At 41.6% G+C, this 144,179-nt stretch overlaps 2 protein-coding genes and 2 long non-coding RNA genes across 6 annotated transcripts; 2 read left to right on the top strand and 2 right to left on the bottom strand.

Moving 5' to 3' along the window:
- The first annotated feature begins 28,671 nt into the window (after positions 1–28,671).
- ZC2HC1A (zinc finger C2HC-type containing 1A) lies at positions 28,672–83,180 on the top strand. 2 transcript variants are annotated; one of them, XM_077810097.1, is made up of 10 exons: positions 28,672–28,714; positions 56,271–56,347; positions 57,621–57,737; positions 59,558–59,699; positions 62,178–62,326; positions 63,702–63,798; positions 64,766–64,874; positions 76,595–76,714; positions 82,009–82,119; positions 82,994–83,180. In XM_077810097.1, the coding sequence occupies exons 1-10, from the start codon at positions 28,699–28,701 to the stop codon at positions 83,178–83,180; spliced, it is 1,125 nt and encodes a 374-aa protein (XP_077666223.1). In that variant the 5' UTR covers positions 28,672–28,698. The 2 variants fall into 2 exon arrangements, with proteins under 2 accessions (XP_077666223.1, XP_077666224.1); XM_077810098.1 differs by lacking the exon at positions 76,595–76,714.
- On the bottom strand, positions 74,372–90,955 carry LOC144261033 (uncharacterized). Of its 2 annotated transcripts, none has more exons than XR_013345120.1 (3): positions 90,815–90,955; positions 80,226–88,692; positions 74,372–74,704 (listed from the first exon to the last, which is right to left on the bottom strand). It is a non-coding gene; the product is annotated as an uncharacterized LOC144261033 (long non-coding RNA). The 2 variants fall into 2 exon arrangements; XR_013345121.1 differs by lacking the exon at positions 74,372–74,704 and having other exon boundaries at positions 75,910–80,496; positions 81,551–88,692.
- Positions 90,956–91,817: 862 nt separating this feature from the next.
- Positions 91,818–112,940, top strand: LOC144261034 (uncharacterized). Its single transcript, XR_013345122.1, has 3 exons — positions 91,818–91,851; positions 92,011–92,067; positions 112,844–112,940. It is a non-coding gene; the product is annotated as an uncharacterized LOC144261034 (long non-coding RNA).
- IL7 (interleukin 7) lies at positions 112,181–131,034 on the bottom strand. The gene is made up of 5 exons (XM_077810099.1): positions 130,526–131,034; positions 125,323–125,462; positions 122,648–122,734; positions 115,766–115,921; positions 112,181–113,385 (listed from the first exon to the last, which is right to left on the bottom strand). The coding sequence occupies exons 1-5, from the start codon at positions 130,533–130,535 to the stop codon at positions 113,236–113,238; spliced, it is 543 nt and encodes a 180-aa protein (XP_077666225.1). The 5' UTR covers positions 130,536–131,034; the 3' UTR covers positions 112,181–113,235.
- Positions 131,035–144,179: the final 13,145 nt, after the last annotated feature.

Raw genomic sequence — 144,179 nt, 5'->3', positions numbered from 1 at the left:
AGGTGGTGCTGTTATACGTAGTCTTCCAAATATTTCTCAATTTCTCATAGTATGAGAGCAAGTGTTCATCCTTAGGAAGGTAGACAGTATGGTACTGGTTTGGTTATTTAAGATTATGGTTAGAGGGAGCCATGCAGGCAGCACAATCGTTTATTCTTGGCCATGGTTTCTGATTAGAGTCACTCCCAGAGGTGGAGTTTCTCCCTGGAAACTGGGCTTTGCTACTGATTGGAGATCCCTGAAAGGGAAGTGTCCTGCCTGCTCTTTGAACGTCTGTTCCAGGACTGGTGTATAAGTACCTAAAAACAAGTTACAGTAAGAACACACCCCGACTGCATGAGTGATGTCTATTAAAAAGTGGGTGTGCCAAGCCACTAAGCTGCTACTGCTCTGCAGAAAGGCAACAAACTAGTCTAATCAAAATCACAAAGAAGTGATAAAATCTATAGAACACTCAAACCCAATAAACAAGCAAGTCTGCACCTCAGGGTAAGTATTCAAAGCTTGCCAGAAACACTAAAATAATTAGAATAGAAGTGAACACTCACCACCTCAAAGATATCAAAACAGCACAAGGGATGATTTATGTACAGAATCTTCATACAAGTCTGAGAACAGCAAATAATTTAGTTATTTTCCATTAAAATGCTGTATAAAAGCTTACTAAAGGATCAAGTACTTGAGAGTTCATCAGTGTTTATCTGGAACATCTTATATATGTCAGCAGTTTACCATGCCTGCTGGACCAGTTCCAGCAAGGAAGGTGAATCTGAGTTGCACCATTCTTGCGAGAGTAGTAAACAAGCCAGTATTTTACTATCTTTATAATTACAATTCAATTGTCTGGCCAATGATTTAACATTTTTCTTTTTGTGATTCCAATAACATTTATCGCTAACTTTTCAGTGGGAAGAGGCTGTTCTTGTTATTTGTCCAGTCTAGTTTACAGACTTGGAGAGATTGACTAAGGTTCCTTAAATAGTAATAATAATAAGCAATTATAATCAGTTCTTTGCAGTTCCATGGCACCTTTCAGCTGAGGGTCTCAGACAGCATTATAAATTTAACTAATTAAGCCTCACATCGCCCCCATGCTGTAGGTAAAGGACATATAAAGATCATTTCACGCATTATTAAAATACAGCCACCTCTGGAGTGGAAGGCACTAACTGTTTAACATCCATACAACAGTTTAAGATATGAAGTAAAAGAGAATATTGCATCAGGTGGTGGGACTAGAATTTGCAGGGATATATTTAGATAGGTAGAATTTAATGTTATTCAACTGGTATTTGACCAAGATGCTGGGATTAATACTCCCCTACTTTAGAATGCCAAACTGAACTGACCCTCCAAACCAGTGGAGGTTCACTTGTCAAATTACGGACCTTTTCCTGTAGTCCTTTGAAGCAAATCTCCTACTGAAATCAACAACAGGTTCTCATAAGGACTGGGGGAAGAAAGAAAAAAAAAAAAAAAAGAGAGAGAGACTCTACAGAGTACAAAGAACAGGAGTACTTGTGGCACTTTAGAAACTAACAAATTTATTTGAGCATAAGCTTTTGTGAGCTACAGCTCACTTCATCGGATGCATCACAATAGCTTATGCTCAAATAAATTTGTTAGTCTCTAAAGGTGCCACAAGTACTCCTTTTCTTTTTCCTTAAATTAAGTATTCTCACATCTTCTTGTCAACTGTCTAAATAGACCATCTTGATTATCACTACAAAAGTTTTTTCTCCTATTGATAATAGCTCATCTTAACTAATTAGCCTCTCACAGTTTGTATGGTAACTTCTAACTTATCTGTGTATATTATATATATATATATATATATATTATATATATATATATAAAAATATATTTTCTGTAAGAAAAAAGCACACTTCTAAGTAAACAGCAGAGTCTAATATTTTAATATGGTCAGCTGTATTTTTATTATGGATTTGTCTTACTTCAGTTTTATTAGGAAATTAGAGCAATAATGCGGTCTATTGCAATAATGCATTTACATATTGTTCACAACAGATACTAAAGATATTCATAGAATCATAAAATCATAGAAGATTAGGGTTGGAAGAGACCTCAGGAGGTCATCTAGTCCAACACCCTGCTCAAAGCAGGACCAACACCAACTAAATCATCCCAGTCAGGGCTTTGTCAAGCCAGGCCTTAAAAACCTCTAAGGATGGAGATTCCACCACCTCCCTAGGTAACCCATTCCAGGGCTTCACCACCCTCCTAGTGAAATAGTGTTTCCTAATATCCAACCTAGACCTCCCCCACTGCTACTTGAGACCATTGCTCCTTGTTCTGTCATCTGCCACCACTGAGAACAGCTGAGCTCCATCCTCTTTGAACCCCCCCCTTCAGCTAGTTGAAGGCTGCTATCAAATCCCCCCCTCACTCCTCTAGCCTGCAGGCTAAACAAGCAGAGTTCCCTCAGCCTTTCCTCGTAAGTCATGTGCCCCAGGCCCCTGATCATTTTCATGGCCCTCCACTGGACTCTCTCCAATTTGTCCACATTCTTTCTGTAGTGGGGGGCCCAAAACTGGACACAATACTCCAGATGTGGCCGCACCAGTGCCAAACAGAGGGGAATAATCACTTCCCTTGATCTGCTGGCAACGCTCCTTCTAATGCAGCCCAATATTCCGTTCGCCTTCTTGGCACCAAGGCACACTGCTGACTCATATCCAGCTTCTCATCCACTGTAATCCCCAGGTCCTTTTCTGCAGAACTGAAGCTTTTTCTGCAGAACTGCCAGTCAGTCCCCAGCCTGTAGCAGTGCATGGGAGTCTTCTGTCCTAAGTGCAGGACTCTGCACTTTTCCTTGTTGAACCTCATCTGATTTCTTTTGGACCAATACTCCAATTTGTCTAGGTCACTCTGGACCCTATCCCTACCCTCCAGCATATCTACCTCCCCCCCCCAGCTTCGTGTCATCCATGACCTTGCTGAGGGTCCAATCCATCCCACCATCCAGATCATTAATAAAGATATTGAACAAAACCGGCCCCTGCACAAACCCCTGGGGCACTCCGCTTGATACCGGCTGCCAACTAGACATCGAGCTGTTGATCACTACCTGTTGAGCCCAACAATCTAGCTAGCTTTCTATCCACCTTATAGTTCATTCATCCAATCCAAACTTCTTTAACTTGCTGGCAAGAATACTGTGGGAGAACATATCAAAAGCTTTGCTAAAGTCAAGATATATCACATCCACTGCTTTCCCCATATCCACAGAGCCAATCAGGTTGGTCAGGCATGACTTGCCCTTGATGAATGCATGGTGACTGTTCCTGATCACCTTCCTCTACTCCAAGTGCTTCAAAATGGTTTCCTTGAGGACCTGCTCCATGATTTTTCCAGGGACTGAGGTGAGTCTGACCGGTCTGTAGTTCCCCAGGTTCTCCTTCTTCCCTTTTTAAAAGATGGGCACTATATTTGCCTTTTTCCAGTCATCCAGGATCTCCCCTGATCGCCATGAGGTTTCAAAGATAATGGTCAATGGCTATGCAATCACATCAGCCAATTCCCTCAGCACCCTCGGATATATTAGATCCTGACCCATGAACTTGTGCATATCCAGCTTTTCTAAGTAGTCCTTAACCTGTTCTTTCACCACTGAGAGCTGCTCACCTCCTCCCCATACTGTGTTGCCCAGGACAGCAGTGTGGGTGCTGGCCTTGTCTGTGAAGACCGAGGCAAAAAAAATCATTGAGTACTTCAGTTTTTTCCACATCATCTGTCAGTAGGTTGACTCCCCCATTCATTAAGGGTCCCACACTTCCCCTGACCTTTTGCTTGCTGCTAACATACCTGTCAGGTATTCAACCCCTGCCAGGTGAGCTTAGGCAAGTCATGCCCATGCTCTGTGCCTCAGTTTCCCCATCTCTAAAATGGGGATGATATTGACCTACTTTGTTAAGCACATTGAGATCTACTGATGAAAAGCACTACATAAAAGCAAGGTATTATTTGTAGTTTATCCATCTCTTTGGTGCCTGCTATTTTAGTAGCCATAAACAATGGTGAATATAAACCAGATATTTCTAAATTGCTTCTGAAGCCAAGAGAAATATCACTCTATGAATTACAATAGCTGCTGTTGAAAAAGGAACAAATAAGTTTTTGTTTTGACATTCAATGAAGTTGTGTAGCTATATGTTTTGCATTTTGTGGTAGGACAACATTAAACTAATTCTTTATCAATTTGCATTTTACCCAGACTAGCAAGTGTGTATTAAAGGGTATAATTGCTTTTAATATGTACCACTATGCGTCACTGGGCTTGTCAGACTTCATTTCCCTCTGATAGTTTAAAGAAATTGTATTTAGATGAATCATGAACAAAGGCAGACTTGTCTTTCTGAAAGTGAAGTTAATACCTTAAATTGTCTATCTATTGCAGGAGAATTGGGTTCATTGTCTCCTATTTCCAATCTTGGGTGCAATTCTGCAATCCGATCCAGTAGTATGGACTTCTGCACCCATTCAGGGGGCCATTGAAGTCAATACTGTTCCACAAAGGTCATGCTGGTAGTCCCAGTTGTAGGATCAGGACTTTAGTTTTCTGTTTGATGATAGTATAGAATCTCAGCCTCCATTCTGTTTTAGCACTAGTTTAATAGTAAGATAACTGTTAAAGTGTCATAGTGAAAGAAAATGTCCCATATTAAAACAGCAAAACTCTTCTTTCAAACTGGGAGCATCTGTAGGTGAAAAGGCTACAGAACAGGGTAGGCAATGCAACCTAGAAGGAAGAGATTTGCCTCAAGCCTGTGAGGAGAGCAAGAATGAGTTCTGCCTTGGAAGAACGGGCATGCGACATTTAAACTGCAAAGGTGAATGCCTAAACTTGCAATACAGCAAGGAACAATGTGGATATGCAACATGCATTTAGAGTTACTGTAAACTAGTTCATGGAGTCTTTTACTGTCACAGTTATGCAGTGGTTCTCAACCTGCGGCCTAATCAGCACCCAGCTGCAGTCCATGTGACATCCTCAGTGCCATACAGGTAGTGTATAAATTGTGTGGCTGCAGCCCACATAACACATGGAGAGCTACATATGTGGTACACAATGGTAAATAGATTGAGAACCACTGGTTTAGAGCAACTGTGCCTGTATTTTCCCTCAGCAGTCTATCAAACGCACCCAGTCTCAGGCTTCCAGCTCCCCAACTCTCTCCTTGGGCCCAGGCCAACATTTCACTCTCTTCTGACCAGGGTATGTCCAGGCTGACCAGTTCCCAATCCCTGCTTTCCCAGTCTTTCCCAGCAGACAGGTTGCCTGAGATGACCTGTTTGCTTTCTCTTCCAAGAGGAATAACAGAGTGATTGCTACAGACGTAAGTTTCCACATAGCTCTTTCTAAGCCAGCCTACTTCATTCTTAAGGGGAAAAAGCATTACAGAAAAAACATAAAACACAATAAAAGAACCTACATGCATGCTAGTAAACTTACAGAGCTCATCCTAACATGGATTCTGAAAGGTCTAATCCTGACAATTCTACCTTAAGACCTGTAGCCCTCCGTGAACCAGGAGTCCTGTCTGTTGGCTGGATCAGGAAGAAGGCCCTGAGTCAGTTTAAACTCAGGCTATTTATCCAAAAGTCTTTGTCTGTTAGCCTCTAGAGAATCCAGTGTGAACTAGTATGTGCATATCTCTGGAAGACTAGGGAAAGGGAGCTTCAAAGGCTGTGTGGTGGGGTGTGCTATACTCCCTCCCCACACTGGCCCTGCAAGAGCTGAATTGGCCAGGTGGGCTCAATTAGCTAGGTAGGCTGCAAACGAAGGAGCTTTCGGCTGGGGGCGGCTAATTAGAGAGGCCCATCTGTGAGGGACAGGCAAGGGTTCTACAAAAGACAGGAAATTGGAAGTTAAGAAGATATCTGTAGTTGCTCCCTTGAAGGTAGGCTATAGAGATGAGTTGCCTAAAGTTACTTCCTGGGAGGAGGGAATGATGAGATTAGCAAACCCAGAAGAGTGGTGAGATCGAGGAGGTATAGAAGCAGTGCAGGGAATAGACCCTGGCTGCTGTGCAGAGGGTCCCTGAGCCAGAATACAGGGTAGAGGGTGGGCCCTGGTTTCCCTGCCAGGGAGTGGCACTATGAGGCAACGAAGTGGTAGACTACCTGAGACTGCTGGAGAGTAGGAACTTTGGTATTCTCTCTCTTCTCCCAAAGGGGAAACCATCCATAGTGATCTGGCTGGAGGGTTGAGTCACAAAGAGAATGCTGTGGTTCCTGGAGTGAGAGAGCTGCTGCAGAGGAGAAACTGCTAGGATGTAACTGCTGGAAGGAGCATTGGCCTGACCAAGCTAATTCCCAGAACCTCCAGGTGCAGGTGCCATACCTGCAGTGAGTAGAGCCCCTGGTGACAAGCTGATCATGTAGGAAGTACATTATGTACTTTTTTCTAGTAGGGAAGGGGATGCTAATACCACAAACATCATCTTTAAAATGCAATTTTGGGTAACTTAATTCAATGAAATTTAATTCCTTAAGGTTTATTCAGGTTATCGTCATTCTGTCACACTTAGCATATCCACTCCCACAGTTTATCCTGCAAGCTGACTTTCCAGGATCCCTTTCCAAGTGGAAATGAGCCACTTATGCCCTGCTCTTGGAACTTAAGAAGAAGCAAGCAAGAAAAGAAGCAAGTCCCAGATGAGTCATCTACTAAACTGTAGTAATTACAAAAATATGTATGTGGGCATTGTACTTCAAATGGCCCAGCCTTTGGACCTAATTTTTACACCCCTTTTTAGATAAGCCTCTCGCCTCCAGGTGTTCAAGTGAATTTTTTTTTCAGTTTAGCATCCCCTCTGGTCACTGGGGTTCCACAGCAATCTGTCATTTTGCATGGCCTAGCCCTCCAGCCAGGTCATTACTCAGTTCAGTCCCCTTCCCAGGTAACAAGAGAGTCTAAAAGTAAACTCAAAATCTGGAAAACCTGGATTTGTGCTGGAAATGGCCCAACTTGATTATCATACACATTGTAAGGAGAGTGATCACTTTAGATAAGCTATTACCAGCAGGAGAGTGGGGTGTGGGGGGGTATTTTTTCATGCTTTGTGTGTATAAAAAGATCTTCTACACTTTCCATAGTATGCATCCGATGAAGTGAGCTATAGCTCACGAAAGCTTATACTCAAATAAATTGGTTAGTCTCTAAGGTGCCACAAGTACTCCTTTTTTTTTTTTGCGAATACAGACTAACACGGCTGTTACTCTGAAACCTGTCAAAATCTAATGACTTTCAAGGTCATTTTCTAGAGTCTCTTGACAGCCATGCACCCTCTCCAGCTTCCAGCCCAGGGATCCTCTTCTGTAGGCAGATACAGATTTTTTTTAATTCAGTCCCTCTGCCACTTCCCTCCGTCGCTCCTACCTTCACCCCATTTGTTGACATCTTCACCACATCTCTCAACTCTGCTATCCTGGATCTGTGGTTCACCCTTAACCAGTTAGGAAGGTGCTTTCTTGAAGATTGCTTCCCACCTTTCTCTGCAGCACCTGGGCTGTATTGCAAGCAGTCCTCTGTCTCTCACCTTCAGAGCAGTTGATATCTCCCTCCTCCAAACTGGAGTTCCCCTCAACCTGAAGTTTGTGTCTCAGGCCTCTTGCCTCAGAATAGTCAGCTGCAAGGCTTTTGCCAGCTCCCATCTGCTGAACACACTTTCTAATTAGCCTTCCAATCTGGAGAACTCAGCTGGCTGCTAGTCTTCTCCTGTCAGTAGCAGTCCTTACTGAGAGAGCAGAGGCAGAATTTATGCTGACCCCTTTTTCCCCAGTGCATTTCCTGACTGGTTGAGGAGGAGGGGAGCCTTGCACCATCCACTCTGCTGGGCCCCTGATCCCAGGCCTGTAAAGAAACTGTGTCTTTTTCCCAGCTACTACTTATTCTTGGGACTGCTTCCTCTCTATATCTATTGGACCTTATTGAACCATTAAAGGGCCATGCCAGGTGGCAGGGGAATTGACCACTAGGTGCTCCACTAAATCCACCCCATCATGCTCCAGTTTAAGGCAAAAATTGCCATGTCATTATTTTGTTAATGATTAAATATGCTTATGCAGTGAGCATGTTAGTTTCTGAATTTAGTTTAAAGCATTAATGCAGCTGCTTGCCCATATGACTGACTTGGTATACATCCAATATATGATGAAACATACAAAATATGGCTGTTTAAGACAATGAATGATAAAGCATGTATCAACAGATGGAATAGATGTTTGGGTACTTGCTTAAGCTCCTCTCACCCCAAACATAATGGTGCAAATCCACCCTGAGTAGTAGTAGTGACTGAAAGTTGTTACTGTTCCATCAAATGACTGTTTGGAAAATAAGCCTATGGGAAATGATGGGGGCAGGTCTTCATCCAGTTGAACTAGATGACCTAATAGATCATTCTTTTCTATTTAAATTCTACAAAGGAAATGTTAATACACCTATTAAACCTATTGCCAAAATACCTTAAAGAGCTTGTTGGCTTGTGACTGGTCGCTTCAACCCTTGAGATAGAAGGCACTGCTTGAACCACAGTAACCAGCAGTGGGAAATGACCACATAGGGAAGTAGTAACCAGGAACAGAACCCTAGAGAGAGGGCTCTGTGTGAGCAATGGGCTGTAAACAGTGATCCAGGAGGAATGAGTGACTTGGAAGTGTATGGTAAGAGAGTCAAGAATGACACACAAGTTTGTGATGTGGCCGTTGAAGTCTAAGGGATGTTGGAGTGATTTCTAAACAAGATGCTTCATCTCCCTAGATCTAAAATTTTGTATCTACTTACCACAAATTGTATTATCCTACTTTTCAAATGCAACTAAAACTGTTTAAGATAATCAGTAATAATATCTCAAGCTTGGACTGAAGCACCAAAAATAATGTAATGGAATTTTTTTTATATACTTTTATAGCATATATCAAATTATTTCTGTTTCTCTCTATATGTATTGAACCCTGCAATGCTACTCTGGTGCTACAGGACAGATGTAATTTCCTTCTCTGTTCCTACTCCTTCCCCCAATTTTAAGTAGACCTTTCAAAGTATCAGTTCTCCAAATCATAACTATTTAAATAGAAACAAGTAGAGAAAGCCATGGGGGGGGAAACAGCAACACGTGTCAGCAAAACACCATTTCTTTGTGCAGTATTACTAAAGCATGACCTCTATGACTTTTCTGTATTTTTACTTACTGCACTTGGCACTGTGTAAAAATTGTTTGCGGTCTTATTGCTCTAGCCAAATGAACATGAAGCTCTAGTTGAAAAGAGAAGTGAAAATACATGGGAGGGAAGGGAGAGAGACAGGAGGAATATAGCAGGAGATATGCATGCACACAGACAAATTAAAATGTGTATTAAAGAGTATGCACTACTCATTTTACTGCATTTGCCTGAAAGGTTATCATTTCATATCATATACTTTGGAGAGAATAAAATAGAAGCCTGGCTTTTAAAAGAGACATAAAATATAATATGGCCACATTATTAGCCAAACAAAAAAGCATATTATTTATTCAATATAGTTATTAATTTTGCAAGGTGATTGTGGGAGACAGTCTTACTAGTCAACATAGATCACTCATCTTAGATACATTTTATAAAATAAAAGTACAGAGAAAATCAAAAAGGGTAACACACCAAAGATAAGGAGGCAAAAGCTACAGGGTAAAGCTGAGAAGGGAGTTGATTATGAAAAGAATGAGGTCAGCACCCCATGCAGAAGGAGTGGATAAATGTTGGGATTTTATGGTGACAAATATTGGAGAGTTCTAAACAAGTTGTGAGTGAATCAAAAGGGAAAACTTTTTATTCAAAAAGAAACTTGGTGGTAGAACAAAGTAGAACAGGAAGTGACACGATCAGAGAAAAAACTCTGGGAAAGGAGTAGGAGCAAATGAGGCACAGAGGAATACAAGGATGTGAAGTTATTGGCCTGGAATGTAGTTGCGAAAGTGAAGATCTCAAGGACCTTAACATAAGACTTGTGGAAGGAGCAAAAGAAGTGTATAGACTAGTGAAAACACAGGACAGAAGTACTAAAGACATAAAGGAAGTGAGGCTCACCAAAGAGGAAACTTGTATGGTGTTGACTGAGAGTCACGTAAAGGATCAATGGAAAAGGTATTTTGAACAGCTCTTAAATGAAGAAAACCTAAGAGAGCAATACGACTTCAAAATGCTGAGCTTTAGTATATTGGAGCTTATAACACCAAATGAAATGGCAAATGCTATAAAAGAAATGAAAAATAAGGTCTTAGGCTCAGATGGAATCCCTGTTTCCATCTGCTGATATCCCTGCCCAATTCAGTCATGGCAAAACTCCCATTGATTTCAGTGGGAGCTTTGCTTGAATAAAAACTGAAACATGCATAGGGAGATCACCTAGGCTGAGGAAGGAATCCAGCTGGGAGGACTGCAGTAGCATCACCAGGTGAGGAGAAAATGACTCCTTCACATAAATAGTGCTCCATCCCTGCTCCCAACTCACCATCCACAGAGATTTAAACAAAATGGTACGCAACCCTGGCACCAAGGGATGAGGTATCTTCCCCGAAAGATGGAGGAGGAGAAGCCATGTACCCCCAAGGGAGCAGTGGCCACTATCCTCCTCGCCAAGAGGAAACTAGGCATCCATCTGCTGGCCCAATATGGCACCTCGGGCGGTATGCTGCCTGCCAGGGCTCATATCTGAGGCATTATGCAAGAATTGCAAGGATCATCCAGCCCTCTGACTACTACCCCGTGCTGCTCATCCATGCGGGCACTAAAGATACTGCAAGGTATGATCCTGAGCAGATCAGAAGTGATTACAGGGCTCTGGAAGTAAGGATGAAGGAGTTGGGGGCACTCATTGAGCCTTCTGGTCAAGATAGGGGCCCAGACAGAGACAGACACATCCTAGAGGTGAATGTGTGGCTATGCAGGTGGTGTCTCCAGGAGGGCTTTGGCTTTACACATAAAATGATGGGGTCTAAATTAGCTGTTACCCAGGGTCGGCTCTACAGTTTTTGCTGCCCCAAGCAGTGGAAAAAAACTGACACCGCGGACGGCAAAAGGAAGAAGCTGCCGCTGATTTCCTGCTGGGGTGGGCGGAACACAGAAGCTGCCACCAAATTGCCACCGCGGCCGGAGGAACTGCCGCCCCTTTCGAACTGCTAGCCATTTCTTGGAACGCTGGTGCCTGGAGCTGGCCCTGCTGTTACCACTCACGAACGAGATCTTGGAGTCATTGTGGATAGTTCTCTGAAAACATCCCCTCAATGTGCAGCGGCAGTCAAAAAAGTAAACAGAATATTTGCATCATTAAGAAAGGGATAGATAATAAGACAGAAAATATCATATTGCCTCTATATAAATCCATGGTAGGCCCACATCTTGAATACTGTGTGCAGATGTGGTCACCCCATCTCAAAAAAGATATACTGGAAAAGGTTCAGAAAAGAGCAACAAAAATGATTAAGGGTCTTGAACAGCTTCTGTATATGAGGAGAGATTAATAAGACTGGGACTTTTCATCTTGGAAAAGAGACAACTAAGGGAGGGGATGTGATTGAGGTCTATAAAATTATGACTGGTGTGGAGAAAGTAAATAAGGAAGTGCTATTTAGTCCTTCTCATACCACAAGAACTAGGGGTCACCAAATGAAATTAATAGGCAGCAGGTTTAAAACAAACAAAGGAAGTATTTCTTCACACAGCGCAGTTTCAAACTGTGAAACTCTTTGTCAGAGGATGTTGTGAAGGCCAAGACTATAACAGAGTTCAAACAAGAACTAGATAAATTCATGGAGAATAGGTCCATCAATGGCTATTAGCCAGGATGATCAGGGATGGTGTCCCTAGCCTCTGTTTGCTAGAAACTGGGAATGAGCAACAGGGAATGGATCACTTGATGACTACCAGTTCTGTTCATTCCCTCTGGGGCCCTTGGCATTGGCCACTGTTGGAAGACTGGATACTGGGCTAGATGGATCTTTGGTCTGACCCAGTATGGCCGTTCTTATGTTTCTCGACTATGGGATGCTGTTCCAAGAAGGGATGCTGAGCAGAGATGGAGCCACCTATCAAGGAAGGGAAAGAGTATCTTAGGTTGCAGACTGGATAACCCAGTGAGGAGGGCTTTAAACTAGATTTGACAGGGGCATGAGGCAAAAGCCCACAGGTAAGTCTAGAACATGAAGACTTGGATGATGGGTTGAAATCTGGGGGAAAGCAGGGACAAAGGAGACCCAAGGGAATATAGAAGGGCAATCTAATGCACATCTTAAATGTCTGTATACTAATGCAAGAAGTATGGGGAATAAACAGAACTAGAAATACTAGTGAATAATCATGATTATAACATAATTGGCATCACAGAGAGTTGGTGGGATCATTCACATGACTGGAATATTGATATAAAAGGACAGGCAGGGAAAAAGGGAGGATGTGTTGCCTTGTATATCAAAGATGTATATACTTTCACTGAGGTTGAGATAGAAGTGGGAGGCAGACCTGTTGAAAGTCTCTGGGTAAGGATAAAAGGGGTAAAAACCTAGGGTGATGTCATGGTAGGGGTCTACACACCACCTAACCAGGAAGAAGTGGATGAGGCTTTTTTAAAACTAACAAAATCTTGCAAAGCACAAGACTTGGTGGTGATGGGGGAAATATACAGCAGGGCATAAACTATCCAACAGGCTCTTGGAATGCATTGGAGACAACTGTTTGTTACATAGGGTGGAGAAAGTGACTGGGGATAAGATGTTCTAGATTTGATTCTGACAAATAGTGAGGAACTGGTTGAGAAGTTGAAGGTGGAAAGCAGCTTGGGTAAAAATTATGGAGATGATAGAGATCATGATTCTAATGAATGCTAGGAGGGAAAACATCAGAATCAGACAATGGACTTCAGAAAAGCATACGTTAGCAAACTCAGAGAACTGGTAGGTAAAATCCCATGGCAAACAAGTCTAAGGGAAAAAAGAGTTCAGGAGAGTTGGCACTTTTTAAAAGACATTATTAAGGGCACAAGGGCAAACTATCCTAATGCATAGGAAAGATAGGAAGTGTGGTCAGAGACCACTCTGGCTTACCCAGAAGACCTTCAATGACTTGAACCTCGAAAAAGACGCTTCCAAAAAGTGGAAACTAGGTCAAAATGTGAAGGGTGAATATTAAAAAAGGCAATGCCAGCAAGTAGGGACAAAATGAGAAAGACGAATGCATATGTCAAGGTTCCTCCCCCACTCTGAACTCTAGGGTACAGATGTGGGGACCTGCATGAAAAACCTCCTAAGCTTATCTTTACCAGCTTAGGTCAAAACTTCCGCAAGGTACAAAATATTCCACCCGTTGTCCTTGGATTGGCCGCTACCACCACCAAACTAATACTGGTTACTGGGGAAGAGCTGTTTGGACGCGTCTTTCCCCCCAAAATACTTCCCAAAACCTTGCACCCCACTTCCTGGACAAGGTTTGGTAAAAAGCCTCACCAATTTGCCTAGGTGACTACAGACCCAGACCCTTGGATCTTAAGAACAATGAACAATCCTCCCAACACTTGCACCCCCCCTTTCCTGGGAAATGTTGGATAAAAAAGCCTCACCAATTTGCATAGGTGACCACAGACCCAAACCCTTGGATCTGAGAACAATGAAAAAGCATTCAGTTTTCTTACAAGAAGACTTTTAATAAAAATAGAAGTAAATAGAAATAAAGAAATCCCCCCTGTAAAATCAGGATGGTAGATATCTTACAGGGTAATTAGATTCAAAAACATAGAGAACCCCTCTCGGCAAAACCTTAAGTTACAAAAAAGATACACAGACAGAAATAGTTATTCTATTCAGCACAATTCTTTTCTCAGCCATTTAAAGAAATCATAATCTAACACATACCTAGCTAGATTACTTACTAAAAGTTCTAAGACTCCATTCCTGGTCTATCCCCGGCAGAAACCAGCATATAGACAGACACACAGACCCTTTGTTTCTCTCCCTCCTCCCAGCTTTTGAAAGTATCTTGTCTCCTCATTGGTCATTTTGGTCAGGTGCCAGCGAGGTTACCTTTAGCTTCTTAACCCTTTACAGGTGAGAGGAGCTTTCCCCTGGCCAGGAGGGATTTCAAAGGGGTTTACCCTTCCCTTTATATTTATGACAGCATAAAATGAGATTAAACAAGCTAGGGACATAAAGGGTAATAAGAAAATATGTTACAAATACATTAGAAGCAAGAGGAAGACCAAGGACAGGGCAGGCCCGTTACTCAATGAGGAGGGAAAGACAATAGCAGAAAATGTAGCAATGGTCAGTGTTAAATGCCTGTTTTTGTTTTTCACCGAAAATGTTAGCATTGATTGGACAACTAATGTACTGAACATCAGTTTAAATGGGATAGGATCTGAGGCTAAAATAAAGAAGTTGAGAATTACTTAAACAAGATAGATGTCTTCAAGTCAGCTAGGCCTGACAATATACAAACTAGAATACTTTAGGAACTGACTGAAGAGATCTCTGAGCCATTAGCAATTATCTTTGAGGACTTATGGAGGATGGGAGAGCTACCCAAGGACTAGAAAAGGGCAAATATAGTGCCTATATATAAAAAGGGGAATAAGAACACCCAGGGAATTATAAACCAGTCAGTCTAACTTCAGTTCCTGGAAAGATAATGAAGCAAATAATCAATTTGCAAGTACCTAGAATAAAATAAGGTGATAAGTAATAATCAACATGGATTTGTCAAGAGCAAATCATATCAAACCAAACTATTATTTTTCTTTGATAGGGTAACAAGCCTTGTGAATTGGGGGAAGCATTAGATGTGATGTATCTCAACTTTAGTAAGGGTTTTGGTACTCTCTCACAGGACCTTCTTATAAGCAAACTCTCATGTTTTGTTCCAATTGCTAAATAAAATACTTTGTTTTAAGAAGGCTGTTGGTCACTATATCACTGGTCACAGGTTCCCGAAGGAAGGAAATGCAGATGCCTGAAAGCCAGTCAGACCTGCAGGGTGATAAGTGTACACAGGATAGTGTACTGGGTCCTGGCTAAGAGTAGAAGAATCAAAAGATTCAACCCTGAGACAGATAAGGGCAAGAGACTGAGCATTTAAGATGGCTGCGCTTAGAATACCAGAAAGGAAACTGAGGCACCATTAACCCCATAACCATGGCAAAACATAATCTCCAGGGAAGAAGCTATGGGTGTGTGTGTGTGTGTGTGTTTAAAAAACACAAACAAACAAAATCTCCACTCTTGCTGGGATTCCATTTCATAAAATATTTGTTTCTTGATATAGCAAAACTTCCATTTTTGAAACAATCAGTAATTATAGACTTAATTTTAATGATCATTTAAATTTTCCATTTTTTAAAATAAAATGTACACAGGATGATATTCCTCTGTGTGCAGAGAACTTGGCAAAGGACCTCAACATAGTGTTTAAATGGTACCCAAATCAAACACAAGTCTTGGGTGGGACCTCTGCACATTGGTGGATTTCATCCATACTGTGTTCATTGTATTTTAGCAATATATAGAGGGAGCCAACTTTCACATTTTTACAAAAAATAGTTATTCTTCTGAGTAAGCAAGAGGAGGACTCAAGCACACAGAATGCTTTTCAGACCTCACTCATATGAAATAGCATACGAAGGTCAGCTGTATTACTATTGCTTTGCTTCTTTCTGTAATGTCTCAGTCCTTCTAACTTGTGTCATAACTGAGAAAACAAAGCTGTATCCTAAAATAACAAGGCATAACAAGCTTCAGAGTGGGAGTGTATCAGAAATAAAATATAAAGTGTGCATGGCTGAGAATCTAAAAAGGAGATTATTGCAGCTCATTCTGTTCACTCTTTAGCTTACATGTATAAAGTCCTGATTTACATATTCATTATTTTTACACAACTATAATACTAATAGAATTACATACAAAAATATGCTGAAAGTGTAAACAAGACCTTAATGTCTGTATTCATCTTTCCAGCTTCAATCTATGAAGTATTGTTTAATTTCACACATGCAGACACACACTACTGGTGTTTACAACACCATGGTTCACCATGATGATGGAGCTGCTCACAGGACATGACATCTCATTTAGCATAAATATTGGAAGTCAAATCCTGAAGAAAACAGAATGGGGTATAAACTCTGGCAAGTCAAGTGTAAAAGTATAATTAAGCAGGTCAAAGAAGAATTTGAAGAGCAACTAGCCAAAGACTCAAAAAGTAACAGCAAAAAAATTAAGTAATCAGAAGGGGGAAGCCTGCTAAACAATCAGTGGGGCAACTGGATGATCAGAGTGTTAAAGAAGCAGTCAAAGAAGACAAGGCCAGTGTGGAGAAGCTAAATGAATTGTTTGCATCACTCTTCACTGCAGAGGCTGTGAGGGAGACTACCACACCCAAGCCGTTCTTTTTAAGTGACAAATCTGAGGAACTGTCCCAAACTGAGGTGTCAACAGAGGAGGTTTTGGAACAAATTGATAACTTCAACAATAAGTTACCAGAAGTAAACGGTATTCACTCAAGAGATCTGAAGTAACTCAAATATGAAATAGCAGAACTACTAACTGTGTATGTAACCTATCACTTACCTCAGACGCTATACCAGAAGATTGGAGGATAGCTACTGTAATGCCAGTTTTAAAATAAGGCTCCAGAGACGATTCTGTCAATTGCAGGCCAGTAAGCCTAACTTCAGTACCAGGCAAATTGGTTGAAGGTATAGTAAAGAACAGAATTATCAGACATTAGATGAACACAATATGTTGGGGAAGACTTTTGTAAAGGGAAATCATGCCTCACCAATCTATTAGAATTTCTTTAAGTGGTCAACAAACATTTGGACAAGAGTGATATAGCGTGGATATAGCGTACTTGGACTATCAGAAACCCTTTCATAAGGTTCCTCACCAAAGGCTCTTAAGCAAGGAAGCAGTCATGGGATAAGAGGGAAGTTCCTTTCATGGATCAGTAACTGGTTAAAAGATAGGAAACAAAGGGTAGGAATAAATGGTCGTGTTTCAAAGTGGAGAGAGATAAACACTGGGTTCCCTCCCCCAAAGTTCTGGACTGGGACCGGGACCGGGACATTCAGCTTAGAAAAGAGATGACTAAGAGGGGTATGATAAAGGTCTATAAAATCATGAGTAGTGTTGAGAAAGTCAATAATAAAGTGTTATTTACCCCTTCACATAACACAAGAACCAGAGGTCACCCAATGAAATTAATAGACAGCAAGTTTAAAAAGAATATAAGAAAGTACTTCTTCACACAATGCACAGTCAACCTGTGGAACAGGCCAGGGGATGTTGTGAAGGCCAAAAGTATAACTGGGTTCAAAAAAGAGTTAAGTTAAAGGAGGATAGGTCCATCAATGACTACTAGTAGCCAAGATGGTCAAGGTCACAACCCCAAGCTCTCTGTGTCCCTTTTACTCTAACTGCTAGAAGTTGGGACTGGATGACGCAATAATGGATCACTCAGTAACTGTCCCTGTTCTATTCATTCCCTCTGAAGCATCTGGCATCAGCCATTATCAGAAGAAAGGACAGTGAGCTAAATGGACTATTGGTCTGACCCTGTATGGCCATTCTCATGTTCTTATAATTTGGCTGCCCCACAGCAACCCAATTAAAACTCTAAAAATTCATTGAGAAAAACTGACTTGATAAACTGATTGGCAGCATAATCACAATACTCCAACCCTGAATACAAATCAGGTTTATAACAAGAATAAAATAGCACTTTTCCAGTTCATGGTTTATAAGTAAATCTAGATCATTCAAGGAATTGAATAGAATAATTATTTTAGCATGGAAGTAATAATTCTTCTCTATAGCCCACAATTAGCTTTAAATGTAAGATTTTTTTTTTAAATGTAAAATCCCCCTAGAACAGGCATATCTGATGCTCCAGTCTGGTTTCATTGTAACTAGTATGTCACTTTGGGAAATCCCTCCCTATGCAATATTCATTATTAACATAAAAGTTAAAAGATGTTGAATAGCTCATGATTTTTAATAAAAATTTTAGTCATTACAAAGAATCAGACAGTGAAAGAGAGCATTTGAAATGTTAATTGGCTGTTTATTCTTACTGGATGTACAGTCTCTGTGAACATTTATGCTCAAATGAATGAATGGCACAGCTCTGCAAAGATCAAAATAAGTTACTGTCAAACACTAGGTACTAGGGCCAACCATTGCAAAAGTAACTGATGATGTTGGGTGCCTCAGTTTTGGGGTTCCCAATTTAAGGCTTTGTAAAGGGACCTGATCTTTTGAGGATGTCCACCCAGCACTTTCTGAAAATCAGGGCCCTTTCAAAACTCAGCTTGGACATCCAAAATCTCTAGTCAGTCTTTGTCATAAGGTGATACTGGCCCTTTAAGCAGGGCCAGTGTACCTGTGCCTCATCTGTTGCCTCCACTAGGGCCCAGGTGCCCTTTGTTAAGCCCAAATTGAAGTGAGAGGCCTGTTGAGAGAGACTTGTGGAGTCAGGACTGTCTATGAGGAGATTTGATGTGCCAGAGAGCGTGTGTGGTTCCTGGGGAAAGGTTGGAGAACAGCAAGATGTGTTTGCTGGCTGCCATCCCCAAACCAGAAAGTCAAGGTCAGAGAGATGGAGAGGGTGGAAGGCCAGTGAGCAGCAAAAGGAGTTGCCTGCTGGCTCTGAGTTGAGGAGCTGAAGCCAAGGGCAAAAGGCAGAGAAGCTGTATAAGCACTTGTAACCGTGCCTCCATGGGTCACAACTGCGAATACCAAATTCAGGACAAACTGCTGAGAAATAGGGGGGACACACCCCAAGCTAGTGGTTATTCTCCCATGAGATATACCAAACCAGCAATAAAATTAAACTTCTGTTTCACCACGCTGGCTAACAAATCATAAAAACAGTTTCCTTAGGCATTCTAATCCTTGACTCACCACCAAAACCACTCGATTTAAAGATGAGTGGTTCTTTAAAACCAGTTTAATCAAACAAAGAGTTCTTCTGATCCCAAAGGACCAGCCACACACCCAGGTCAATATACAGCTCAGATCTTACCCAAACATCACACTGTTGCCAATTCTTTAGTATCTAATATCTAAAGGTTTATTTATAAAAAAAAGAAAGATATGTGAGAGTTAAAATTGGTTAAAGGAATCAAACACATACAACCATTGCAAAGTTCTTGGATCAGGCTTGTAGCAGTGATGGAATAAACTGCTGTCTTAAGTCAAGTCTCTGGTTGCTTCCAAATCATTGAAAGGTCCTCGATCCCTTGGTTAGAATGCTCCCATTAGTATAAATCCATAATCCAGAGGTCTTAGCAGGAAAGAGGCAAAATGGAGATGTTTCCAGTGCCTGTGATAGCTTCTGCCACATGGAGGGAAACCGATTGTTTGAAACAAAGCCCTCAGCACAGCTAGTGGAAAATCACAGGTGACAAGATGGTGTTTGGAGTCACATGGACATGTCATATGTCCATGCATGATTCCACTTAGTCACAGTAGAAGTCGTTACCTATACCTCAAACAGCACATTCACAGGAAAGTCCAGTCAGAGTAGGTGGGCGTCTTTCATTGTGAGTTAAATGTTCTTTCAATGGGCCACTCAATATGAATAGCCATTTGAACAGATGTACTGGCTAACTACCTTGTGGGTGCTACCCAGGAGCAAACATTTTGAAATACAGGTATAGAGCCAACAGTCATATTTCAAATACAAAAATGATACATACATACAAATAGCATAATTATATTCAGCAAATCATAAGCTTTCCATAGACACCTTACTTAACAACCTTTGTACAAGATTTGTTGCAATTATATAACAGTAGTAGCAATAATGATCTACGTGGTCACATTTTAATCCGATAACATCACAGCACTTACCTGCTTACATCTCCAGGACAAGATAGCTGGACCCAGAGGAACAGGGAGAGGACTGGGGGAGTGAGGGATGCTCCCAGCAGAGAGACTGCGGAGGAGGGTTTGCACTCCAACTGGAAGGGTTAGGGTGGCTCTCCAGGGATAGAAGAGGACTGACCAAGAGTCTGGATGTGGCCAGAGGCACTGGAGAGTATGTTTGTTACCCAGGGTTCGCACTCCAACTGGAAGGGTTAGGGTGGCTCTCCAGGGATAGAAGAGGACTGACCAAGAGTCTGGATGTGGCCAGAGGCACTGGAGAGTATGTTTGTTACCCAGGGTTCTTTCAATCCAAAGCTCTTGGTAACTTTTACTCTGTGCGAGGTGATGTCAGGAAATAAATCAGGGGAGACACGGCCATCCGACTGATAGATGGCTGGCACAAACAGGACAACACAAGAGTGCTTTCACTTAAAGCTAAACTTTACTCAGTCTCAAGCACTAACACACGTCCGCAAAAGGTTAGTAAAACACCCCCAACCCTTCATAATTACCAAAGCTGAGTGTAGCTCTCGAGTGGCACAGTGGGCAGGCTTCCGGTGGCCAAATCTTCCATCTGCCAGTGGGGACTGCAAGATGTATCCAGAGGGAGAGTCCAAAAAGTGTCCAACTACCTCAAACTTTTCCCCCTTATTTATACATTAGTAATAGAATGACATGTCCCTTAAAGAAAAGTTGTTAAGTAAGCAGTTTCAATAGTGAAGCAAGAGGTTCCTTCTGATTATCGATTAACCAGGCGTGGGTTTTTCCAGCGTTTGCAGCCTTGAGGCCTCAATAGATATTCCTGGGGCACATCCTGCTCTTCGAAAATGCATGTATCAGCCACTTCAACACAATTATTATCAGGAAGGATGCATGGGGTCAAGCTGCCCTTTCTGTGGCACCCAAAACTCCCCACCCCCACTCCTGCCTTGGTCAAACTGACAGTGCTGAATGGCCAATTTACAGCCTGCTGACTTGGCTGCTTTTAGCAATAAGCCATAGTGGTTTCAGGCACTTTACTGGTTTGCCAAAGTCTCCCCGTACATGTAGGGCCTTGAGGAATAAGATATCAGGTGATCTTAATAACTGTTTGCAGTGGGGGTGATAAAAGGATTTTATGTTGGGACTTTTTTTATGGAGTACTTCCATGAGGTTTACTAATAATTCAGCCCCCAAAGAGGGATATTATTGAGAGAGGAAAATTGCATGAAGGTATTGTTTTACCTGAGAGGGGAAACTCAGGCAGGAGGCCGCTGACCCTGTTACAGTCTTGAAAAATTTGGACTAGAGAAATAAAATTAAAAGACTCAGGTGTAAATTGTGACCAGGCCTAGGTATGTTGGGGGAAGATTGTAAGGCTCTTTATAACTTAATGCACCCCTACTTCTCCAAATTTGTATCTTCTCTCATAGGCCCCAACCCTCTGTTCCTCCAACCATGCCAATGTTCACATTCATTTGTCTGCTTTTTCCCACAAGTACCTATAAAGCATAGAATGCCCTCTATGAACTATTCAATAATACTATGATCCTGTCCCGCATCAAGTCCCTCCTCAAGAACCACTTCTACCATGCTTATGGGAAATGGCCAACTGATAATGATTGGATAGATGGCAGGTAAGAGTTTCTGATGTTTATCTTATTATTTGTGTTTTATTCTGTGCTTGTACAGTGTCTAGCAGAATGGGGCTCCAATCCTGACTGAAGAAATTAGGTGCTACCATAATATAAATTACCAGTATTGAAGCCTACACTCCAGTGCATTGCCAACAAACTACATGTGAGCAAGTGAAAAATATGATTGCGAGTATAGAGATAGATCTCTTATCCTTGATATATTTGTTCCCAAGACACACTTATGTATACAATTAAAATATAATACTGCTATCATTTGTGTATTAATTTATACACTTTTTATTATATGGGCAGACCCAGAAGGCCTATTGAAGGGGACTTTCCATATATGATGAACTTATTAATGCTAAGGAGAGTATTGCACACTTACAACAAGAGGGCATCATCCTGGCACTAAAGACCACTCCTACTATTACCAGCTCTGCGACAGTCTCACTCTGTGATGTTGGGTGATTCACTTAACTTCTCTGTGCCTGTCTTTTCCCCATTTCTGTAAAATGGGGAGTAGAGCACTTTGAGATCTACAGATAGTGTGTGCTAGCTGAGTTTTAATTATTTCATCTTCTGTTGTATAATGAAACATGTTACTGAAAACAGTGTACCAATGAGATTGTGGATTTTAAGTGATGTACATACAGTGCATTAATGGATTGTTTTAAAACAAGATACTATATGATTACTAATGAAGCAAAGGTATCTTCTCAGTATAAAACAAGTACTGACATGGTTCCTGTGATCTGAGCCAGACTGCTCAGTGCAGTCATTTTCTATTGTCTTATCAAGACTTTGCAGGCAAAGGAGTGAGCAAAATGCTAAGAATTATTTTGTGTTGAGACGCTTATTTTTTTTGGTGGAAATACTATATTTTTCTTATGCTTACTAATGTGTTAATGGTAAACCTTCATGTCCCTTATAAAGAATGGTTACATATAACAACTGAGGTTCTTTGAGAGGTTGTCTGTGCAGATCCCCCTCTAGTTGTACATGTGCCCCACACACAAGATCAGAATCTTTGAACAGCAGTGTCTGTTGGGCCCTGCCTGCACTGTGTATGTCATTGTGCCTCTCTACCCAATAGCATAAAGGGCAGAGTAGCCACAACTGTCCTTCAGTTCACTTGCTAACTCAGAATGCCAGATAACAATGACTGAAAAAGTGGGAATGAAAAGTAAGTCATGGGATCCATGGAGATAACAAATATCTGAGACCCACAGTTACTGTAAGGTAAGTAACCATTCGTATTTCCATCAGAAATAGGGAAGTGTTATTACCATTGTACAAGCCACTGGTGAGACCTCATCTGGAATACTGTGTGCAATTCTTGTCTCCCATGTTCAACAAAGATTATTTCAAACTAGAACAGGTTCAGAGAAGGGCTGATCACAGGAATGGAGAAATTACCTTACAAGAGGAGACTTGAGGATTTTGGCATAGGTGCTGGAACGAGGGGTAGCACCCCCTGACTTGAAGTGGTTTCCATTATATACAGGGTTTACAGTTTGGTTAAATGGTTCACAGCACCCCCACTATAGAAATTGTTCCAGCACCCCTAGATCTTAGCTTGTTTAGCCTAACCAAACGAAGGCTGAGGGGAGATATGATTGCTCTCTATAAATACATCAGAGGGATAAGAATGAGGAAGAGAAAGTTGCTATTTAAGTTAAGGGCCAGTGATAGTACAAGAACAAATTGATATAAACTGGCCATCAACAAGTTTAGACTTGAAGTTAGATGAAAGTTTCTAACCATCAGAGAACTGAAGTTCTGGAAGAGCCTTCCAAGGAGAGTAGCGGGGGCAAAAAACCTTAACTTGTTTCAAGACTGAGCTTGATATGTAGGGCTGTCAAGCAATTAAAAAAATTAGTTGCAATTAATCAGTTTTGATTGCACTGGATAAAAAGTCAGTTATATGTAACAATTGCAAAGCTAAGTTCCAATACCATCAAAGTACTTCAAGTCTGCAGTACCACCAACATGCTAAACATGCTTTCACCTCCAGTTCTTGTGCTACAGATAACCCACTAACAGCAAATGAATCCCACCAGCTGATACAGAGTACTCTTACAGAGTTTCAGGATCGCTACAAGCCCAATGGATCAAACAAAATACAGCAGCTTAACCAATGCTATTGCAAAGTAGATAGCTATGGACAGCAGACCACTCAACACTGTAAACGACAGAGGGTTAAGAGATGTTATTCTAATTGAATCTTCCAATCAATCATACCCCTTGCCCTCCTGAGGAACCATTGTATCACAAATACATGACCTATTTCACAGTGAGAAGAATACTCAGTTGGAGCTTCTGAAAAATGCACTAGCTGTTGCTTGGACTGCTGTTTACAGGACATCCTTGAGCAATCACAGCTCTCTTGGAGTCACGACACACCTGATGGATGCTGCATGAACACTGCAGTCATTTGCTTTAACAGTAATACATACTGAAGAGAGACATTATGCTGAAACACACGTAGAGCATTTCTTGGATGTTGTGAAAAAATGGAATATTTAAGAAAAGGTAACAACAACAATTAGTACTAATGGTGTGATCAAAACTGTGATTAATCATGATTAATTTGTTTTGACTTAATTGCTGAGTTAATTGCAATTGACAGCCCTATTGCACACAATGCTATTGGAGGCACTAGAGGATCCCATGTCCAACTATGGTTTCTGTAGATCAGCTGGGTGACCAGGCTACAAAATGGCAGATGAAATTCAGTGTTAATAAGTGCAAAGTAATGCACATTAGAAAACATAATCCCTCTGATGTTGCACCCCATAATGCTTTATAGAAATATGCTTATGAGTGTAAATATGACATAACTGGAATATGTTTTATGCTAGGTATGCCATGTAACATATCTTTGCAAAGGTTATGTTCTGCATGTATTCATCCTATTTGTATGCATGTATCATTTTTGTATTCAAAGTTATGAATATTGGCTGTGTACTTGTTTGATTTTAAGTAGCCTCAATGAAGCATTTCATCAGCTTCTTGAGAAAAGACTATTCTCAGTAAGTGCCCAATCAAGAAATACTTAATCTGATAGATGCAAATCCACATCTGAGCTTTCTTGGGAACATTCCTGTCAAGTTCTGAGTCATGCATGGACATGTGACTTGACCCATGTGACTCCAAAACTCCATTTTGTAGCTACAAAGGGGGGAGAGGGGGGCTTCCACCCAGAAGAGAGAAACTGTATAAAGTCCTGGGAGACTCCTTCATTTTGTCTTCAGCTGGCTCAAGAGATAGCCTCTCCACCCCCAAAGGGTACCTGAAAGAAACTGGAACAAAGGACAGTAACCACAGAGGTGTGAGTGATTGCTGGACCCAGACTAGAAGGAGGTTAGTCTGTAAAAGAAACTTTTTGGAACATCTCTGAGGGTGAGATTTCATCTGTAATCACTTTCTTACTGTATTAGGTTTAGACTTGCGTGTTTTGTTTTATTTTGCTTGGTAATTCACTTTGTTCTGTCTGTTATTACTTGGAACCACTTAAATCCTACTTTTTGTATTTAATAAAATCACTTTTTACTTATTAATTAACTCAGAGTATGTATTAATACCTGGGGGGGGGGACAACTGTGCATATCTCTCTATCAGTGTTATAGAGGGTGAACAATTTATGAGTTTATCCTCTATAAGCTTTATATGGGGTAAAACAGAATTATTTGTGGTTTAGACCCATTGGGAGCTGGGCACCTGAGTGTTGGAGACAGGAACACTTCTTAAACTCTTTTCAGGTAAGCATGCAGCTTGTAGGGGACGTGGTTCAGACCTGGGTCTGTGTTTGTAGCAGGCTAGCATGTCTGGCACAACCAGGCAGGGTTCTGAAGTCCCAACTGCCAGGGAAAATGGGCTTAGAGGTAGTCTCAGCACATCAGGCAGCAGTCCCAAAGGAGTTTCTGTGATCGAACCCATCACGATCCCAACTATACATACAAAATGATTGAGTCCAAATTAGCTGTTACTGCTTAAGCGATCTTGGAGTCATTGTGGATAGTTCTCTGAAAACATCTGCTCAATGTGCAGCAGCAGTCAAAGAAGCGAACAGAATGTTAGGAATCATTAGGAAAGGGATAGAAAATAAGACAGAAATATAATACCACTATAAAAAGTGGGTATGCCCCCACCTGGAATACTGTGTGCAATTCCAGTCATCTCATCTCCAAAAATGATATATTAGACTTGGAAATAGGACAGAGAAGGGTAACAAAAATGATTAGGGATATGGAACAGCTTCCACGTGAGAAAAGATTGAGAAGACTGGGAATGTTCAGTTTAGAAAAGAGACAACTAAGGGGGGATATGATAGATATCTATAAAATCATGAATGGCAGAGCCATCCCTTGGGTAGGGCGAATCGCGGTGACCGCTCCGGGCCCTGCGCTTTGGAGTGCTCCGCAGGCTGGTGTGACTGGCAAATGTGGTCGGTCCCGGAAGACATAGGCATGGGGAGCAGGAGGTGCTGCAGCACCCCCATGCTCCCAGCTGCCAGCCCCGCACGTGGGGTCTCGGCTGCCGCCCCACGTGCCCAGGGCTCTGCTGCCACCCCATGCACCAGGGTCTCAGCTGCCGCCCCGCTCCCAGGGTCTCTGCTGCCACCCGAGATCACTGCTGCTGCCCTGCTACTGGGGTCTCAGCTGCCACCCCGCGCCCCCAGGGCTCTGCTACCACCCCATGCCCATGTCCAGATTGGCTGGCTCCACGTCCAGAGTTCTGAGGCCATCCCAAGCCTAGGGATGTGCTACCGCCCCACACCGAGGGCTTTGCTCCCGGCCTCAGCTCTGGGGGCAGGAGTAAGGGGGCTGGCTTTCAGCCCCCATATTAAAAATGTTCCAGCGCCACTGCCAAAAGATAAACCTGTCACTTCCGCCGGGCCCGCTATCTTGTTGGCAGTTAGCAGAGACAGCACCCAGCTCATCCGCCTGCATTTCAGTGCAATGAGTCCCCCGCCCCAGCTGGAGCCCTGAGCTACCATGGTGCTGTGGCCAACAATTGCCCCGTGGTAGGCACCAGCAACTGCCAGCAGCAGCAGGCGGCTCAGCACCAAGCTGGTTCCATCCCACCAACCCAGCTGCCGATGCAGAGCAGGGCCTTCAAGGGGGCTGATTTGTCCCTGGCCCTGCACTTCCCTAGGGACAGCCCTGATGAATGGTGTAGAGAAAATGAATAAGGAAGTGTAATTTATCCCATAACATAAGATCTAGGGGTCACCCAATGAAATTAATAGGCAGCAGGTTTAAAACAAACATAAGGAAGTACACAGTCAACTGGTGGAACTCACTGATAGGGGATGTTGTGAACGCCAAGACTATAACAGGGTTCAAAAAAGAACTAGATAAGTTAATGGAGAATCGGTGGAACAATGGCGTTTAGCCACTACGGTCATGGACAAAACCCCATGCTCTGAGTGTCCCTAAACTTCTGACTGCTTAAATGCTGGGCGTGGATGAGAGGGAATGTTTTACTCAGTACACCCTCTCTGTTCTGTTCATTCTGTCTGAAGCATCTGACTCTGGGCATTGTCAGAAGACAGGATACTAGTCTAGATGCATTATTGGTCTGACCCAGTATGGCCATTCTTATGTTAGCAGTATTTATATCTCCTTCTACAGGTGCACTGAAATTCATTATCAGTCTTTAGGTACTTTTCTGATGTCTGTAAATGTAACAACAGAAACATTGCTAAAATGAATAAAGGAGGGAGAGGACTGAAAAATATCTCTGAAAAAAGGGGATTCTGTGGTACCGTGATTTTCCAGCAGCTTCAGATGGGCTGTTAGCACTTCCCACATTCTCTCTAGATTTTTAGCAGCTCCAAGAGCATTAATCATAATTAATGGATAACATGCTGCTGCAGAGGGATCTGTTGTGTGAAGCAGGAGGGAGGAAAATGATGTAAGGAGATTTGGGATGGAGTGTATAAGACATACAGGGGGATTTGAGGGTAGAGGGAGAGTTGACACAAGGCAGGGGTACGAGCTCTTACCAGTACGGGGCCTGCTCTGCCTCCCCCACCCCACTCCCCCAGAAGGGGCAGGGCTTCTGGTGGAAGGGGCCAGGCCTGTGCTGCCCGGGGCTCCTGCAGTGATTAAAAGGGCCTGGGGCTCCAGCCGCTGCTGCTGCCTGGGCCCTTTTAAATCGTGGCCCTGGGGTAGCTACTTCTTTTAGGCGGGCGCGGGGAAGAAAAAAAGGACAACGACATTAAAGGGTCCTTTGCAGCAGGGACGCTGATGGGGGGCGCAAAAGGGGCAGTGACGTTAAAAGTGCTGCCCCGGCAGCGCTTTAAACTCAGCCGTACGGGCCGGTACCGGCAGCCACTTTTTACCGGTACTCCGTACTGGCCCGTACCTCCGAACTTTCATCCCTGACACAAGGGGACAGAAGACCATAAGGACGGCCATACTGGGTCAGATCAATGGTCCCTCTAGCTAGCACAATAGCCTGTCTTCGGACACTGGCCAATGCTTCAAAGGGAGTGAACAGAACAGGGCAATTGTTAAATGATCCACCTCCTCATCCAGTCTCAGCACCTGGCAGTCAGAGGAAACTTGGGAGGTATGGAAAAGAGTAGCAATGTACTGAGATTGGGGTGCGTGTGTGTGGGGGGGTGCAGTAAAACATGTACAGGGATCTGTGGGAGGATTCAGGAGGATGGAAGGTAAATTGGATTTGGGGACAGAGTGACTGCAAGAAAATTGGGGGGGGGGGAGGGGGCAGGAGAGATCGAGGAGATAGTGGGGGAAATTAGAGATCCGGGGGAACTGGGGGCCACCTGGGGGATTTAGAGAAATTGGGGGACATGGGGATTTGGGAAGGTCTTGGAGATGGAGGGGGACGAGAGGTCGGGGCATTTGGGGAGCGATTAGAGAAGCAGCAGATTGAGGTTTGCGGGGTCGGGTGGCGGCGAGGCTGCGGGGGTATTTGGGGAGAGCTCAGAGGAGCAGGAGTCGGTGGCGAGGGCTGGGGGCGGCAATCGCGAGGCAGCAGGGAGCGCCCCAGCCCGGCCAGGCCCGACGGACAGGGGGCTCTATCGCCCCGGCCCGCCCGCCCGGGGAAGCCAATGGGAGCGGGGGATGTTAGCGGTCGGGGGTGGGGCCGTGTTGCTACAGCAGCGGCAGCCGGAGCCGGAGCCGGAGCCGGAGCGCGCCATGGAGGAGCTGGAAGGTGAAGGGTGGGGCGCGGGGATCAGAGACCGCAGCGGGCCCCCGCCCCGGGCCGGGCCTGGCCTCTGTGTGTGTCCGGGGGTCTGGGCGGGGCGCGGGGCTGGGATAGGAAGGGGAGGCGGGAGTGGGGAATATGAGACCTCAGCTCCGCCTTGGGCAGCGCATCCCCCGCCCCCTGCAGGGAGCCGCGGCGTCGGGATGAGGGGCCTGGCACCCCGAGCTGGCTGGCGGGGCTCCCTGTCAGCCCCCTCCTCGCTCCGGGGCAGCAGAGCCCGCGGGCCGGAGCTGCTGCTTGCGCCTGGGCGGTGTCGGGCAACGAGGGGCGCTCTGTGCCCGCAGTGGGGACTGTCCGCGCCCAGGGACGTAAACAGCGGAACAGCCTTGTTTCCTGCCCCCCAGTTATTTCCTACCCCCGAGAGAGACTTAACATCCGCCAGGGCGGCACCTTCCCCCTGTGAGTGGGGTTTGGCAGCCAGGCTGCCAGTGCTGTTAGTAGCCAGGTCACCTCTCCTGTGGTCCCCCCCCCCAGTGACCTTGTTGGGCCAGTGCTGGCTTCACAACTGAGCGCCCAGTGTTTGTCTCTTGTGTTTAAACGTACAAAAGCGGAGCAAGTCCCTGATTATCTCTGCAGCCTTTCAAGTTCCCAGCATAAGGCTCCACCTTGCTGACGTGCTGCAGCGGGCTGTTGGGGATGACTACAGCATTGTTTTGGGTGGTGCAAGCATCCTTGTCTGCCTGCCTTTTTTAACAAGAGGATTGTGCTGGATTGTATGACAAGTTTTAAACACTCGCTTCGGGATTGCCACAGTGACTAAGTATTTCTCAGATATGGTAAATGGTTGATTATGCACTGGTCTGTACTACAAACTTATGTTGATATAACTATGTCCACACTCCTGAGCAACATAGTTATACTGAACTAACCTCCAGTGTAGACGGCGCTAGCGCTATAGTTACTGCGTCTTGGGAAAGTGAAGTACTACGCCAAATAGGTAGTGATCAATGGCTCCATGTCTAGTTGGCAGCTGGTATCAAGCGGAGTGTCCCAAGGGTCAGTCCTGGGAGCCGTTTTGTTCAATATCTTCATTAATGATCTGCAGGATGGCGTGGACTGCACCCTTGGCAAGTTTCCAGATGACACTAACCTGGGAGGAGATATGCGGGAGGGTAGGGATAGGATACAGAGGGACCTAGACAAATTAGAGGATTGGGCCAAAAAAAATCTGATGAGGTTCAACAAGGACAAGTGCAGAGTCCTGCACTTAGGACGGAAGAATCCCATGCACTGCTACAGACTAGGGACCGAATGGCTCTGCAGCAGTTCTGCAGAAAAGGACCTAGGGGTTACAGTGGACGAGAAGCTGGATATGAGTCAACAGTGTGCCCTTGTTGCCAAGAAAGCTAATGGCATTTTGGGCTATATATGTAGGAGCATTGCCAGCAGATCGAGGGACGTGATCATTCCCCTCTATTCGACATTGGTGAGGCCTCATCTGAAGTACTGTGTCCAGTTTTGGGCTCCACGCTACAAGAAGGATGTGGAAAAATTGGAAAGAGTCCAGCGGAGGGCAACAAAAATGATTAGGGGGCTGGAGCACATGATTTATGAGGAGAGGCTGAGGGAACGGATTATTTAGTCTGCAGAAGAGAAGAATGAGGGGGGATTTGATCGCTGCTTTCAACTACCTGAAAGGGAGTTCCAAAGAGGATGGATCTAGACCAGTGGTTCTCAAAGCCGGTCCGCCGCTTGTTCAGGGGAAGTCCCTGGCAGGCCGGACCGGTTTGTTTACCTGCCGCGTCCACAGGTTCGGCCGATTGCGGCTCCCACTGGCCGCGGTTCGCTGCTCCAGGCCAATGGGGGCTGCAGGAAGGGTGGCCAGCAGGTCCCTTGGCTTGCGCTGCTTCCCGCAGCTCCCATTGGCCTAGTGAAAAACTTTTTCACTAGGAGGGTGGTGAAGCACTGGAATGGGTAGGGAGGTGGTGGAATCTCCTTCCTTAGAGGTTTTTAAGGTCAGGCTTGACAAAGCCCTGGCTGGGATGATTTAGATGGGGATTGGTCCTGCTTTGAGCAGGGGGTTGGACTAGATGACCTCCTGAGGTCCCTTCCAACCCTGATATTCTCTGATTCAATAGGAGAAATTCGTACACAGCATTTCCACTGTAGCAGCGTCGTACGTGTAGACAAGCCCAGCTTGTGGAATATTTGCACCTTTTTATCTCCTACGGTTAGATTAATGCAAATAATATTTTTGTGGGGTTGTAACTTTTCACGGATAACAGAGGTAAGCAAATAACTTCACTAATGCAAGAGTATCTAACATCTGTAAAAGTTTATAATTATTAATGTTGCTAAAAATTAACATGAACAGAACTGATTTGTGTAAATATCTGTAAATGATCATTTAAAAAAGCATTCTTACTCTGCTTTGTCATAACTAATTGCGTATTAAAGATAAGAATGATATGGGCAACCTAGCCTCCTCTTCTTTTCACTGCTACTTCAAAGAACTAAAGCAATTAAAATAATTCTTATTATATAGCAATTTTTATCTTTATAGCTAGGCTTGGCAAGTCAGTTAATTGACTGCCTATTACTTGACCATGGTCAAATATTGTGAAATATTCCAACAAAAAATAGGCAGTGGCCTACCTTTTTGTTTTCATAATGATGCCATTCTTTCATTTTTAGAACTTCATTTCATTGTGCTTCAAATTTTTCTGAGTTAAAATAACTCAGGCCTGATCTACACCTAAAACTTAGGTTTACCTAGTTTTGTCACTCCGGGGTGTAAAAAATCCAGCTTAAGCCCGGATGAAGACACTGGTGTGTCGAAGGAATAATTGTTCTGTTGACCTTGCTTCTCAGGGTGAATTTACTTCAGTGATGGAAAAAACCCTTCTATTGTTGTAGCTAGTCTCTACACTACAGCGGCATAGCTGCAGCACAGTAGTTGTGCTACTGTAGTGCTTGTAGTGTAGACACATCCTCAGTTAAGTAACTTAGTTTTTGTAAGTAGGCAGAAATATATATCTGAAGACCATATAGCCTTACTCTTTTTGTTACTCTTCTAATAAATTAGTGCTTCAAAATATTTAACTATTTTTAACATTATTTGACCAGTCAATTGACTTGATTATTTTTGGACAAAATGCCCCACCCTATATATAGGCTTGGCAGAATTTGAATTTTTTAAAAAAATGTTGATAGATATCTCTTTGTTTTAAAGCATTTTTTCCTATTTTTATCAATTTAAATTTTCACATTTGCAAGAAATTATGGGTGGAGGAGTGAAAATAATTGTTTAATGGGAGTAGATGTTGAGATTCAAAAAGTTAGTTTTATAATTGTTAACACACAAATTGTCAACGTCAGATGTCAAAATATACAGTGTAAACTCTGTTATCAAACAGCATTTTTCTTTCATTGCCTATCTGAAATTTCTATTATTACTGATGAAAATATTTTTCGTCAGTTTGTGTGTGTACAGAGAAATTGACATTTACTGACATTTACCGATAAAAATCAAATCCTTCCAACGCTACCGGTATAGCATTAAAAACATGAGCGAGATCCTGCTCTCCTTATACGAGCAGCCCTACTGACTTCATTGGGATTACATGCATAAATACAGAGAGCAGGATTTGTCATAGAGTTGTAGGACTGGAAGGGACCTCGAGAGGTCTTCTAGTCTAGACCTCTGCACTCAAGGCAGGACTAAATATTATCTAGATGAGCCTTGACAGGTGTTTGTCTAATCTGCTCTTAAAAATCTCCAATGATGGAGATTCCACAACCTCCCTAGGCAATTTATTCCAGTGCTTAACCGTTCTGGCAGGAAGTTTTTCCTGAAGTCCAACCTAAATCACTCTCGCTGCAGTTTAAGCCCATTGCTTCTTTTCCTATCTTCAGAGATTAAGGAGAACATTTTTTCTCCCTTCTCCTTGTAACAACCTTTTATGTACTTGAAAACTGTTATGACCTCCCCTCAACTTGTCTTCTCCAGACTAAACAAACCCAGTTTTTCAGTCTTCCCTTGTAAGGTCATGTTTTCTAGATCTTTAATCATTTTGCTCTTCTCTGGACTCTCTCCAATTTGTCCACATCTTTCCTGAAATGTGGCACCCAGAAATGGACGCAATACACCAGCTGAGGCCGAATTAGCACAGTGTAGAGTGGAAGAATTACTTCCTGTGTCTTGTTTATGACACTCCTGCTATTATTCTTAAATATGATCCTGGTATTTGAAAAATGAGTACAGCTAAAACATGGTGTCTCATGCTTTATCAAATGATGCCCTTCTGGGCACTAACAAATTAATTAATAAACCTAAGATTTTGTCTTGGATATTTTTAGTAAAAGTCACAGACAAGTCATGGGCAACAAATTAAAATTCACAGAAGCCCGTGACCTGTCCCTGACTTTTACTAAAAATATCCATGACAAAACGGGGAGCCAATGCAGGGCGCCTGGCTGGGAGCTCCAGAGGTCCCCACCACATGTGGGGGTCTTGGAGCTCCAGGGTTCCTCTCCTGCCGCAGTGGTGGGAGCTACGAGGGCTGGCCAGGAGCTGCGGGGTCCCCCCACCCATGGCTCAGAGCCCCCCAGTGCCCGCAGCAGCCAAGAAGCACGGAAGTCCCCCCTCTCCACCCATGGCGGCCAAGAACTGCGGGGGTCCCCCTCACCACCCACGGTGGCCGGGAGTTCGTGGGAGCAGTGGGCGGCCCCTGCTTCCCTCTGTGGCGGCTGGGAGCTCAGGGGGTGTCCCCACGCTGCTTACGGCGGCCAGGAGTTCCTGGGAGCTGCAGGGAGCCCCTGCCATTTGCAGCAGTCAGGAGCTTCAGGGTCACCCCTGCTGCTCACGGTGATGGGGAGCTTTGGAATACCCCATGCCATGTGCAGCAATGGGTAGCTGCGGGAGGCCCCTGCCGCCCACGGCAGCCGGGGGTAGAGGGAGTCCCCCTGCTGTCCACAGCGGGGAGCTGCGAGGTACCCCTGCTGCAGGTGGTGGCCAGGAGCTTGAGGGGGGCCTCCGCCTCCTCAGGTGGTGGGAGTACCCTGCAGCTCCCAGCCGCCTGCAGCTCCCAGCCGCCTGCCAGCTGACGTCACGGAGGTTTTTATAGGTCATGATTCCATGACTTCTGTGACCTCTGTGACAAAATCTTAGCCTTACTCTTTAAACCTTTCTCGCAGAGACTTCTATGGCTAGATTCTGTCTTCACTTACACGTATGGCAAATTTGCACCTTCCTAATTTGTGAGCCAGTTGGGAGTTTCATGCAGTGTTAATCATGGTAGAACATTGCCTACTGTCTCTCCATCCAAACTTGTTTGGGGTTGAAACAAAAATGTTTCAAATTTTTCAGCAACTTGGAAAAAAAATCATTCGGTCTGAACAAAATATTTCATTTTAGATTTTTTTAATTTTTGTTTTAAATGCAATTGAACCAAATTTCAAAATGAAAAGTTTTAATAAAAACTTTGTTGTTTAATAATAACAACAATCAAAACATTTTATTTAGAAAATGTCAAAACAAGAGTTCTTGATTTTTTAAAATTTTTTATTTTTTTTTTTTTCAGAATTTTTTGTGTACACCCCCCCAAAAACATTTGGCAAATTTGGGAAATGTTTCAGTTGACTCAAATCTGCATTTTTCAGCTGAAAAAAGTGTTGGCTGAAAAATTTCACCAGTTCTATCCTGACTAGTTGATTCGCGAGTCTGCTGAGGCAATCCACATTCCATGTATGGGAAACCAGGGGGAGTTGAAAGGTGTAGTATATCCCATATTTACAAAGCAGGCCTTTTTCTCAACCCTGATACCTTGTTTGCTGAAAAATAAAATATTGCTCTTGTGACATGAAGCTTATTTTCTTTATGACAGGTTTCAGAATAGCAGCCGTGTTAGTTTGTATTCGCAAAAAGAAAAGGAGTACTTGTGGCACCTTAGAGACTAACCAATTTATTTGAGCATAAGCTTTCATGAGCTACAGCTCACTTCATCGGATGCATAAAGTGGAAAATGCAGTGAGGATGTTTTATACACACAGACCATGAAAAAATGGGTGTTTATCACTTCAAAAGGTTTTCTCTCCCCCAACCTCACTCTCCTGCTGGTAGTAGCTTATCTTATGAACAATCCAGATTGATGTGCGCACAGCAAAAGGTATCTGAGAGATTTTTGAAAAATTGAGTTGCGTGACTTTGTAAACTTTCTTATCCCAAATAATTTTACTTACAGATAATTTTTCCCAGAACTGTTAAGAATAAATTCAGTGACTTCTTGACTGGTCATTATAGTGCATTTCTCTTAAGTGAATCAGTCCAGTAGGAAGCAAATAGTTTCTTTGTTTTTTCTGTTTCAAAACATGTACTAAAATGCCTTGCATTTGTGTTCCAACAGTTGCAGGTTAAACATAGGTAAACAAAGCTTTTATTTACTTGAAAGGACAGTGCCAGCTTAAGCTGTACCTCTTTGGAGTGTGATGACATTGGATCTCATGAGTTAAGGATCAGGTCTAGTGAACATTTGTATGGGAGGGTAGTCTCCAAAGAAAAGAGTGGGACAGCAAGTACTCTTATTTCATTAGGTAGCATTTTCCCTTTTAAGACATTACTAAAACAGTGACACAATATACTAGTGTTGGAGGTGCCATTTTGGATTCAGTGTAAAATTGTGGTAAAAAATTTGGCATAGGTTCTCCCATCTTTGTAACTTGCTGCTTCTAACAGTCCTCTAAAGCTTAATATTGTAACCTGTAAGATACACCTGTATAAACTAGCTTTTAATCAGTCAACAAGCAAGGAATTTTCTGATAAAGACAGCAGGGGACTGATTGGGTAAGTTGGAGAGTATTTTAGAATATGTGACTATATTGATGGGATCTTGGAGTACGGTTTGTAACATTCAAAGGGCTTATAATATTTCTTGTATTGTGATTACATTGTGATTATCTAGTGCAGTGGTTCCCAAACTTGTTCCGCCGCTTGTGCAGGGAAAGCCCCTGGCGGGCCGGACCAGTTTGTTTACCTGCCACTGGGAGCTGCGATCAGCCGAACCCGCAGACTTGGCAGGTAAACAGACTGGACCGGCCCACCAGAGGCTTTCCCTGCACAAGCGGCGGAACAAGTTTGGGAACCACGAATCTAGTGAAATTGCAGAATAGATCTTCTCTATGTGACTTCTGATTTCCTTGGAACTCTCTTCTGGCTTTCTTTTGAAATTACACTTAGTTCCATTTTTGCTTTACTACTTCCTGAGCTGGTTCTAAAGAGCAGTCTTGGAACTTAGACTGGCTGTAGGAGGATCAGGGCTCAAATACATTAATTAAAAGTGACAAAAGCTGACATAAGTTTTTAAAAGCTAATCTAAAACTTCCTAGCTTTTATCAGTTATTGTGGAATCTGTTTGGTATTGTTAATTTTTTTTAAAGTTACTTTTTGAAGACAGTAGAAGGCCTGACTTTTAGAGGTACTGACTAAGGACCTTCAATTGGAGTTGTTTATGCTCAGCACTTCTTAAAAGTAGGTCCAGACTTCTTCAGAGTCATAGATGGAAGTAGTGTTTGGCAGAACCCTCTATCAGCTAGGGAGCAGAAAGATTTTTATCATGGACTTCATAAAATGTTTTATGAATGCTGACATGCTTGCATTTCAAAAATTCTTGTGCCATCTTGAAGGGGCACTATCAACTTGAAATCTAATGAGGTTTTAGAACATGAGTTTAAAGTATTTTCATATAAGACACTGGCCCCTGAATCCTCTTCCAATTGTTGTGGGTTTACAATCACGTTTTCCTTTTTAAATCTTTCCCTCTTTCTGTTGCTGCATGAAAGACCTACACAAACATGAGAGGCTGTATGTACAAGAGAAACAGCTAAACTGACAAAATGCTGTCAAATGCACAAAGTTTTTAAAACATAGACAATTTTTATTTAGTCTCTGGTTCATAATAATTGTTTGCAGCAATAGTAGGTAAAATATTTTTAGATAGAAGTCTGTGTTTTGTTTGTTTTTTAAAGCTGATTTTGTACCTTAAGTGTGTGAGAGAAGTCTCTGCACTTTTATGGTGCAGTGGTAGACAGTTATGGAGTTCAGTTTCAACAGGAGTTTTAAACGGTTATTTTGTAAAAATCGCATTGAAGTAGCAAAAAGAGCACTATGCATTTTTCATGGACTGATCAAATGGAATTGATTAAAAAAGAGTTTAAAAATCACCAGTTTTTTCAATTTTTCACATATGTCTCACTTTTCTTGCGAAAGGATAACAAAGAAATATAAAACACTTATCACTGATATTATTCTACTGTAGTAAACACTTTGTGTAGTAAATACTTTGTGTAACACACTGGCAAAGTATGTCAAGTTTTCCAGTGGCTGGTGTAGAAAAGGATTAGCAGTTACTCCTGAAGCTGAAGTGGTAAGGGCTTCTCAGACCCTGCTGCTGATCTTTGTAGGGGATTGATACAGTTAAAACAGATTCTGTACTGAAAAGCTATGATTTGTAAATTGTGTGTGAATCAACAAAATACACATTTTTGTTACACATCAGAAATTATACAAATACACATATCAGAAATCTGTCATGTATTTTGCTTGTATGACACCATGGTCAGTTTGTATATTAGGCATCCTCCTCTGTGCCCAGGGCACAGAAGATGTGAGTCTGTGACAACTCTCATTTGGAGGGCCTGGCTCATCAGTACAACCTTTTTAGACACATGCTTCTAACTCTGGCAGTCATTGGTTCAGTCCGTTATGGTGGCTGTTGCACAGATATCCAACATTGGTATGTTTGTACGCTTCATACTGTCAGGCGGGGCTTAGAGAAAAGTAGAGCACAATAGGCAGACCTGCTGGTGTCATGCAGGCACATGCATGCTGTTGCTGCAGCCACTTGTCCATATTCAATTTCCAGAGGGTCATGAGAAGCTACAGAATGTTTTGGGAACTGAGTGATGACACGGACTCCTTTGCAAAGGTTCCCTCCCACTGACAGGTTATATTGTAACTTTTAAACATGAAGAGTTTGTACTTGTTACCAGAAAAGCAATAAATATCCCAATTTAATCAAACTTTACACTCTGAAACAAAACATTAAGTGACCTCAGCAGTGTTAAGGTGGCATAATTCCTGTCACAGGGTAGTTGGCCTCTTTAAGGGGAGTCAGGACCCAGTCTACCCATTATTGGCCTTTTTATAGCAAACAACTCCATCTAGCAGTTAATTAACTAATGAGCACCTGGGCCAGATAAAATGCCATGAGAGTTCAGTTTAGAAGGGTTGCTCTTAGCAACCTTGAGGGGAGCACCTTGAGACTCTAGTAAGGGAAGGATAAAAGAGGCCAGTTAACCCCTCCAAGCTGATAGGTGAAATGAGTGAGTAAAGAGGAGAAGCTGATTGAGGACTACAGCTGTCCTGAAGCATAACCTAGCTTCGGGAGGAGGGTTGGGGACTCCTGAATTTGGGAGGGGATGCTTGTTGGCATGAGCACCAGAGCCAGAAGAAGGGTTGGACTCGAGAGGCTAATGAAGGAAGGGTTTTGTTGTATTCTGTAAAAGGAGTCACTAAATGAGACCCCATGAAGGAGGCATCTTGTTCTCAGTTCCCAGTTCTGAGTACATCATTGCCAGATCAAAAGAGGGGAGCAGCCTTGCAAGGCCCCGTTATGCCTCAAGGGAGTGTGCTCGTGGCATCAGCCTGTCTTGTTTCTCCAGTGCATGGAATATCTGACAATCAGATATGCTGATTTGTGGATATAATTATTTCAAAGCGTATGGGGTCAATGTAAATGTTTAGCACTAGAATTGCAGTAGAAGCCGAGGTATATATTGCTTTTTGGTATCTGTTGGAGATGGAAAGGAAAGCCTTATGGTGTATTGTAGTGCATTATCAACTGCACTGTCAATATGAAGATGGAAAGGAATCTGTAAGTCTTTCCTCTTTTGAATTCCATTCTTTTCAATTTTGGATGGATAAAGTATACCCTGCTGCTAACATTTTGTTTGCTAACTGCGTTCTAAGTTCAAGAAACTGGCCCCTAACTAGAAGTATGTGAAAGGATGGGTATTGAGAAGAGAGAACTTATTACTGTGTTTGAAGCATGCTGGCTCTTTGAGCATTTATGCATCTAACTTCTGAGGCAATCTAGTGAATAGTTTATCTAAACTGGAATGATGGCCTTAATTAAATGAAGTATATGCTTAAAATTTCCAGCAGCAGCTTAATTGTAACTAACAAACACACTTTAACAAGTTTCAGAGTAGCAGCCATGTTAGTCTGTATCCGCAAAAAGAAGAGGAGTACTTGTGGCACCTTAGAGACTAACCAATTTATTTGAGCATAAGCTTTCGAAGCATGCATCCGATGAAGTGAGCTGTAGCTCACGGAAGCTTATGCTCAAACACTTCAACAAGGTATCCACTGTTGTTAGTTACTGCATACAAAGGATTTTATATTCACACCTTCTCCCTCTGACTTGATCATATTCTACAAATGTGAGCATAGATAGCATATGTCTATACAACATTCAAATGGAGAATTTGAAAAATCAGCAGCCCAGTTTATTAGGCCCAATCAAATTCACGGTCCATTTTGGTCAATTTCATGGTCATAGGATTTTAAAAATCATAAATTTCATGACTTCAGCTATTTAAATCTGAAATTTCATTGTGTCGTAATTTTAGGGTCCTGACCCAAAAACGAGTTGTAGGGGAGGTTGCATACTGTTACGCTTACTTCTGCACGGCTGCTGGCAGCGGTGCTGCCTTCAGAGCTGTGCAGCTAGAAAGTGGTGGCTGCCAGCAGGGAGCCCAGCTCTGAAGGCAGAGTCGCTGCCAGCAGCAGCACAGACGTAAGGATGGCCTGGTGTGGTATTGCCACCCTTACTTCTGTTCTGCTGCTGGTGTGGCACTGCATTCAGAGCTGGGCACCCAGCCAACAGCCGCCACTCTCTGGCCACCCAGCTCTGAAGGCAGCATAAAAGTAAGAGTAGCAATACCGTGACTCCCCTAAAATAACCTGGTGACACACACACCCCACAACTCCCTTTTGGGTCAGGAACCCCACTTTGAGAACGCTGGTCTCCTCTGTGAAATCTGTGTAGGATAGAGTAAAAGCACACAAAAGAACAGATTTTATAGGGGAAGACCAGATTTCATGGTCCGTGATGTGTTTTTCATGGCCATGAATTTGGTAGGGCCCTATTTATTTAGCCACCTTTAGTACCCTTTTCTCATTTTCCTGTTTGTCCTCTTGTGTTCTCTCACTTGATTCATCCCTCATTTTAGTCATCTTAATCTTTTAAACATGTTTAAATATGCCTTCCCAAGAAGTGTTTTGCAGATGGCATATTTTACATGTGGTCACATTGTCATTTTTGTATGACTATTGCTTGTGCTATTAGTCAGTCTCTGCTTCTGTTACATAATATAGTAAATATAAATAAAAATGGCATCCCAGACAACACTGATCCATGGAAATATAATGGAAATTGTGGCGCTCGAGGGACTGTTGTCTGAATCAATATCACAAGATCACAATATCTTTTCAAGTCAAAACAATCTGAAGTGTATAAGCACTGAGATTGCCCCCCCCCCACACACACACACACAACTCAAGTGGATGGAATACCAATAGTAGCAGGGAAAAATGCAAATGTTTTGGAAAAATTATGTGAGTAAGCAGTGAAATTTGAAATTGTGTGGGAACACTCTTGTCAGCCCTTGCATAAATGTTTGTGAATTTTTAGAGATAATCTGATGCATCTACATCATATAAAAGGAAATGTTTATACTAGAGAGTTTCTGCAGGTTTGAATGGAGTTTTGGTTGCCACAAGTGACCAAGATTTTATGTCAGCACAGCAGGTGAATTTTGAAGGACAACCTGTGGCATTTTACACTAATGTCAAACTGCTACTAATAAATATAGTACATACATTTTTTTTCAGTTTAGACAACAAATTTTATCTAGGTTTGCGGACACAATTTTAAAAAGAGAAAACTTATAATACAATTTCAATTAAAAATTAGGACTGTCAAGCGATTAAAAAATTAATCGTGTGGTTAATAATAGAATATCATTTATTTAAATATTTTTGGATGTTTTCTACATTTTCAAATATATTGATTTCAATTACAACACAGAATATGAAGTGTAAAATGCTCATTTATTTTTATTACAAATATTTGCACAAAAAACAAAAGAAATAGTATTTTTTAATTCACCAAATACAAGTACTGTAGTGCAATCTCTTTATCATGAAAGTTGAACTTACAAATGTAGAATTATGTTGAAAAAAAACAAACCCCGCATTCAAAAATAAAACAATGTAAAACTTTAGAGCCTACAAGTCACTCAGTCCTACTTCAGCCAATCACTCAGTAAAATAAGTTTGCAGGAGATAATACTGCCCACTTCTTGTTTACAATGGCACCCAAAAGAACAGGCGTTTGCATGGCACTCTTGTAGCTGACGTCACAAGATATTTGTGCCAGATGTGCTAAAGATTCATACGTTCCTTCATGCTTTAACCACCAGTTCAGAGGACATGCGTCCATGCTGATGACGGGTTCTGCTCAATAACGATCCAGAGCAGAGCGGACTGATGGAGTCTCATTTTTATCATCTGAATCAGATGGCACCAACAGAAGGTTGATTTTCTTTTTTGTTGGTTTGGGTTCTGTAGTTTCTGCAGCAGAGTGTTGTTCTATTAAGACTTCTGAAAACATGCTCAACCTCATCCCTCTCAGATTTTGGAAGGCACTTCAGATTCTTAAACTTTGGGTCCAGTGCTTTAGAAATCTCACATTTTGTACCTTTTCTGCTTTTTGTCAAATCTGCAGCAAAAGTGTTCTTAAAATGAACAACATGTGCTGGGTCATCATCTGAGGCTGCTCTAACATGAAATATATGGCAGAATGCGGGTAAAACAGAGCAGGGGACATATCCTCCCCCAAGGAGTTCAGTCAGAAATTTAATTACCGCATTATTTTTTTTAAAGCGTGTCATCAGCATGAAAGCATGTCCTCTGGAATGTTGGCCAAAGCATGAAGGGGCATACGAATATTTAGCATATCTGGCACGTAAATACTTTGCAATGCCAGCTGCAAAAGTGCCATGCAAATCCCTGTTTTTACTTTCTGGTGACCTTGTAAATAAGAAGAGGGCAGCATTATTCCCTGTAAATGTAAACAAGCTTATTTGTCTTAGCGATTGGCTGCACAAGAAGTAGGACTGAGTGGACTTGTAGGCTCTGAAGTTTTACTTTGTTTTGTTTTTGAGTGCAGTTACGTAACAAAAAAATCTACATTTATAAGTTGCACTTACACAACAAATAGATTGCACTACTATACTTGTATGAAGTGAATCGAAAAACACTTTTTGTTTATCATTTTTACAGTGCAAATATTGTAATAAAAATAATATACACTTTGATTTCAATTACAATACAGAATACAATATATATATTAAAATTTAGAAAAACATCCAAAATATTTAATCAATTTCAATTGGTATTCTATTGTTTAACAGTGCGATTAAAACTGTATTAATTCCGATTAATTTTTTTTAGTTAATCGTATGAGTTAACTGCGATTAATCGACAGCCCTAATAAAAATTTAGTGACACCAAAGACACTCCCCACAAATGTCAGATCCAGCCACTGGAGGTGAAACACATTCGAGAAGCAAGCATTTCTGGTTATTGCTGCAGTAACTGGAGGCAGCTGAAAATGTGGGGAGCATTCTCCAAACACAACTGACAGAAGATCTCCTGGAGCATGAACTTTTATAAACCAATGGTGATATAGCTGCTCTAAAACTATCTCTGATTTCTTTTACCCAGACAGCCAATGTCTTATCTAGATAGAGCTCAGCCAGCTTGTTCTTTTTCAGGACTCAATCTCTGCCAGGTACTGGGAAAATCAGGTTACTGTACAGTCTGGGTTCAGTGAAATGGAGATTTAGAGCTGTGTGGCGTAAGCATAGTGGTGCCACTTCAACCCAGATCATCTTGCTATTTCTCTCCAGTGTCCTTGCATACATCTTGAACAAGATGGGTCAGGATGGAACACTGTAATTCTCTACATGAGATTACTTCAGATAATTTCTACTCTGTTCTCTTGCAGACAAGTATATCAAGTCATTTAACTCTGACTCCATTTTCTGCCACACATTGCAGATGTGTTAACAGTTTGTGGTCCGTGGTATCAAAGGAAGCTGATTGCAGATTTTTTAAAAAAAGATCTAAGATGCTGGATCTTTATTCAACCCCTGGAGATTAACCAAGGAGACTGTTATAGTCTCCATACCATTCCCAGACCTCAAACTAATCTGAAAGGAAATCCGAATAGTATTGCCAGAATTGCCTTGCTATACCCTCACTGATCCTTTTAAAAAAATAGAAAAGAGAGAGACAGTTTGTATAAGGAGCTGGTTTCTCCAGCAGGATCGTTCATTTGAGAGATTCTGCTGCCCTCTCATCCTCATCGAAGGGATTGGTAATATTCAGCAATAATGAACACAGTGTTTCCGCGTTTGATTTTGTCAGTAAGGAAGAACATGAGTCTTCCATCTTTTTATTCTGTGGTGGTATAGTGCCTAGCACAACGGGATCCTGGCCTGTGACAGAAAATAAATTATAAATCTTAACTTATGGCAAAAGCTCAGATAACGGTTCTGTATTTGTCCTCCTTTCCAGGTAGAAACTTGATATCTCTCTGAATTTCTGTGTAACCATTTTGCCTCAGGCTGTGCTGGGAATAGAGACAATACAGAGGAGATATTTTCACAAGTAAAAGTACAATATTAATGGAATAATATACTAAAATCCATTTGGAGATAAACATATACTGCAAGATATTTTAACAGTTATACAGAAAAATATAAATAGACATTAACCAGTCACCCTCAAAAAAATCTGAGACACAAATATATAATTTTAAGGGTAACAATTGAGAGAATGAAACGCAGAAAACTTGCAGAGAGCATGACTAAGAACAGGGAGAACTCAAAGGTATTTTGAATTTCTGAAATTGGATCAAAATAGTCATAGAAAAGATGGCAGCATATCAGCAGTGAACTATATCCACATATAGCAGTCCTGCTAAGATGCAGAGAATTGAACTAGAAGTTCCACTAGAAAATACCTTCCAACTTAATTTAGATTGTGATGGTCAGTGTTTCATTGATTCTTCTCATTTTTAGTTCCAAACACACCTATGAAAAGTACTCCTGGGGGAATTCTTTGCCACTGAGCACATGCAGAATTCATGTCCCCTGCAGATTTTTTTTCTCCGCAGAAAATAGTCTGCTGGAGAAGTATTGAAGTTATGCCTCTTGCCCACCAGGGGCTGCCATGGTGCAAGCACAGAGGGTAGCTGCTCACCAGCTATAACAGCCAATAGGGAGAGATCAGAGACTGCGCCCTTCCCACAGTACCAGGTGAAGAGGCACATGTGGGTGGACAGACAGAGCAAGGCACACAGGGCTACTGAGGGGTGGGGACAGACTGGAGTGGAGGTGGAGAGCCACATGGGGACGGGGTTGGGAGTGCAGGGCACATGGGGACAGGGACAGATGTGCCTGACTGACTGAGAGAGGTTAGGGTTTAGTAGCTTCCTAACAATCCCTGCCCCACACCCCTCCAAAAACCCCTGTTCCATGCTTCTCCCACCCATACCTAACAACGCTTCAGGTTCACTCCCGGGCTTCTTCTCAGCAATTACTTCCCCCTCCCTCAGCTCCTCCATTACCTCTGACTCCCCCAAGCCTTTTAACAGTGCTTCTGAGAGGTGCGGGAAATTCGTTTCTGTATTGTAGTTTAAATGAATTATTGCTCAAAGTTCTGTATTAGTCTGCCCATTAAGGAATTTGTTTGTCATAAAAAAACATTTCCTGAATCTTTTTCATTGTCTGTATGGTTGCAGACATACTTGTTGACAGGTATTTTGAAATAAATTACCAAAATAATTGAAACTGGTGTGACTATATTGTTATTCTGACAAATAAAAATTTGCAGAAAAAATATTGTGTGCAAAATTTAAATTTTTTGGCACAGAATTCTCTCCGAAGTAGAGAAAATACAGCATCACCGGATAGTAATTTTTTTTGGAAGATAGAACAATTAATGTGGACTGTAATATAGCACCGAGGCTGATTTCAGACCTTACTTGTATGTTGTGCTCTATGCTGTCTAGAAAACAGACCCATTGGTAAAGCATGTCAAGTGCCCTGGTAGTGCCTCATGCTGCATCATTGAAGTCAGTAGGAGATTTGCCTTGACTTCAATAGAAGCAGGCTGCCAGCGAGTGGTCATGTAGATGAGACACTCCTTTATATTAAGTGGTAGGAGTCTGTGCTAGGGATCTGAAGTAAGGGGAATTGATTTAAATCACCAATTTTAATCACTATTTAAATAATCATTTTAAATTTTGTTTTGCATTTGCACTTTTTAGTTATGTTCCTAAAGAAAGATTGAGTTTAATTGGTGAGTAACCGTTGAAACATGTTGATTTGCAACTAAATACAGCCTTTACACTAAACTTGGTACTACTTCTTGCTATCCAGGAGGTTACACTATATCAATACACATTTATTTAAGCAGTTACATCGCTTAACATACATTTATTCAGATTCTTAATTTTTACATGTTTGTATTATGTTAGAAAATGGTGAATGATGCATTTCTTTCTTAGATTAATTTTTTACTTGTGATTTGTGTCAACGTCTATTTGGATGAAATTTGGAATTCAATTAAAAAATGTACAAAAACATAACCTTTTAAATCAGTTAAATAAAACTACTTTAAATGTGCTGGATGGTGGGGGGGTGGGGAGGAAGTTTCTCAAACCATGTGTGGTGCTAGGCAAGTCCTAAAACCAAACTTATCACAGGTGTTCACTAACTGTGTTCCTCATTTTCGAGCGCCTGATTTGAGACCTGAAGCCTTATCTGCAGAAGTGCTTAACACTCACAGCAGCAACGGAGGTCAATGGGAGCTATGCTTTGAACATAAAAAGTGCTACAGAATGCTAAGTACTCTGAAAAATCAGATCCTAGGCATCTCAAATTGGGCACCCAAAAAGTGGACATTTTCAAATGTAATTCTTAATTTCCTTGACCATAACACCATGTTTATTACACCCAGTTGCATTTACACAGATTCTACAATGCAGCTTTTATAACTTCTATCATGCTTTAACTTTCTGTACTATTTTCTTTTATGCTATATTTTGAAAAGTGTTTGTAAGCATTGGTTATTGTGATTTGTATAAAATATTTAATAGATTTCTTTAGCTTCAAGTTGTAAATAAATTATAAATAGCAGGTTGTAAATCTGAGGTCCATTTTGGCCAAAAGGCAAAAAGGGGCCTTATCAAAAACAAGACACAACTTTTGTATAAGACACCAGTTATCAAGATGATTTTTGCCTACTGGAAGAGACAGAAAAAGCTTAAGATATTTGTTTTAGAAAGAGTCCTTACTTTATCAGAATGTAAGAATGTTCTTTTATGAGCAAAGATGGCTGTGGTGTCTGTTTATTTAGCTTGTAAGCTCCTTGGAGCAGGGACTGTCTCCTTGCAGAGTTTTTCTATATATGTCTTAAGACTAAGCTGTGCACTGTCTCCTAGGAACTTTCCCTAGAGACTTCTTCCTAGCAGATTTCCCCACTGCCTTGTCTCCCCTCCCCAGGGACTCTGACAGCTTCTTTCAGGGGACCTCCCTGCTTCTTATAGGCATCAGGGTTCTCTGAGTGTCAAACTTCCTATCACTGAACAAGCACATAGAGAAAAGCTACCCAGAGGCCAATTACAAGTTCATTTTATTGAAGCTAATACTATAGATCTGGCACATTCTGGAATCCAGCCAGGGCATGGCATCGCTTTAGTGGCAATGACAGATGATCTGTCATTGGATGGAGGGCAGACATCCATTCATATCCTCCTGGATCTCTCCGCAGCATTCAATATTCCATTAGTACATAATGCTGTAGTGCATCTCCCCAGCAAGCATGTCCTCTGTTTTCTGCACTCGCTTCCCCTAGAACAGGGGTGGGCAAACTTTTTGGCCTGAGGGCCACATCAGGGACTAGAAATTGTATGGTGGGCCATGAATGCTCACAAGATTGGGGTTGGGGTGCAAGAGGGGGTGAGGGCTCTGGTTGGGGGTGTGAGCTCTGGGGTGGGGCTGGGGATGAGAGATTTGGGGTGCAGGAAGGTGCTCTGAACTGGGATCGACAGGTTTGGAGAGCAAGAGGGGGATCAGGGCTGGGGTTGGGGCGTGGGGAGAGGCTCAGGGGTGCAGGCTTCGAGCGGCACTTACCTCAAGTGGCTCCCAGAAGCAGTGGCATGTCTCTTCTCCTGTTCCAGTGCAGAGGTGCGGCCAGGCGGCTCTGCACGCTGCCCTATCTGCAGGCACTGCCCCTGGAACTCCCATTGGAGCCCGGAGGGGCCTAATGGTAGGTGTAGGAGCCAGAGCGGTGAGAGTTTAAGTATTGTCAGGTAACTGATTGATTCCCCAATTAATATAAATATTCTATACTCAAATGGCTTCTTGCATTAGTTACCAGTTATAGCAAAATCATTGGGCTCCATACTGGTACAGTAAAAATCTTACCATTTACATAGCAGTGAGACTGGGAAGTTCTTGGGTTAGCTGCTTACATTTAAATGATAAAACACTTGCAAATGTATATCTCAAAAGAGATTTATGCTATCATCTTTAAGCATCTAAGGAGTTACACGTTTTGGACCATTGAGAGAAAATGAGTTATCAGAAGTAAATGACATCTTCTGTAAAACATTTTTCAACCATCAATGTTTTTCTTAAAGTTTGAAGGCCTTAGAGTGCTTTTAGAAGAAATTATTTTCAATAAGAATTTTGTAGGGGTTTAATTGAGGTTTTCGTCTATGAAGGTGGACAGAAAGCCCATTTTTATGACTTAGTTTTATAACTCTGACACAACTTCTTATTAGTAATGATTCGTATAGTAGTGTCTAAGGGTCATCTGAGGATGGAGCGCCAGAGTAATAGGCATGGTACAAACCAGACTAGTAGACAGTCCCTGCCTACTAATAGGGATCCCCTACCTCATTCATTACAGATCCCCTGCCTCATTCATTACACACCTTTTGATTTCTCCAAGAGATGAAGCAGGGGTCTTTCACACAACAGTCTCCTTTATGACAGAACCATGACTCATCCCTAGTGCAGGGCCATCCCTTGCACCCAGTAAGGCAGGGGTCATATGGAAAAACTAGTAAGTATATTTAAAGTGTGCATCATAATGCATAACAAGGGGATGCAAATTAAGACTGTCCAGGCAACCTTAATTTTAGCATTTCCTAACCTCTGAATGCTTGACTTTGCAATCTTAATTATGTTCTTTTAACACAATTATTTTTTGTATAATTTCTTAGGTTTGTAAAAAGGCAAACTGAAAAAACAAATCCCATCAGGTGGCTTCGTATTGACACTCACTTGGTTTCTCAGTAGGTTGGAGCCTTTAAATATTTTGCACAGATTTCTGCCACTTGAGCTAATGGAATAAAAGATAACAATAAATAGTAGGTGGTCATCCTCTGTGAACTAACACCAGAGAACAATGAGACTTTTTGTCAGAGAGTAGTACACACATTTGCTGACATCAGAGGAATGATGAGATCTTGGGTTCCATTCCAGGCTCTGGAGGGTAGTATATTCTAGTGAGCACATTCTTTTGCCTGTTCCCTCGCCAAGGTTGATACCTTCTGCTCTGTCTCTTCCAACTTGTCCCTGCCTTGCTCCTGGTCCCTATCCCAGTCTCCACTCCTCAGGCTTCTTATCTCGGTGCCAGACTCCTTGTCCAGCCAGTCCTAGCCTCCTGCTCCAGGCTTTCTTTCCGACTATGGTCCCTGCCATTCCCAGTCTCTTTGCCCAACCAGTTCCAGTGCCCTCTCGCCTTGACTGCTTGTCCCCAGTCTCCTTGCCCACTGAGTCCCAGTTCCTCACCCCTTGGCTCCTTGTCTGATCTGTCTCTCCCCTCTGACCTAGCCCCCAGCCCCATCTTCCTTTCCCCCCTCCAGCAGGCTCCCTGTCACAGTTTTTCTCTTCCATCCATTCCAGTCGCACTGTCACACACTGAGGTGTAGGTCGTGAGATCTAGTGGTCAGAGCAAGAGTCTGTCCTAGTGGTTGGAGTAGAATCAGAGGGTAGAACTGGAGGCGTGGTCAAGAGACAAGTCCGTGGTTGGAACCAGGTGTTAAGAATTAGGAGTTCAGAGGTAGGCATGGACTAGAGCTGTAGTGGAGGAGGCAAGCGGTGGAGCAAGGGCTTGTGGCCCATAGAGGTACTTTACTAGCTATTATATCCTACTAAGCCAGGCAGCCGTATCAAATAATATGTTTCTCTTTCTGAATTAATCCATTTCATATATGATTCTAATATTTTATCAGTATTAATTCCTATGAAATTAGGATGTGTTGAGGCATATGATATGTTTCTTAATAATTATACAGAGAATAAGTTTTGCTGAAATGCAAGAAGCCTACTGGCATGTATCCAGTAAGATCCGCTAAATAGCTAAAAGTATAATCAGTTAAGAATAAGTCAGCATAAAAGCGGACAACCTTTGGCACAGATAGAAATGATCCCTGAACTTTGGGGAACCAAAAGGAGGAACTACACACAACACTGAACAGATTTATCCGGGGTCTGCAACCGGTTGGTAACTGTAGGGTATACCACAAACCTGGAAGTTGCCAAGAAATCCTAGGTAGGCAGTTTTTGGAGTAAAACAATCCTTATTAAAATGTAGAAAGTAAGTGTCATAATCCACTAACCTATAGGATAAGGGTACCCATACATTTCGGAAATAAGATTTGGTAGGTTGGGCCTGAATTACATAGCATCAGAATCCTATAATATGTAAGGATATCTTAGGAAGCTCTTTCTTTTCTATCTTTTTTATCTACCTATCATTCTATCTTCTATCATGCTATCAGCTCAGCTTGTAGTATAGTATAACTACTCAACATTGCTAACTGTTGGGGAAGCCAGAACCATCGTGTAATCAGGCATGCCAGGAGTAAGGCTGGTCCTTCACCTCCTATTACTGGGCCCTCAAGGAAGGGTGTGAGTATGTTAGGTTAAGGTACTTATAATAGGAATATTACCACCAGGAGTTTTGGAATTCTTTTTACTGTTTTGCAGTCATAAGTTTCATAGCATTTATTATTGTTTTGTTAATCTCAATAAAGTTTTATCAATTTGGTATTGTCCCCAATGTAAGGTTTTTTGCCAAGCACCCCGAGAGTCCTCTCCCGATATAGAACTCTCTGAGTTCTCAGACCCTGTAGTCTGAATTGGACAAGAACCTATAAATCTTCCAGTCAGATGCGATAAGTGGTGAGCCATAACAACTAACCCATAAAATTCAGGTCAACAGGCTAGACAGGAAGCAGGCCTGGCACAGCTGCAGCTGTGGAATGCATTGAGCAGCCACTGTGCTGCTGTTGTTGCAGTGCTTAAATGGTGATCTGTTGGTTCTTCTGACCAGTCATGGAGCACAGTAACTAATTGGTCCCAATGAGCTCATTGGGTTTCTAGGCAACTAAGCAGCTGAGTTCCTGACACTTACTAGCAATTTGCCCCAATGTGTTCTTTTCCCTTTAATCGTTGTTCCATGCCTGGGTCGAACCAGGCATTGGAACTGAGGGGAGGGAGCCTGTATCTCTTGTGCTCTCAAAGGGTATGTCTACATCACAGTTTAAGACTAAGTGTGAGCCCAGGCTCAAGCCAAAACCCCCTTGTGTCCACAATACAACTGTACTAACCTAGGGCTCAAACCCAACGTCCCAGGACCCTGCAGGGTCTGAGATCCACGTTAAACTGGGACCCAGGGTTTCCTGTTTCCCCTTAGCCATGGCTTGACTCAGGTCCCAGGAGTTCTCCAGGTGTGTCCACAGTTCCTGGCAGCAAAGTAGCAGAGCTGCAGGCAGCTAGTGCAGCTGGCTGGAAGTGCCATTAGTGTCTGGTCGAGCCCGCTCCCCCTTCCTGCTCTTTCTGCGGCAGCAGCTCCTGCTTCTCCTCGCTGCTGCATGGCACATGCCAAGAACAAGGAGCAAAGTCGGCAGGTGGGAGGCAGCTCCTGGCTGCTGGGATATTGGGGGTCATCCCTCCCCAGGCAGGGTTGAGCCAGGAACTCAGGTTCTCCTTGTGGGCACCTGAGTCCCATCAATAGCACTGTCGTCGGTAGGAAACAGCGTGGGCAGTAGAGTTTTCCCACAGTGCACCATGTTCCTAGGGCTAGAGTGTCAACATGGGGGTGGTGCTAGGCACTCTGGGATGCAGTTACTTTGACTTGGGTCTGCGCACTGCAGTATGAATGCCAGAGCCCTAGGTTTGAGCATAGGTCAGAAAATTCTTATCCTAGGCTTCAAATGCAGTGCAGATGCTCAGGTCCAGATTTCTCTGACACCAGTCAGCTGACTTGAGTCCCACTAACCCTAGGCTTACATTGGTGTGTAGACATAGCTGAAGGGACTAGCACCCAGGATGCATTGAGGAAGAAGCCGTCTGATTTGCATGCAGAGGGGACAAGAGCCAGACTGGGGAAGGAATTGCCTGGTCTACCGGGACAAAGTCGGGTGGAGCATGTTCCATCGTCCTCTTGAGGTGGCATGTGTGCAGTTCTGTCAGTACACAGGAACTGTGAGGAAATGGAGCATGCTCAATGATGGAAAAAGTGTAGAGACTTCTCAAGACTAAAATGCAAGTCTCTACTGAATATGTGCATATGAACTTTTTTCAAAGGCTTATTACTTGCGAACTTTGGGTGGATTTTTAGTGTCGACAAAAGACATTCCTGATACACAGGCTGCCCAATGCCAAATTGCAAGTCTCTGCTTCAAATCATGGGGGCACTAGAATTTCTGAAAGTCAAGGACACCAGATTTTTTTTCAATTGCAAAGCATTGTAGTTTCCTCTAACCTTGTTCTCAGAAACAGCAGAACTGTTTTGGCTGAAACTTTAAAAAATCAGCCCTTAGGCAAACACCTGGCATGGAAAACTTCAGCCCTAAAGTTTAGTTTGTCAGAGTTACAGCTGAAACAAAGTCTTATACTGGAAAATGTTGGGCATCCTTAATAATAGGTGATGCTACCAACCGTGCCTATAATACTTCTATGTCAAATTGTTTTATGTACTGCTAGTGTTAAATTTAATACCTTACATCACTATTGGTGAAAGGGATTAAAAATATCTTTTATCAAGTTTATTTATTGTGTGGATTTGATAGCAGCTATTGTCAGCCAGTTTTCCCTATTGTTTGTGTGTGTCTTTCACATAGCAACAGAGAGATAAAAATTTTTTTAAAAATAGGAACGTGATTATAGTACCACAAAAATTGGAAGGAGACTCCAGACGTGTGTGTGTGTGTTTTTAAGTGACTAGATTACAAGTTGATGGTGTGTCTAACCTTTCTCTGGGTGGAGAGTAGAGGTAGTAGCTCGTTTGAGATAAGTCTTTTTAAAAAAAGACAGGCACAGAGAAGTGGGCTATAAGACACTGAGATGAGTGGGAGGACATATGCAACACAGTTAGTTGTAAAGAGGCTGATCTATTTACTTCAGTTAGAACAGTGATCCCCAAACTGTGCAGTGTGCCCCCCTAAGGGAGCATGGAGGAATGTTTGGGGGGATGTGGTGGGGCCTGGGCCAGCCCCCAGGGGGGCTGGGGAGGGAGCATCACCCAGCCCCACTTTCATAGAATATCAGGGTTGGAAGGAACCTCAGGAGGTCATCTAGTCCAACCCCTTGCTCAAAGCAGGACCAATCCCCACTTTTTGCCCCAGATCCCTAAATAGCCCCCTCAGGGATTGAACTCACAACCCTGGGTTTAGCAGGCCAATGCTCAAACCACTGAGCTATCCCTCCCCGGAGCACTTTGCCCCCAGCTCTGCTCTGGACCCGCCCCCAGCCACGGCCCCGGCTCCTGGTCCTGCTCCCAGCCTCGACCCCTGACTGCAGCCCGCCTCAGCTCCACTTCTGGCCCCAGCCCCTGAACACGGCTCCGTTCTCAGCCCCCCTCCAAACCCCAGAGCCGCCTGCAGCTGCGGACCCAGCCTCAGCTCCCATACCACCCCCCCCGGGGGGGGGAGGAATGGGGACACGACCCTGAACATTTTGGGGCCCACTGAGTTAGAATATCTGGAACTTTCCCTGCTAGTTTAAAAAACTGCATTTTTGTTTTCTGGGTGATTTTTGGCAGAAGAACTTGCTCTTGGGAAGTATTTTTATTAGTTGGGTGTCTACCAACAGCAGCAGTGAAATTTTAAGAATGCTGGAAGGAAATTCGCTACTACTGATTCTGCAGCTCCAATGAATGATAATTGGTGTTCATTATGTAGAACTATGTTATCATTTTGCCATGGGCTTGTAACAATACTTCTAGATTCACTGAGTGTGTCCAACCTAGTCTGTTATTTTTGATGGTGAATTTGAGCACCAATTTACGGTGAATAGTTGGTTTCTGAAAAGTATTTGTTCTGCTATCGGGAAATATGGGGTGTGGGAGAGAATGAGTGGCTCAGGGGTTTTTCAAGGGAAAACACAGGATGACTTCAGATTTACTGATTCTTACTTGCTCCTGCTGACTTATGTAGGAAAAAATGCCGGTTTCATTCCTTTTCCCCGGGGGAAAACCACCCTCACATTTGGCACTCTTGTTGGCAATTTCAGAAAGAGATTAAGGAGTACATTGGAATGTGGAGCCAACTACTTTCTCACAATTCCCTTGGTCAGGGTTTAAGCACCTTGGCAGGGGTGGGATAGTTCAGTGGTTTGAGCATTGGCCTGTGAAACCCAGGGTTGTGAGTTCAATCCTTGAGGGGGCCATTTAGGGATCTGGGGCAAAAATTGGGGATTGGTCCTGCTTTGAGCAGGGGGTTGGATTAGATGGTCTCCTGAGGTCCCTTACAACCCTGAGATTCTATGATATGAGGATATCTGAACTGTGGCTAAAGAGAAGACTTCAATGTTTTGTGCTGTCAATTAGATTAATTCACTAAATTAAAAAAAGATCAAAGGGAAATGAGGCTTGTATTTTCCATATTATTGACTGTGAGATTCTGGGGAATGGAGAATAATCTATATAAAATGGCTTAGCTGCCTAGCTCAATGTGAAAAATGACAAAGGCTAATCAAACCATCTAGACTGCATATAAGTAAGTTATGCATGTTTAAGGATCAGACCCTTAAGTTTGCAGGATCAGGCCCTTAGAAAATTGACTAAAATAGTTTGACTGATAGATGTGAAGACAATGTTCATCTGATTTGCAACAGTATTTTTTTAATCAAAATCAAGCATCTTAGTTACCGTTGTTGCCGTTTAAGTGTTATCTGGTGGGAATACCATGCTACCGTGTGGCATTTGAGTGATTTGGCTGAAATGCAATTATATATTTTTTAAATGATGGAAAAAGAAGCTTGATTATGACTTATGTCATTAAATATATCTCAAGATTGCTGTCAACATTAGTTTTACAATAGGAAATGTGGGTCACATTATGCTGTGATAAAGGACCTGCTCGTGCAAGGTGCTCAAAAATATTGTTTCTTTCCAAAAAGTGGCAAAAATTAATGAGCTAAAAATGTGAAATATAGAATCGTAGACATGTAGCACTGAAAGGGGCCTCAGTAGGTCATCTAGTCCAGCCCCTTGCACTGAGGCAGAGCTAAGTGTTATCTAGACCTTCCTTGACAGGTGTTTGTCTAACCTGTTCTTAAAAACCTCCGATGATGTAAATTCCACAACCTTCCTAAGTAATTTGTTCCAGTGCTTAACAACACTTACAATTAGGAAGTTTTTCCCTATGTCTAACCTAAATCTCCCTTGCTGCAATTTAAGCCCATTACTTCTTTTCCTATCCTCAGTTATTAAGGAGAACAATTTATCACCCTATTCTTTATGACAACCTTTTAAATATTTGAAGGCTGTTATCTTGCTCCCCCTTCTCCATGTCCCCTTTTAGTCTTCTCGTCTCCAGACTAAACAAATCCAGTTTTTCAATCTTTCCTCCTAGGTCATGCTTGCTAGACTTTAATCATTTTTGTTGCTTTCCTCTGGACTGTCCCCAATTTGTCCACATCTTTCCCAAAATGGTGCCAAGTATCCACTAAGGCCTTGTCAGTGCTGAGTAAAGAATAGAAGAATTACTTTGTGTCTTCCTTACAACACTCCTGATAACACATCCCAAAATGACATTTGCTTTTTTTTTTTTTTTGCAACAGTATTATATTGTTGACTCATATTTAGTTTGTGATTCACTATAACCCCCAGATCTTTTTCTGCAGTACTCCTCCTTAGGCAGTCATTTCCCATTTTGTGTTTGTGTAATTGAGTATTCCTTCCTAAATGTAGTACTTTGCATTTGTCCATATTGAATTTCACCCTATTTATTTAAGATCATTTCTCCAGTTTGTGCATATCATTTTGAATTCTAATTTTGTTCTCCAATGCGCTTGCAACCCCTCCCAGCTTGGTATCATCTGCAAACTTTATAAGGGTACTCTTCATGCCATTATCCAAATCATTTATGAAGATATTGAATAGAACCGGACCCAGGACAGATCCCTCTGCGACTGCACTCGATATGCCCTTCTAGCTTGATTTCGAACCATTAATAACTACTTTCAGAGTATGGTTTTCCAACCAGTTGTGCACCCACAGTATAGTAGGTTCATAATCACGAATGGCTCAGAGATGTCTTCAGCCAGTTCTTTAAGTATTCTAGGGTGTATTTCATCAGGTCCTGCCAACCTGAAGATATCTAACTTGTCTAAGTAATTTTTAACTTGTTCTTTTTGTATTTTAGCCTCAGATCCTACCCCATTAACACTTATGTCCACTGTGTTGGTCATCAGATGGATATATTTTATCTACAAAATAGTCTTGATATAATGAGCAACTGTCCCTAAAACATCATGTGCCCCAAACTGGTACAATAGTATGAATACATTTTGCCTTTTTCAGCTGCCATCTGTATGTAATGTTCTTACCAAAAATCACTTTTAAAATAGTGGTATTGACTTTACACTATTTTATTCTCTTATTCAGAACTTTCTAAATTACTTGAAACATGATTGTTGGATTCTGCTTGTGCTCCCATTGAAGTTTTTGGCCAATTTCCCATTGGCTTTCATAGTTTCCCCTACTGATACAATGGATAAAGTGATACTCTAAATCCAGACACCAAATCTCCTCTTTATTAAAGAACAGTGAAGCGAATTAGTGTTCTGACTTAAAATCTCTTGATATGTTTGTAGCTTTCTTTCTTGAGTTTCAGCTGTTGGATTGCCAGAAAGAAAAATAAATTCAAAATATTTGTCTTGTAATTAGTGTTCTCGACATTTCAGATGGAGATGTTTTTGTATAATGAAAATGTTGCTTAGTATTTAAGGTCAGCGAGGTCAGGAAATACTTGGTGGAAGATAAGATTTTTACATAACTAAAGTTGGCAAAAGCTTGGAAAATTCAGTTTGCTTATAATAAATATACATGTTTTATTTTAATTTTTGTTAGAAAATGATATTATACTGCCAGCTGGAGATCTGTTACCATGCAAGATTTGTGGAAGGACATTCTTTCCAGCAGCACTGGTGAGTAAAGTGATCATTGTTTCTATTTGCTTTTGGAATGGGTATATCAATCTGAGAACCCTGTGTTGAAACCTCTGACATGGTCAGTGCCGAAAAGCATCTCAGTTTAAATTTTCAAAAGTTACTAGTGATACTGAGTTCCTGTTTTTTTTTAGGGTGCCCAACTTGAAACACCTTAAAGGAACCTGATTTTCAGAGTTGCAGTGCCCAGTACTGTGTGAAAATCAGGCCTCTTTAAAGGCACTTATAATTAATACTCACTTCTGAAAATGTTATAGCAGTTTTGGATGATGACCCAGCACATGGTCATTTTAAGAACACTTTCACAGCTAATTTGACAAAAGGCAAAGAAGGTATCAAATGTGAGATTTCTAAAGATAGCTACAGCAGTGGACCCAAGGTTTAAGAATCTGAAGTGCTGTCCAAAATCTGAGAAGGACGAGGTGTGGAGCATGCTTTCAGAAGCCTTAAAAGAGCAACACTCTGCTGCAGAAACTACAGAACCCAAACCAACAAAAATGAAAACCAAACTTCTGTTAATAGTATCTGACTCAGATGACGAAAATGAGCATGCATTGGTCCGCTCTGCTTTGAATCATTATTGAGCAGAATGGTGGTTGAAGCATGAAGGGACCTATGAATCTTTAGCACGCAAATGTCTTGCGACGCTGGCTACAACAGTACCATCCGAAAGCCTGTTTTCACTTTCGGGTGCCATTGTAAACAAGAAGTGGGCAGCATTATCTCCTGCAAACTTGTTTCTCTGAGCAATTGGCTGTAGTAGGACTGAGTGGACTTGTAGGCTCTAAAGTTTTACATTGTTTTATTTTTGAATGCAGGTTTTTTTGGTTTTTTTTTTTTTTTACATTCTGCATTTGTAAGTTCTACTTTCATGATAAAGAGATTGCACTACAGTACTTGTATTAGGTGAATTGAAAAATACTATTTCTTTTGTTTTTTACAGTGCAAATATTTGTAATACAAAATAAGTGAGCACTTTACACTTCGTATTCTGTGTTGTAATTGAAATAAATATGTTGGAAATGTAGAAAGCATCAAAAATATTTAAATGGTATTGTATTATTGTTTAACAGCACGATTAATTTTTTTAATCACACGATTTATCACGATGTATTTTTTTTAATCACTTGACAGCCCTAGTTATTTTTTGTTTGGTGATTGAAATAACTGATAAGGAAGAATTTCATGTTGTTCTGTATCCAAATATAAATATTGCATGCAATAGATTTCTTTCCTCTTCTTCTTCTTACAGAAAAAGCATACACCCATTTGCCAAAAAACTGCTAGTAAGAGAAGGAAGACATTTGATTCCAGCAGACAGAGAGCAGAAGGAACTGATATTTCCACAGTAAAACCTCTAAAGCCACGGGTAGGTAGATAACCTCTGAATATTATCATTTTTGACAAAATACCATACATGGGCGTGTATTATGTGGTTAATTCATTACTTATGTGCGAGGAATGCCCCTGCTGGTAATGGGTATCTGGTAAACATAGCTAAAACATGCAGTTAGATCAAGAGACCAGTAATAATTTTAAGGTCCACTATCTTTCAAAAAATTTAAATTAGATATAAAGTAGTAACCTGTGGCATTTAATTAGACATTGGCTTCTAAAATCATATTGGAATTGAAATGTAGGAAGAAAAAGGTTGTAATCAGAATGACATAATTCTGAAATCTAATGGACCAGTACAAATGTTTTCAAGATTAGTATACTATTCAAAGTGCAGCAGCCTGTCCCAGTTTCCCTCTGGATGGCTATGATTGGACCCAACAACTGGGTCCCACATGTCTCTAAACTAACTGGGTCTGGGCAGATTCTGGTCACTGTTTTAGGTCTGGGTCTGAAAGACACACTCTGAAGTTCAGACCCCTTGTCTGAACCCTACCTTAAGATTCGGGGACTCTGTAATGCAGCTGCCCCAGACTCTGGAACCAGTGCCTCAGAGCTCCACCTAAGTGTGGGCATAAACCTTTCAGGGATAAGATTACAGGAATGCAAGGAACACTGGCTTAGCCAGGTCACTTTTCTCTTAAAAAGCACTAGAAAATTACAAATCTTTGCAAAATAAAAAGTCCTGAGGTGCATCCCTGCTCTGATCCCCCGCTTCTACAAGTCCTGTCAATGTTTGAGGTTAGGCCACATCCCTCCTGACTTCTTAGTGGATGTCCCCTCTTAAATACAGTCTCTCTACTTTTGCCATGTTCTCTGCTGAGCAGCTGCGAATCTACTAGCCATGCTGATGCTCCTGTGCAGAAAATCCATTGTTTCATGGAGTTGGACCAGCAGTTGAGATACAATCAAAGTTGCTGGCCCTAGATTGCTCTGTGATGGCTTCTCCGTGGCAGTCCTTGAACAAGATGACAAGCACCTTTCCTGGGCAGGGTACATCATAATAGACTTGCCTTGGGGAAAGTTATACATGTGTTTAGCACATAACACATAATAGAACAGGGGTGGCCAAACTTACTGGCCTTCTGAGCCGCATACAACAATCTTCAGAAGTTCGAAAGCTGGAGCACACCTGCCTGGAGCTAGGGCTTGGGGTTTCACAATGTGCAGCCTGCAGGCCTGAAGCCGTGAAACCCTCCTCCCCTCTGGACAGAAGCTCCTGCCCTACCACACTCGTGCAAGGCAGAGATCCTGAGTTCCCTCCCTACCCCAGCTGGTAGGTGGAGAATGGGGGAGCGGAGAGGGCTTGCAAGCCACACTTTAATGGTAAAAGAGCCACATGTGGCTCGTGAGCCACAGTTTGGCCACCCTTGTAATAGAAGTTACAGTATAAAATGGAGTTCGTAGGTTGCTGCAGACATATACCACTATGTCACACTAAGCATTGGTTCTGGACTAGGGATCAGAGAGAAAAAAAGGGTATCAGAGATCAAGTTTTCAGGAAATAGCAATCATGTTGCTGATAAAATTATTTGCTCTTTATATTTCTGAAACAAAATCTTTTGCCATCCTAGTGCTGAGACTGAATATCCAAGTCTCTCTTTTTTGTCTAAGGTGTCAGCCATACTCTTCTTTGCAAACCCTGAGAGCTATTTGTCTTCCTTAGCTTTAGGGTCAGTTGGGATTTTAAATATAATGGTATTAAATATTGCATAATAAAATCAGAAATGTATTTATTATAAAATGAAAGAACCCAAAACCCATAATGTTGTTTTTTTTCTGTTGGATTCTTAGTCAGAACCCCCCAAAAAACAGTCCAACTGGAGACGAAAGCATGAGGAGTTTATAGCAACTATACGAGCAGCCAAAGGACTAGATCAAACTCTCAAAGAGGGTGGAAAACTTCCTCCCCCTCCTCCACCTTCATATGATCCAGGTATGTGAAATGGTGAAGTGCTGAAGGTGTTTGTAAATAATTTTGATATGTTGTATGTGTTGAATTGATAAGGAATGTATTGGAATAAAATGTTAATGAATGCGTCCAGAGAACGGTCATCTGATAACAGCTAAGCAGCTGATGAGTTGTGGTTACTTATTCTGACTGGCTAAGAATTGTTTACATCCTATTATTTTTGTTATCCCATTTTCTCTGACTTTTTTCTTTTCACTTTTAACACATGTATGTCATGTCAAAGTGTTATTGAACAATCCGGCAGTTGGCTAAGGAGCTGAAGGAAATAGATAACTTTTATGAGATTAGTCAGGTTTTTGTTTCCTTTCTTTGGAAAAGAAAATCTTCCTTTAAGAAGCAGGCCCCCCTACAAAATATAAGAATCATGCTGAGGATCATACATAGATCTCATGCTGTTATACCTTTTTTTTTTTTTCTATGATAGCTGCCTATAGTCAAGTGAAGACTTCACATAAAATTTATCTGATAATATATGTGTATGTCCCAAGATTTGAACTGATATGTTATACTCTTCTGGACTACTGTGCCAAATTTAAAGTCAAGAAAATTTTAATTATCATTATGGATAATGTACATCTTGTTTGAAATTGAGGTCATGCAGAATATCACTGGTATAGTCCTGTACTAGTGTTTTGTTGTGGTCCTTCCAGCAAGCCAGTGAACAATAGCCTGATGGGGCTGTAAAAGCATCTTTATTGGAGCTATTTATTTGTATCTGCAGCAAATCTGGGGTGTGCTTTGCTGCATATGTTTATGTCCACTTGTTTTGATTAAGTCAGATGTCGAAAACCCACATTCAACCACTGCAATGCTACAGGACAATGAGAACTGTATTTCTCCTAGCCAGGTGGCTTGTTTGTTAAAAACTTCAAAAAACAAACCAACCAATTACAGTTTGGAAGGGATACAAACCCTGATGCTTAAGGACTTAAGCTAACCTCTAAGGTTCTGATTTAAAGCCCATTGAAGTAAATGGAAAGACTTCTGTTGGGTTTCAGATCATGCTCCCTCTGAGGAGATTGAGAAAAATTCTTCCCCGTGAGCAGTTTCTTCTATAATTACTCATTCAGAATTTCTGGCACCATCTGTACTGGCCAATATTGGAGACAGGACACTGGGCTAAATGAAGAACTAGTTTAATCCAGTATAGTGAATCTTATGGTACACAGTTTGGGCACTGCCATCATTTATTGTTGATTTGATGCTATTTGTGTAATTTTAAAGGTAACCACCAATGCAGGACACTCTCCTTTCCTTCCTCACTCAGCACTTATGTGAAGAGGCCTACCAGCCTGTTAAGCTGTATGTTGCTATACTGGACTAAACTCTGTGTAAGGTCAAAACATTGAAGCTATGTGAGCAGTGATTACTGTAGCCTGTTGAGTCTGGCATCCATATCTTAAAGGGTAGTTTCAGACATGCTGAATGTTTTGCAGCTTTACCTCTAAAGACCCAAGTATATTTGCTCCTTGAAATTTACCATCTCTAAGGAAACATTTGAACATAGAAGCCAGGATTGTCTTTCATTGTTATAAATTTTAGCGTAGCTCTTCCTAGCTTTTGCAAAGCTAACAAAAGTTGTTTTTGTAAAGTAAGAGAGACTGTCACAATGGTGATTAAGTTCATCCTGAATTACAACGCCCCCACAAATTAGCCTGTTTAAGAATGCCTCTAACGTGAGCTACATTTTCCCTTTGATTCAGTTTCCCCTTTTCCGTATGTGACCTCATTCTTTCGTATTGCCTTCAATATGCACGGTGGATTATTCACTTGCCTGAAAACTATCAGTGAAAACTTGAAATTGCAATTGTTATCTTTTGGGACTTAAGTAGTAAAGTTTTTGAAAATGTACTTCAAACCCCAACCATAACTAAGGGCCTTCAAATGCAAAGGGACGTAGTGGCTGCAAGGCAGCTGTAGAAATGATATATCTTGAATTTTAATTAGGCTTTTGACACAATACTGTAGGACGGTGTTTCCCAAACTTGGGACGCTGCTTGTTCAGGGAAAGACCCTGGCGGGCCAGGCCGGTTTGTTTACCTGCTGTGTCTGCAGGTTTGGCCGATCGCGGCTCCCACTGGCCGCGGTTCGCTGCCGCAGGCCAGTGGGGGCTGCGGGAAGCGGCACGGGCCGAGGGACGTACCAGCCACCTTTTCCCTCAGCACCCATTGGCCTGCAGCTGCAAACCGTGGCCAGTGGGAGCTGCGATAGGCCAAACCTGCTGATGCAGTAGGTAAACAAACCGGCCCAGCCCGCCAGGGGCTTTCCCTGAACAAGCGGTGTCCCAAGTTTGGGAAACACTGCTGTAGACATTCTGGTAAGCAAACTAGAGAAATATAATCTAGAAGAAATTACTATAAGGTGTGTGCACAACTGCCTGAAAAAACAGTCATTGTTCATGTCCCCTTTTTCAAATTAAGGTGCTTTTTGTTTTGTTTTAAGATTACATTCAATGCCCATATTGCCAGAGAAGATTTAATGAAAATGCAGCTGACAGGCACATCAGTTTCTGCAAGGAACAGGCAGCACGTATTAGTAATAAAGGAAAATTGTCTGCTGATGCAAAAGGGAAGCTGCCTGCTCGAACACAGGTGAATTACAATACTTTCTTTGACTGGTGATTTATTTTATGACTTTGTGATTGTTAAGCCAAGTCAGTTAATCATTTTAGGTGTATCACAAAATGCTTTATAGAGTTAAATAATACAGGTCCAGAATAACATAGCTGTGGGAGTGAGAAATCCAGAGGCGTAGACAAGGGAAAAGTTTGGGTTTTTGGATGAGAGTTAATCAGGTGTGGAGATGATAGGAGTCAGAGAAAAGAAAGCTGTATCATAAATATAGGTGGAGATTATGGGAAATGGCAGAGAAATAGCTCTCCAGACTTCTGCATAAACAAATTACTGAAGGTTCGTGGAAGCATTAGGATGATGAGTACAGAGAGGCAAGGTTTGTAAACTAGGTTGAAACAAGTTCATAGAACATCATAAAAACAAGAAATGCAATTTTAACTGGATTCTGAAACAACTGGGGAGTAAATGAAGGTACTAGACTATGACAGTTATGGTTCTGCTTCATGGGACATATGAGAAGTTGGATAGCAGTATTTTGTATATCCATTGTCTGAATAGCTACTTGAGCAGACTACTGAGATGGGAGTTATACTTAGTTATTGGGAGGAGATGGAAGACCTACAATAAGATTACATTCAGTGCCCACAGACACACAGTTAGAAAAGTAACTTACATATACATGGTTGTCTAGATGATGATAGGCAGATTTCTGGACATGAGAGATATAGGAGGAGAAGGAAAATGCTAATGGTCAAGAATGATGTTAGGTTTACAGTACAGGAAGCAAATGGGAGATCGGAGTGTATGTATTATGTCTTGTTCTTTCTATAGTACCTTCACCATAGGGGCTAGGTGCTTTAAGTTCAGAGGGTGAAATACAAAACAAACACAAACTAAAACAGTTAATAAAAAGCTAAATAAAATTAGTTAATCTTGCATTATGTCCTGAAGGTGACTAGGCTTCAAGTCTGTGCAGAAACTGTGTGAATGGAGTTTGGAACAAAGAAAAGAGGCTACTTTCCTGAGCACTCTCCTAAGAGAGGAAAATTTTAGTTGTGGCATGATAATATTAGGGGTTATTAAAAGAGATGAGCAGTGGGAGATACTGGGGGGTGGGGAGAGATACAGTGGGATACAATTTAAAAGTTTCTACCAGTTAGAATTGTTTTTAATCTTTTCTACAGTATTTTACATTAAATGGATAGGAAATGTCTTTCAATCCAGTAGAAACAATTTCTTCATCCACTCTTCCAGAAGCAGTGCTGACTGATGATAATTTCAGGAACTGGGGTGGGAAGACAGGCTAACAATCTTTCATGTTACATTTAATTACTTGATTAAACAGCTAAATAATTAATTATGTTGTAGTTGAGTTTTATGTCCATTGTTACAGTACAAGCCTGCTACAGTTAAAAAGGCACCTTCTGCAGGATCAACACCATCCTCATCACGCTTACCACAGCCAACTAATGTTAGCAAAACTGTTGTAGGTATGAACTGGTATTTTGAATTATGCAACTACTTTCTAAATAACTAATTTCAAACTATGAAATCAAGATTGTATAATTTTAGTAGCTGTAGAGTTCTATGAGTGGTGCACACAGAGAAAGACAGGACATAAAAGCTTCTTATGGGGAACTCATAGAACTCAAACAGTAGCACATGAATTAAATGGCGAATGGTGAATTAAATGGCGACTGGCTTTTACTTGCATACTTCTTCCAGTTGCTTTTACTAGTTTTTTGTAATCTCAGGCCTTTGGCTACATTTGTGATGAGCACATATTATGATGTTCATTTGTAAAGTTATTTACGCAACAAAAAATCAGTTAAAGTAAAGATTTAGTAAATGTCCTAAAATAGGGATTTCAGTCTCAGTTCATCAAGACGCTTTAGCACATGTGTATCTTTAATCATAGTTCTAGTGAGGTCACTGGGACTGCTTTCATGCTAAATTACACATGTGGTTAAGTACTTTGTTTAACTGGGACCTCTGCGAACTGATCAGATTTGAAGTCAGATTTTTCTTTTAGTTGGTAAATTCTCTAATAAATTTGTACACTGCATATACTACTAAAGAATTAAAAAATATGTATAGTAAAGCAAAGTCTATAAACATTGGGCCCTATTCTAGTCGCAAATAGGCACCTATTATTTATATCTGTGAAATTCATTATTACAGTTATGCAGGCCCTATGCATTATAGAATTTTCTTTAAAATGCAGAACACACCAACCAATGCCCAATATTTTAGAATACAATAGACCTTATTGTCTCAGTGTGCTTCTGTGAATTTTCTAGGTAATGATTAGTACTTTTGCTAATGCCGTTATATATTCAGAAATTATTTTTAAGTAGTAGTGTAATGATTCCAAAGTGGGCAGTACATGATATCATACAAGAATACTATTTTTGCATCTAGGAGCAAAATCTAATATTAGCTTCTTTATATCGTAAGGTACACCTACGAGTAAAGTGTTATCTACAGGTGGGCCTTCTGGAAGCAAAATTCAGACCTTATCTCCAGCTCATAAAAATTCAGTGAGCATGACAAGCCCACAAGCAGGGTAAGTCCACATTAATTTTGTAGTTAATGTTTGATTTGTCCCTGATGATAATTTTAAAAATGTTAGTTGTTCACTGTGCTATCGATATAATTTAAACTAATTACTATTCTTTCTATTAATGGTAGAGATGAAATGGGCCAATTTCATCCCTGATTTAACTCTGTTGACTTTTCTGTGTATGAACCAAAGATGAATTTGGCGTGGTATGTTTACATAGCACGCTATGATTACAGTTTAGGAAGTGGTAAGTTTAAGGGCCATCAAGCTTGACAAATGCCTCCTTGACTATGTAAACAAAAGGATATGATGTTGAGAAGGCTTAGCCCCCTATGGATCAGCTCAGTTCCCAGCCATTTCCATAGCTCCATCCTCCTGACCTACCTCAATCCAGCTTCTCCTCCCCCGTTCTGCGGCAGCTTTTCCTAGTTCTTCCCTCCTCCAGCAGCTAGCTTCATGGGCTCACTGTTCCCCAGAGTGCTCCTGTCACAGCCTCATGCAGTTCAAGAAACACGATAGGTGTTTTTTTGTGTATGCCTTAAAGGGAAGGATAAGCATGTACTGTGAGGAACATGATGGGGGAAGCATGAAGGGATGTGTGCAAGAAAGAGATGGGAGGTAAAGACAAAGAGATAAGTAGGCATACAGGAAAGGGTAAGAAAATAAATGAGAATTAGAAAGTTGAAAACAGAAATATTGAAGAGAAGAGAGAAGAGGAGAAAGAAATAAGGAAATAGAAGGAGAAAAAGAAAAGGAAGAAATGATGCCGACCTGTAAAGTTAGAAATTGTTGCTTTTATATTATTATTATTTGTATTATCATAGTGCTTAAGAGCCCCAGTCATGGACCAGGACCACATCGTGCTTTGCACTGTAGAAACACAGAACAAAAAGATGGATTCCATCCCAAAGAGCTTACAGTCTAAGAGATAAGACGAGACAGTTGGATACAGACAGACGGAGGAATACCAAGAAATACTGAGACCATATTGGTCAGCATGATAGGCAGTGGTATCCGCACACTAGTGGTCTAACTGTTGCCAAGCTTTTTTTGTAGGCATCATGGAAAAGGAGGGTTTTGAAGGAGGATGGGTAACATGGGAGAAAGCACGAAGTTGCTTCTTTGAAAATTTAACGAGTGGGAAGTGAAGGCTGGTATCATAGACATTTTGATAGTAAATGAGAGATGACATACTCAGAGTAGTTGTCAATGGTTTGCTGTCAAAATGGGAGGGCATATCTAATGGAGTCCTGCAGGATCAGTCCTTGGTCTGGTACTAGTCAATATTTTAATTAATGACTTGGATAATGGAGTGGAGGGTATGCTTATAAAATACTCAGATAACACTAAGTTAGGAAGGATTACAAGCACTTTGGAGGACAGATTAGAATTCAAAAAGACCCTGACAAATTTGAAAATTGGTCTGAATTCAAGATAAAATTCAGTAAAAGACAAGTGTAAAATACTTCACTTAGGAATTAAAAATCAAATGCATAACTACAACATCTGGGAATAACTGGCTAAGTGGTAGTACTGCTGAAAAGGATCTGGGGGTTACAGTGGATCACATATTGAATATAAATCAACAATATGATTCATCTGCAAAAAAGGCTATCATTCTGGGGTGTATTAACAGGAGTGTCATATGAAAACATGGGAGGTTAACTGTCTCACTCTGCTCAATGCTGGCGAGGCCTCAGCTGGAGTACTGTGTCCAGTTCTAGGCACAGCAGTTTAGGAAAGATGTGGACAAATGGGGAGAGCAACAAAAATGATAAAAGGTTTAGGAAATGTGACCTATGAGGAAAGGTTAAAAAAACTGGACATGTTTAGTCTTGAGAAAAGAAGACTGAAGGGCGACCTGATAACAGTTTTTAAATGTGTTAAGGGCCGTTATAAATCAATCAATCAATTGTTCTCCATAGCCACTGAAGGTAGGACAAGAAGTAGTTGGCTTAATCTGCAGCAAGGGAGATTAAATGTTAGGAAAAACTTTCTAACTATAAGGGTAATTAAACCCTGCAACAGGCTTCCAGGGGAGGTTATGGAATCGCCATTATTGGAGGCTTTTAAAAACAGGTTGGACAAACACCTGTCAGGGATGGTCTAGGTTTACTTGGTCCTCCCACAGTGCAGGAAGATGGACTTGATGATGTCTTAAGGTCCCTTCCAACAGTACATTTCTATGATTTTATTTAAATAAGTAGGGTGGTGATAGGCCGTGTAGGGACCAGGAAGTAAAAATAAGTAGCTTATGTCTGATGTGGTGGAGAGAGGATGTCATTGAGGAGATTTATATAGAGGGTTGGCATTGTCGAAGCAATGGGTGAGGAGAATCATCTTTGCAGTAGCAATCTGAATGGATGTGAACAACGCAAAGTTGGATTTGTCAGGGTCTGAGAAAAAGGTGTTTGTTGTAGTGATCAAGAAATGAAATGATGCGAGCCTGATTGAGAGTTTTAGCTGTGTGGATGGATAAGAAAGGCAGTCTCTGAAAGATGTTATGCAGAAAGAATCAAGAAGACTTTGACATAGTGTATATGTGATGACCTAGAGTGAGAGGTCCAAGTCGAAGGTGACACCCAGGTTATGGGTCTGAGTAACATGCAGGAAGTGGTGTTGTCCACAGTGATCGTGAAAGTAGGTAGCGAGGAGGACTTAGGATAGGGGTGGGAATATTGGGAGCTCTGTTTTAGCCAAGTTGAGTTTGAACTGATGGCTAGACATCCATGAGGAGATGTCAAAGAGAGAGAGGCTGAGATTTTAGTTTAGACAGAAGGAGACAAGTCTGAAGTAGAGAAGTAGATCTTTGAGTTTTCAGCATAGATGGTAGTTGAATTTATGTTTGCAGATGAGATTACCCAGAGATAAGATGTAGAGGGAGAAGAGATGGGGACCAAGTACAGAAGTGTGTGGAACCCCCACAGAAAGTTTGACAGTGGATGATGACGATCCTCCGGAGGACTGAAGGAGTAATTAGAGAGAGAGAACAAGAACCAGAGTTACAGAAGCCAAATGTGTCAAAAGCAACTGACAGGTCAAGGAGAATGGGGATGGAGTACTGGTTCTGAACTTCAGCTAGGAAAAGGTCATTAGAAACTGTGACTAGAGCAGTTTCAATGGAGTGGAAGGGGTGAATGCCAGATTGGAGAGGGTCTAGCATGGAGGAGAGGAACTCCAGACAAGGATTGAAAACAGTGCACTCAGTGAGCTTAGAGGTGAAAGGGACATGAGGTGGTGGTTAGAAAAGCAAATGTGGTTAAAGTTTCTGTTCTTTTTTTTTTTTTAAGAAGGAAAAATTCTACAGCATGTTTGTATTGTGAGGGGAAACAGCCGAATGGGGTTGTGATGGGAGAGAGGGGCAAAATAGTTAGGGGTAGAGAAGAGTGAAGCATGGAAAGAATCAACAGCCATGGAAGAGGTGGGGAGAGAAAGCAGAGAGGAGGGGACTGAGAGCAGACAGCGAGCCATCCGTGCTGCAGGACTGGAAGTCATGGAAAGGCTGACTGACAGGACCTGAGAGTAAGGGTTGGTGTGGGAGAAACACTGCTGAAAGAGACCAGGTGATCAGTTTGGAGAGGGGGAACTCAGCAACAGAGAGCTCAGAGAGAGAGAGAGAGAGAGCACCATGGTTGGTAAAAACCAAGCCAAGTGAATGGCCTTCTTGGGGACTGGAAGAGTTGATCCACGGCTGCAGGTGGAATGAAAAGGTTGAGGGAACAGCCATGGGCTTGGGAGGGTGAGGAAATGTACAGCTAAGGGGTCAGGTGGGCCATTAAAATGGAAGTTGAAGTCACTGAGGATGAATGTGGGAGATTGTGAGGAGGAGAGAGAGCCAGGAGTTGAAATTAGGGAGAAAGGCTGAACATAAGAATGGCCATACTGGGTCAGACCAAAGGTCCATCTAGCCCAGTTTTCTGTCTTCCGACAACGGCCAATGCCAGGTGCCCCAGAGGGAATGAACAGAACAGGTAATCATCAAGTGATCCATTCTCTGTCGCCCATTCCCAGCTGATGAGAAGGAGTTTGGTGGGTGATAGATGATGGCAGCATAGAGGAAGGGGAGAAGAGGAGCCAGAGAAGTGATGTTCAGAAGAGGAAAACGAGTGGGAAAGGGGAGGAGGAGAGTGTTGGAAGTGCAGAAATGGGAGAGGAGAAACCCAGTACTCCCTCTCCCCCCCTCCCCCCCCCCCAGTCTGATCCACATCAGGGAGTGTGTAAAGAGGAGAGGGCAGCTGCAGAGGCAGTACCAGTCAAAGGGATCCAGGCCCCTGTGAGAGCCAGGAGCTGAAAGGAACAAGATATAAAGAGGTGGTGGATAGCTGTGATTATTTTAGAGGTGGAGTGGGCATTCCTGAGAGAGCAAGAAAAGGGGACCAGTGAATGGGGATCAAGGGACCTAAGTGTGAGGTTAGGAATGGTGGAATGAGGGGGTCACACATAGTGCCAGGAATGAGTGTGGGAGATGGAGTGATGGCCAGGGTTGGGGCAAATGTCACCAGAGGTGAGGAGGAGGATGCAGATGTAGGACCTGAATTTGTAGTGGTGGAAGGCAGGAAGGAGTTTGAGATGGAGAGGGGAATAAGAGTAGCCAGAGGTGGTGGGAACTGTAAAGGAGGGTGGGTAACCAGAGAGGGGAGATGGAGCCAGTGTGGCGAGGGAGGAGGAGGATAGATGCTATGATGCAGAAAAGTGGTATGGTGAGTGGCAGATGGACAAGATTACAAAATAGAAACACCCACAGACGGTATGATCTCAGCCTGGCTCTGAGTCCCTCTGTTTGCAATGGTCCTCTGCTATGGGCAGAGCTTTCCAATTATAGGCTCTCTTGGTGATGAGGGAACAGGTCCAGGCAGTGATAGAGTGGCTATGATGGCTCCTGACTCAGCACTAAGCCCAAGCTGTCTGTCAAGAGGTCCCCTGCTGTGGGCAGAGCTCCCCAGTCAGTCTCTATTGGTAAGGTGACCAGATGTCCCAATTTTATAGGGACAGTCCTGATATTTGGGGCTTTTTTTTTATATGGGCTCCTATTACCCCCCACCCCCGTCCTGATTTTTCACACTTGCTATCTGGTCACCCTGTCTATTGGTGACGAGGGGGTAGGTCTGACTCTTCCCTCTTTAGAATTCCCAGTTGAACTAATTTCCCAGTTCATTTGCTCACTGAGCATGTTTCCTTCAATCTGTCTCTGCTTTAGGAAATGTAATAGGGAAAGGAAGAAAATAAAGGAAAACATCTTCCATTTCCTCTTCTGATACTTAGGGCTTGTCTATACTTATGGCTAGATCTGCACTGTTGCGACTGATTCAGCGGTGTCGGTTTAGTGGGTCTGGTGAAGACCATCTAAAGCAATGGCAGAGCATTCTCCCATCGACTCCTGTACTCCAGCTCCCCATGAAGAGTAAAGTGAGTTGGCGAGAGAGTGTCTCCCGTCGATACACCGCGTTGACCTAAGTTACGTAAACTTCAGTTACATTACCGTAACATAGGTTGACTTACAGCTATAGTAAAAAGAAAAGGAGTACTTGTGGCACCTTAGAGACTAACCAATTTATTTGAGCATAAGCTTTCGTGAGCTACTGAAGTGAGCTGTAGCTCACAAAAGCTTATGCTCAAATAAATTGGTTAGTCTCTAAGGTGCCCCAAGTACTCCTTTTCTTTTTGCGAATACAGACTAACGTGGCTGCTATTCTGAAACCTTTCAGCTATAGTGTAGACCAGCCCCCAGAAATTAAAGAACACCTGTATGGCCACTTCAGATGAGTGCTTTAAGCAGCATCTTACATATGGCTTGGAGCAAACTTTATTTAGAGAATTGCATAACTGACTAGACATTATTTTCAAGCAGTGAAATGAATTTTTATCTAAAGACAACGTTTTTAAAGCAGAGCAATTTAAAACTTGCACAAATATGCAGTGGTATTCCTTCCAATTTACGATTCCTTCAGTTTTTAAAACTTTTAAATATAATTTTCAGAAATGTCATTTAGCCTGTGGCTTTCCTGTTGGCTCCCTGTTTTTCTGCTCCTTCCATAATCTTTCCAACTGTGGTGTGGATAATTCCAGTTTAAAGTTCATGCTTCTAAATAGTTGTAAGTTCTAAAAGCACATCTGTACTGGCTGGTCTGCATCGAGGATAACAGCCTACTACTGCTACCAGTTATTCTGTTAGTTTAAGAGGTGGAAGTCTGTTCTCTGAATGTAGAAGTCACAAACCTACTGATGACCCTTATGGATGTCAATAAGATGTTCCTAGATGAACTTTGTTTTTACAGAATTTTTTTTAAACTTAAATTACATTGGAAAAATACTACATTAAAAGAACATTATTAAGGTTTATAAAATCAAGCACTCAGAAGTTAGGGAATGCTAGAATTAAGGTTGCCTTTATTTGGCCCACTTATGTGGACTCTTTAATTGCATAATGACATACTGTTTTTTTTCCCCATAGTCCCCTGCCTCATTCAGTACATGGTATAGACCTGATTTGGGCGTAAACCAGGGTTATACAATGAAGGAGACTTCACTGTAGGACCCCTGCTTCATTTGTTGCAAAGGAAGGTGTGCAGGGAGTGGGGTAGGGAATGGCAGGAAGAGAAAGGATGGCCTCATGGTTGAGGCAGTTGAATGCCCCTGCTGAGAACTTGATTCTATCTGTGCCTCTGCTAAATAGTTCCTGCGTGATGCTGGGCAAGTCACTGAAAACAAATTTTTCACAGCTGGCCACTGATACTGTGTCCCTCATTTTCTGGGTGCCCAACTTGAGACCCTACAGATGGATTTGCAGAAGTGCTAAAGTACCCATAGCAGCAGATGAAGTCAATAGCAGCTGTGCTTTGAAAATATAAAGGGCTATAAAAGTGTTCCGTTCTCTGAAAAATCAGGCCCTAGGCATCTCAAGTTGGACACCCAAAGTTAATGGACACCTTTGAAAATTTTGGCCTTAATCTCTCTGTAACTGTTTCGTATCTGTAAAATGAGAAAAATGTAGCTCTTTCTATGTAATATCCACATAAAGCAGAACAGAGTATAATGAGAGGAAGTCTAATGATCAACATTCTGAAAGGGTAAATTAAAATAAAGTTTCTATCAAAATGAAACATTTTTTCATATGAAAACATTTATTATTTAAAATACAACTAAATTGCATCGAGAAATATAGAAGAATAAATTCCTTTTAAAAATACAAATGGAGCTTTAAGACCTTCAAAAATTACCTTCATAAAGCCAAAGCATAAGAGTTTATTCTCTTATTTACTTTGTTATGGATTAGTAGTTTAAACAGTAAAAGAATGTTAGATACCTTACCTTTAATTTTACTGTACTGCTCTGTGCTTTCATTATACCATACAAGATAAACAAGTTCAGGCATAGTTAGTACTAGGATGACAGACCTCCAAGTAACATGCTGCAGGAAGTGTCATTTTTTCCTCTGAGTCAATACTGAACCAATTTATTGAGCATGGAGTTGTGGGACAGTGTGCTGTTGGAAGTAGTATATTTCAAGTGAAACATAAAACGAAGATCTCGATCACTTTTAGGCATTAAAGGGTCCACACAGTTTTCAGGAAAATAAGCAGATGAACCCCAATGTCCTGGCCATATTCCAACTTGAATAATTGTATTCACTCTAACTAAATCGTGCCTGAATGTTCAACTAAATACAGTGTTCTTCACGTCCTATGATAAACTGTGGAATAGTGCTTCTGTATACTATTAAACAACCATTTCTGTGTTAGATAAAGTGGTCCTATACCTGTTACAAAGATGTTGTGAGGCTTAATTGATTCACAATATTAAAGTGCTTTGAGGTGAAAGATACAGAAATGCAATGTATTATTTGTAGTCCAGACAATATGTCTCTCACTACTAGAATTACAGTAGGTATGTTGTGTGGTAGGGGGAAGGGAGCGCAGATAAGATGTTTGTGCACAGATAGCTAAAATTAGAAGAATCTACTAGCAGTTAAAAGTAAAACGCATAAGGATGCAGCTTTACCCTTGCCCTCTAGGTGGCATTCCTTCACTGTTGCATGAGACTTGTTAAAAAGAATTGCTATTCAGATAAGGCAATTAACCACAACTGTTTTAAAGGCGATTTCTAAAATGCACTGTTGCTTTTAAACAATTCTGTAATAAGAAAATTCTGTAGCTCCATTTTATGTTGTAATTCTAAACAGCAGAGTAAAAAAACGTGTTTAGAGGCAAAAGGGCATCCTTTAAAAATTGGAAGTCAGATCCTACTGAGGATAATAGGAAGCATAAATGCTGGCAAGTCAAATGTAAAAATATAATAAGGAAGGCCAGGAAAGAATTTGGAAGAGCAACTAGCTAAAAACAAAAAACTAACAGCGATTACTTTTAAATATATCAGAAGCAGGAAGCCTACCAAACAGTCAGTGAGACTACTGGACAACTGAGGTGCTAAAGGAACACTCTGGGAAGACAGGGCCACTGCAGAGAAGCTAGATAAATTCTCTGCATTGGTCTTCACAGCTGAGGATTTAGGGGAGACCCCCCCATACCCAACCCATTGTTTTTTAGGAGGAGGAACTGTCCCAGATTGAGATGTCAGTAGAGGAGGTTTTGGCACACATTAATAAATTACACAGCAGTAAGTCACTAGGACCAGATGGTATTCAACCAAGAGTTCTGAAGAACTCAAATATGAAACTGCAGAACTACTAACTGTGGTATGGAACCTACTACTTAAATCAGTTTCTGTAGCAGATTGGGGGAAGGGATAGCTCAGTGGTTGACTGGATTTGTGAACTGGGGTTGGAAAATGAAATGGTGATAGGATTAAAGTTTATTATGTCCATTGAATTAGAGCTGGGTGGTGGGAAACGGTTTTCCCATCCCATGAGAATTTTTGAGACTTCAAATATTTTTCCCATCCCAAATCCGGACAAAAGGTTAAAATCTCAGTAATAGCCATGAACCAACCCTCTCCTCCCCCCATTTCTGATCCAGTTAGTAGAAACATCTCACTTAGATAATTTTGAAACATTTAATGTTGATTTCAATCTTTTTTTTTTTAATTTTTTTTTTACTATACATTCACTTATATTTTGAAACCAAAATGTGTTTCTGCCTAAGAAATGAAAGTTTTTCATTTAGAAAATGTCCAAACAGGACATTTCAACAACTTGAAAATTTTTTCCAAATATTTTTCAGATTGGGAAATTCTTCAAATTGATCCTTTCCGGCAAAGGGTTTCACTTTTGTCAAATTGGCATTTGCTGACCAAAAAAGTGTTATCAAAAATATCTGATTAGCTCTAATTAGCATTTCCATTTTATAATGGTAAAAGGCAGGTCTGTTGGAGGTCATGCCTGATGTTGGCAATAATGCTGTCTGTTGTGGCTAAAGTTTACTGTATGCAGATTCTGAAGACCTATCCAATCCTAGAAATGTCTTCACAAGCAGTTCTGCCACAATCTTTTTAAAATCCCTTTGTTTCTGCCAGCTATTTTAGTTAGTCTTTAAAATACATTCATACACAATTCTTACACAGCTTTAATTCTCTATTGAGGACTGCTTACACGCATATACGTCCTGATCAGTTCCACACCTAGAAACATCATCTTTCTGACTGTGCTGACCTCAAATTCCTACCAACAAAGTAAACGACTCAATTAGCTTGGATTTTTAAGGTCAGCTATATTGCCATGGCAACTGTATTTCATATTGTTGATCATGTTATTTATTGTATAGCCGTTTCTGCTGACGCTCCATTGAGGTAATGTGAGTTTCAAGAGCTGTGCAAAGCCTTACTGCATTTCTGTAGTATCTTGCAAACCGCATGAATTCAGCATCTTTAAGATGACGATACTGTAGAAATGATTGAAGGATAATATTCGTGTTAGAGAGATATACAAGGTAAATAACTAATTTTCATGGGTTATTAAAAGCCAGAGCAAAGCTGAGGGAATGTTGATGAATTAAGAGGCTATGAAGCCAATACTAAAATTACATTTCAATGCCATGAACTTTATTTTTAAAAATCTTATGGAGTTTGCTGAATCAGTTTTGGCACATAACAAAAATAAAGTTCTCCTTCCCTCTCCCCCATGAGATTTTGGAAATTAAGTGCTTTTGCCTTCTCAGACTTTCCAGTGACATAACTTTGAGGGCAGGGCTTATTATAGACAGAGAATGTAGCAACTTCTGTACAAAGAGGTTATTTTCAGTTTTTATTTTTCCCCACGTCTTTTTCTTCTAACTTCTAACTGAAGTTTCAGAAATATGTTCTCTGACCAGGAATGGCTTTTTGTTTTTTTTTTAAATTTGGGCATAAAACCTTCAACCATTTTTGAGAAAAAAGTGGTGGTGATGGGGGAACACACTTTTTCATTGATTTTTTTTTTAAAGCATGACTCTTTGAATAGTCCTAGAACATTGTGGTAGATGATAGCAACTTTAAATTTTGCAGGGACATATTTCCTGTGAGTCAGATGAGCCTTTCACTGATCTGGTGAAAACTGATTATGGTTTGTCAAAGATATAAAAGTTTTGCAATGCAATCTCTTAACATTCTAACAAGATTCTATTCGTTCTGGGAATGCATGCATAGTTTAAGAGAGTAAGTAATACCTGTTTTCTCAGGGTTAGTTCTCCTCTAAATCTGACTATTTGAATCTCTAACACTTTGGATGGAAGGCAGAAGACCTTATTTCTCTTGGGATGATGGGCTCCAGGTTTGCATGACACTGAGAGGAAGAATAGAAGGCATATTGCATTGTTTTAGAGTCATGCTCGGGAACTTCTGGAAAGGGAGAGGGAGAACAGACCACCTCTCCCTTTACAGGTAATCTTTGACTGGAAGAAGATAGCATTTTTCTCATCCCTTCCCACCATCTTATCCAAGGGTTTGTCTACACAGATGTTTAGTTCACGGCAAGCTGGAGTGTGAATCTACCCCGCAATAGCCAGCTGCATACTAACTGTCATGCACTAACAGTTCTTTGGAGTGCTTTGATCTACTCCTGTTTCAAAGCAATGTAGATCAAAGCACACTAAGGAACTGTTTGTGCATGGCAGCAGGGTCCACATAGATAGATAGTGAGCAGCTGGTGAGTATGGGATAGATTCATGCTCCAGTTTGCCACAAATTAAATGTTTAGGTAGACAAGCCCTCAGTTAAGTTTGTATGAGTTCTGCCTATGAGCTCTCTGGTCTGCTTCATTGCCATGATGAATTTTACTTTATAATGATACAGTGTACCCAGTTTATTGTGAAATTGTCAATCATTAAATAACATCATTTGAGATAACCTAATTTTAATAATCTGCATGACTGTTGGAGACAGACTAGTCCTAATAAACTCTGATACTTGTGAAGCAAGTGCCTTTTGGAAGACCAGGATTGTAAATGACTTATATCTTTTTACTATATGTTCCATTCTGTGCCTCCGATGAAGTGGGCTGTAGCCCATGGAAGCTTATGCTCTAATAAATTTGTTATTCTCTAAGGTGCCACAAGTACTCCTGTTCTTTTTGCAGATACAGACTAACACAGCTGCTACTCTGAAACCTGAAGTTAATGTGTTCACTAAAAGTTTGAAGTCTGACTGTCCCAGATAAGAATAATTCAATTTCAAAAGTTAGAGTTCTGATGAGGAAGATAAATGTTTAATTGTGACTACTTGTTTGAAATACTTGCAATAATATAAATAGCAAACTAGCCAACTCCTTATGGGTACACCTTTATATATTTTAATAGTAAGACGGACAAGTTAGGCCCACCACTGCGAACTGGAAGAGATGTGCAAAGGTTGTATGACAGTGATACAAAAACAGACAGTACCATCAAAAGACCAAATGAGTTGTTGCCCATTAACAAGTAAGTATTGCAAATCAGTGTGGTTTATCTATTTTTCAGATATGTTCCCCAAAAAGTGTTGGAATATTAAAAGCATTTTGTGGCTTTTGAAATATGCAAAGCTTCCTAATGAAGTTGTTACCTGATGACATTGTAACAGACTTACTGTCCCCTTTTTTTGTGTCACTGTGAATGTCTTGATAGACCAAAATCAGTGTCTTGTGGGAAGGAGGAAATTAATCTGTAACACATTATGGCTTGTACAACTTTCATATTGGATATAATGTTTTATGATAGGACAGAAAACACAATATAATGCTTGCAACTGAAAACATTTTCCACTGCCATATCTTCCTTTGTTGACTCCAGTTTATTATATATATTTACTCTTATTTCATGTTTACAGTGCTGGTATAAAGCAGCTATATAGCAAGCATTTAAACATATAGAACAATTTAAAAAACAACACAACCACAGGCATATCACATAGATAAGTCATTACAATAAGATAGCTTATTGGTTGCATTTAACTTTCAATAGCTATTAAAAGCCGACACATATACCATTGCTTCAACATGGTAGAGAAATATTCTATATTTCATATATCTTTTGAATAGAAAATAGATGCAGTGTCCTAGATACCACTTTCAGGTAACTGGGCAAATGCTGATTTTTAAATGGCAAACACTTTATCTGTAATATTTTAAGGTAAATTGCTAAGGAAGAGTTAGTTACAAATGGTGACATGTTGGGAAAATACCAAAGAAATGAATATGACTTATTAAGGGGATGCTTTCAAATAATAAAAACAATTTTCCTACATTAATTGTTCTCAGATGCTGTTTTAATTTTTAAAAATGTAAACAAAAACATTTCCAGAAGACTATTTAGACTAAAATATTCAGACTTGAGTGCCTAAAGTTAGGTACCAATAGGAAAAAAACGGTGGCCTTTTTTCCTGAGATGCACTGCATCTGCATCTTCTATTGGCTTCAGTTGGAGCTGATAGAGTGCTCAGCACCTCTGGAAACCAGGACACTTTTTAAAAAAAAATTATTTAGATGCCTAATATTAATCATGCAAGTTTGAAAAATCAGGTGCTAGTAATTTGCAGAGTGAACATGCTTGCATGAACATGCCTTGTATCAACAAAGAGGATGTGACCTGGAAGAGAACCACTGGTGTGGAAGGTATGGACTTTTTGGCAGTCCCAGGAGTCCTACCACTGACACAAATTTTTGACCTACACATGTAGCCTTGTAGTAATAGGATAATCAACTGTTCTTACTGGAGAGCTTCTTTTGAGAGCTTGGCATGTAGACAAACTGCTACTATAAGAGTTTTTATTGTCCTACTGTGAATATTCCAACCATGTGTAGAAATATCACTGTTGATATCTACCCAAGCAGATCATGTAATTTAAAGAAACTGTGGTGGCGAAAGTGGGCTCCATCAATTCTAAACTCCTAGTGCACTGGCTATAATCCAGGTTGCCCAACAGTACCCATTATAAGCCCCCTGTTTTCAGTTACTTATAGCTTTTGCCAAAGTTCAACCATTTGGGCTGAAATGTTCCATTAGAGGTGTCTGCCTCAGACTGCACTTTTTTTGTTTAATTTCAGCAAAAACTGTTCAGCTATTTCAGAGAATGAGGTTAGAGAAAATCACATTTTGCCCTTTTAAAAAATTTTTTGCAACCTTTTCTTAGAAAAACTCCACTGCCTCCATACTTTGGAACAGAGACTAGAAATTTGGCAAGGGGTGGCCTTTGTGATACTGATGTGCTTTTGGACAGCCCTATTAAAAATCTGCCCAAATTTGACCAAGTTAGAAGGTTTTGAAAAAAAATCACAATTTGCACATGCTCCATGCAGAATTGTTTAAGAGCAAAAATCTCCGAAGATTCCATCCTCACTGACCAACTGACTCCACTTGGATTGGGAGCTGTGGGGTGGAGGGGAGATTAGAACTGGTTGGAAGAGAGGTTGAGACTGGGGACTGGGTGTAGGGAACTGGTTGAGGTTGAGTAAGGAGGCTTGGAAGGTATGAGAATACTGGTACTAGCTAAACAAGGACACTGGGAGCCACTGAGGGAGACAGCTGGGCACTGGGAGCCAATTAGCTGGCCTGGGATGGGTGCGGAGCAGCAAGATTGGATGATGTGCTGGGTGGAAAATGGACTGGCTGGACCAGGAGAACGAGGGTGTGGGGGAATTGGGAAAGAGGAGAAAAAACTGACAAGGAGCTAGGTTGTGAGGGGGAAACCTTGGCCTGGCTGGACAAAGAGAGTGGGTAGACAGGATGAGTGGTCTGGGGAAGGAGACTAGGACTCGGACCAGTAGTCATGAGGAGGAAAGATACAAACTGGATGAGGAGCCAGGAAAGGAGAACTGAGACTAACTAGGCAAGGAGGGGATGGATCTAGGACTGGCTGTGCAAGGAGACAGAAACTGGGATAAAAAGCCTGAATGGAGAGTGGGAATGAGTGGGCAAAGAAAACAGGACTGGGACAAGGAGCTGGGGGGAGGTAGAAACAGGACTATGAAAGGTTGGAGGGTATAGGACAGAAGAGGATAAACTTGGGGGAAATGGGCAGAATAGTCTATTCATTAGAGCAGAGAGGTCTATGCAGTGGATCTACAGATTCTAACCCTGTTGATGAACAATGTGGGTGTCAGTATGATGCCGCCTGATGAAATTTCATTTTCCAGTTTGCTGTTTTAAATTGTGCACAAAAAATACATTAAAAGATATTATTGAGGTTGCAAAGTCAAGGACTCAAAAGTTAGGAAATGCCAGAATTAAGGTTACCTTTGTAATTTTAATTTGCCCCCCTTGTGCATATGCATTAGTATGCAGTCTTTAATTATATGATGGAATACTATTTTTTTCCACGGGACCCTGACCTCATTCAGTTCAGAGGAAAGACCTGCTATGGGGATGAATCAGGGTTGCATGTTAAAGGAGGCTGTGATCTATAGGATGTTGAGGAAGTAGAAGATGCTTACTATTTGTAGTACTGGGGCAAGCGGGTATAGGCCTGCCCAAAACTAAAGGCCTGGGCTACAGCTGATTTCTGCGGACAACAACTGAAAGAAACAGGATTCAGAGTGAGGTCAAAGATTAAAATGAGAGAGCCAGAGGGAACACAAAGCAGAGAACCCCAGACAGCGCCCTCTGTCCTCAAAGGCATCCAGAGTAGAAGGTGTGGAGTGAATGAGGCAGGGGATAGCAGGATGAGAAAGGAGGGTCTTATCATCGAGACAGTTAAATGTTGCCCTGGAGAACTGGATTGTATCCTTGCCTTTGCCACAGAGTTCCTATGTGATGCTGGGCAAGTCATGTAAGCCAGACGTTTTGCAGGTGATCACTAATTGTGTGTTCATTATTTTCTGACTTCACAACCTGAGTCTTGATTTTAAAAAGTGCTGAGCACTCACTGCTGCAACTGAAGTCCATGAAAACTGTGCTTTGAACAGTCAGGTCCTAGGTGTCTCAAATTGGGCACCCAAAATTAGGGGATATTGATTACCTTAATGTCTCTGTGAATCAAGTTCCTTATCTGTAAAATGGGGATAATAATTCCTTGTCATTTCAGAGGTGTGGTGTGGAAATATATTCTTTGGTGTTTATGAAGCACTTGTACTATATGAGTGCTGTAGACAAGTCCACGAAGACATTAATAATTCTGTATTCAGAGCAGGATTTGAATAGTGGGCAGTAAATGAGGCCTGTGGTCACACATTGAATGATAAATAGTTGCTCATAAATTCATCACTCATGCACTGAATGAGGCAGGGATCCTGTAGGAAAAAACAGTATGTGATCATGTAATTAAAGACTGTATAATAATGCACATGCACAAGGAGACTGAATTAAGGTTGCCCAGGCAAACAATTCTGGCATTTCCAAAATTTTGAATGCTTGACTTTGCAACCTTAATAATGTACTTTTAACTAACTTTTTGAGTGTAATTTGCACTTATATTGTGGCTTTTTGATTCCACAATGCTTTTATAAAGTAATCCTGACAATGCTGTTGGTAAGTAGGTAGGAAAACAGCCCATCCTACAGACAGGAGCACTAAAGGAGAAAGTTTGTGACCAGCCTGCTGTCACAAACTCAATCTGTGAGCTGGGGCAAATTACTCTTTGGAGTAAGTGGGTGGCATACTTGTGTGCTTAATTATTAGACCACTCCCCTCATTTTGGGTTTTTCACAGCAGTGTTCAGGCCACTGGGTCCAAATCGCAGGGGTCAAGAATCCTGCCTTAATCTGCCCTTGGCTATTACGGATGAAGGTAAATTTTTAAAAAAAATAAATACATTCTTCAACATACTATCCAGTGTGTGGTAAATTTTTGGAACAAGATAACAGAACTTATTTTTAATCACTTGTAGTGAAGGGTGCTTCCGCCTCCCTGTTCCTCTTGATGGTGGCAATGCTACTCAGGGATAACACCCTTCCTAGCTGTGCTGAGGAATAGTGCAGCTTGTCAGTGCTCTCATGTTCCTCCACTTCTTCAAAGTGAGCAACTGTCTGGAGATTTGAATAGGACAGAGCAATCCTTTAGCTGGGTATCACCACCCAACTTCCCTTCTTCTGTGTGGGGATTCTTGAGAGAGCTTCTGCCTCTGTGTTGCTGCACTATTGAACTGAGGATTTGACAAGCCATAAAAGATGGGTGCTGCTACCCTGTTGGGTGAAAGTTATTCCCCCATCCCCACGCTTAGGTTGAAGAGGCTGGACCAAGAGGGCATCACTGTCCTTCCTAAGCAGGGGAGTAACAGCCACCTCCAATGGCTGCTGTGGCTGGGTTCAGTATTATGGGAATGAGAAGGCAGTGGCCATGGCTCACCTAAGAATGAATGTGAAGGGGTGCAAGGCATCCATCTGCCTAAAGATTCTTCCACTTCTTAGTTAGGCCACCAGTTTGTTGCTTTTCACTCTTCTAGCAGTCCTAACAGAGCCATAAAATCACTTTTAGCCTGGGAGCAAAGAGGTGGAAATATTCTATACCGTGAGCAATCAATAGAGAGTGCATTTGCTTTATTCTAGTGTGATACAGAATGAAAGATTGGGAGTATGAGTGAAATGCTTCTTCACCATTGGCCAAAAGAGTGCAGTGTTACCATCACTGGTCCAGGTTTTGGCACTCTGTGGTCTTCCGACCTTCCTAATCTTGCTATGGCTCTTCACTCTGTCATTGGTAGGGTTAACGAGGTTCTGCTGTTTTTCCAAAGTATTGGCAATGTTGTGCCCGGGTGGTTTGTTGAAACTGTTTGTTTAATTCACTGAATATCTACTCTCTTCCAGAGGCACTGTGAAAACTCGAATATCAACCCCTCCAAGTATGGCAAAAAACACGGGCACAGGTGCTCTAGCAAACAAAAGGAAAATCTATAATGCAGAAAGTTACTCAAGCAGGTAGTTTTTAACTTCATAATCTTGTAAGTACAGTAAATAGAAACATTTTAGGGGGGTACTCTCTACAGGAAATGATGGGAAGAGTCGTACACAGACAGTTATGGGAACCTCTTAATTCAATATTCTTTGGTAGATTTAACAATTTTAGTATGCTTTGACTGTAGGTTCGGCATATTTAGTGCTGTAGCTTAGTGTGAAAGTAAAATTTCACCCATCCAAGTGTGTAAGGCTGAGCATTAGGAGTTTCAGTACACTTGTGAAAAGGTTATGAGAGAATGGGTGGCTCTTTCAACCTAAATTTAAGTCAATTACTGCTAACTGAAGAAGAGAAAATAGGGAGTTCTAACGCCACACGATCTGAGGGTGATACAGTGGGTGTTATTTTCTGAGGTTCTCAGTGCCATACATTTCCTCTGAAGTTAAGTGGAGTTGTGCATGCTTATGCCTCTGAAAACTAGGCAGGAAGTCTGTCTCTAAAAAAAAATACAGTGCTAATATTTCTTTGACTATATACTTTCATTTGTTAAAGATATATTTAGGGTTACTTTCCAACAAAACCTTTGATAGGTCAGTGATAGAATTTCTAGTTAAATTAACTTGTGACTTGAATGTTTCTTCCTGCTTCTAGGATTCTGGTGTTAGTTTCCTTTAGCATCTCTCTTTTTGTTTCAAAGTAGGGAGCACTTTGGAAAGGGTGCACAATATGATATTTCAAGTAGGTAGGCTGATTATCCCTTTTATGGCACAAACTTTAAAGTATACATTTGTCAGTTATTAAAAAATAGTAATTCTTTGTAAAGGATTAGAATGGGTACTTATACCAAGCTGCACTGTATTAAATTATATTATGAACATTTGTTATTTGAATTTTCAGGTCTGATGGTAAAATTGGGTATGATAGTGGAGACTACTCATCCTCAGTCAATGGAGGAAATACAAAAAGCAGTGATGAAAATTCACCTGTACAGTTATCAAAATTTTGCCATGAATGTGGAACCAGGTACCCGGTGGAATGGGCAAAGTTCTGCTGTGAATGTGGAATTCGAAGAATGGTTGTATGAATGCATTCTTAAAAGCAAAGAAAGCAAGCAAACAAAAAACAAAAAAACCCAGAGCTTCAGTTGCATATTGCGGCATGGAATGCTGGAGCACTCCTTCCTGTTAGATTTCATGCTGCAAACATGCATGAAGTACCATGTTGTAGTAATTTACTGAGTGCAATCCTTTTGGTTACATAGTTATTTATATATAAATATATATACTGTATATAAAAATAACAGGTACCTAAAACTGTGCCATTCAAGGACATTCTAATCTCTGTTGGAAAATATTTTAAGCTAAGTAGAAATGTGTTTGGTAATTTAGCAGATAGAAATGGATCTTTTTGTAGAACCTTGGTATGTAAAATATTCTAGCTATGAAACATTTGGGCTAAAAAATGCTTCTGAGAAGGAATCAGATATACTTATGGGACACTAACTAAGAAACTGTCTTTTAAGGAAGTATGAAAACTGCATGAGTAGCTCCTATAACTTTCTAATTAAATTGTTAAAGATTGTCTTTGGTTAAAGAGATTAAAGCATACTATTCCAATGAGCTTCCATGGTTATTTTCTGGGACTGCTTCTAAAATATTTGTTAAAGCAAATGGACTGAAGTCCTGTGTGAAAGTATTGTTCACCTGTGTAAAGAGTAATAGGATTTGAATAAGAACCAATGAAGGTTATTACATATTTACAGCCAGCAGTGTGGGACCAGGCCTTTTTTTAAAAAAAGCCATGTTTTCCATAATGATGTACTTTCCTTTTCACAACTGTGCACACGAGTCTTATCCAACAGCTCCCATCTCTCCTTCCAGAGATGTCTGCAAGTTCCTGCTCCCTTCACTTCCCTCCTCTTTCTCCAGAAGGAAAGACAAAATAATTTACTCCAAAAATTTTTTAAAAAGTTTCTTGGATATATATTGAGATTTTCTAGTGGATGGCTTTAATAGATGATTATCATAGATGATGAAAATAATTTGTACATCAATTTTTTAAACAGTCCTTATAATGTGTCTTACATGATAGAGGTCCATATAGTTATATGAAACTGGTACTGTAAGTTTTGATAGAAGTCATCACTTCCCTTATTCTGATCCCGTGCAATAGGCAAAGCCATATGTTTTTGGAGCAATTATGCTTCATGGGATAGTATGTGAATATTTAATTATTCTGTCTGCAATTACTACGTTTTTTTGGGCTGTGTACTGCAGCCATTGAAGTCAATAGCAAAACTCACATTGACTTCCAGGGGAGCAGGATCAGACACCTTAGCTGTTTAACTTTTGTAATATGATAACCAGAAGGGCAGTTTAAATAACCAGGCAAAAGCTGAGTTTCTTAGTTTGTGTCTGAATTTAAATGTTTCTGTTATGTGCGTTTGCTTTGAAGTATTTTAAACTATTTTGGTTTCCCAGGGAAAAACAATCCGAAGGAATCTAATTGTGCCTTTCCCAAATTAACTGTGCAGTCTTGTCCAAAATTGTTACTTTTAATTCATTGTTGCCACTAGTATAGCACGTGTATGATTTATATTAAGGTGGTATATTGAAGCTTTTTGCCACATATGGTATGACATTGCAATATTTTCAGTTGATGTAATCCAAAAGTACTATTCATATTTTTGGAGAATACAGATAATGGGGCCAATTACAAACAAAATGTAGTTGATATCCATTTTGTGGATACCCTTCTCTGATTTTTGTGGATATCTTTAGGGACTTGATGCTGTCATTTTGTGGGCCCTAAACTATTATTGCTATTTTAGGATGACCAAGTTCAGTGGTACAGAATTGTTTTGTAATCTTTCTGAGAAATTAGGTGCTTCTAGGAGTTGTCCCTTTACCTGATGTATTGACATTGTTTCTAATTCTACAATATGGCCACTGAGCTGCCCGTGTTTAGTGTGTAAGAGTGGATAACTATTAAATGTGATGTTGTATAATAGGTAGACTTGATGGACTTTAACTGAATTTGGGTGCTAGAAATCAAGGTGTATAGAATGGCCTTTTGGCAGTTTCATATATACACATGGGAATTACAATTCTGCATCCCTTGTGGACGTAAACCCCAAGGAAAAATCTGCTCCAGAATCACATTAGGGTGTCCATTGTCCTGTGGGCCTTCTACTGTAGTGTGAAGTGCCCAAGGGATGTAAGAATGAGCCAAATATGGGTTCAGCCAAGGGACACTGAAGGTTCATAGGCCCAATATCTGATCTATTTAGTTTCTGTTCTTATATCTGTTGGCAAATTAAATGTTATCCGTTTTAAAAAAAATAAACAAATGGTAGCAGCCCAGCACTCATCATGAGCAAACCTGTAATAACAGCAATATGTTCGTAAAATATAAAGGGAAAGTTTAGTAAGGAAACAGAATAGTTTCAAGCTTATGAGGATTTTATTGTGAATAATGAGAGGAGTGACGGAATTATCTACAGAATTATGAACGTCTGTACTTTGAAACCATAAATGCCAGGTTTCCCAATTCAGTGCATACAATATGTGGATTTATGTTCACTACTCTTTGAGCTGTTGTGTAATGCAGTGCTTCAAAGTCAGGTGTTAGAAAATTATCCTAGAGTTATGCACCATTTATTTTCTTTTAATTGAAATTTTGTGTGTATTATTCTAAAGTTTAATTCAGCATTACAATTTAGTAAATTTAAACCTAGATTATTGACAAAATGTAACATTTAATAATGTGCACGTTTGAATCTTCTATAATAAAGACATGAAAACACTAACATAAAATTTGCTTATCCAGTTTGTTACTGCTTATTGAGGCTATATTCAGTATGTTCAGGTTTGTTTATCAAAATGTTTTTATTATCTAATGTATCTAGTGCTATCTACAGAGGACTGCATTGCACACTGTAACAGCACAGACTGCTGCCTTTCCATCCAAATGTTTGTTAGCAAACAAAAACGGAACGGTTTTCATAATACTCATTGCAGATGCTGTTTAAATGGAATATGAAACACATAAGGAGCATAATTAAGTATCATATAAAAAGCAAGAAATAAGCATGTTGATTGAAGGAAGATTAGGGAAGATCTTGAAAGCTCAGTGTACATCTCTCCAAGGATATGTATAAGCATATGTTCTGTGTGAACTCTTCAAAAGTTATTATCCAAAATTAAATTAATAAAGCTAAGCTTATCATTTTTAATTAAAGTGGGCAGAACACCAGAGGAGGATTATGAACCCCAAAACTGATGAATAACAACACGCACTAACTGCACATTTTAAAAATCTCTGAATAAGTTGTGTTGGTGTAATTACATGGTTACAGTATTACTTTCGCCTCCAGGACCTTGACAACTTTTACTGTCCACCATATATATTGCGCTATAAGTTCTCTTGAAAAGGTTCTCTCATTCTGTAGGAGGGAGTCAGTGGAGGGTTCTTGCATGAAGAGCCAGCTCTGAGATGAAGGTTAATGGTAGGTTCCACAGTTGCCAACTTTCACACGGTAAATAAGCACCCTGACTTTCACAATAAGCCTACAACCAAGCTAATCCCATTTCAGAACAGGGCCAAAATAAGCCAATCCCTAAGAAACCCAATGCTCTATGTGACTAGATCCCCCCCAGCCTGCAGGCTAGGACTGTGGTGGGCCCGGCTGTGCACCTCTGATTCTCTCCCCTCTTTACACCTGCTTGCCCCTGCTTGGCGGGAGCTGATCAAGAAAAAGAAGCAACAAGCCAAAAAGCAACTCACAAGCCAATGAAGCCAAAAACAAGCCTAATTTCTGGGTTTTTTTCACGGGTTTGGCCTGCGAGCCATCTTCCCTGTCCTGAAGGTTTTGAGTGCTGCCTCTTTTTAGGATTTAGACCATCAGCACCTAGAACTAGGGCCATGAAAAACGTTTCTGTGCCCCAGAAAGCAGACACTGGACTTAGTGTCTTGCCTTCCCCTCTGCCTCTCCATTCCCCGTTTCCTTTTATGTTATCACTCTCCCCCATTCTATCTCACATTTTTCATTAAAAATTGAACTTTTTGGCAGAGGTTTTTAAAGGGATTTGGACTCCCCATTACATTTCCCTTGGTGGATTTGAAAATCTCAATCTTTAAGGTTTGTTGCCCAGTAATGAGACCTAGCTTGATGTTAGGAGCTCTCCATGGTGCTCTGGCACTGAATCTGCTCCTACAATGCATCTAATTATCAGTCTTCCATTGCACGTGCTACAGCAAGTGAGGGAAACAGAGTGCTGACTGCAAAGTGCACTTCAGCAATAGCCCCAATGTTAGAACATCATGGAGTGTGTCTGTTACTGAGAGGAAGTGGCTCAGTGTTGTGATGGTGTAGTGGTGGGCAGGGAGGAATAGGTAAAAACTATTTTTTCCTGATGGAGATAGCAGAACAGTATCTCTCTGCTGTAGCTTAAATGCTGTGTGCTGGCATCCCAAATGGCTAGTCTACTGAACATGAAATCAAATAATAATGTCTGAATGCTATAAAAATCCACTAGAAATGTTAGTTATTAGTCACATTTATTCCTCATACCGTACAGAATCAAATACTCCTGGAAGAAGCTTTCGTTACTGGAAAAACTGTGTTCCTAGAAAAGGGGCTATTTTACTACTTAATTTTATTGTTTTAGCTAAGCAGTGAAACTTAAATGGGAACAAGGTTTTGTGCTTGCAACTGTGTGTCAAACACTGAAAATAAATTTACATGAAATGATGGTTAATGAAATTGAGTGAATTTTATTTGCTTGCCCAAAAAAGAATTACTTGTTTGGGGTGAGTGAGTAGAATTTTTCAAGGCTTATTTATTATTAATCTGTGGGTATGTATCTTTTAAATTCAAAACATAATGGAGTACAGAGTTTGATAAGCACAGTTGATTTAAAACCTGATTAGCCTGTGGGGTGCTGGTTTCTTTTTAACCCAGTAGTAAGGTTAAATCATGGCCTCACTTTATCCAGGTCTTACAAATAATATTTGGTAAGAAATTATTTGCAGTGTTTAGTAAGTTAGCACTCACTCAGCTCCTTGAGACTTTCTTCCTAGATGTACAGTGCACAATATGAGGTACATTGGTACATATTTCTAGATGATTTTTTTTAAATTGTTTACACATATTAAGGGGCAAACATGTTACCATGCTCATGGGCACTAAATAGAACCATTGAATATATCACAAGCAATTGAAAAATTTAGATTTTCCCTTTACAGATATGAACATTCTTCATTTGATATATACTAATTGAAAAGTATGTTTCCCCATGTAAATAATAGCCCTTGAGACTTAATCAGATGTATTTTGAAGTTTCATTCAGTTCAAAACCACTAATGCAAATGTACTTATAGAATAACAGCGGTCTATGCACCATTTCTGGTGTGGGCTTTTGGCAGAAGTAGTGTGGGATTTGCACCTGATCCAATGCTGAGCACTTAACAGTTGCTCTGGCGTCCAGTGGAATTTGTGTGTGCTTGTCCTTCAAGCACTGTCTCTGTGGGTGTCTCTTATATGCATCTTCATAAGCCAAAGCACCCATTTATTTATTTTTATACCAATGTTTCACCTGTTTTATAGAAATGGTTCATTATTGTATCTGATATTCTTAGAGTTGTCATTACTACATCTGTTATTGTTTATGCCTGGCACTTTAATGCACTGAATACTCTCACATTTGTCACTATCAAGAGTCCTATTTCTATCAAATGGTTTGAGTTTCTTGATCACTTATTTGCTATGTGAAGTTTGAATTCTCAAGTGTCAATTCCATTTTAATTTGCAAATGTAATTTGTAAATAGCTCACCCTATACAATCTTGCCACTTGTTACCAATAAAGCAGATATGCTGGATAAAACTGTATGTTCTCTTTTATGTTTCTGTATTGTCAAGTGTAAGTTGTGTAAAAAAAGTAGCCTAGTATTGTTTTGTTTAGTACTGAGTTTGAATCATATAAATAATTTGAATTCCCAAGGTCCACAGGAAATACACTTACACTTGGGCCATGTGTAATGCCTGCTCCTAACATGTGGGCCATCTACTGTCTTCTCATGTGAGTTGAGAGACAGCTGAAACACTGCAAGTAAAACTTTCAAAAGCATGTACATGAATTTTATTGAGAATGAGGCTCCGAAGTGTCTCAATCCATTTTGAAAATGGGACTTAGGCTCCTAAATCACTAAGAACTTCTGAAAATTGTATCCTGAATTTTAATTAGTGTTTGTACAACTCTTGGAAGACTTAAAGTTCTGTCTAACTGAGAAGAGTTATCTTCATATTTATATACCTACTATTGAGTATGATCAGTTTATATAGACCTTTTAGGCTTCTGTTTGTTTTTTTTCTGACAATGTAAAGGAGTTGTTTTAATACATAGTCAATCACTGATACCTGTGTTGTAAATGTAAATCTCATCTGTATTCTGACCATTAAGGTTATAGAGTCCATCCTTTTCAATTTATATATCTAATCCAGACTATTAGATGTAATCAACTATTGGTATAGCCAAACCCTGATACAGGTTTATTCTTCCAGGCAAGATAAATGCAGCGCTTGGATGTTTGTAATTACAGCTACTGGCAGTGAAATGATTAAATGTTGAGTTTCTATACTAGAAGAACCTGAAGCTATATTTTCCCTGTGTGAGATTCTTTGATGTGAACAGAAGCTGTAATTCATAGGGTTTTTATTGTCCAGTCCAGCTGAATTGAGACAGAGTTCCTCTTTTCTCCTTTATTCCCCCCATACTCCCCTAATTTCAAAGCTGCTCCAATTGGCATTTTTTTCTGGCCCCACCACACCCTCCTCAGGTCCTATTTTTGCTGCAGAGAAAAGAAGATACTTCCTCTTCTGTACTCTGGGTGAAACTCATTCCTGTATAGAAGGGCCACAGAGGCCTATGCACCCTTTAGATCTACTGGAGCCCTATTTTGAGGACATAAGTTGTGCATAGGCCATGGATGGGTGCTCTGCATAAGGTGAATTGCATGCTGCCTGAGTGAGTAACTTGCAAAAGATGCTTTTCCCTGGGGAAATGAGTCTTTTAAAAAGTCTCCCCTAGGAATTCTGCATTTTTGGAATTGAGTGGAATGCTTTGGGGTAGGTTTTGCCAAGTGCTCCCCCTTGCCTCCAAACCCAGTGAGTTTCAGCAGCTCCTCACCTGCTCTAGTAGCCATTGGCTTACCTGTCTCATGCTTTGTTGCATAAGAGATTGGGGGAACAACAGGGATTTCAGTAAAGTGGATTTAGCACCTGAACACTGGCTTACCCTCCTTCAGGATCACTATTGTGCTTCCATTGTGAACCAGCCCTTAACTTTGCTGATGTGTGGTGGGGACAGCACCAGAGCAGGTTTTGAAGCAACACTGCCACTGTTCCCTATCACAACTTGTGTCATGCCACAAAGCCTGCAGGACAGTTCAGGTTAAGGGAAGGAAAATGCTCTCACTGAGGCCCCACATAGACAATTACTATACTGGCTTCTTTTTGTCCTGAGGACTTCAGAGAGGACCCTCACCTTGAGACCAATTCCCTACCTGACCACTCAGTCCATCACGAGAAGGACCCTAACCAGATACCCTTTTTGTGCTGCCTATGCTGCTCACCCAACCGTGCTAAATTACTAAAACCCTCTTGTGACAAGACCACTTCTTGTCATGCCTGGGTTTAGTTTAAAAAAAAAACCACAAACCTGGTCATCCAGAAGAAGCTGCTTCTGTCACCCTTTAACCTTTGTCTCAGAAATAGAAATCTGGAAATTGATTTGCTAAGCGGTCTTTGCAAAATTACCATTTATAGCCCATTTACTGTGAAGCTGTTCATTCTTGGGGGCTAGAGAAAGTTATAAACTGAAAGTAAACAAGTCAAAGAATGCAAGTCATCGTGACAAGCAGCACTGGTGAATAATACGTGAATAATCTGCACCTGGCAATAAGATACAAACAGGCCTGATGTTTATTAAGAAGAACTGTCAGCAAACAATTTTATAGTTTCTCAAGTCAGAATTATGATTCCCGCCTGCTTGCAGGCCCCTGTTATATTAATATTGATGGAGTAAGTGGGAGCTAACGTGACCCTGCCACTATACAACACTAAACTGTTAAACAAGGTTTGAGGGTTCCAGCACAGAGACCTCAGCCTGCTTAGTCCCATTGAATATGCTCCATTAAAAATCTTCATAACCTTTGATTAAAGATACAAACAAAGAAGGAAAGACAGTTCAAGCATTGTAAATGTACAGTATGAAGTAAGGCTTTCATTTTAACTTATCACTTTTTTTTTTCTTGAGAGTTTTTTTATAAGGGAAACGCCCCTGTTTGACAATCTTTTAGATGGTATTTAAGATGGTAATATCCTTTTTGAGGAAAAGAGAACAAGTTAATTAAAAGGGGTGGGAGCTGCTGCTGCTGCTGTTAAAGTCCAATCTTGCGTCCTTTAAGACTAGACAAGACACACACATACACAAGGGGGGAGAAAAGATAGAAAATGCAGCTTCTGACTTTGGTGCTGATTCTTACTTTCAACCGTGCTGCTGCAGAAACACAGTCACAGTCCAATCAGCCACCCCGAGACCTGGCAAACTTGTATCAGCGTCACAGCATTCCTATTAGCTGCTTCATTGGTCACGGGGCTCACACCACTTCTGAAAGAAACACTCTTGACCAGCTAAGCCAGGCTCTTATTAAACAGAAGGCAAAAAAGAGATGGATAGGAAAGAGGGGAAATAAGGTAGGGGAAGAAAAAGGACACATGAGGGAGGGAGTACTAGCAGGAACCAAAGTCTGATATCTCAGCTGATGTTTAGGAATTAACTCATGCTGGTGGAGGTGGTGACGTAATCTGTTTTCTTCTGTCTCTCTCTCTCTCTCTCTCTGGCACTGGTCTCAGGATCAGGAGACTGAAGGCTGAATGGTGTCATAGTGGCTCCTGGGATCACAGAAGATGGTAAGGGTGACAACCATGATGGAGCAGCTGATTCCTTTTTGTCCTGCTGTCCTCTGGCCTGTTTGATCCCCCTTTTGAAGCCTTTTTTAAGGACCCACAAAAAGAAGTGATCGCCCCATTATTTTGTCCACCAGTTACACCTAATTTCTGGCACACCAATTTTGGTCCATTAATTTCCGATTCCATTCTCTTTGGGTGGTATAAGTAGACCTTTTTGTTTGGACCTATTCAGTCTTTCTGTCTTTAAATTTGGCTAACTTTTATAAACAAGTTTATGTAACTGGCTGAGTTCGACTTTTGTTACCATGGACAACGTGGAGTACAGGCCTTGCCAAACCTATATTTTGACTGCTACTGAGGATCATGCCAAAGCACTGCACTTGTCCTCTCTCCAATAGGCTGCTGTTTAGGCCGCCTATACTTTATGATTTTGTATTCCCAGTAGTGGCTAGTTATCCATTTGTGCTTTTTCCAGTTAGTCCCTGGTAGGCTCTCCTTTGCTAATAGTAGCGATTATTAGAAAATTGGTCCTGGCTTTAGACTGTTGCTGAATTTTCAAGGAAATTCAGTTGTTCCTTCCTCAGAAAAACCAGCTGTAACTGATTTATTTTGAAAACTTTTCAGATTAGTTTTACAGCTATATCAAAAAATGAATGATTGTTTGGTTATTTCATTTACCAAAAGTAATTGAAGCAGATATTTATGAAGTCATTGGGAGGTGAACTATCTCCAATTCAACAGGTTAATCATTAATATTTGGAGGATTTTCTTGCAATGCTGTATTAGGAGGAGAACATCACCCGACAGACATTTAAATTGTTTTATTTAACTAAAACAACAACATTATGTATTCTGGATTTTTTTTCTTCAACAGAAAACATATAATATTTTAACAAAACAAGCATATGAATTTTTGAATGTAGTTAAACATTCAAGTTTTTTAAAATCAGGTTTGTTTTTGTTAAAATTATTTTTAACTTAAATAGTTAAATGAAATACTTAAAAAAAATTAAATCAACTATGTCAGCCAGGTCAACATGAGAAACTTAAAATATAGGCTTCTGCAGCTAACTAGGTCATCTTCACCTTCATTTTCCTGTTTGTTCATAATCTAGAAATGAAAATCAAGCTTTCCTGCTTTTTCAGGTCCCAAACGATTTCTAATGTGGAATGAATTGGTCCAAAGGAAGAAAATATTCTTTCTACACTGGCAGAAGAAGCTACTGCTGTTAAAAGTGAGATTATCACTTCAACAGTCTCTGAATCCAAGTGCTTAAGTGACTTCCACCAGTTCATTGGTGTGACTTTCTTTAAAACATCTGCAATCATATATTTCTTGAATGGTTCACCCTTAGCTCCAAAGTTTATTATAGTTGGCATTATGGAGGGATGATTGCTGGATGTCCATGTCCTAGCCAACTCCTCTTCTTCAGCAGTGAAAGTTTGACTCTGGTACCGAGGATTGAGAATATTTGTAAGAAAATGAGCTGGAGATAGTGCTTGACCCATTTGTTTTTTTTTAATGCTTGTAATTTAACTCTGTCATTGCATATTTCTCTTTTTAAGATCTCACTTGGTTCCTTCCAAATTTCAACAGCGTCAGCAATAAAACAGCTATTTCCCTGCGTTTTGTTCAAGGCTACAGAACTAGGCTTCAGGGTGCTCAGCATGTGTTCAGCATTTCTCTTAAGCCCAATGTTGAGAACTTTGGCTGTCACAGTGCCATCTATGTTTTCACGATTTTGTTCACAAACTGTCATCAGATTAGGCCAGTTCTCGATGTCGTGCTCAAAACAGTCCACTCCTGAGTTCCATCGCACGTCTCTTGTGGGAGAGTCAGCTTGGTTCCTTCCACTTTTTTCAGAGCAGCTGCTGCAGCGCGGTTGTTACAGAAGTATTTTGCAATTTCAACAACATTAGCCTTTATTTCTGGAACACTGAAGTCTTTGGCTAGGAGGTGCAACCATCTGTTATTAGCTTGGGACTCTCTTCTAAATAATTTCTTCTCATCTTGGATACATTTGCAGCATTGTCTGTGACCAAGCTGCGTACTAGACATTTGAATTTTTTTTTACAGTTTGTTATAGCTTTTACTGCTACTTCTTCTGCTGTGTGTGCATTTCCTGATGTATCAATTGTTTCTGTAAGGAAGACATTGCCTTCTTCTGTTCTCACACAAGCACATACAACAGGATCATTGTGGACATTGCTCCACCCATCAAGACTCAGATTAACAACTGCACCCTGTAGACCTTTTGCACACTGCTCAATTTCTCTTTCATACACTTTATCCAGCAATTTGCCTGTGACATCTGCTCTGTTGGCTGGACTGTATCCTGGTCTGAATGACTGAACCATATTAATGAAGTGTGGGTTCTCAATCATACAGAAAGGAGAGTTTCTTGCATAAACTAACCGGGCAATTTTTTCGTCAGTTACCTCTTTTTGTAATCTGCTGGTTCTTAACACAAACTTATCTATGGTTGTTTCTGGATGATGGAGATTTTTTTTTCTTTTTGCTACAGGTGATATACTGTGGCTATGTGACATACCTGATGTGACTGAAACAGTATCATTAGCAGATAACTCTGAAACCATAGAAAATGATGGTGAACTTGAAGGTGGATAGTCTTCAGAATCCTGTATGTTGAGGATGGATTCTCCTAAACAAAATAAGTCAATGCAGTTATTTTATTATTATTACCACACTGCTCATTTAGTATTACTCATTGCATTCACTGACACTCAGTACTACTTTAAAGGTGAAATCGTAAAAGGAAGATCTGCCTATTTCAGCTATTTATTGTTCATCACAAATGCATCTAAAATGATAGTACCATAGAGTAACAACTATATATTTTGCTCAAACATGAGAATTCAAGAATAGTCCAGAAGGAAGACAGGCAGTCCTTAAGAAAGAAGTATGAAATAAAAAAGTTTACCAACGTGAAGATCCTGCATGTTTAGACATGTTCCTTTCATTATCTTCAACGCAGCTTCTTCCTGAGAAGGAACACTTCTCATGATGTTGTTTCATTAGGACAACCAGGCCTTGCATTTCTTTGTTGCACTGTTTGCATTTTGCACACATGCCTGTCTTACCCACAGTTAGAGGAGCTTCATTAAAATATTCCAAACTGGGTCTCTTTTACGGCCTGCTGCCATTATAGGTTTTCCCTTCTAGTGAGACAATGGTATGGAAGATCTCAAATCAATGAAGGTTACACTCAGAAAGACCTCAAGACTTCTGGAATATACTGCTCAAACAGTTTCACTTTTGTTTCTACTGCCTGTCCCTCCCATCTCACATTTATCTCCAGACTTCTTCTCCTTGTTCAGAGCTTTTCCGCCCCCAAAAACCTTCTATTCATTGAACTTTTTGAAACTTTGTACTTTTAGAGAACGGTAATGGATTGACTCTGTGTACAAAAATTTGCAGAGGAACAATAGGGTTGAGGGCTGTTATTTCTCACCTCTACATACTGTTTGTTTGTTTATTTATTTATTTATTTATTTAAAAACATTTTTGCTGTTAACAAGCATGTTATCTCTGGAGACACAAATCCACAGTTTGAGAACTGCAAAACTAAGCACCTCTGATGGTATCTTCTAGACTGAGCACTGAGTCTCATTGGGTAGATAGAAAGATTAACCTAAATAATCTGTACAGAAGCCCCTGGAACTCCATAAGATTGGGTCCCTAATCCATGAACGATTGGAACTCATTTATAAAACTTTTCTTAAACATTACATGAATATATTGTCTCATACTATAGAATTAGAATTTATAATCCCTATTCCATGCTGAGATATATTTGAGCTATAATGTATCTTAATTAAAACTATCTTTAGATAGGTTTTTTCCTCAAAAAGCATTTTATCAAAAAAAATCCAATTTAAATTAAAAAAATCAGATATAAACAAAAATCCAATTTTTTTTTTAAATCAATGATTTTTATCCACCCGGTTTCCTGAAGTGTTGTGGTAAATGACAATGGAAAAGAACAAACCAATCACTCAAAAAAGGTCTGGTTTCTTCATTGTGCTCGGTTAAAGTTGAAAGCTACAGTGATCTGAAGCCAATAGAGAGAAAAGGAAGATCGAGTGAGTCCGAGACAGACTTCTTCTGCAGCATATGCAGACAAACATTTACAGTTACCTCAGTACTTAAAAAGGAACATCACCTAGGTTCCTAGAGGAGTGGGAAGTTTCATCCATCCAAAGGAATTCATATCTTGGGTCCCTAAGTACATACAAATGTGAGATCATGCAGTCATAGAAGATTAGGGTTGGAAAAGACCTCAGGAACAGCCTAGCTCCATCCTCTTTGGGACCCCCCTTCAGGCAGTTGAAGGCTGCTATCAAATCCCCCCTCACTCTTCTCTTCTGCAGACTAAATAAGCCCAGTTCCCTCAGCCTCTCCTCATAAGTCATGTGCCTCAGCCCCCTAATCATTTTTGTTGCCCTCCACTGGACTCTCTCCAATTTGTCCATATCCTTTCTGTAGATGAGATGGCAAGAACCTCTGCTTCTTACTATGAGTACTCTGTTGTCCTCACCAATCAAGAGCCCAGAGGCCTAAAAATGAAAACAAGAAAACCAAGTACTTCCTTCTGAGGATCAAACACCCTCTTGCGACATATCCATAATGCTTGGGAAAGAAGACTAGTTTGACTGATTATTTCAGTGGCTTTCAATATATCAGCAAAAAGAAAAGGAGTACTTGTGGCACCTTAGAGACTAACAAATTTATCTGAGCATAAGCTTTCGTGAGCTACAGCTCACTTCATCGGATGCATTCAGTGGAAAATACAGTGGGGAGATTTATATACATAGAGAACATATGTATTTAAATCTCCCCACTGTATTTTCCACTGAATGCATCCGATGACGTGAGCTGTAGCTCACAAAAGCTTATGCTCAAATAAATTTGTTAGTCTCTAAGGTGCCACAAGTACTCCTTTTCTTTTTGCGAATACAGACTAACATGGCTGCTACTCTGAAACCTTCCAATATATCAGGTAAATATTTAGGTTTTATGGATACCAGGCTTTAATCTGAATAATAACATGAAGGTCACATTCTCCCATCTGGAGTGTCATCTGCTCTCTCTTCTTGAAGGACTAGGAGAAAAATTTGGGGAAAAACCTTTTCTTTTCTTGTTGACTAAATCTTCTGTGATAAGTTGCTGCAAGAATGGTTGATCGGACTGTAAGGTTATGGAGTCTTGTTATCACAGGTCTTGGAGAGGTGTTTTCCTTAGAAATAAGTCCTGCAGTTGGTAAACCCTATCTATTTTGGTTTCCCCCCACCCTTGACCTTGAATACCAGAAACTTTGGGATCCAAAAGGAATGTCATAAATATAAAGGGAAGGGTAAACCCCTTTGAAATCCCTCCTGGCCAGGGGAAAGCTCCTCTCACCTGTAAAGGGTTAAGAAGCTAAAGGTAACCTCGCTGGCACCTGACCAAAATGACCAATGAGGAGACAAGATACTTTCAAAAGCTGGGAGGAGGGAGAGAAACAAAGGGTCTGTGTGTCTGTCTATAGTCTGCCTTTGTCGGGGATAGACCAGCAATGGAGTCTTAGAACTTTTAGTAAGTAATCTAGCTAGGTACGTGTTAGATTATGATTTCTTTAAATGGCTGAGAAAAGAACTGTGCTGAATAGAATAACTATTTCTGTCTCTGTATCTTTTTTGTAACTTAAGGTTTTGCCTAGAGGGGTTCTCTATGTTTTTGAATCTAATTACCCTGTAAGTTATCTACCATCCTGATTTTACAGGGGGGATTTCTTTATTTCTGTTTACTTCTATTTTTATTAAAAGTCTTCTTGTAAGAAAACTGAATGCTTTTTCATTGTTCTCAGATCCAAGGGTTTGGGTCTGTGGTCACCTATGCAAATTGGTGAGGCTTTTTATCCAACATTTCCCAGGAAAGGGGGGGGTGCAAGTGTTGGGAGGATTGTTCATTGTTCTTAAGATCCAAAGGTCTGGGTCTGCAGTCACCTAGGCAAATTGATGAGGCTTTTTACCAAACCCAGTCCAGGAAGTGGGGTGCAAGGTTTTGGGAAGTATTCTGGGGGGAAAGACGCATCCAAACAGCTCTTCCCCAGTAACCAGTATTAGTTTGGTGGTGGTAGCGGCCAATCCAAGGACAAAGGGTGGAATATTTTGTACCTTGGGGAAGTTTTGACCTAAACTGGTAAAGATAAGCTTAGGAGGTTTTTCATGCAGGTCCCCACATCTGTACTCTAGAGTTCAGAGTGGGGGAGGAACCTTGACAAGGAAAAACACTTAATCAGATCGGACTCCTGTGTCCTAGTTTATTGGTGTGAGATAGCTCTGAGGCAGAGATTTGAGTAGGATTCAATATGGTATTAAATATGTGTATAGTTAACAGGAATATCCAGATTTAATCCATGAAAAACTGAAATGTCTGGTATTTCTGAGAACATAAATTCCATCGTGGATGGTAAAATTATGGTCAGGTTCTTGGATTATTCTAGTAGTAGTTACTGCTTGCTGTGGATCTTGAATTTTTCCCTTGTCTGACTCTGCTTTTCTGGAGTCCTATGTCTTTATTTGAGATTTTGTAGGGAATTTCCTTTTTGGAGGTTAGTATGGACATTCTTACATCTTAGTCTGGGCAACTGATCTGCAAGAAGATCTTAAACTCTTGAAAAAAAAAAGAAGATTTGGCTTGGAGTTAAAAGGATTTTTGAGGAGCACTTCCATTGGGATGAATCAGGAACTGACAAGTCTTTGAGCACCTTCTGCATATTTCCACTCTTGGGGATGTGCAGATCCAGCGCAGCTAGATGGTGGAACCTTCTTGTAGTGGTGCCTATTAGACATCCCTTGCCCCGCCCTCTGTGTGCCTAGCATTTGTGACAGACATGGGGCTTAGCTATAAGAGTGTTGGCACCATTGCCACCTCAATTCCTTCCAAAGGCTGCAGCATTAAGAGGTGAATCACCTGCCATCTGCTTCTTTCTGCAGTTAGTGCTGTAGTCTAAACCCCCCAAAACACTCACAGAATAAATAAATCGGACAGTGATCGTAATAATTTTATATGAGTAGTGTAGTAACTTAGTAGTTACATAATTAGTATAGTTTATAGTTTTAAAAAGAAATTTTTTCTTAATTAGATTAGAAATAGATAACCGCTGTGATGGACATTAGCACAAAGAAACAAGGCTTCAAGAAAAATGTGTTCTGTCCAGCAGTCTTTCCTCCCTCTGATGCGCAGGTACAGTGCTTGAAATGTTTGGGTGAAAATTACTCACCAGCATACTGCCAAATATGCAGCGCGCTTGCCCCCGAGCCGGGAAGGGACGCCCTGCCAGTGTTTCTGTTACAGGATATGTTAATTGCTATGCCTACAAGATCCAAGACTTCAAAGGGATCAGGCAGAAAAAGTAAGAGACTGGAGTCAGCTCAGTCTACTTCTGCATCCAAGAAGTCATCCGGATCCAAGATAAGAGCTTCGGTGCCAGGCTCCTGTTCCAAGTCAACTGAGACTCTGTTGGTGAGATCCTCAACTTTGACCTCTGCCAAAATACAATCTACACCAACCCTGGATCCAAACAGGAGTTATCAGGATCTGTGAGTGGCTCACCAGTGGCTTCAGTGTCGGACCTGGGATTTGATCTGAGGTTGGAGTTAGAGCTGGATCTGGTATGGGTGTCAACTGGACAGTTGTTTCCTGGAAGACGTGTTCTAAGGAGGGATCCTGAATTTCCTGAGTATCCTTTGGAGACTGCTATATCAAACTGGTCAAGCTGGCAGGACTACCCTATACCTCCCCGGATGCCATGGCCGTATTGGCCAACTCTTTCTCAATTTTCTTGGCATACTAGAAGATTGGACTTTGCAAGGGTAGAATAAATTCCACCATCTTCTATGGAACAGAGAGGTCAGGATCCTTCAGCCAGGGATCGAAGACTGTCAGATCCTCCCCAGCTTGCAGAACAGGAGGTAACTTCAGAAGAGGAATACCAAGAGGGACTTCCATAAATTTCCTTATGATTCAGGAGAGTCGTAGAGCAGCTCATCTCCTGATGACAATGTTGGAATGATGACAGCCTTGTCTCCCTTTGAGGATGCAATTCCTTACTGTGAGTTAGTGGATAGGATTGCATCAACCCTGAATTTACCATCAGTTGTTTTGGAGGATGTTCGATATTTAGGGTCGACAATGAAACTTAAAGTCTCTTTGCCCATAGTAGAAGGGTTATGGCAACTAGCTAAGTCCATTTGGTCCAAACCCTCTTCATGTCAACCAGTTTCCAAAAAGGCTGACAAGCTTCATCAAATTCCAGAATAGGGTTTCTCTTGTTTTCAAGTGCATCCTCTGTTCCCCTAAAAGTAAGGACTAAAAGGAGTAAAACACAACCCAGGGTCACACTTTTATTAGTTTTATTATGATGCCGCTGTTGGGTCAGACAGAAAAGGGATGGAGCTTATTCATATATGCACACATTCATCACATTCATACCCTCCTGCACCCACACACTTACACAGGTGGAGAGTTACCGAAGACAGCATGGGAAGCTGAGAAGCCGAAGCATGGTAGATCTGGTGTGTCCGCCTGCGGTCACGGATGCGGGCCGGTGAGCAGGTCAAGAAGAAGCAGGGGGCTTGTGTGCATGCCTATCGCCATGCTGGAACTGAGTGGCTCCTGTCACATACACTGAGTTTTCCTTCTGTGTCCATCACCGAGAAGCATTCCCAGACCAGTTCATTTCATGCATACCAGGTTCTTCTTTTCTTTACAGCACCCCATGATTGCCTTCTCAGGGAAGATTACATCAGACATACCTGTCTCCTGTCTCCAGACTCTTTTCTCCTTGCAGTTCCTCTCCGCCCAGTCCCACATTCACTCCCTTGTTCATACTCCCTTATCTCCCTTATCTCCCACACTCCCTTGTTCACACTCTCTCTGAATATTGGAAAGCTTGGAGGTTCATACAAATGGTAACTGAAAAGGTTACAAAGCTTGCAAAGGTTACAAAACTTAAAAGACTATGCTCACAATAACAAGTTACAAAGTCTGCAAAAAGGCTGCAGAACTTAACGGTACAAGTTACAGATCTTACAATTGCATTTGAGTGGAGGCTTACGGCTTTGCATAACATCCTCAGCTGAACTCCCTTGTCATAGCAGCTACAACACTTCAAAGACTGAGATCTGGCTTTCAACCTTCTATCCGCTGCCCTGCTCTCCTCTAGCTAAGCTACTGTCTGGAACTCGCTTGCAATAGCATTATCTCTTTGTAGACAAGCCTAGCTACATTTATCCTGTCTCCCACTAGGAACCAGGGCTAAAAAAGAAGACTTACCTTTTGAAGGAGATGGATTATTTAGCGTTCAGACAGTTGATACATTGGGTAATTAAAGGAGACTCTGTCCACAGCTAGGTCTCTAGGACTTATGTCACTTTACAGAAGATCTTCTATCTCAGTGTTCCATTATCACAGGCAGTACATACCATCAACTTTGTCTGTGTGACGGAGTGGACTAGGCTCTGAGGCCTCCTCCTGGAGGCCGTGTGGCCTTGCCACACCCAGGTGTAGAAAAGGGCAGTAGAGAGGTCCTCCAAGCTGCCTAGACTGGCTGTGTGGGTAGCAACCAATCAGGGCCCAGCAGGCTAGTATAAGAAGAGCTGCAGGGCCAGACTGAGAGCAGTTTCTTGCTAGATCTGGAGGAGTACATAAGAACAGCCATACTGGGTCAGACAAAGGTCCATCTAGCCCAGTATTCTGTCTTCTGACAGTGGCCAATGCCAGGTGCCCCAGAGGGAATGAACAGAACAAGTAATCATCAAGTGATCCTTTCCTGTCACCCATTACCAGCTTCTGGCAAACAGAGGCTAGGGACACCATCCCTGCCCATCCTGGCTAATAGTCATTGATGGACCTATCCTCCATGACCTTATCTAGGTTTTTTTGTTTGTTTTTGTTTTTTGAACCCTGTTATATTCTTGGTCTTCACAACATCCTCTGGCAGGAAGGTCCATAGGTTGACTCTGCATTGCATGAAAAAATACTTCCTTTTGTTTGTTTTAAACCTGCTGCCTATTAATTTCATTTGGTGACCCCAAGTTCTTGTGTTATGAGAAGGAGTAAATAACACTTCCTTATTTACTTTCTCCACACCAGTCATGATTTTATCGTCTATCATATTCCCCCCCTTAATTGTCTCTTTTCCAAGCTGAAAAGTCCCAGTCTTATTCATCTCTCCTCATATGTCAGCCGTTCCGTACCCCTAATAATTTTTGTTGCACTTTTCTGAACCCTTTCCAATTCTAATATATCTTTTTTGAAATGGGGCGACCACATCTGCACACAGTATTCAAGATGTGGGCATACCACGGATTTATATAGAGGCAATATGATATATTCTGTTTTATTAGCTATCCCTTTCTTAATGATTCCCAACATTTTGTTCACTTTTTTGACAGCCGCTGTACATTGAGTGGATGTTTTCTGAGAACAATCCACAATGACTCCAAGATCTCTTTCTTGAGTGGTAACAGCTAATTTAGACCCCATCATTTTGTATCTATAGTTGGGATTATTGTTTTCCAGTGTGAATCACTTTGCATTTATCCACATTGAATTTCATCTGCCATTTTGTCGCCCAGTCACCCAGTTTTGAGAGATCCTTTTGTAGCTCTTCGCAGTCTGCCTGGGACTTAACTATCTTGAGTAGTTTTATATCATCTGCAAACTTTGCCACCTCACTGTTTGCCCCTTTTTCCAGATCATTTATGAATATGTTGAATAGAACTGGGCCCAGTACAGTCTCTTGGGGGACACCACTATTTACCTCTCTCCATTCTGAAAACTGACCATTTGTTCCTACCATTTGTTTCCTATCTTTTAACCAGGTTTCAGAGTAGCAGCCGTGTTAGTCTGTATTTGCAAAAAGAAAAGGAGTACTAGTGGCACCTTAGAGACTAACAAATTTATTTGAGCATAAGCTTTCATGAGCTACAGCTCACTTCATCGGATGCATTCAGTGGAAAATACAGTGAGGAGATTTATATACAAACAGAACATGAAACAATGGGTGTTATCATACACACTGTAAGGAGAGTGATCACTTAAGATGAGCTATTAGCAGCAGGAGAGCGCGGGGGGTGGGGGGGTAAATGGCCCACCTTGATTATCACTACAAAAGGTTTTCTTTCCCCCCCCCCCGGCCCGCTCTCCTGCTGGTAATAGCTCATCTTAAGTGATCACTCTCCTTACAGTGTGTATGATAACACCATAGCATCCGATGAAGTGAGCTGTAGCTCACGAAAGCTTATGCTCAAATAAATTGGTTAGTCTCTAAGGTGCCACTAGTAGTCCTTTTCTTTTATCTTTTAACCAGTTACCAATCCATGAAAGGACCTTCCCTCTTATCCCATGACAGCTTACTTTGCTTAAGACCCTTTGGCGAGGGACCATGTCAAAGGCTTTCTGAAAATCTAAGTACACTATATCGACTGGATCCCCCTTGTCCATATGCTTGTTGACCCCCTCAAAGAATTCTAGTAGATTGGTGAGGTGTGATTTCCCTTTACAAAAACCATGTTGACTCTTCCTCAGCAAATTATGTTCATCTATGTGTCTGATAACTTTGTTCTATATGATAGTTTTAACAAGTTTGTCCAGTACTGAAATCAGGCTTACTGGCTTGTAATTGCCGGGATCACCTCTGGAGACCTTTTTAAAAATTGGCATCACATTAGCTATCCTCCTGTCATTTGGTACAGAAGCTGATTTAAATGATAGGTTACATACTACAGTTAGTAGTTCTGCAATTTCACATTTGAGTTCCTTCAGAACTCTTGGGTGAACACCATCTGGTCCTAGTGACTTATTACTGTTTGTTCCAAAACCTCCTCTAATGACACCTCAATCTGTGACAGTTCCTCAGATTTGTCAACCAAAACGAATGGCTCAGGTTTGGGAATTTCCATCACATCCTCAGCCATGAAGACTGATGCAAAGAAATCATTTTGTTTCTCTGCAATGGTCTCATTGTCCTTGAGAGGTCCTTTAGCATCTTGATCGTGCAGTGGCCCCACTTGTTGTTTAGCAGGCTTCCTGCTTCTGATGTACTTAATTTTTTTTTTTTTTTGCTATTACTTTTTGAGTCTTTGGCCTTCCTAATTATATTTTTACACTTCACTTGCCAGAGTTTGTGCTCCTTTCTATTTTCCTCACTAGGATTTAACTTCCACTTGTTAGAGGAAGCCTTGTTGCCTCACTGCTTCTTTTACTTTGTTGATTAGCCACGGTGGCACTGTTTTGGTTCTCTTACTATGTTTTTTAGTTTGGGTTATACATTTAAGTTGAGCCTCTATTATGGTGCCTTTAAAAGGTTTCCATGCAGCTTACAGGGATTTCACTTTTGGCACTGAATCTTTTAACTTCTGTTTAACTAACTTCCTCGTTTTTGTGTAGTCCCCATTTCTGAAATTAAATACTACAGTGTTGGGCTGTTGTGGTGTTTTCCCTGCCACAGAGATGTTAAACTTTTATATTATAGTCACTATTACCAAGTGGTCCCGCTATATTCACCTCTTGGACCAGATCCTGTGCTCTACTTAGGACTAAATCAAAAATTCCTCTCCTCCTGGGGGCTCCAGGACTAGCTGCTCCAAGAAACAGTCATTTAAGCTGACAAGAAACTTTATCTCTGCATGAGTGTGGATGGTGTGTGGCTGGCTGAGGGAGCTGCAGAACCCTGTACAGGGCAGTCCTGCCAGAAATCAGGGAGAGCGAGAAGGATCTCTGAGCTGTTTTCTGGGACTGCATTAGGAAAAGGCCCCGAGGTAAGGGTGAAGACACCGCAGGGAAGTGGCCCAGGGAATTAGAGAAGCCATGTGACATAGTTAAAGGGACTCAGCAGACAGCTGCTATCTACAGGGTCCCTGGGCTGGGACCCAGAGGAGTGGGCGGGCTGGGGTCTTCCCCAACCCCCATAAACCACTGGGGGAAGTGGCCTGTACACTGAGGCACCCCCAGAGGGGGGAACTGAACTGCAGCGGCCCAGCTGGAGAGTTGTGGCTGGAAAGGCCCTAAGAGGGGGAAGACTGTCAGCGGGGGGGGGGGACCTATGGCACTGCTCTAACCCAGAGCAGGGACAACTTGTGACAGACATTACAGGGGGCACTGAGAGAGACCCCAGTTGGACTTGTACCCTGGAAGGAGTTTTGCTTTGCTTTCCTTTCATCACACAGACAGACTGTGTGTGACTCGGCCAGAGGGCTGAGTCACCAAAGGCAGACCACAGATGGCAGGGGGGACACTCGCAAGAGGTGAATGCGCCCCATTACAGTCTGCCTCCTAGCAGAGGAGCAACGATATCATCAGCACCAGGCCTACTTACACACACGACAGGAAAAAACCCTTCAAACCTTGTAAGAGGACAAAGAATCCCTCAGCCACCCATAGTTCGCCACAACTTGGACCTCAGATTTGACTAGTTAGTTAGGAGCTTTGAATCGGTCCTAGCAAACCAGTTTGGAGACACTGTGCAGATTTTATAATAGATGAACAGCTTTCACCTTGGTTCTAGGTTTTGGATATAATAAGAACTCTATACCGCCCAGTTCAGATAATTTCCCCCGTACACCCCCCCACACACACATCACTCCCTCACTCTTTGGGGACCACTCTCATGAGAGACTGTTAGGAACAGAGGTACAAGCACTTCTGAACATGGGAGCTATAGAACAAGTTCCCATGACAGCCAGAAACAGAGGCCCTAAAAGCATTTCTTCCATAGATATGCAATTCAGTTATCCAAGCGGCCATAGAAAACATGACTGCAGTTTATTATATGAACAAACAAATGGGACTCATTTGATTCACCTATACAGTGAAGTGATAGAGATATGGGATTTGGTGCATACATTACAACATTTACCTGATAGCTTTACACACTTCAGGAGAACACAACGAATTGGCGGATCGTCTCGGCAGACAATCATCAGATGCATGATTGGTCTCTAAAAACTGTGGAAATTCAGGTATCTTCAAACATTGGGGGTTCCCTACTCTAGATCTGTTTGCCACCAGTCTAAATACAAAATGCCCTTCCTTTTGCTCATGAGCAGGAGCAGACAGCCAATCTTTGACAGATGCTTTTCTCCTAAACTGTGGAATGGCTCTAAAGTATGCATTTCCCCCATTCACTTTGATTTCCAAAATTTTAAACAAAGTAAAGCAAGATTCAATCAGGATGATCTTAGTTGCTACAGAATGGATAAGACAACAGTGGAACACCAACCTACTCCACTTACCCAAGGGCAACCACTGGACTCTACCATGATTGACTGATCTTTTAAGACAGTTCCAGGGGAAAGTGCTCCACCCACACCTCAAATCTCTACAATTAACAGCTTGGGCCACAGGACTTTGATGGAAGAGTTTCAGCAAATTCTTATTAATGCTAGAAAACACTCAACTAGAAGGTGTTATGTCTGCAAATGGAAAAGATTTACTATATTGGCAGGAAATAGGAATGAAAATCCAGTCTCAGCCCTGATTCAAATGATCTTAGAATATCTATTACACTTTTAAAAAGAGGGTCTATCTGAGTCATCTATTAGAATACACTTAGTGGCTATTTCATCGGTACACATGCAGCCTAGAGACAAACCCATTTTATCATATAACATGGTAAAGAAAATTTTGAAGGGTCTATTGAATCTTTATCCACCCACTAGAGATCCTGTCCCTTTGTGGAATTTAAATTTAGTATTGACTCAGTTAATTTCTGCCCCTTATGAGTCATTATGAGATTGCTCCCTTTTTCACCTTTCAGTAAAAACAGCTTTCATTTTGGCAATCAATTCTGCTAGAAGAATATGTGAGTTGCATGCATTAATGGATGATCCTCCCTATGCTATTTTTCATAGATACAAGATGGTCCTTAGGTCATGTCCCAGATTAATTCAAAAGGTTGTCTCCAATTTTCATGTAAATCAATATATAAACCTGTATTTTTCCCAAAACCTCATATACATAAGCGAGATGCTAGATCACATTCCTTATATGAAAAAGAGTTCTCTCATATTACCTGGATATAATGAAGGTCTTCAGATGTTCTTCTAAATTGTTTGTCTCTTTATTGGTTCTTCAAAGAGTAGGGCCCTTTCAGCTCAGTCACTATCTAGATGGGTCAGACTTGGTATTGAGGAGTGTTAAAGGTGAACTTCACTTTCCCTTCCTTCTTCTCTTAGAGCTTACAGTACTGGGGGGTGGCCATATCTACAGCATTTCGCAGACATGTTCCTATTGTGTTTTGCAAGGCCATTACATGGGCTCAATATGTACTAGATTTAGAATTTGTGTCCAGTGCTTGTTTTGGTAGGGCAGTACTTCAATGGTTGTTAAATGAGGGCTTCACCCCTCCTTCCTTATAAAGGTACTGCTCGCCAAACTTTCCCAAGAATAGGAATATTCAGACGGCACTGGAAGAAGAAATGGAGGTTACTTGTAACTGGAGTACTTGGAGATGCACTCTGCACATTCACACTCCCTGCCCACATTCCCTGCTTCTGCAGAGTCCTAATTGTATCTTTACTTGGTATTCTGCATTAGCATTTGGAAGGAACTGAGGCAGCAATGGCACCAATGCCTCTCCCGTAGCCACATCCCAGCTCTGATGCGAACTCGAGGGACAGAAAGTGAGGGGCAAGGTTTCTCTAATAGGCACTGTTACTAGAAGGTTCCACCATCCTTGCTGCACTGGATCGGCACATCCCCAAGAATATGAATATACAGAGTGCATCTTGAAGAACTCCAGTTACTAGTAACAGGTTTCAGAATGGTAGCCGTGTTAGTGTGTATCAGCAAAAAGAATGAGGAGTACTTGTGGCACCTTAGAGACTAACAAATTTATTTGGGCATAAGCTTTCATGGGCTAAAACCCACTTCTCTAAGGTGCCACAAGTTACTAGTAAGTACCTTCCATTTCCTATGACCACCCTTACGCTGGATCAGGCTGTAGATGTGATATATCTTGATTTTAATAAGGCTTTTGACACAATTCTACAACATATTCAAAAGGAAACTTGGGAAATGTGGTCTAGATTAAATTACTATGCTATATACTCAGTGCTTATCAGTGATTCATTGTCAAACTGGGAGGGTGTATCTAATGGGTCACGCACAGGTCAGTCCTGGGTCTGACACTATTCAATATTTTCATTAATGACTTGGATAATGGAGTGGAGAATATGCTTATAAAATTTACAGATGAAACCAAGTTGCGAGGAGTTGTAAGGACTTTGGAGGAGAGGATTAAAATACAAAACAATTTTAATAAATCAGACGGTCTAAAATCAACAAGATGAAATTAAATTAAGTGAAAGGAAGGAAAAATCAAAAGCATATATACAGAATGGGGAACAACTTTCTAGGCAGTAGTACTGCTGAAAAGGATCAGGGATTATAGTGGATCACAAATTGAATATGAGTCAATAATATGCTGTTGCTAAAAAGGCTAATATCATTCTGAGGTGTATTAACAGGAATGTCTTATATGGGACACAGGAGATAATTCTCCTGCACTACTTAGCTGTAAGTTTTGATTTCCAAATAGTTCTCGGTTTACAACAGCTTAATTTATAGAGCACTATGATGATTCATACTTCCTGCAATAGGCTATGAAGGCAATGTTGCCAATTATTGCCTGTATTCTGTATACATTGGCCAGATGGAAAGATTATGCTTTGGTGAAGCTGGCGCCATGGAATCCCTTCTTAGACACTCTGCAACCCTGAAAGAGTAGGAATATCTTACAAAGCAATCAGAATAGTCCAAATTTTGCAAGTCAGTGAAGGCTCATGCAGTTTTATGGAAGTACCAGCTCTTAGTCACATATTGTAGCCTGTATAATTTTTAAAGGTGAGTTTGTAGGTGACTTATTTTTATTACATAATGAACACCCAAAAAACCTACAGTAGAAGAAGGTTAAGATTCTGAAGGCAAGCACTCAAAAGTTAAGAAATTCTGGAATGTGCATCTTTAATTCCACAGGCATATGCATTATATTTGTGTTTAATGACATGATCACACACTATTTTTCCATGGGACCCCTGCTCATCAATGAATGAGTAGTTCTTCAATATTTTATGTTTATCTGCCTATTTCAAAGTGTGCCCCCAGGCTTTATTTTACTGCCACCATCCCAATGCTGCCCTGAATACAGCATTATTCACTTCTTCAGGGACATTTCCATCATCCTCTTGAAATAGGAACCAAGTGCTTCACATACAATAATGAATTTGTCTTCACATCTCCTCTGTAAAATTTGGTAATAGTATTATATCCCCATTTTATAGCTGCATAACTGAGATAAATGAAGGCCAACTGTCCACTAATTTGGGATGCCCAATTTGTGGGAGACAGGGTCTAATTTTTCAAAGCCCTTAGCATTTGTATAGCACGTTACATGTTCAAAGCATGGCTCCAACTGACTTCAGTTGCAATAGTGTGTGTACTTCAGCACTTCTGTAAGTCAGATCCTAGGTGGACCCTTAAAACGAGAAACACAACTAATGGCCAGCTGTAAAAATGTTGGTTTACTGACTTGTCCAGCATCACATAGGAACTCTGTGGCAGAGGCAGGTGTGGTGTTCAGATTGAAAATCACTCTGAGCCAAGGAATCTGACAGTGTTTCCATTTCATTCGGTGTCTGACTTCTAACTGACCAGCATTGCACATGAGCCTTCTGCGTAACACAACTTGTTCCAGCTGGCTCTTGCCAAACCCTCTTAAAGGTACACTTCCCCACAACAGGGATAGAATCCAGTTCTCCAGGGTGGCATTCAATTTCTATTACCATACGACTATCCTTTCTCTTTTTACAGTCACCTGCCTTCTTCACTACGTACCTTCCAACTTCTGCAACAAATGAGGCAGAGGCCCTACAGACAACAGCCTTTTTCATTACACAACCCTGATTTGTTCCTAGAGCATTGTTTATCCTGTGCACTGAATGAGGCAGGGGTCCTGTGAAAAAATGTGTAATCATGTAATTAAAGACTGCATCATAATGCATATGCATAAGAAGGCTGAATTAATGTGCTCAGTCCCTGCATTCCTGGGCTGGAGCGTGCTCAGTGCAGATTGATTTTCTGAGACTTTACCTGCCAAGTCTCTAATGAGGATGTGTAAATTGGAATATTTGAAGGCTTATATCTTGGATCCAATTTTCACAAGCATAGCAAAAGGCACAACTCTTGACAGCAGGGTGACCCACTTTGCCAAATTTCAAGCCCTTAAGAGCATAAGGGCTCCCATACTGGGTCAGACCAATGATCCGTCCAGCTCAGTATCCTATCTCTGAGAATAGCCGCTACCAGAGCTTCAAGGGGAGTGTAAAGAACAGGGCAGCTGGAGTGATCCACCCTGTCTTCCCCTTCCAGCTTCTGGAAGTCAGAGGTTTAGGATTGCCCTGAGCATAGGGTTACACCCCTGACCATCTTGGCTAATAGCAATTGATGGACCTCTCTTCCATGAATTTATTTAGTTCTTTTTTGAACCCAGTTATACTGTTAGCCATCACAACACCCAATGGCAATGAGTTCCACGGGTTAACTGTGCATTGTGTGAAAAATACTTCCTCTTGTTTGTATTAAACCTGCTGCTTATTAATTTCATTGGGTGACCCATGGTTTTTGTATTGTGGAAAAGAATAAATAATACTTTTCTCTGCACCATTCATGATTTTATAGACTTCTATCATATCTCCTCTTAGTTGGGTGAACAGCCCTACACTTTTTAGTCTCTCCTTAGCTGGAAGCTGTTCCATATCTTTGATCATGTTTGTTGCCTTTCTCTGAAACTTCTCCAGTTCCACTGTATCCTTTATGGGATAGGGTGACCAGAAATGGACACAGTATTCAATGTGCGGGCACACCATGAGTTGTGGCATTATGCCATATAGTAGCATATATGTGCCATATAGTGGCATTATGATATTTTGTCTTATTTTCTATCCCTTTCTTAACAGTTCCTAACATTCTTGCTCTGGCGCATGGAATGCTAGAGTTTCTCAATGGAAAAGTTGCAATAATTTTTTTGAACAAGGGCAAAACAATGTAGGCTTCCCTAATCTTGTTCCTTGAAATAACTCAAGCTTCCAATAAATAAATATTAGCCTGAGATAGACACCTTGCATTGAAAATTTCAGCCTGAACAATGTGGAAAAGTTATAAGCAACTGAAAACAGGATCTTATAGTGGGAAGTGTGTGATGGGGTGTGCACCCTACATCAGTCCTGAAGAAACTGAATTAGGTGAGGTGGGCCCAATCAGTCAGTTAAGCTGCAAATAGGGGAGATTTAGCTTGTGGGGAGGCCCCTAATTCGAATGAAACTCACCTGGAAGGGAATAGGTGGGGCTTCTATAAAGTCAAGAAACTGACAACGGTGTGGGAGGCTGCATGGAGGAAGCCTGTAGTCTCTCTCTCTGAGGTTTAGTGAAGTGGGGAGGATAGGAACCCTCTGAGAAAGGATTTACTTAGTAGGCCTAAGAGAAAGGGGTCTGGAGAACGAAAAGCTTGGGAAAAGCACAGTAGGAAGTAGTCCAGGGGTGAGAGTAGTAAGGTTGGTGTAGCCAATTAACTGCTCGCTACAGGGCCCTGGGCTGGAACCCAGCATACAGGGTGGGCCAGGGTTCCCCTCATATCGATTGGTAGAGCGGTGTTGCTTGGGGCAGTGAATGGGAAGAGTGCCTGAGTCACTGCAGGATTGACATAGTCAGGGTAGTGGGCATGAGGACTGCCTGATGCTGCATGTGCAGAGACTTGGAAAGACTTCCTCTGAAGGGGAAATCGCAGTGTGGCTTGGCTGGAGGGCTGAGTCACAAAGCAGCCATGGTGTGACTCCATCAGTGGGAGGAGAACAGCAATGGTGGAAGAGAAGAAAAGGGGCACTGAACCAGGCGGAGCGAATTGCCGGAAGGAGGTGCCACACAACACTGAGTAGAACACATGTGACAGTCAGTTAACCTTAACTACAGGTGGCATTATCAGCTCTGTCTATGATATTCTCATATACCAAAAAACTAGAACAGAAGCAATGATACCAAAAGAGACACCATTTTGTTAGATATATTACAAGTGGGTTTTGTTACAAAAGGAGTAGTAATATCTAAGTAAGAAATTGTGAGGTATAAGCAACTAATAAATATTTATAAATTCATCAAAAATTAAATATGGACATATAATTAGTAAAATGCCAATATATTATTCTCTGAAAATACTCATACATATCTTAAGTCATGTCTGTTTTATGTTAAATACACTATGTAAAATATATACACTAAAGTCATCACCATTAATGTAAGCTATTCTAACTATTCCTGCAGCTAACTGTGATTACCAAATCCACAAAGCTAGTATTTTCTCCAGTCAGCTGATCTTCCTCATGTTCAGGAGCTACCTTTTTCTGTATCCACAGGCCTTACTCTGTCTTGCCTCTAGCTACTTCAGCAGCATCTGTGCTAGATCCCTCCAAAACTGATACCTCTCCCTAGGCTGGGTAAAAATAATTCATTCCCATATCCTTCTGTGGCAGAGACCTGGTTTCATTTTTTTGGCCTTAAAAGCAGCTTGCAGATCCCATCAGATACCAGTACTTCAAATATTATTGCATCAGCAGAACTGGCTCAGGAGCCATTCTTAACTAGCATAACTGTTAATTTTGATCCATGATGTGGCTACATAAAACATCCTATTAATTTGACATTTTTCTTTCCTTGCAGTTTCCAAGGCAGTAGGCATCGCAGTAGGCATCTAAAAAGTTTCTTCTCACCTTAAAGTCATATAAAAGTACTCAAAAAACATGACCAAGTACCTGTAGATAGCTACAGAGTCTAAGTACTTTTCATTGTGTGAAGGTGGGGCTACAGCATTCTATTCTGTTTGTCTTTGCTTCCAATTGTGTTGTTAGCTTCCACTTCTTGTACTTCAGCAGTTCAATTTGTTGGTTTCCAATGGCTTTGTCCCCAGGAACAAGGCATAGGATCGTCTCATCAGGACTTTGGCAAAAAGTATTTACGTAAGCAGACAGATACACTTGAAGAATGCATGTAAAGTGCAAAGGTATCTAGCAATGGCACTTTGAAAAAACAGAAAGGACTGCATCTTAAGTTTTTTACCTAGCAATATCTTTTTCAAACTTATTCCAGCAGGATCTGAGACTAGATATAGTTTCCTTTAGTTCACATAATTCTTGGCAACATTTTTTCTTGGGGCCTTGTGCCCCTGTTGTGTCTTTGCCGGTTTGTGTAACCAATATGCAAACCTGTAAAAGAACAGTTTTTAAATTGTTAATCGAGATGAGCTTATGTTCCTTTCTGCAGACAAATACTTTAAAACATAAAACAATCAATAAATATAATTAACCTAACTGAGCCAGAACACTGGGCTACTCACAATAAGGCCATAGAATCTTAGTCACTTGTGATCACAACCAGATTAAACCACTAGAGTAGGGCTGGGCAAACTTTTTTTGGCCTGAGGGCCACACTGGGGTTGTGAAACCGTATGGAGGGCCGAGTAGGGAAGGCTGTGCCTCCATATACAGCCTGGCTCCCCGCCCCCTCCCACTTCCCACCCCCTGACTGCCCCCCTCAGAACCCCCAACCAGTCCAACCCCCCCTGCTCCTTGTCCCCTGACCACCCCCTCCCTGAACCCCCTGCCTCTAACCGTCCCCCCAGGACCCCACCCCCTATCCAACCCCTTCTCCCTGTCTGCCCCCTCCCGGGACCCTGCCACCCCTAACCGCCCCCCCCCGGGACCCCACCCCTTATCCAACCCCCCCTGTCCCCTGACTGCCCCAACCCCTATCCACACCCCATCCCCTGACCACCCCTCCCCCCCACCTCCACAGAACCTCCACCCCATCCAACCGCTCCCTGTCCCCTGGCACCCCCTGCCCCTTATCCAACCGTCCACCGCTTACCATGCCGCTCAGATAGGCAGGACTGGAAGCTGCGCCACCCAGCCGGAGCCAGCCGCGCTGCCCACACAGCGAGCGGAGGCTGCAAGGCAGGGGGGACAGTGGGGGAGGGGCCGGGCAGGACGGTCCCACAGGCCGGATGTGGCCCATGGGCCGTAGTTTGCCCACCTCTGCACTAGAGGCACAGTGGCTCTTTACACTAAACCAGAAAACTCAGTTTTGACTCCGAAGAAAGCAAGCCACCTGCTGAACTACCAGCACACCTTCCTGTAGCATCCAGTGGTGCTCTGAAGGGTTCACATGCAAGTACTGAACTGGCCTAATCCTTGGTTAGTTAATGCGTATTAAAACCCCAAATCCAATTAGAGCAAAAGCTTTGTTATCCGGCATGTTGGGGGAATAGGGGGGTGCCAGTTAATCAAATATGCCGGTTAACTAAGAGTTATACATTACCAATTGTAGGGAGATGGGGTGTGGAAGGGGATGTGGGGCTCTGGGCTGGCAGTGTGGGGTCAGAAATTAGGGGTTCAGGGTGTGGGAGGGAGAGCCAGGCTGAGGACTGGGTGTGCGAAGGGATGAGGGCTCTGGCTGGGGGTGCAGGCTCTGGGGTGGGGCCAGGGCTGAGGGGTTTGGGCTGCAGGAGGGGGCTCCGGCTGGGGCTATGGGGTTCGTAGTGTGGGACGGGGTGTGGGTGGAAGAGGGGGTTGGGGTGGGGGGGCATGGGCTCTGGGAGGGAGTTTGGGTGCGGGAGGGAGCTCAGGGCAGGAGGTTGGGGCACGAGAAGGGTTTCAGGGTGTCAGATCTGTCCTGCACTCACCTGGGGCGGCTCCCCACAAGAGGCAACATGATGTCCCTGCTGCTCCTAGGCAGAGGCACGGCTGGGCGGCTATGGTAAGCACTAACACTTTTCAAAATAAGCACTGTGATAATATTTTTGAACCATAATTTTTCAGTTTCACCCTTTAATAGTACAGTAAAAGCTGAGCTATCTGGGACTTTACCCACCAGAAAGCTCTATAGATGTCTGATCGTCATTGAAAGTCTGGTTGGCATGGGGCCGTCAGGCTCCCTACCTGGCTCCGTGTAGCTCCCCGGAAGCAGAGACATGATATCCCTGCTGCTCCTAGGTGGAGGAATGGTCACAGGGACTCCGTGCGCTGCCTCCACCCACAGGCGCCGCCCCCACAGCTCCTACTGGCCACAGTTCCCAGCCAGTGGGAGCTGTGGAGCCAGCGAGGGGGCCAGGGGCAGTGCACGGAACCCCTGTGACCATTCCTCCACCTAGGAGCAGCAGGGATATCATGTCGCTGCTTCCAGGGAGCTACACGGAGCCAGGTAGGGAGCCTGACGGCCCCGCACCAACCGGACTTTCAATGACGATCAGAAATCTATAGAGCTTTCTGGTGGGTAAAGTGCCAGATAGTACAGTAAAAGCTGAGCTATTACAGGGTGAAACTGAAAAATTAAGGTTCAAAAATATTATCAGAGTACTTATTTTGAAAAGTGTTAGTGCTTACCATAGAATCTTTCCATAGACGTCAATGGGCTTTACATCAGAGCCTTAAACTCTGTATCAAGGGGCATACTATATAGGATGAGTTTTATAACGTTTCATTTTGGTTGATGGTAGTAACCTTCTATTCTGAAGAGCCTTAGAGAGCAATGTACTTTCTTTTTTAGATAAAAATATGCAATAATTTGTAGGCTCTCCCAACAACTTACCTTTCTATTTTTGTTCCCCCTATCACATCTGCACTGTAGAATTTCTAATGTCATACATGAAACCACAGCAGTTTGCCATCTGAAATCTTTGTTGATCTTTTGTTTATTAAAGAATTTAAGCAAGTCACATGCCATATTCTGTAATGACCTTATTTCCTATGAAGAAAGAAATAAAGAAAAGAAGCCTTGAGTTTGCGTTCCCTTAGATTTTACAGTTTCAGTAGGCATTAGCTTGTTTAGCTTGTTATGCTGTTCTCTTCCAATATATCATGTGACTAAGCTGACTAAATTTTCAGATTCTTGTAGTGTATGAAGCATTACTAGATGTGTTGAATTCAGTCTGCAATTACAACTGACACTGGTGGGTTTTGACCTTGTCTAAAGCAAACTAATATATCAAATTTTAAAAAGTGATTCTGTGGTTATGACAATTACCTATGTGTGAATTTATAAATATTAGTATGTATAGTAATGAGTTTTCTCCCCTACCCCCCATTAACAACTTTGGCTTCTACATGGGGACAATGTCTGCCACATTATTTTACAAATACTTCTTACTAGAAAGTGCAGATTACTTTGTAAAAGATGTCTTACATACATAGACTTAAAGATCAATATCTGAAGTGAAGGTTTAGTTGTATTGGTAACACCAGAAAAAATTCTGGTAGGAAGATAAAACAAAGCATTTGAAAGATTAACGTTTACTTGTCAGCTAACTGACACAAAGACGGCATCCTGTTCTTCATTACATATTGAATGAAAATATTTTTTAAAAATCAGTATTTTGATAAGTGAATATAATCTCTGTAGTATGAGATATTGGCTTCTTTGGATACAGAATTACTATTTAAAGATTCAAATAAAATCAAGTAATTATGTGCAGTATGCATAAATTTTAGGCCCAGAAAAGATTAAAAGGAAATTATTTTATTAGCTTTTAGGAGCCCACTATGCTTGACTCTGTACAAACATGGAAAAAAAGATGGTCTCTGACTCAAAGAGTTTATAAGCTAAATATAAGAAACTGATGGAGACAGACTGACAGGGATGGGAGGAGGAGTATAAGGAAACAATGAGACAATATTGGTCAATATGATAGGCTGTGGCCTCAGCACACCAGCAGTCTAACCATTGCAAGTTTTAAAATGAACAGTTCTATAATACAAATTCTGAATACCAGGACTTGCTGTGATTACAACATAACAGTACCCATCAACAGAATTTGTCACACAGGGATTGGATTATACAGAAAAGAAATCAACAACACACAAGGCAAGTAAACTCTGGGGGGAAAAATGTACTAACCTTTCTGGAACTGTTATTCTTCGAGATGTGTTGCACATGTCCATTCCAATGTAGATGTGTGTGCACCCCGAGCACAGCTGCCAGAAATTTTTCCCTCAGTGGTATCCATCGGGTCGGCTCTGGTGTGTTCTAGGGCAATGTGTCCTTTGGTATATAGGGCATTGCCAACCCCATACCTCCTCAGTTCCTTCTTTCCAGCCAACTCTGATAAGATGGGTAGGAGGGTGGGTCTTGGAATGGACATGTGTAACACCTCTTGAACAAGTTACAGAAAGGTTTTCTTTTTTGAGTGATTGCACATGTCCATTCCAACGTAGGAGATTCCCTAGCAGTTGTACAGGTGTCCCTAGCCTCTGTTTGCTGGAAGCTGGGAATGGGCGACAGGGAACGGATCACATGATGATTACCTATTCTGTTCATCCCTCTGGGGCACCTGGCATATGCCACTGTCAGAAGACAGGATACTGGGCTTTCTTATGCTCTTCTGTAGGTGGACGGCTCAGAGTTTACTGACATGCTGACTGCAACTCAGCTTGGCTAAATCCAGCATTGTCCCTAGCCTGCTGAGTGACGGCATAATGAGAAGCAAATGTGTGCACCAACAACCAAGTTGCTGTGCTAAAAATGTCGTGAATAAGGACCTGTCCTCAAAACGCTGCTGAAGACCCTTTGTGTCCTTGTTGAATGAGTGGTTAGGATGGGAACACCTGCTAGTTTGTTACACATGTGATCCATAATGTCATCCATACACGACATGATCCATAATGAAATTATCTGAGCTGAGATGGAGAGACCTTTCATCTCGTTTGCAACCGCTACAAACATCTAGGTGGATTTCCGAAACTGTTTGGTCCTTTCTATGTAGAAAGCTAGTGCATACCTAACATCTAATGAGTGGAGCCTTTGCTCTTCCCTGTTTGTATGTGGCTTCGGATAGAAAACCAGTAGGAAGATAGCTTGATTGCTATGGACCCGGGAGACCACCTTTTGGAAGAAGAGCAGGGTGAGGACACAACTGCACCTTATCCTTAAAGAACACTGTGTACAGTGGCTCCAAAGTGAGGGCACAGATCTCTGAAACTCTTCTGGTTGAAGTAATGGCCACTAAGAAGGTCACCTTTCAGGAGAGGTACAGTAACAAGCAAGTTGCCAGTGGCTTGAACGGGGGACCTATAAGCTTTCATAAGACAAGGCTGAGGTCTCGGGGGAGGGGGGACTGGCTGTTGCACCTGAGGGTACAACCTCTCAAAGCCCTTAAGGAAATGGTTAGAAAGATGGATCGGTCACCCAAGGGTGAAAAGCAGAGATTGCTGCCAGGCGGACTCTAATCGATGCCACGCTTAAACTCTAATCGACTGCAGTTTCAAGTGCAGTAAGTACTCTAGAATGAACGGCAGTGACAATCACATAGGCGAGACACCCTTCTGGGAAGACCAAATAGCAAACCACTTCCATTCTGCCAGGTAACTCACTCGGTGGAAGGCTTTCTGCTTCCTAGTACAACCTCAAGGACCTGCATCAAGCAGGCTAGTTCTGTGGGGGTTAGCCATGGAGCATCCAGGTCATCAGGTGGAGGGACCCAAGGTTTAGGTGGAGCAGATGACCGTGGTCCTGAGAGATCAGGTCTGGATGTAGAAGTAGTGGGATTGGTGACGCCACTGAGAGTCCAGCAGAGAGGCAAACCAATGCGGGCAGGGCCAAGCCGGAGCTATCAGAATGACCTGCACTTGGTCCCGCTTGATTTTCAACAGGACCTTGTGCACAAGTGGAATAGGAGGGAAAGCACAGAACAGGTGACCTGTCCATGGAAGAAGGAAAGCATCTGAAAGTGACTCGGGGCTGTGACGCAAAAGGGAGCAGAACTGGTGACACTTCCTGTTGTGCTTTGTAGCAAACAGATCTACCTGGGGAGTTCGCCACTGCTAGAAAATGACCCCAACATCTAGGCAAGGGATCACTCATGGTGATCAGACAAGGATCTGTTGAGGTGATCTACCAGCTCGTTTTGTGCTTCTGGTAGGTAGGAGGCTTCAAGATTAATCAAGTAGGTTATACAAAAATCCCACAACTGAACTGCCTCCCAACACGGGGGGGAGGAAGGCATAGAACATGCCCACCATGTTGTCTGTTAGAACCAACGCATTTTTGCCTGTAATATGAGGCAGGAATGCCCGACAAGCCACAAGGACTGCCCTGAGCTCCCTGATGTTGATGTGCAGAAAGAGCTCTTCTGGGGACCACAGGCCTTGAGTTCTCAGGGGACCCAAGTGAGTTCCCCAGCCCAGTGCTGATGATTCTGTGGCCAGGGATAGTGATGGATGGGGCCATGAAAATAAGATGCCCTTGCAAACCACCAGTGGGTCCTGCCACCGATCGAGCGAGTTGAGAACCAGGCAAGGAATTGTAAGGATCATATCCAGATGATGGCAGTTTGGTGAGTTCACCGAGGCCAGCTATGTTGGGAGAGGTCTGAGGTGTAGTCTCGCGTATGCACTACATAACTACATGTGGCCATATGACAACTCTGACAAACACAGATCAGATAAACTCTATTCTCTGAAATGGGGTAAGGTTGGATCTCTGTGTATTTATAAGCAGACCCAGGTCCTGGAAAGTCAACTGGATGAGGTGGATGCTGGACTCCTCCTGAGCCCTGGTTTGGCCTCTGACCAGCCAGTCAATGAGCTAAAGATATACCTGCACCCCTTGGATCCTCAAGAAGGCTGCTACTACTGCCATGCACTTTGTAAAAACTTGTGGGGTAGCTGACAGGCTGAACGGGAGAACTGCAAACTAGTAGTGCACATGATCCACTACCAATCTGAGGAACCTCCTATGTCCCTGAAAAATTGGTGCGTGAAAATAGGCATCTCTCAAATCAAAGGCGATGTACCAATCCCCTAGATCCAGGGAGGGGATGGACTCCAAGGAGACCATACAGAACTTTAGCTTCTTGAGATAACTTTTAACTGGCGCACGTCCAGGATAGGTCTGAGACCCCCCCCCATGTTTTTTCTGAATCCCAAAAGCCGGGAGTAGAACCCCCAACCCTTAAATTCTGTGGAACCTCTTCCATGGCTCCCACCTGTAGAAGCGACTGCACCTCTTGGGCCAGAAGTTGCTTGTGAGAGGAGTCCCTGAAGAGGGATGGGGAGAGGGGTGAGGTGGGAGGGAAGAACTGAATTGAAGAGTATATCCCACTTCTATTGTGCTCAGTACCCAATGGTCTGTAGTAATATGGGACCATTGCCTGGAGGAAGTGGGACAAGCAGTCCGCAAACAAAGGATAGGTTGGATCCAAAGTTTCTGTGACTGGTATGGTGTCCTTAAGTGCCACATCAAAAGGCCTACTTAGAGCCCCCTGAATATCTGGGAGGAGCGGGCACTGATGTTGAGGAGGACTGGGGTGAAGGCCTCTGCCTGAAGCCTTTACTCCTCTTTCTCTGAGAGTTCTGCAGGGCAGGCAGAGGGAAGAACCAGGAGGAATGTTGGGGCCTATTATGCTTCTCAAAGACACCAGGAGTGTACAAGCCCAGGGACTTCAGAGTATCCCTGGAGTCCTTGAGGTCATGAAGCTTGAAGTCTGTCTGCTTTGAGAAGAGCGAAGTGCCCTCAAAGGGAAGGTCCTAGAGGGTCTACTGAACCTCATCTGGGAGGCCTGAGACTTGGAGCCAGGAACCCCTACACATGACCACTGTGGAGGCCATGGACCTGGTCTCTGAATCCTCAGCATCCAGGGCCACTTGTAAGGAAGCCCTTGCTACGAACTTCCCTTCCTCCACCAAAGAGGAGAATTCCCATTTGGTCTCTTGGGGCATCGAGTCCTTAAACTTTAACAAGGAGTCCCAAGTGTTAAAGTCACATCTGCTCAGGAGTGCTTTTCATTAGTGATCCTGAGCTGCAAACCCTCAGTTGAATAGACTTTCCTCCCAAACAGGTCTAGCTTTTTTGTGTCTAGCTTTGGGGATCACCCTTTGTAACCCCTGTCACTCTTGCTCATTGGCAGCAGAGACCACCAGGTATCCTGTGGAGGTGAGGGTGGGATGAGGATGCAAAAACTCCTATTCTCTAGCCAGGACAAAGTACTTCTTTTTCAGCCTTCTTGGCCATGGGAAGTAGGGACACCAGGGTTTACTGTAGGGCTTTTATTGGGTCCATGATGGCTTCATTGAGGGGAAGGGTCACAAGATGTCCACCAAAGAGTGGGAGGACTCCTGAACCCCCTCCACCTGAAGGCCCAGGTTTTGGGCCACTCTCTTAAGAAATTCCTGTTGGGCCTTATAGTCATCACGAGAGGGTGATATGTCAGTTCCTGTCATGGCCTCACCAGGAGAAGAGGAGGAGGAGGCTTGCACCGGCAGGGAGCACTACAACTCTTTGCTTTTGGCACGAGCCAGGTCCCGTGATGTTGGCTCCTGGTACTTGGTACCAGAGCCTGGATCAGGCTCTGCTTGAAGAAGTGGCAGCACTCTACCCTCACAGCCACCGAGTATGAGCACCTCCATCAAGGACCCTGCATAAAGGGAAATGCCAACAGGTTCCAGAAGGACCACTGTGCAGGCACCTGCCACTAGCCAGCAGGCCAAGAACTCGACGGTATGGCCTGGCCCAGGTCCATTGCAGGATAGTGCCGACTTGCCTATTGGGGCTGGCTCCTGTGGGAGATATGTGACTCCACCTCTGACTCCAAGGACGAGAAGTCTCTGTCCAGAGACCACGGAGGAGCAGTTCCCATTGGTGCCAGTGACCAGTGTCAAGGCAGGGAAGACTGGAACTGGGCCCTCATGGCCAGCTTCCCTTTATACAGTACCAAGGGCTATGGAGTGGCCCAGTGCAGGTCACACTCTGTTCTAGTCTCCATGCCTGGCCATCCTAGGGGTCGGGGAATGTCCTCTCTTGAGTGGCATTTTCTTTTGTTTTTTCCTCAGCACTGGAGATGCTGAATGGTGCTGATGTGCCCGGACAGCGGCAGGAGTGCCCCTCAGTGACACCAAGGTGCTTGGTGCTGAGTTTGAATGGCTTGGCTCCAGTCGAGGTCTGAGCACTGCTCCTATTAAGATGGACTTCAGCCTAGCATCCTGGTCATTTTTGATACAGGGCTTGAAGTCCTGCAACTCTTGCAGCGCTCCCAAAAGTAAGCTTCCCCTAAGCACTTAAGGCAACTGGAATGTGGGTAGGCCAGAGGCACAGCCTTGCTGCAGGAGCCACAAGGCTTGAAGCCCAGCCACCAAAGCATGCCTCAGTACCGGGAGCAGAGGAAACTAACTCTAACAACTACAAGAGAAACTATGAACAAAACTATATGTATATAGAGAGAGGAAACAAAGTCCACTGAGAAAGACTTGCAAGAGAAGGACAGAGCATTTCCAGCGACCGTCATAGGTGGTAAAAAGGAACTGAGAGGACGTGGTCAGCAGTGCCCTATATACCAACACTATGGATGTGTAGCACTATAGGGCACCAGAGCTGACTTGACAGATACCGATGAGGGAGTATTTTCTGGTGACAGTGCTCAGGGCGCGCACACACCTATATTGCAACGGACATATTCAATCATTCAAAGAAGTTGTCTTTTACCTGAGTATCATTGCAGAAAATTGCACTGGGGTTTTCATGTCTTTTATTCCTGCAGCACCTGTCACGATACTCTTCAGACATATTTTCCTATAATAGATCATATGTTAAATAATGTAACAGTGTTCTAATCAAGTTGCCTTGGTTTCTCTTTCAACAGTTCATGAGCTTTACTCCTTACACTGCTTTTTGGGATGGCATCAAAAATAGCAGTGGAAATAGAGAGTGCTGAATTTTTTCTTGGCAAGTAAGCTAAGGAGGAAATAATTTAACTATAGTTTGCAAGGGTAGCTGTTTATAATTTTGAAACTACAGATTCCACTTAATTACTTGATTCTTAACAGTGTTTTTTTTTTCTTTTTGTTTAAAGTTTATTCTCTTAAGAAATATACACAGGTTGAGATTTTCCAAGGCATCTAATGGGATTTTGGCATGCATCTTCTATTCACATGAAAAAAAAGTTGTGTCTAAATCCCCTAAATGTCTTCAGCTGTAAGTCTTTCCCCTTTGCTCCACCACTGTTTGTTGCCTTTGTTTCCTCCTTCATGTCACCCAGATACCTTGTAATACCTTGTAATACCTCTGGATCCCAATGGAAACACATTCTCTCTCACTCTTCTTTCTAACCCCCCTCTAAAGTCTCTCTGTACCTTGCAGAAGAAATGAGTTAATTCATATCAATAGTATGTCATCCTGTATTTTAACAAATACAAGAAAGGTTTAGTCATCTCCATCCTTTGGGTTTCCCTTTGTATTTTTGTTGTAACTTTGTCAGAGTTTCAGAAGCACACCTGAGCAAAACTGAGACAGTAGAAGTAGACTACTTTTGAGACAGTAGAAGTAGATTGTGTAAACAGGGAGGTACTCAACACAAAGCCCTGAAGAGTCAAATAGTCAAAGACATAAAACAATTAAGAGAGCATCAAACAGCTTTGTTTACTGAAGTGCTGAAATTCCATTCTAGACACAAGGGCCCGCCAGTCAGCAGCTCTGCCTGCCTTTTTTCAAATAGCTTCACAGTAATTGCTCTGGTTGGTAAGTAGGTAGGTAGGTCACGGGGTGGGACAAAAAGACAATGGATGAAACCCTAGCCCCACTGGAATCCATGGCAAAACTCCCCTAGACTTCAAGGGGGCCAGGATATAACCCACTAGCTGCCTGTAGTTAATGTCTCCAGTCACCAGATATGGAACAAAATCACAATGAGCATTGCCACATGTAACCTCTAATAGAAATCATAATTTACTCTTGCCATTCTTTTAAGCTCACCCATAATCTGGGGGGGAATGATCATGGGAACCTTGGTCCTTGAGAATTTAAGAAACGCATACCATAGTTTGGGCGAGAAATCAACATTATTCTCTCTGTGGGGTGACATTGCTTATTGACAGTCAAAGTTTTTATTTTATTCTTTAATATTTTTGCTCTATGAACCACTGCATTTACAGAAATCTAGATCAAAGTTAGCCTTGAGCATAACCTTGCAAATCCTGCTCCGAGTCAGACTAGACAGAGATTAGTAACTAAAGGGAAAGTAACAATATCTTACACACACTTCAGCAGCATGGTACTTATCAGAAGTATTAATTATGGTGGCTTGGTGAGGATAAGGAGGTAAAGATCCTTCTGCCTCTAGATTCCAGGTTCAAACCAGAACATAGGTTTTGTAGTAATGGAAAGTTATTTGCTATCACTCTATGATCTCAGGCAAGAGGTTAGTGGACACCTTCTACCACACAAACAGTATTACTAACAGTTATTGCTGGTAATCTAAACAGACAGACAAGCACTGATTAAACATGGAGACTGAACTAACCTCTCCAGAGCTGGGGTAACACACATTGGCTGCGAAATGAGGGAATCTGCTTAGTAGGTGCTCGTGCTACCCCTATTCTGTGAGATTTCAATATTCACAGTCCCATACCTTTCATGAGCACTAAATTCACAGCTCCTTAAATACAAGTTAAATAGCAAATACTTTCATTTTTTCCCAGTCTCCTGTGGAATTCTAACAACTAGGAATGATTCACTTGATGTAGAGAGCTGTTGACTTCAGCATTCTATTTAATGTGCTGGCACAAAGATATAAAATACTAGGTTAATAGTCTGGGTATGTCAGTCTTCTGGATTATTGTTATGATTATTATTTCCAAATGGGATCACTGTCAGCAATGAGAGGTAGAGATCAAGACTGCGGGCCAGTTTTTTTAAATGTTGACTCCGGTTTGTGAACATATTCAACAGAGGGCATAAAACTTCAGGCAAAGTTATAAAGAGATGGAAATTATGGGTCAGATTATGTAGCTTCTATTCATATTGAATAGCATTTACAAACACAAGTAGTCTCAGTGACTTCACCACAACTATTGCATAAGTGCTCTCCAATGGGATTAGGTGTTACACAATCTAAACCTAAATGGTTTATATCTCTAACTACCTGTGGCAAGGACACAATCATCTGAGTCATATCATTCGCACTTGCAAATAACGGCATTCACAGCTAGGTGTGAGTGCAAAATTAGAGGCTGCATTGTTATATCCCGTAAAAAGAACTGCACACCCATTTTAATGTGTGCCTTTAAATGTGACATTTAGCATGAATTAACCTTAAAATTATTCACAAAAAGAAGACTTTTACTTTTTAAAAAAATTTAAAACAAAAGAATATGACTACCTACCAGCAAATCAATATCGTGGCTTAGGATATTCTCATACTTTTCACGTATTACAGTTGTATTTTCCATCACACAAGTAGATGAATTTACTGGCAACAGAACTATGAACAGTGGCAGAATCCCAAACACAGACCTAAAAAAAACTAGATTACAACAACATCAATTAAGTATATATTTAATACTACGGAGTATGCTCGATTAACTGTTATGTAATGAAGTCTCTTATAGTAGTTTATCTGGGATTTATTGTTCATCTCTACCAAATAACTGGTACATTACAGTCCATTTTGGGTATGAAATGTGAAAATGCCTTTAAACATACCTTGTCAGAAAAGTATCTTTTAAATGCGTTTTCAGAGTATGTTGCCCTCGGGGTATTAACATAAACTTCATTAATGCTAACAAAAACAATATGTTGAGCGGACAATAATATCCTTTAGTGTATTGTTAGAAATCCTGAAGTACTACAGCAGATGAAGTATACATGTTTGCAAGTATAATTTTATTTTTAAAATATTTGGATTTGTGGGGGCATTTTTTAAAGTAAAGTTAGTGCTCATGAAAGACACTGTCCTATTTGCCCTCGGTTGGGAAGGTTGGGCCCCTCAGAGTCATGCAGGCTGCCAGTCCTAGAAACTAAAATAGCCTCCATGTGCCAAATTTGCTTTGCATGAAGTCAATGCAGAAATCCAACTGAATTCAATGGGAATAGAGTTACAGCCATAGTCCATGTAACAGCTATTCTGTAACATACGTTTCGCCACAGCTCCCTGCCAATGGACCTTAATGCTGTCTTGGAAGGATTACCTCTAGGAATAAGAATATAGTTCAGTCTTCACACCCCCTCAATCCCTCTCTGCTGATATTGTCAATTGTGTAGTGTTGATTGAGGATACTACAGAGTAGACAGCTACCCTGTAGAAACTGAATTGAGAAACTCTTTTCATCGCTGTTAGTCAAATTTCACAGTCTTTTCTTGGGCAAATTTCCCTTTGACTTTTAGTGAGAGTTTTGCTTGAGTAACAGGCAAATTCTTTATCCCTGTCTTAGGTACTTCCAGGGCACCCATCACCAAAATCATAAGCCACTGAAAAGCCATCCAAGGGAAATAATTTATGGCCACTAACAGTCAGGGCTGGATTTAAACAAGCCAAATAAAGGTGACAGGCTCAATATCTCATGACACATTCCCTGACCTAGTCAGGTCCTAAGAACGTACATACAAGAGACATATAACACACATTGTACAGGAAGCCTGGGCACCTAATTTAGGGCTGTGGATTACACTAGCTGGCAGGGTGCCTAAAAGTTAGGCATTGCAATACTGAGTCTAAGACTCCTCAGTAGATCTAGCCCTAGGCACCTTTCTGCATCTTTAGGCTCCTAACTAACTTTGAAAATCTGGTCCAAAGAGCTTCGTAATCCCTTGAGAATAAAGACATAAATATAGTAAATATAAGGCTGTCAAAGCCTATAATTTATTAAGGCTGTATCTGCCATCTATGTATTACATAATATGTCCCTGATCCTGCACTTAAACCTCTGACTTCTACAGAGTCATACAGTTTAAGGTCAGAGGGACCACTAGATCATCTAGTCTGACCTCCTGAATATCACAGGCCACCAACACTGCCCCACACTCTATTCTAAATTTGGTTGTGAAGTTTTATAGCCCATAGGAAATTAGATGATTAGTATGCACCATTGGCAGAAGCCTTGTAATGGCAGGGAAATGATTAAGTGAGATGTACCCAGATAACCCTGGCAAGTGACTGGCACCCATACTCTGCAGAGGAAGACAAAGGAAACACAAGGTTGCTACCAATCTGACCTGGGGAAAAATTCAGTTAGACTCCGAGCATGTGAGCAAGAACCAGTCAGGCAAGCACCCGAGAAACAGAATGCTCAGTGACACCCCAGAGCCCTGGCCCACTCCGTCCAGTGTCCAATCTCCAGCTGTGGCCATCTCTGAAGCTTCAGAGGAAGGCGACCAAAACAGAATGAAAAGCCGCAGCAGGTGGCCAGCTGAAGTCCTGAAGCATGTGCTCTTAGGAACATGAGACATAAACTGGAAGTGAGCCCCAGGGCTGCTGAACCCTATCCCATCATACAATCACACTTACACCTTGTCCAGCTCTCTCCTCAAACTAATTAAGTTGTTTGCTCCCACAACTCCTACTGAGAGGCTGTTCCAGAACTTCATCCCTCTGATGGTTAGAAACCTTCTCCTAATTTCCAGCCTCAATTTGTTCATGGCCAGTTTATATCCATTTGTTCTTGTGCCAACACTGTCCTAAAAAGCTCTTTACCTGCCCTAGTGTTTACCCCCCCTCTCCTCCCAATGTATTTATAGAGAGCAATCATATCCCCTCTCAGCCTTCTTTTTGCTAGGCCAAATGAGTCAAGCTCTTCCAATCTTCTCTCATATGATAAGCCCTCCATTCCTTGTTCATCCTAATAAATCTTCTCTGCACCCATTCCAGTTTGAATTCAACTTTCTTGAACATGTATGACAAGAACTGTACACCATATTCCAAATGAGGTCTTACTAGTATCTTATATGATATTAATACTTTTCTAGCTCTACCAGAATATATCCGAGGATTGCAGTTGCCTGTTTCACAGCTGCATCACGTTGCTGGCTCATAGTCATCCTGTGATCAAGGAACACAGCCAGGTCTCTCTCCTCATCTGTCACTTCCAACTAATGAACCCTCAGCTTGTAGCAGAAATTATTATTAGACCTTAGGTACATGACCCTTGCACTTTGTACTATTGAATTCCATCCCATTTCCATTATTCTAGTCTTCAAGGTCATCCAAATCTTCCTGTATAATATTCCAATCTTCCTCTGTACTGACGTTGCCTCCCAACTTTGTATCCCCATCAAATTTCATTAGCATACCCCTACTTTCTGTGCCATGGTCAGTAATAAAAATATTGAGTAAGATTAGTCCTAAAACCAATCCTTGAGGAATGCTACTAGTAACCTTCTTCCAGTCACTTTTTGGCACAATCTGTTACATTCTCCCCCTTTAACCAGTTCCTTATCCACCTTACAATTCTTATACTAATCCCCATCTTCTCTAATATAACTAACAATTTCCCAGTTGTTTTATATTTCAAAAGACAAATAACAATGGTCTAAGTCTGTCATCTGTGCAACAAATTCCATCAGTAACCCCAAACAAGAATGGTTTCAGAGTGGTAGCCGTGTTAGTCTGTATCAGCAAAAACAATCAGGAGTCCTTGTGGCACCTCAGAGACTAACAAATTTATTTGGGCATAAGCTTTCGTGGGATAGAACCCACCCATGAAAGCTTATGCCCAAATAAATTTGTTAGTCTCTAAGGTGCCACAAGGACTCCTCACCTTTTTTTATTAAACAAGGATGAATCACATCCCTTACACATATCAGTATATGGCAACAACACTGTAGCCATAGACCCACTTAATCTAGCAGTTTGTGATTAAAGATAACCTGCAAAGGAAAAAGAGTTGGGCCTATGCCATTATTATTATTATTTGCTTCTCTATGATCTATAAAGAAGGCCTGAAAGGTTTGTCGGGGTGTATGTGTTTTTTTACATTAGTAAATTAGGTCCTAATAAACCCATAATACTGATACTATGAGAAGAGCTAAGAGAGAGCCAGACGATTGAGAAAGGAAAGGATTTTCTGTCAGATTGTTTATAATTAAAAAAAGTGAACATCTATTTATCTGCACTGACTCATTGCTGTGTTGAAGGAAATGAAACTTTTAACAAAGTGAACATTCTGCTCTTCCAGTGAAAGTATGAGTTCATAAATCCCAGTTCCCAAAATCCCCAGCCAGCAAGAGTTAACATTCATGGGAGTTTCAGGCAGAGGAAAAAGCTCATATTTACAAAAAGCAACCTTTAGTCCCTTCAGGGTACAAGAAGGGAGCCAGGCAGGCACACTATCAATGTTCTTCCACCCAGGGGCAGGAGATCACTTCTTATAATCACAATGTTATACCACCCTTGCAATATCTGTGGATTAAGCGACAGTAATGGAAAGCTACCAGGTTGTAGCATCCTTGCGGGGTTTCAATGCTTCCAAAAGCCTCCAAAGGAGGCTGTTCAGAAGCACCAGCAGGTCCAGTCTGGGCTTTCCCTGCTGTGGCTCAGACCACTGGGCAGTCAGGGTCCGCTGTGTCCCTCAGCCCCCCAAGCCATGGAAATGCCCCATTGGCCTGAAGGAGAGAAGAGCGTGTTACCTTCCTGCACCCAAAGCTTCCCAAAGCAGGAGCACGCATGAGTGGGGGGCAAGCAGGGGCACAGCCCCCCTAATCAGTGGGGGCACAGTGGGGGGAGGGAAGCAGCTCCTCTGGCCGCGCAGGGCAGTGCCCTTCCAAAAGCAGCCGAAGTTTTATTCCTGCGCAGGCCCCTGCCCCAGAGCAGGATTCTGCCAGAGCCTGCAAACCCAGGAGGCTTAATACATCTCCCTCCCCCTCGGCTGAGGTAGGGTGACCAGACAGCAAGTGTGAAAAATCCGGATACTTTTTCCCCCCGGGGATAGCTGCCTATATAAGACGAACCCCCTAATATTGGGACAGCTGGTCACCCTACGGCTGAGGAGCTGCTGGCCGGGCGCGTGGGGACCCTCCGAGACACCTGTTTGGTGCCTGCCTCAACTTTGAGCTGGGGTCGGTGCAGCGTGCCTGCTTGCCCCCGGCTTGGCACGGCATGCCGCGGGCAAGGCGCACGCCGCGGGGAGGGGCGGCTATTCCCTGCTGGAGCCGAGGGGGGACGGGCGGCAGCGGACCCGCTCCCGGGAGGCCAGCCGCTGCCTGGGGGAGCCGGTTTCCCTGCGGGGCGTCCGCGGGCAGGGGTTTGCACCGGCCTTGCTCCCTTGCCCGCTCCCCAACTCCTGCAGTTCCCACCAACGCAATCCTGATTTCCCGACACCGGGCGGGCTGGGAACCGGGCGCTTCCACTTTCGCTCTGAAAAGCTGGGAAATTCCCGGCCGGGACACGGAGGATAAAAGCACCGTCGCGGGCGCCGCTGCTCCATTGCGGGCGGTAGCTGCCAGGGAACCAGCGGAGCCGGTGAGACGCGCGCCGCGGGGCAGCGGGCAGCCTGGGCTGAGGTGCAAAATCCGCCGGGGCTGCGCGCCGGGAGGGCTGCAGGAGTCGCCGGCTCCGGGGAGGGAGCGAGGGTCCCGCGCGCGCGCGCCCCTTACCATGGAACATTGTCCGCAGGGAGAGGTGGAGAGCGCTGCGCTGGTGGCTTCTCGGTCATGGTGGTGGCAGAGGCTTGTGCATGGTGCGAGGCTGGTGCAGAGCGCGAGGGGAGGCTCTGGGAGTGCAGAATCCGCCGGGCCAGGCTGCGCCACGCGCTGCTGTGCGAAGGAGCGGGAGTTCCCGGACTCACCAGCCCTCTGGCCGCATCTTCCTTGGCGGAGACCCGCTGGCTCCGCGGGGCTCTGCTTTTCCCATGGGACTTCCGCGTGCACAAGTTACTTTCACTTTCTGCTCTGCCTGTGTGGCCCCTGCTCTCCAGCCAAGGCTGCGGACTCAATGGCTGCACCGCGGCCAGGGGCCGAACGCGGGGCTGGGCAGGCGCTCCCGCCACGGAGCAGGTGGGACAGCGAAGTTAGCGCGCTTCCCCGCCCTCCGCGCAGAAAAGCGCCCCGCGCCCCGAAACCTGCCCAGTCAGGGGATCAGTCCGCGGGTCCACCCCGGTAGCTACAGCCTGCGGCTAGCGCGCGGCTGGGGTGGCGGGGGGGTTGGCGCCGAAGGGGGGAAAAGGCAGCGCGGCACTCCAAAGGCCAGAGCCCCACACAGAAGTGACAGCTGGAGGCGCTGCTTGTGGGGCTTGTCCCGGTCCGGGGAAGAGGAGGTGGGATCACACATGCCTTCCACGCCCAGTCCTTCAGGGATCCCACTGTGCGGGCAGAGGCAGAAGGATGTACCTTGGCAAGGCGCATGGAAAGAACCATTCATTAGGAATCAGAACATTGTGAAAGACTGGTTTTTGTTGTTGTTTGCTTAGGGTGGTCTTTTTATTTATTTATTTTTTTTGGTATGTTTGGGGTGGGCGGGCGTGCTGCCCGATCCCTGTGAGAGCCCCACACCCACCTCAGGGGCTGCACCCACCCAGCTTGCATCCAAAAGCATGTGATTGAAATATGGAACGTGCCGCCGGGTGGAGAATATCTGGGGACTTCCTTGACTCATTTTCAACGCTCCTGAAAGAGCGCGGGCCAATCTTTAGTTCAGTTGAGTCTCCCAAGAAATTATCCACTAGTTTATCTTTGGGGGGGGGGGGGAGGAAAGTTCACATGGTAGTAATGACTGGAGAGTAATTGCAACGTGGGGAAAACAGTATGGCAGGGGGGAATACACTCTGATCGATGTGAAAGGGTTTGAAATGTTACATATCCATAAGCAATATCTCGGCCAGCGAGTCTGCTTTAGCAGAAAGGCCCGCCCAGGTCGTGCAAAGCGCTGTGCGTGCGTGGACTCTCACGGAGATCTGTGGAGCTTTGCCCAGTTCCAAACCTCAGCGGTCTGTTCACTTGGATCTCCATGCAGGATCGGGGCCTAACTTTGGTCGCTAGTTACATGGGTCTTGAATAAAGAAAAGGAGTACTTGTGGCACCTTAGAGACTAACCAGTTTATTTGAGCATGTGAATGAGAATTTTGCCTGACTAAAACCTCCAATATTTGGTCCTTAATTTGATCTGTTCATGAGCCTGCTGAATTCATCATCAGCTTTTTATTGGTTCTACTGGGCAAGCATGCCTTCCACCCCACCTATATCGAAATCTGTCATCCCCTCTGGTCTAAAGAAGCCTGACTTGGTTGATATTCATTTAAGGCATGCTGAAGGGCTTCTCGATGAGGGGAAGCAGCTTGTAGGGGGGTTTTAGGAGGTTTAGTACAGGGCATGATTTAGGGTGTGAGCTGGCCTGGCTGTATTTGAAAGGGGTGGGGATTACCTTGTTCATGATTTGTGATTCATTTTAAAGAACTGGGAACCCTTGAGTGGATGAAAACTTTTGCATTGTAAGGCCAGAGTCCTCCAAACACTTGTGCATGTGCTGAACTTTACTTACTGAAGTAGTCCTATTGACCTCTGGTGGTACTACTTCTATGAGTCAAGGTAGGCGTCTGTGTAAGTAAGTGATTGCAAAATCACAGCGAAAAGTTATACCAAAGTCATGTATGCATATGCTAGCAAACAGTTAGTATGTAAAACTTACAGGAGTACTTTATTTAGCTGGCTTTAGATGTTCTGGATAAAAAAAACTAGAAAATCAGCATATCAAAAAGACACAGATATAAAATATAATAATTATTATTAATAAAACTTTCCGTACTGTGACTCACTAGGCTGTGTTCCTTTAATAGCCATTCTGAAACTGAGGGTTAAATCCTGAAGTCAAAGGGCATTTGGCTTATATGGCTCAATGTTTTTTTCTGTAGTCAGAGTGACAAGCAAACTAATAGCTTAATAGCTTAGATCATTTTGGCCAGGGTCTGCAATTAGATTCATGGGTATGCAAGGGTTTACCAGTGTTGAAGGCCTTCCCAAGTAAAATATGAACAAATAAATACTTGAATGCCATCATCTACGGATATTATTTCACAAATGCTGCTTAATATGAAAACATCTCTCTGTAGTAGAAAAGCATCAAAAGTGTAAAGAAGTTTGGTTCCCAATGCATGTATATTTATTCAAAGTAGACTAGACAATGTAAACTTGTTTAATGGTCGTGTAAAAAATATATGCAGTACTTCTTTCATCTCTGTAGTGGCTTCTCGTTTTTTAACATGGTCAAGTCATCTGTTAAAATTACTTAAATTATCCAAAGAGAAATAAGACTATTGTGAAATTAACTACTGTTTTATGACAGATTTATTCAGCAATAAAACAATCTGAATGTTAAAAGCAGCAGGGATTGAAAATTATGGTTGCGAAGACTAAATGTAAATCAACTCCATGTATTATGGGAATATCTCAGCATTCATGAGTTCTGGATGAAAGAATCGTTGGAGGATCAATGATATTAAAAAGGCTAACTGATTTGACCCTAACCTAGTTTAATTAACTGATAAAAGAAAAGGAGTACTTGTAGCACCTTAGAGACTAACAGATTTATTTGAGCATAAGCTTTCGTGAGCTACAGCTCACTTCATCGGATGCATTCAGTGGAGTGAGCTGTAGCTTACGAAAGCTTATGCTCAAATAAATTTGTTAGTCTCTAAGGTGCCACAAGTACTCCTTTTCTTTTTGCGAATACAGACTAACACGGCTACTACTCTGAAACCTCTAATTAACTGATATCATTTTTCAAATTTTAGGAAACATGTCTGATATATAGGGCCCAACAGTGCTCTGAGTGAAGTCAGTAGCAAAACTTATTCACTGGAATGGGACCAGGCTATTGTTAAACAGAAAAAATCTGAGGTCTTGATTCTGTCGTCTTTACTTGGGGGAAAACTTTAATTGACATCAGTGAAAATGTTGCCCGAGAAGTACTATAGAATTGGACACATTTATTGTATTGCCATACTAGACAGCTCCAAAAAAATCAAATATTTCAGTTTATTATTTATAATTTGACTAACTAAGCAAGAGTGGAGAGTAGGTGGCTTTCTGAAAGATTTAGGTGATTCTTTCTGTACATATAGAATTTTTTGTCTGTTCCTGTCTGTAAATGCATATGTTTCCTGTGTTCATTCACTGATATATAACCTTGATTTCTTTCAAGCTTTGAAAAATAAGCAGAAATAACTTTGAAAAACAGAGAAAGCATTGAAGTTTGTATAGCAAAGAGTTACAAGATACCAGTAACATTCTCAATTTATGCATGATCATACTCCATGAGTTTAGTATATGAATTTGTGAAGATAAGTGCTGTTCATCTAAATTACCTTCAGTAGGTATTACTAGAATGACAGACTAGATTACTTTTTTTAAAGTAGACCTGATAATGTCCTAACTTTCTGCAACGATTAAAAATAAATAGCTAATAGTCAGCAATTACTGCAACATATTAGTTGGAAAAACATTTAAGGGCCCAGTCCTTCAAGCTTTCTCTTTAGCGGGACTATTCATGTGACTAATGCTGTACTCATGCTGAAATAGTTTTTAGGGTTGGGACTTAAAATATAACATGTAATTGCAATAACTGCTTTTCAGTCAATGATAACGTCTTCTGTACATAAATGCATAAATTTAGATTATGGCCTATTATGTAAATCATATTTCTGCAGTATTGGTGAATGCTTAATTTAAAAAACTACGGTGTACTATCAAAATATATATGTAGCAGAAGAGCTCTTTTTAATTTTGTGGTAAAAAAGCTAAATGTTGTGGTTGAGACACGTACTGACAGAATCCAATAAATTGGGGTTTCTGTTATTCATATCCTTATATTTTAAGTATAAATATGTGACTGGTGATAGACTTAATTGAATTTTCTCATTTTCAGCTTGTTTCAATTTAATGTTAAATATTCTAGGGGTTTTCTATACATTACAAAAAGTCTTTGCTTACTTGGGATTCAATGTCAAATGCATGGGGCACCCAGAACTCCCATTGACATGGAGGTTTGGCCTTATTTTATAGTGCAGCTAGAACTAGGGTTCCAATCCTACAGTTACACCAAAACGTTCATTGACTTCTGTTGATGGATGATAGATACTTTTTTTTCCCTGCATACAGTGATTGTGATCTTTAGAGTTGTATGTTATAGGACAACAAGTGAAATGACTGTTTTTTAAAATGCACTACTGCTCTAATTGAACGAAATGTATATTTTTATGTAAGAACTCCAGCATAGTCTATCTTCCCCCCTCCATCCCGCATCCTTGGAACTTGATCCTATATTCCTTTTGCACCCCAAATAGATTTCATTAGGCATTTAGCATTTAAGAGAAATTCAGGGCCTTTAGAATGGCCTTTTTTCTTTCTCCCTGTCACCCACAAATGCTAGCTTTGAAAGAGTCTCTGAAGAAAATTTGTATTTTCATTATAGCCATAGTTGGACTTTAAAGCATAATTAAAAGAAAAAACAAAATAGTTGCTGTGGTGGTTTTTCATGGATCAAGCTAACTACACAGGACATAAACTATTACAAATTGCCATGCTAACATTCTGAATTGAATTAAATAGGGTTCCCTTTTAGTGGACACATTGTTTGGAACTACCTCTGCGTTTCGGAAGAGTAGGTACTTATATTATGTCTGCTGTCATTGTAATCTGAAAAAAGAAAATATATGCATTTCTTGTTTTTGTTTTTAAGTTGGAAGCATTTATATTTACTCAACTTGCATAGAAATATTTAAGTAAGAAAATCTGAAGGCTGTAGGATTGAGCCCTTTTGTGTTTTGGAAGGGGAAAAACAAGAATTCGTTTCTTATGAGCTTTTTTTGTTGGAATATTCTGCAACTGTGATGCATTTTATAGTATGCAAAAGAAAATATATATGTTTAAAACTTTATCAAAGTTCATTTTAAGAATATCTCAAAATAGGGTTTTGGAGACCTAATTAGGAGAAAAACTGTAAGGATAAAGAAACAAAACAATAGACGTAAACAACTTTCTTCAGGATTGTTACTGCTTTGACATTATGGAATATATTTTTTTATTAAAGCTATCTACATTTTGAAGTTTCTGTAATTCACATGTCCCTGAAGTCGTTAAAGTAATAAACTTTTTTTGAATTTTGGAACATTCCTAGATTTCTAAATCTTATGAGGAATGCCCTATATTGACCTTTTGATAAAAACTGTTGTGGCGAACAAAACATACATACTTATAGACTGTGTGTTGATATCATTTGGAGTTGACTGGACAAATCAGAACTCTTTCATAATGTCACATTTCTCATAAAAACATCAGGGTATAAGTACTATAACACTTCAAAGGCTAGAATAAACCTCACTTGTTAGTTGTACACAGCATAATTATGCGGAAAGGATTGAGTTAGGACTGAAAAAAGTAGTGACCAAGCTTTTTAAAAACACGTGTTTTATTTTAAACTGGATTATGTGTGGAATATGAATTCTGACTAAAATCTTACTAATAACTTTCTGAAAAGTGTAAGGATCAAGCATGCCTTCTGACTCTTCCTTTAATGCATGACATAAAGGATACTGCAGCTTTATAATGAAAAGATATATTAAGTGTTTGCCCAGGTTTTTTTTTGAATATTTTTTCAGTGAGCTCTCCATTGAACTCTGAAATTCATGCTTCACTGAAATATTTTCAGATAGGTTTTCTTTCCTGATTTGTATTTATTTCCTTTCCTATTCTCTAGAAGAAGTTTCCCGGAAAAGTGTATCATAATTTGTAAGGAGAGAAACTTCCCACATATTCCGTTAGACACAGAATGTATACGTACTTGGAAGCTGGGTCACAATTAATTGATTCAGTCAACTATTTCAAGTTGTTGACGGTGAGACGCTTTATCTGATTTGTTTTGTCAACAGAACTGAAGTTTTAAAGAAGCACAAAAAGCATGTTTTTCTGTCAGATGGTGTTGGGTGCCTTACTCAAAACTGTCAGATGTGGTAGAAAATAGTATCTGAATATTCCAAAAGACACTTTCTATGAAAACTCTGCAGCATGTTAAACTACTTTTACACTTCTTTTCCTAAAGTAACTATGTAGAAAAGTGTGTGTTCTTTGAACATGACTGATCTCATCTTTTTATGTACATTTCTCTGACTTTTTATTTGATTTAATTACTGACCTTCGGTAGTATTGGCACTTCCCTTCATGCATGCACGCATGTTTCTTCTCGTTTGGTTGTTTTTATGAAAGAGTCACTGCCTTCTGGTTTGGGGTCTTTTTTGCAAATTTTAAAAATTCTAAATGCCCTTCTACAACTTGTATTTCTACACTGTTGGTTGTAAAAATACCTGATAGTGGTTTTCTAGCTCTTGCGTTCCTTAATTATTTATGCTTTAAAATTGTTTGCAATCAGAGAATGATAGAATCAAGGGCTTGGCGAATAATAGCTGTAATATAGAAATGCTGGAACAGCCTGTTTTGAGGGAAGATCTTGTTTTTTAAACTGGGGGTTTATTCCCCTTCCTCACGGTTGTCTACCCTAAGAAATATGGATACTTTATTTGTATTGACCTACAGTTACATTCTTTCTTAGTCCCTGATTCTGCAAAGACATGCAAGTTACTTAACTTTATACACTGGGTGAACTCCAGACTCCACTGAAATGATGGAAGTTCTGCCACGATTCCACTCTGAACAGTCTCACTGAAGTCACTGGGACAACTCAGTGTGTAAAGGTAAACATGTATGTATGCCTTTGTATGATCAGGGCCTGTAGGTCTTAAGTACTGTCAGCTCTTAAATCTTGTTGGTTTTTTGCTGTGTGGTCTCTTGCAATTCTCTGTAAACATGCACTATTACATCATTTATTGAGCGTAAAAAATTTATTCAAATGCAATCTTTGTATGAAATTTCAGCAAGCTTTAACTATAGGGGAAGATTTTGAAGTCGCTGTTATTGGGTTATTTAAAGTCATTCAGGACAAAAAGACTCCTGACAAAGGGTGTTAAATTTCTTGAGGGACCTTTTTTTAAATTAACTTTCACCTTATAAACTAAAAGATTTACCGAGTAAGTATTGTAATTTTGGGGAGGATAAGCAGTGTCTTTCATACATAACAAAGAGGGTGAATATCTGCTTTTGGTGCAAAATCAAACTCAACCTTACCTGTGCAACTCCTATAATTTTGTAAATTTTAATTAGTTTAGTAAATTTGTCCTTTTTTTCCATTTTAACAATTTCTATTTGACTTGTCAAATTAATGGGCCAATCCTATATGTATCAAAACAGAAGCAAAAAGGGTCCATAAATGCAGCATTTTACTGGAGTGTAATAAATTGTCTTGAATAAAAAAACACATTTCTTCACCTTCTGGTAGATGTGAGTAAAAGCCACTGTCACAGCAAGTCAGCCATTTTGAACTTAAAATTTAAAAATTATGGATCTGATCCTACCAACATTTAAATGCTTAACTTTACCTTTGACATGAATGGGACTACTTATGTGTTTAAAGTTAAGGACATCCATTAATGTTCACAGATTTGGACTGGTGGGTAACTGCACTGAAAAGATGGACCATCTCTATTGTGATGCTTTGATTTATTTTACTAAGTTTCCTAAGTGGTCCTTTTATTCTAAACCAAATATTTTATCTTCCTTTTTCTATGCAGTCTCGTTTTAAAAGTCCTGGCTGTAAATCTTCAGTGCACTGGGGTGGTATTAACATAGACAGCTTTTTCCTTTCTCTACTCTGGTTTTGTTCTCCTTTCCATGATTGTTTTAATAATCAAAACATACTATATCAATAAAACTTACTGATATAAACATGAACTCCCCAAACCACATTGTGCAGTTACCAAATAATTAGATCTTGGTATGCACTAGTGCACAAAGGCCGAAAGTTTAAATACTTGAAGGTCTAACAATAAGGGCAAGATTGCAGTTAATACCCCAAAAAGATTTGTGAAACTTAAAAATGTGTTAGAATAAATAATCAGTAGTATCTAAGGCGTTGATTCTGCAATCTGACCCCACTGAAGTTAGTGAGGCTTTGTATGGGCATGGGAGTTCAGCTGTGTGGAACTTGCTGCAGAAATGGAGCATGAATTAGCTCAATTCATGCTGTGTCTGTCTTTTTTGGCATATTGGCATCATGTAAATCTAAAAGAAGTACTCTTCTGGTGTATAGCTTAATGAGGGGGAAAAAACCCAACTCTCCTATAATACAGGTTTGGTTTTTGTTTTCGTTTGACTTTTGGCTGAGATCTGCACCCCAGCTCTGGTCCCTTTATTCTGGGTCAATAAGCTGGAACCATGTAAAGAGCCCCTAAAAGTCCTGGCTGTGACCAGGGCAAGATACCTCTGGCACTGTGGAAGATAGCCGTAAGACTGCCTCCGGAGGACCCCATTACAAGCCCTTGCATATGGAGTGTGGGATGGGGTGTGTTCGAGGTAGGTCTACAGCACTGTGGACATTCTGAGCAGGGCTGGAGCCCAAAGAGACACCTTTATCTTAGGTGTATCTTAGGGTATGTCCATCGTGCAGCTGAGAGTTGTAATTCCTAGCTCCAGCAGATGTACATGCATTAGCTTTGCTGAGTTAGCTCGCTAAAAGTAGTGCTCTGGCCATGGTGGTTCAGATGAGCCACCCAAGTGTGTTCCCATGGATTTGGGCAGCTGGCCAAGGCCATCACCAGCCTAGCTGCGACTACGCTGCTACTTTTGGCATGCTAGCTCAATCAAAGCGAGCATGTGTAAGTCTACCTAGGCCAGAAACTCCACCCTCAGCGGCAGTGTAGTTTCTAAGATTGTATTGGAAAAAAGACGGGGGCAATGGAAAATCTTAACCTTTTGGGTCAAACTGTTTTTGGTAAAGTCTTCCAAAATGAGGATGAAAATACAAACTCACTGGAGTTCTTATTAAAGATAATATTCTATTGTCTTGTAAAACAGAAACTCTGGAGAATATTGCAGCTACTAGAAAATGGTATCAGAGAGCATTCACTCAATTTTCCGTTATTCGTAGAAGAGATTTTGCATCAATAATTTGAGACACTTTAATACGTTTTAATATTATGTAATTATTTTTTAGATCTTGCCCCCAAGTTGCTCATTCTGACTCTCCACAACCTGAGAATTCATATTGTCATCTTCATATTTGATGCAAAAAGGAACATAAGGGTGCTTGGAGATGTGAAGGAGATCTTAAATATATACATGCTTTATTAAGGTTTTAGTCACTCCTGCAAAATCTGCTCATCTATACAAAAAGAAACTTGACTTCATAATCACAGTGAGACACCATGATGCATTTTAGGAGGCACAGCCCAGAGCTCGCAGTGCAGTGGACATCTAAGGTTGCTTTAATCCACCTTTGTACCTTCCTGACCACGGACTGCTCTGGCTTTTGCGAAGCACCTAGCATTGCCCCCATCTTCTTTCCAATACAATCTTAGAAACTAGTGAATCAAACCTTGATTTAAAGAAGTCAGTGAGGTTTGGAAATGTTCTGCAGAAAACACTGCTTTGAATGACATATCCAGTCATTTTTTAAAGGAAGGCTTATAAAGAGATATCTTTAATCTGAAGGAACAGCAGTGTGAGCAGCTGCACGCAACTAATGCAGTCTGGGGAATGGAAGGACAGACCACCAAATCTTCCTCCCACGCAACATTTTCCTCTCATAGAAATTTCTGAAGTAACATACTGTAGTCAATGATTTTAGTTTATTATCCCATTTATTGTGTGATTTATGATTAATCATCTATTATATGATATTCATTGTATGTTAATTAGAATGAATTTGTAGGATTATAAAAGTATAAGATTGATCAGTATTTAGAGGAACCAAGTATGAGGCATGAGTAAGACAAGCTGAAACAGAAGAACCTGTAGGTTGAGGCCTGCAAGACTTTAGCTTAGCTATTTTAGGCCTTGGAGACAAGAAATGATGATAGAAGTGACCAGAAAATAATCCGATACACTAAGATTATGGAAAAAGAGGCACCAACTGGTAAAATAGCAAAAAATTACCCAGAAGATTAATATTAGATCATAAAAATAATGTAAAGGCGCATCTGTCTCCAACATGTGTCTTAAACACAGGATACTGGTTATGCGTCAATGCTAATGACAATAAAGGGAACTTACATAGCCTATAGAAAATTTAGGTCCCTTAAGTTTCCAGGGGACACAGACCAATAAGAGAAAAGAGAGTTGACATTTTTATGGACATGTGCAGAATGTAGATATAGACAGAATCACATTATAAAAGGGGGATGCCCAGAACAGGAAAATTGAGCTCCATATGGGATACTCCAGCAGGAACCATCTCTCTACTGATGATCAAGCCATGAGAGGCCGATTAGACCTTAACACTATTGTTAAGAATGTGAATATAACTAAATTTGTTACTTGTGCATAGGTCTGTATAGAATTTCTATATGCTTGGGTAATCATAACTTTAATTGTAACTTTAATAAAACTCGTAAAACAGTCTAGACCAGTGGTTCTCAGCCTGTTTACTATTGTGGGCCGCATATGCAGCTCTCTGTGTTTTGTGGGCTGCATCCACACAATATATATACTACCTGTATGGCCCTGAGGATGTCACATGGGCCACAGCTGTGTGCTGATTGGGCTGCAAGCAGGCTGCGGGTTGAGGACCACTGGTCTAGACCTTGTACTTGTGAATGTATGTGTGGTCACTACCTTTGGTCTTTATGTGTTCCTAGAGACTCTAACTCTGAAGCAAGTAGCAGAGGTGACATTTACTCTGTTAAGCTTGAAACTGTAGCCACCAGAGCCGAACCCACTGTAGTGTAATACCACATTACAAAATTCACTTTAAATAAAATAAAAGGCTACAATACTGTTCTTCTCTGAGTCTGTCTCCTGCTTATTCTGTTGACTTCTCTTGGGAGACAACTTTTGAAAGAGGAAAAAATATTAAAGTAATAAAACATATAACATAAGTCCCTACCCAACTCACTAGAATGTTACTTAAAAAATACTATGCACACATAACAGCTGTTTATATAGTAGTAATTGCATCTTGTCCAACCCCAAAAGATTCTTAAGTGTGGTGTGCCACAGGTTTCCATGTTGCCAGACCTGTTATTCGGTTTTTATACAGGCCATGAGAAGTCATGAGGTGTGGAATTCTCAGTATGTGTGACATCCAGCATTGTCCCTTATCTCCTCCAACCCATAGGATGAAGTTGAGTGCTTTGCCAATGCCGTGAGATTAGGGTGTGCTTGTGAGTAAGCTAGCTAAAGGTCAGTCCAGGCGAAACTGAGATGGTGATGATCATTGGGGAAGCAGCTGCAGAGATAGCAGAGATAAAAGATTGGCCTCTTTGAGAGTAAATCCAGTATGAGCCTCCAAGTTCCTAACGTAAGGGTAATGTTAGATATTGCTTTTAGACAATCATATGGCAGTGACCAGAATAACTTCCTCCCCCAACCTGTTTGCATCTGGCCAGGAGATTGTGCCCTCTTCACTGGTTGCAGATCTTGCTTCACTACTGCAGTCCACTCTATTTGGGAGAGCTCAGAGGCACAATGTGAGCACATGATTGGATGCACAGAGCTTCTGACTTATTATCCTGGTTCTGAATCTGACTCCTGCTGGGCACTGGGGAAAATCACTCAACATCTTTGCCTCAACTACTCCAGTTTTGAAAGTGGGATAATACTCATCTACTGAAAGGTGTTATAAGGATTATCAAATTTGTAAACAGCATTGAAGATGGACTGTGCTACATAAATGCTAAGTATTTTATTAAAAAAAATTATCTTCTTGGTTAGCTACAGATGCTACTCACAAAACTATCCAGTCCTCTTCAAAAAACAAAAATTCCACATTTGCTGGTAGGTTGCTCTGGTATAATTATAAAGACCAACACAGGATAAAGCCTGACTGTAAGGGCTTATCTACAGGGTGTGACAAAGTGTGCCAACGGAGTGTTATTTGTAAAGTGCTCTAATTGCTCCACAAAGACCTTGCTAGAATGCCCTAAAAGGTACATAGTTCACATGGATGCTAAATTAACTAGGTACCTTTTAGATCATGCCAGCAGGAAGAACCTGCCTACCTGTGGGACAGTTAGAGTACAACATAGTAGAATACTTCACAAATTGCATCCCTCCAATGCGGTTTGCCAGCTCTATTTAGACAAGCCATAAGCCCCACCTTTCAGATCCTTCTTTCTCCAATCCATTAATGCTTCAGTTTAGCTGGTGGTTTGTTTAATGTCTGGTTTTCTTTTCCTTATAGTACCTCTTCATCCTTGCTCCTCTTCATCAGATTTTGAGACTCACCTCTCTAGATCAGATACATCTTTTGGTTAACTTTATTGTTCATTCAAGATCAAATTGATGTTGATGTGGTGGCTTTCTCTTTACAGTTAGTAGCTTTTCCTTTTTTATTCCCTTTTTAGGTCATCTAATCCCTTTTTATTGGCTACAAGACCAAAGGATTTCCAGTTGAGGTATGGAATTGGTAACCTGTACTATGTACTTGCAGCATATATTGCAACTAATTAACTCAGGCATATTTCAGAATTCTAAATTGTATGTGCTTGTTTTGTATTTAACAAACTGAAGTGTGTCTTAAAAATAGAGCAGTGAAATAATCAATATAAAAGCAATACTTAACTGCAACATTTACATGGAGAGAACATAGAAATGAAGTTAAGCAAACCATACGTGTCCTGTCCCGGAGATTCCTAATCACATAGCACATGTGCACTCAAAGGCTCTCTCCACACCAGGAGCATAATTGTGGTACCTGCAAAGTTGACTAAATCTGTTTATTGGTAGGATGCTAGCCTGGTTTTCCTGAGGATCACCTTGGGGCATTACTACCTAGCGACTAAAGGAATAGTGATAGAAACCTGCCAGCAATTATTCTGTTTTGCCACAGTTGTAACTAACTGTATTCTGATTCTAGTGTGGACCAAGCCTAACGCACTCATCTTAAGAACTTATTGTTCGTTAATACAGCAATAGTGCTAAGACCTACATAAGCTGAAGAATGTACAAAGGGTAGGAGAAAGGAAGAGTCATCCCCATTTTATAGTTGGGGTACAGAGTTATTAAATGACTTGGCCAAGCTCTCACAGGTAGTGTATAGAAGAGCTAGGAATTGAACATAGGTCTTGAAATCCCTTTGCAGTGCCATTACTACAAGACCATCTTTCCTCTGATCTGTTATTCCTGTGATATTTTACTCCAAACAATGGCATGACAACCACTTCTGTATTTTAAATATTCCCTTGTTTATTTTTAAAAAAAGCTTATAGAACAA

The sequence above is a fragment of the Eretmochelys imbricata genome, chromosome 2 (assembly GCF_965152235.1).
Source record: "Eretmochelys imbricata isolate rEreImb1 chromosome 2, rEreImb1.hap1, whole genome shotgun sequence".
NCBI lineage: Eukaryota > Metazoa > Chordata > Testudines > Cheloniidae > Eretmochelys > Eretmochelys imbricata.
This window is presented reverse-complemented; position numbering and strand designations above follow the sequence as displayed.

What these genes read in the sequence shown, in the direction of transcription:
- ZC2HC1A (XM_077810097.1), top strand. An exon ending in TGTTAGCAAAACTGTTGTAG is followed by an intron (nt 63,799 to 64,765) that starts GTATGAACTGGT and finishes TTATATCGTAAG; the next exon opens with GTACACCTACGAGTAAAGTG. An exon ending in ATGACAAGCCCACAAGCAGG is followed by an intron (nt 64,875 to 76,594) that starts GTAAGTCCACAT and finishes ATATTTTAATAG; the next exon opens with TAAGACGGACAAGTTAGGCC.
- IL7 (XM_077810099.1), bottom strand. An exon ending in TTTTCTGCAATGATACTCAG is followed by an intron (nt 115,922 to 122,647) that starts GTAAAAGACAAC and finishes CTTTCTTCATAG; the next exon opens with GAAATAAGGTCATTACAGAA. An exon ending in GGGGGAACAAAAATAGAAAG is followed by an intron (nt 113,386 to 115,765) that starts GTAAGTTGTTGG and finishes GTTCTTTTACAG; the next exon opens with GTTTGCATATTGGTTACACA.